General features: G+C 40.5%; 2 protein-coding genes across 4 annotated transcripts; one reads left to right on the top strand and one right to left on the bottom strand.

Annotated features, from left to right (window-relative positions):
- Positions 1 to 12,478: 12,478 nt before the first annotated feature.
- Positions 12,479 to 24,151, top strand: LOC101485248 (dystroglycan 1). 3 transcript variants are annotated; one of them, XM_004546032.5, is made up of 3 exons: positions 12,479 to 12,636; positions 18,910 to 19,476; positions 20,533 to 24,151. In XM_004546032.5, the coding sequence occupies exons 2-3, from the start codon at positions 19,054 to 19,056 to the stop codon at positions 22,837 to 22,839; spliced, it is 2,730 nt and encodes a 909-aa protein (XP_004546089.1). In that variant the 5' UTR covers positions 12,479 to 12,636; positions 18,910 to 19,053; the 3' UTR covers positions 22,840 to 24,151. The 3 variants fall into 3 exon arrangements, with proteins under 3 accessions (XP_004546089.1, XP_004546087.1, XP_004546088.1); XM_004546030.5 differs by having other exon boundaries at positions 12,479 to 12,794; XM_004546031.6 differs by lacking the exon at positions 12,479 to 12,636 and adding an exon at positions 12,819 to 12,918.
- Positions 24,152 to 35,562: 11,411 nt separating this feature from the next.
- LOC101484945 (metabotropic glutamate receptor 7) lies at positions 35,563 to 111,092 on the bottom strand. Its single transcript, XM_004546029.3, has 11 exons — positions 110,905 to 111,092; positions 109,444 to 110,774; positions 82,375 to 82,591; positions 75,252 to 75,387; positions 74,536 to 74,690; positions 69,659 to 69,796; positions 67,682 to 67,882; positions 61,068 to 61,207; positions 55,410 to 56,345; positions 43,155 to 43,407; positions 35,563 to 36,688 (listed from the first exon to the last, which is right to left on the bottom strand). The coding sequence occupies exons 2-11, from the start codon at positions 109,945 to 109,947 to the stop codon at positions 36,639 to 36,641; spliced, it is 2,730 nt and encodes a 909-aa protein (XP_004546086.1). The 5' UTR covers positions 109,948 to 110,774; positions 110,905 to 111,092; the 3' UTR covers positions 35,563 to 36,638.
- Positions 111,093 to 118,744: the final 7,652 nt, after the last annotated feature.

Genomic DNA, 118,744 nt, shown 5'->3' with positions numbered 1-118,744 from the left:
GGAGAGGAGAGACACATTATAGTGTTTCTTTAAGTTTGGGCTTTAAAGCAAGCATTACTATTGCTTTCCTACTGTTGTTGGGTCTGTCACCGCATGAACCAGGCACTCAACCATAAAGCTTTACTGAATAACTTACCGTGATCCATGCAGCCCGGTGGCAGTGTGAAATGCTGTGTTTCAAACAGCAGGAGGAGCTGTGTGATTTTAAATCTATCTTGCAGACAAAATTGATACCTCCACCACTAGGGTGCGTAGGTCCTACAAGTGCCAGTCTTTTGACATGATGGAGCCAACCTGGGTGATGAATAATGATGATGATGATGAACAAATTCATTTATCTAGATTTGAGTTTTCCTAGAAATTAATCACATTCCCTCCCTGTTATATGTGTTTGGATGCTGCATTGCTGCTGCAGTATAACATGAATTTGGATTTATTTTTAGTGATTCAACTTCAACTTCGAAATTTGCTTTAGTTAAGCCTGTGATGCTTCCATTTGATTTCTTTGTTACATAATAATTGCTTTGATCAAATAGAGTTAGAAATGATATCAAAATTCACAAAAGGTCTGCTCCTGCTTTAATCAGCCGTGCTATATGGACCCCCATTTGCTTTGCCAAACAAAATGTATATCATCCCTGCTTGTCTGGGACCATTCAAGCTCAACAAACGCCCCTCATACTTAATGGCATTGAAACATCAAGAGATGACACCAGCACAACAACTATAATTACTCAGCTGTGGAACATCTTTCTTCTTTTTCTTTGCTCCTCTCATGCACAAACAAACATGGTTTAACATTCTTGCCATTGAATCTTTGGGCCATTTCTTACTTTGTCCTGACTAATGGTGAGTGAAAATGTACGGGAGGGAGGACTGAACATAGTCTGCTTTTGTGTGCTTCCACATGCCAGAGCTCACAGTAGGTTTTCCTTTCATTAAAGTTACTTCTGCAGTAGTTTGATCTTCTTGAAAGCCAAATTCATCTTTGATTCTCTCTCAAGCAAGGAGCAATGCTTTGACATATCTTTTTTTTTTTTATGTTTACTTATAAAACATGAGGAATTTTTTTTTTTTGTAGAAGCTTGAAAAACCAACTTCCTTTTTAATTTATGTTCTAAGACTACAGAAACAACAGGTTTTAAATTTCCAGTAAACACGGGCAAATGAGAAAACACAACTTCGACATGCACAATTAAATCCTGTTTGTATTTAAATGTTTAATGCTTATTTACAAAAACATATCACAATAGTTATAACTGTCTTTGACCCATAAGTGCTTTCTGTTTTGCTTGTCAATACACAATAAAAAAAAATCTCATCCCTGTAAGAGAACAGGGATCATTTTCATATTGTGATTCACTTTATATTCATGTCACGAGGCGTGAGATAATCCATTTCATCAATTACCTTGAAGTCTCATGAAGACAAGTCTAGCATAAATATAAATATATAACAAGTATAAACACAAGTGCACAAAAATATACATGCATACTTCAAAGAGGGAAAATGTGTTTTAAAAAAGCACCTTTTTTTCCCCAGGCGAAGTAAAAAAACAAAAAAAGGTCAAACCAGGAACATTTCTGAGCAGCATTTAAAGAAATCCACTGGATGAGTTTTCCTCAGATCCACAGAAAGCTGTTCCAACTTATTAAAGAGACTTTTCAGCCCTTTTTTAAAACATTTCTATCAAAGCTAAGATTGAAGGGGAGCATCACACATGCCTCACAGCTCTCAGTGTTTTCGATCTGTCATTTGTAATGAAGTTCTCCGCTTGGCCAGTTACGGCTCTAATAAATATTTATATTAAACAACAACATAGTGAAAGGGGTTGCTGATAAAGATGAACCTACGGAGAATTATCACTCAAATCTGTAGCTCCTTTTTTTAAATAAGAGCTTTGTAGCTCCAAGTTTCAGCTCATTGTTTCGTTGTCAGGCCAACAACTTCATTGTCCTCTAGAAATCCATAGTAGACTATCTGCCTGGCACCGCAGAGATAAAGAGCTAATTATTTTCCTCATGAGATGCTAGTTTTTTGTTTTTTAAAGGAAAGAATAGGGTGAAAGAGAATTGATTTTGAGCTTACAGTACATTGTCAGGTGGAAAGAAACATATCTCCAAATGAATGATAATACCCAATGCACTGTAACTGTGGAGGAGGTTAAATAAGCAACTGTGCTATTTAAAAAGGTGAGAATACGTCAATGTTCTGTTTAAAAGCTGTCACGGCTGCCAAAGAAATCAGTCATTGCAGGTTTAAATTCTCCATCATGAGAGTTAGTCAAGCATACCGCAAGTGCCATGATTTAAGCTGTTGTTTATCGGTGCAATGGTCTTCTGACTGGTGCAATATTGAATTGATGACGCATTTCTAAAGCACTTGATCACTACTAAGTGATCACACCAATATGTTTAGTTCCCTGATGCATTCCCTTTATGTCCATCTGATAACAGTCATGCAATTAAAAAAAAAAAAAGATTCAATAATGTGATAAATGTAAAAAAAATTAAATAAATCAGCATAATTTATTTTACGTAAGTCTTTGAATCATCTCATTTCTAAGCAACACTGATGGCTCGGTGGTTTCACAGACAGCACAGTCGAAGCTGTCCTTGAGCAAAGCTTACAAAGCTTGCTTTCCCATCACTGCACAAAACTGCATAAACACAGCTTAAAGGTGTATATACAACTCTCAGCATTGTGAAATCATTGCAAACATATTATCGGCTCAAATCACAAGGTAACAGGAAACCAAAGCGGTGCGGCTTGACAGAGGGAACGCCTCAAATACCACATTTTCCATGGTAAGCGTTCAGAAAGTTACATGTACATATTTACCAGGGGAAAAGTGACGTTTTCAAGATACAAGAGTATCTCAAAGGGACATTTCTCCTTATCAGTATTACAATGGACATATCTCAAAGTGTTTCCTGCTTAATTACAGCTTAAAGTTCTGAGTTGGCATTGTTTTAGATGTAATGGCAGAAAAAATGTTTATCCTTAGATGTAAAACAGTGTGACACACTACGACACCACTTAGCGCTAAAACGTCTTTTATCTGAACCCAAAAGCAGAACTTTAAAAGCACTGTTTTGGAGCTTTGTGGATGCAAGACTATCCCTCCGCAGTTTTACAAAAGAATCAGGTCATTACCATATTTCCTTTCATTTAATAATAATGAGTCTCCTCTTGCACCAAGATAAATGAAGCTTTATCCAAAGCTGTGTTCTGATTTTAATAAAACCATTTTTTAAAAGGAAGATTTCATGCAGGTCGTCTTTTCTGCTTTTAATGTCTCAAAAACAAGACCACAGTCAAGGCTGTGGGTTGTAGGTCTCAAGGAGGTGAAAAAAAACCCCCAAATGGAGATGACATCATGGCAGCTGTGAGAGGAAGTGCTCCTTCAGGCTATGTCTCGAACAGGGCAAAAGATAATGTATCATCCGCAGGTGCACAAATGTGCAATGTAGGCATTATTATGACGGGATAGTTTCAAGTGTTGTGGCTGGAAACAGCCTGTAGGCAGGAACTCAATCTTATAAGTATGTCGAAGGGGGAGGGAGTTCTAGCATTCATTTCAAAGATGTGTAAAAGAGGGAGCAACACTCAAAACTGCATAAGTAGAAAAGAAATAACAAATGTTATGAATTCTGAAACTCTCTAATTACTGTAAACAAAAGATGAAGCAGATTACATTTATTAAATCTTGAAACTTTACTTTGCATTTTTCCTATCTCAGGACATCTCCAGGCGCTTGATTATAACTTCAGAGAAAGAGAGCTATATGCTGACTGTGTTGCGTCAGGTATGAAGTGAACCTTCAAACAGCTTTTGATCTTGATAGTGAGAGACTGCGTTAGGGAAACAGGTAATGAGATCAGTGCTAGGACACAATACCTTACTGTACACAACACCGCAACAGTGTGGCAACATCAGTTATTGTGAAGTTTGGTTGTTTTTTGTAACTTTGACAGGTACTCAAAGTTGGCAGTTGAACCGTTAAATAGCCTGTGTTTGCTGACACAAGAAATACGCATAGAAGCAAATGTGGCTCAGTTAATAGCAATCTCCTGCCTGTTTGTGTAACACTTACCGTCAAATAGGGACAAACTTTGTCCCACGCTGGGCTTACAGCAGTGACAAAAAGGATAAAGGCCAAAATGTTTGTAATAGGTACCTAACAAGGGGGAAAATACAATCCACAAGAAACACTATTATAGAGAGTGGGTTTGTGTGGCACTTTGTGCCTGTTTTTGTCCCCTTGGGATTTAATTATTGAAACAATTGTTTATTCACCAGCTTTAACCCTTTGCTCTTCCATTCACTATTTTTCCAGGCACACTTCCAATTGCTTGCATTACTTTCTAGCAATGCAAGCAGTGTTCGGGGTTTGGCAACTGAAAGGCTTAACTGATGTTAGGGCTAAATATTAAATCTCAACCTCAAGTAAGGCCAAGGTAATTACTTACTTGTCTACCAGGCACCATTCTAGACAGTTTTCTTGTGCAATGGTTTATGTTTTAAAGCTTGAAAACTTTGGCAACTTTTTTCCAGCTCTAACAAGAATCTATCAAGAAGATATATCTTTTTTATTAACTTAAAGTTGGTAAAATGTTTTGTTGTTTATTGATTAAATCATCTTTCTCATCAAAAGCACAAAACAGTTCTAAAAATCAGTACTAGTTAGGATTTAAAAACCTTGCTCAAAAGCACACTGACTGTGAAAGACCGGTTGACTAGTCCACTGAAACACAGATTATTTTTTCATCAGCAACTGAGTTCTGAAGTCTTTACTCATATGTGGGTCATATTAAATTTAATCTTTGCAGCAGATTTGTTTGACTGCTCGGAGCTATGATTCTTTATTCAGTAATATATTGGAAACAAAAAAAGAAGTACATTGCTGGCTATGATTCACATCTGAAAAAGAAAATAAGAGCAATTCAGGTGGATAAATAGAACAAACACACTGAGATTTATATCCTTTAAAATCACATCTAAGCCTAAGGGGATAAAGAGAAAAGATCCTCAAGGTTTTGTTTGTCTGCACGTGCCTATACACATTCCAGTTATGTGGTGAATGGCGAGCAAGTGACAAGAGGGGCCTTGTATTTCTAGGTCTATCTCCTGCCCACCCTGTAGATTAGCCTCTTATCTCTTAAATGAGACAGTGCCGACGGATTTGGATAACAGGAATTTGGCATCAGCACCATGCTCCCTGCACTGAGAGCTCTGCTGGATCACAGAGAGTCCCTGTGCAAGAGTTAAGCAGCAGAGACAGCCTTGGACCAAGCAGTGGGTGGATATGGGGAGACATATAATAGGCAGCTTCAGATGCTGGCATTCCTGCTCCTTGAACACTGCTGGTGCTTTCTTTTTTTTTTTTTTGTCCTGTCGGCTCTTATCATAGATGCAGCAAATTTTTGGCCACCCCTGGGCAAATTACATACTTTGCTGATTTATATGTGAAAAGAAGATAATAAAAGCAGTGCAACAAATTAATAAAAAAAAATTCATAAAATCTTCATATGTAACTTCATGATTTATTCTTATTTCATGGATATTAAAAATGAATTAAAGATAATAAAACTATAACTGGGGCAGGTGCAAATACACCCTTCACTATTAACTTGTTGGGCTTTTAATTGACTCATTAAAACTAGTCATTAAAAACTGGGAGCTGATTCTGAGCCGGTGATGGTTCAAGACCAAAAAAGAAAAAGAAAATCCATGGGGTCGACTGAATAACTTGTGAGGTTCTAAAAATGAAAGCCTCGGTGTAGGGGGATGCTATGAAAAGGACATCAATGCTCTCTTTAGGCTGTAATATCCACTTTTTAACATGATCAAAAAACTAAATGGAACCAAATGTCTGCTGGAGAGAAAAAACTAAACATCTGCTTCAGAAACACTGCAATACACCTACATTATAAGAGCGGTGGTGCAACACTATACAGTACATACAGCTCGGTTTGCATGCACTCCATCGTCACAGGTTAACCACACCCGCATTCTCAGTACAAAGGTCAACACACGATGCACGCAAAGCAACATGTAGCTAGGATGGAGTGATTTAGGACATGCTATAGACATGTCAAGCTAGCAGCCTCCACCACTACTACTGCGTTTAAATCATAACGTGATGGTAATATTTGGCTTTTTATTTATTTTACAGCCAGTGACACAGGAAAGAATTACACAAGGAGAGAGAAAAAAATAGATTCATTTAAAAATCAGCAGATGTGTTCAAATATCATGCAGTCGGTGAAGAATTTGCTACTGAGAAAAAAGCTAGCTTTTCTCACAAGGTAATTAACTGGAGAAACAAAATCCGAAGCTTTTGGAATAGTCACCTGACTTTAAAATCACTGAAAAGCTGTGGGTGGATCTTAAACATCCAGTGAGACAGCCTTAATATATCTGCTGAAGCGCTGTGCATAGAAGAGTAGGTGAAAATTAAATAAAGCCAGAACAGAAAGCCTGTGAAGCTGTGATATTTGCTAAGGGGGACTTACTAAGTTCTGACTTAGAATACGAAAACTTCTCCAAATGTCTGTATTAGCTTTCATTTTTGTTTAAGTTTATGAAACAAGAAGTAAAAATTCAAAGATGTTTGTAGAAAAAGTGCTTTTAATGAGCGTTCGCTGCAGCTGCAGGGCTTGTTTTGACTTCTTTTCACTTTAAATAACATCAAAATGTGTCACTTGCTCCGAGGTGCAACAACTGTATGCATACATTCAGTGTAAGATTTAGAGTAATACTTCATGACTGAGTCTATATTCAGTTCACACTCTTGTACATACCATATCACCTGGATGGATTCTTGTGGCAGTTGATTCATTCCATCTCAGTCTGAACCGTTACCATGTGACTGACCAGGCAATAAGGCAGGCTGAAATGCATCCCCCAACTCTGACTCATGATTTGATCTGGCTTGCAGTCTGCCTCACCCCAGGCCGGAATTGATAGGTAGCGTTAAGTGCACACCTGGGACCCAGAGTTGGGTCTTTTCGCTTTCTCCCCATTTTCATCCTCCCTATGCCCAGGGCCTCAGACAGATATTAAGCAGGAGTGGTGCGCCACACACTTGGCAGCCCGCATAGACTTACTGAGACTGAGCTGCCTGCCACGTTAGGCGTGAATGCCAGTCACCGTCAGGTCCAATGGACAAAACTGGAGCACATTCCTGAGACACAGTCTTGCTAGTTAATAAATCTCTAATCCTGCCTAGGACAGAAAACATAGGGAGGTGATGATTATCTAGACCAGAGAGGTAACAGCAGAGGACACGGAGTCAGGTTACACTGAACAGGCTTGTCACTCTCACAGGGATTGGACTCTCCCAGATATATAAGTCATACTCTGCAGGTAGGTTTGACATCTAAGGTTACCTGGAAGGTCTACATGAAATAACAAGACTAAGGGTCTATGGCCACGCTGATAGCTCTATGAAACTCTGCTTGGCACAGTTGTGCTATGAGCAATACAGACTGTTTATACAAAGTACTGTACAAGCTTTTACCATCCTCACCACTTTAGTTATACACACTGGATGTTTACATGTGAATGTTTGCTATTTGCTCCAAAACACTAAGTACTGTTGAGGCTGAAGAAAGTCATTAGTTTGGGGAGAATTTATCCAAAAAACAACTGATTTTCAAGTAAAATCAATGTGATTCATCCAAATGTTACCAAGCAGAGTGACAAATGTCTGCTTTATTGTGAATCAATAAATTTTATGGGAATTTTCAAGAAGCTGCTGTGATTTTTTTTTAATCTAGTCCAAAAGAGATGGGAAAACCACACAGCCAATACCTTGGCAAACAATTCCACTGAAAAAAATAATGCTAATGCTACCATTAAAAAAAAAAGGGGGGGGGGGGGCTAAAATAAGACATTTCTAAGGTCATCGCTCGGTCAGAGACTTCTTTATAATGGAAAATAAGGTATTGATGAGAACTTGTGGAAGGCTACTATCATAATTAGGTTCAGGTTCATTTGGACTCTTGTTTATGGCTGTGTAATCGTGCAGTGTTGGATTGTGTTTAGGGTATTTCAGGTAACTGCTAAAGTTACACAACACATTAAGGGGCCATTGAGGGCCTGTTCAGTCGCCAGGTTGGGATTTGATTACAGCTTTTCATTGGGGTCATCCTGTGGCCATTCCCTTTGATGATTTCTGTATTTGCTGATGTCTTCTTGATGTGTTTCAAAGTCATTAGGCGTGTGTGTCTCTGATAACCAAAATATTGCCCCAGTCACAACGGTCATTAGGGGCCTTTCCTCACACTTCCATTTAGCATGAAGTCTCCTTAAGAGCTTTGTGTTTACCCTGTAATGGAGCAGCCTGACCTGCCACTGGTCGAAGTACAGAAGCGTCCCATCGCCTCTAATTGCCTTTAGGGCGTCTGATTGTGGATTAATTATGCATCTAATTTGCAAATTATCAGCTAACGCACCGCAGCAAGACCAAAAAGGGATTAATTTGCTCTGAGATGCATGTAAATATGACAAGCTGAAATCACAAGTCCCAAATTACTTTTCAACAAGACAAAGTATTTGGCAAATAATTAGTTTTTCTTTTACATCAATAGGAGGTTTTCACAGTGTGTTAGCTTGTTAGCAGCGTGTTTCAGCGTAAACATGCACAAGTGATAATGGTACCTCTTTGGAAATCTTATTTGTGCTGAGCAGCAAGAACAGATAGCCAGGGGCACGTGGATGGAAAAGGAAATGGTAGTCTGGTCTAGATGCTGCAGTGAAAGGAAATCATCTTTCTTCCTGTTTTATTGCTGGAACGACATGACAAGTGACAGAGTAAACAAGTGTCCACAGTAGACCAGAAACAAAAGCTTGTTACAGGTAAATGACATGTTCCCAGAACATTTTTAAAAGTGTTTCACTGCTGACCCTGATGAAATGGCCCAGCAAATTACTGTAGCCCTGTGCCTCATCATGTGAGTCCAAAACACTTTTGCAGATACACTAAATTATGATGTGTGAGAAAAAATTGTGGGCGAACGAGAGAGATCTGTGAGCACAACAGAGAAAAAGTACAAAAGGCTCCTTCCGTTTGTTTTTGGGTAAAGCCGAGAAGGTTGTCTAAAGTAATCTACCATTGTGAGAGAAATTGGCTTCATTGAGGGTCTCACTACTCAGCCAACCCCCTCAGCGGTCCAGCAGACCGCTCAGAATAACCCTTCTAATAAGTCACTTGGAAGAAAATGTGGGGAGTCAGCTGATTCTTAATCCTCTCTCTTTCTCTGTGCTCACACATCAAGAGTCAGACTGATATGTGAAATCACATGAAAGCCCCTCTGCGGTGGGCCTATCATGGTCTAGTAGACTTGCAAGTATTGTTGTGTATGTGAGTTGAGACAAAATGAGAGCCGGGCGATGCATTTGCAGTGAAAATCCCTCTTCTGTCTTGAGTGTAAACAATAAGATGAGAGAACAGCAACTATTAGTAAACGCTTGCATTCCTCTCACCTGAAAATGATACAATTTATTAATTATTGTCTGTGCAGATGGCGTATTAATTCAATTTTGAGACAATTAGGTGCAACATGCCTATAAAAAATAGATTCTGATTACAATGACTGTAGTATGTGGTGTGATGTGCAAATTGTAATCTTTGATTTAAGCAAATTGTCCCACAAATTTGCTACGTGATGATGAATTTTTTATGCACATATTTCAGTGCTAACTCCGAAAGAATTAAAGCACAGATGCACATTCATTACAATGTGCATTAGATAAAATATTGTTTTAAAATACTCAATATGCTACATGTACTCTCAATTAGATATGCAGCTAGGCAGCTGCAAGAGAAAGCCTTTAATTAAATCCATCACATTTTCAATTCGTTTCAATTCAGTTCAGTTTCTTGCAGTGTTATCTATTCTGCTAATATACAATGGCCACGTCAGAGCACTTTATATAGTATGATAATGTTTTATTGTATCGATTACTCATAAAATGTCATCTGAGCTTCAACAACTTTTCCAAAGGCTACTCAGAGTTAGGCATTCATTTAGCATATTCTTCTGACAAAGTATGCTATTCTCAAGAAAGATTGGTTAGTGCAGAGCAAGTCTCAGTCACCGCAACCTAAGACTTAGCACTGTAGAGATCCATGAAGCTGGAAAAGGTCTATATATAAAATGGTATAATAATAAATCTGTCCGCAAACTGAGAAAATTTACCTAGGAGTTGACACCTTGCAACGATTGCATTAAAGAGGTAAAAAAAAGAAACCAGTGGTAAAAACAAAACAGCTCAGGCGGAAAGGACTACAGAAATCTCAAAGGTAAAGCACGGAGGAGGAAGCGTCGTAGTTGGGAGCTGCTTTGCTACCTCAGGGCCAAAACGCCATGAGATCAGTGAAAAAACGTATGTATTCAAAACTTGTTTAAACTAAGTTTAACATAGAATCACGGGGCAAGCAGTCCATGACGCTCAGGAGAAGTGACATTGCAATATCCGAAACCACAGAAAGAAAAATTAAACAAAAGTGGTTGGAAAAAACAGGAAATGCAACCCACTGGTGATGCAGTTTCATCAAAAGATAGTTGCACAATTAAAAAACAAAATCACAAAAATGCTGAGGAACTGAAATATGTCTATATTGAGCAATGATCCAAAAGTCTCATCTGATGAGGTAAAGGAGGAATCAGTAAACATGTGAGGTTTTTCCTGGTAAAGGAGATTCTATAAGTTACTTAACTGAAAAGTACATTTTTTTTCTGCAGCCTGCACAGCTGGTAGCAGGTTTACTAAAGATGTGAAAAGTGCTTCATCGCATTTTGTTTTTCGCCTGTATTTGTGAATATATCTAATAAATCATGTTAATGCTAAATGGTTTTTTTTAACATGTTCTTGCAGCTGTATATACATGTTGCCTTTCAGGGGTGAACAAAGAGTCAAAGCGATTCGGATGACTGACATGTCTGTGAACTATTACAGACAGCTACTGTTTTTCCATCTTAAAATTCTCCTCATGGCTGCCAAGGGTTTTATTAGTATATGAAAGTCCTTTCTTTGTTGCCATAAACACAGAGTCAATTTTTTTGCTCCAAGATATTTGTGCAATTTATTGTTTATGATTATTTATGATGATGACATCATGTAAATGGAACCACATATTTCAGGCAAATATTTTCTGCAGGGTAAAAGACATCTAATCATTTGTTGGCAAAGTGAGTAAGAATGCCCATTTTTACCATTTTATCTGGCAGTTTTATTTGGCAGCTTTATTTGGCAGTATAATGACATCTATAATTGTTGTTTCATTTGAAGGTTTTCACTGTGCTGCTTGCCTCTTTTTCAACACCGACTGTCAGTCTGGAAAATGTTCCATTTTCTTTAAACTTTCCTTTCGTCTTTTAAGTATTTTTCCCAAAAGAGCTCATGCCCTATTTAAAACCATAATAATGCAGGCTTAATGCAACCAGTCATTCGTACAGGCTCAAAGATCTTCACAAAGGATTGCCACCATCTTTGTGTTCCACCTATAAGAGGAAAGGTAAGAAGTTGTCAAGGTGAAGAAAGGGGATTTTAAGGAATTTTATGCAATGCAATCAGGCAGCAGCTCAAACCATTGCTAAACAAATCCACGAACCAATACTGACCTTTTTCCTCATAGCTCTAACTGGTACAGGATTTTATATATTTGACATTTGAAAACGTCACACGTTACATAATGTATCAGAAACTTACCAAGGATGCTTTAGCAATGAAATGTTAACCTAGAAACACCTAATTCCTTTAAACCTTGGACTCATAAACAACCACATGCGTGCACCCTGTAACTAATATTACAGCTGCCCTCACTCAGGAGTCTGAGAACAAAAAAATCACTCTTGCAAATGCACATTGGTGAAAACCGTGCACGCACACACAATACCCCACTTCCAGCTTTTAGTTTGTTTTGACGATAAGAATGTGCAAACACGGACTGTATTTCTACCAGCACAAACAGAAAATCAGTTCAGCTGTTAATCATTTCAAAACCCTTCTTTGAACAAATATAACCTCCAGACCACGAGTGACCCTTAAAATATCTGACCAGTTTCCAGCGAAAAACAAGCACAATCTAAACTGTTGCCGCAACAGCTTAGATATCTTTGCCAACTCGTTGCAATGACCCCATAATATTTGCTATAAAGCACAGAAAGAAAGTCAAATATATCACTTCAAGAGTGTTAGTTAAAAGGGTACATTCACGGCAGAACAAAAGTACAAGTGGGAATACCTGCACTTGCCTTTTTAATCATCATCAGAGAGGCACATTGTCATAAAAATAAAACAAAGCTCTGCAGGGAAATACTTGCCCTCACTGAAGTTTGCATCGCAAGCAACACTGTGAGGTTAGGTTACTGGGGAACTTGTGTTTTGCTGCATACTGTCCTGCATCACTTTATTCTGCGTTCACCTGCACGTCTCCAAATAAAAGGGAGGTGGAGTCACGCTGGTACACACGATCGGCCTCAACCTGTAGACCTGTGTAAGAGAAGGATAGAGCGAGGCAGCCGGGGAGGGGTAGTAACCGACATAATTACAACACAGAGCTGTGAAGTGTCTGTAGACTTACCAACCCAGAGGGGAGTGATATGTTACCTTGACTGTGCCCAGGTACCCTATTCACACGATACTAGACTTTTTATTTTTTCCTCCCGTGGCGCTCAAAGGGAAGCGCATGTTTTATGGCATTTGAGAAGTCTTCGCTGCGCTCTCAGGGTAGAAGAGGAGACATTACGGCGCGAGTTAGCTAACGTTAGCTCGCTAACAAGGTCAGTTTGAATTTTGGGGTTCCGTTGCTTTTTCACGAGTGGCACTAAGAAAAACGTCTGCCTCTTCGTCTTTACTTAAATGGGCTCATTTTGTGGCACGAACTCCTCTCGGCCGACGAGGCAGGTAAAGAGCTATATTTGTCACCACTATACTCTACTGCTGTTAGCTTGTTAGTTAGCCCGTTCGGTGGCTACCAAACCTCGGTCCGGTTCTTCGATTTTAGTGTTTGTGAGTTGATGTATTCGGACGGTGGCTTATGGAGCGTGCTGCCATGCAGCCTAGTTTTTGTCGTGTATGAGTTTGAGATTAGCGGCGTTTATTTTATTTTATATTTTCCGAGAGCGAGAGTCGGGCATCTGTGGTGAATGCCCCAGCAGCAGCTCGCTGCTCTGGTCCGCCTAGAATAGAACAGGTGCATCCCTGAGCTAGCGATGGACGGGCTCGGGATGGCACGCATCGCGGCTCCTCGATTATACGTTTACTGCAGTTTTAGAGGCTTGTATTGCAGTCAAGGTGGAGTTTATTTACTGCGGGTTGCCAAATGGTTTATCAAGGTTGAACGTCGTAGGCGGCGTTGTCATTTACAAAGGCCTCGTCTACCGAGCCCGACGGAAACGGGGCAAAGGAAACGGGGCCCGGTAGCCAACGTTTAGTTACTTAGCTGACACTACCTCCAGGGCAATAACTGGCTACCCAAAATTACTAACAATCCTATAAACATGTAAATTAGGTGTTTTTAACTAAACACACACACACAAAAATAAAAAATAAACGACCGCAGTATATGCATCTGTTACATCGCTAATTTCCTTTTAGCCTGAGTGGTTTTTTTCCTCTTCTTTTTCTTTCTATTAAAGCTGGGTGAATATCGAATTTTGACGTTATACCAGCTCGTTAGCTTCGCTTTAACCTTGCTTTGCGGGTTGTAACCTCACAAACATCAGTAGTCTCGGCCATAAATGAATTCTCACGACTGAAGGAAAATTAATCAGTAACCTAGATCTGAACAAGGACCAATTTCCAGATTAAAATATATTTGGCTGGTTGCTGTTTTTCTCCTGAAACTCCACTGCGTCTTTGTGCATTACAGAGCTGTGAATTCATTTACAGAAAAAAAAGAAGTGTGATTTGACTTCCTGCGTTTGACAGCATACAGTAGTTTTTCCTGTAGCGTTAAACGAGCTGCTCGCAGGTCACCACGGCAGGTTACACTTTGACTCAGTCAAGGCCGATTTTGTGTTTTCTTTCCACATTATTTCATTACTTTGTTGAACAGAGTGGAGGGCAACACAAGGGAAACATCCAACTGCAAAGCAAGCTTGTCTTGTGGATATGTTTGTTATTCAGCTCATGCACTATCTAGAGGCTGCTGGATGTGGTACGTCAATTCAATTGGCCCAGAGTGCCACTGTGCATCGGAGCCCTAATTATTTTTGATGGTTTTCAAGTTTTAACTACTGTTGAACTGCAGACTGCATGGATACCACGGCTGTTAAACGGTGTCGTCGCCCCACTAGTGTGGGCCTCAATGTGAAATGGGCAGAAATCACCCACGCTCAAGTCTGTGTCATTGCTTTGTTTACCATAGATTTTTTTTTAAAAAAGGCTTTATCATAGAAATGGGGAGGTTTTGATGTTTTCAAGCATTTATACAGTTGTCATAGGAACATGATTTGTTGTAGCATATGTATTTGGCTCCACTATGTGTATAAAACAGAACAATTTAATGAGGTTTGGGTTAATGCTGGGGTTTTGAAAGTATCCTTTAAATATTTTAAGGAGTGCTATGTAACTCGGCCTCAGTGCTGCTACAAAGAAAATATGACAGTAACAATGGTGCATAATTATACTCTTTTATGTGCAATGGGAAAGGTAATTAAGCCAGAATAGGTTTTATTTTCTTTTTGAATGAGTGCTTTGATGAAGAACACTTTAGTTTATTTTTGATATATTTAATGATTTGAACACCAGAGACCCAGACTTCATGAGTAATCTCTTTATAAAACAATGTTTAGATTGCTGGGCTTTTCCTGAAATGACACATCCTAATTAGTCCTGAGGATTATTCATCTTAAACACACCCTGTTATGCAGACGTTTGAATTTTAAAGCCGTTTAGTTGTTCATTTGAACAGCGTGTTGGAACACTACAAATGCACATTGATTTGAAACGTTTAATGTTTCTTAATGAGATGTCGTTTGACTTTTGTTTAAAACTTCCTACATACTGAACGTGATTAAAATCTAGGTCACACTGTGGAGAGCTTACTTTGATGCTCAGATGTTGCCTACCCCCCCCCCCCCATTTGTGTGTGGCAGCAGCCTGAGGTGTGGTGCTCAGTCTAAATAAGGCTTATGGGTGTAAACTGTTTTCATGGTAATGTTTGTGTTTTACATTTTGAACACAGATGGATACACGGCTCAAGCAGTACCTTTTGTCTTTACACTCAGCCTGCATGTTGCAGTCAATTCAAGATGTATGTGTGTTAAAGAGACTGCCTGGGTTTGGAGTCAGAAGAGAACTGGGGGAGAGGGACAGGGGATTGAAATCCCACTGAAGTGACTCAGATAAAAATCCCAGATAAGCAACATGTTTCAACCTGGTTTATGTGTTAGGTGTGGTGTGACTCAGTACTCTTTTGCGGAGTAGGCGTCAAACTTCATATTTGAAGAACAAATCCATTGTGTTCTTTTTTTTTTTTTTTTAAACTAGTGTTTTAAAGTGCCTTTGTGTAAATATATTTTGTATATAAAATGCTCCTCCTCTGATATGTCTCTTCAGCAAGCTGGTGGGGGATACAGAATGTGAATTTTTCTTGTATATCATCATTTGCCCATCTGGCAGTGTAGTCGTAACAGTCCAAATCAGAGTGAGATACAACATACCTGCAGTGGATTTTGATCTGTGATTTTGTTTTGTTTTGGGGTTGTGTGTTTTTTTTTTTTTTTTTTGTTTTTTTTTTGGGTCATCTTATCTTAGACATTCATCCAACCGCATTTGGGAGACAGGGCAGTGATGCTTGTAACAGTCTAGACATGCAAGTTCAGCAACCTCAAATGTGACCAAATTTACATGTCAGTAAATTTATTACATTTAGGTTTGGAGTTTTGTTGTGTTGTTTTTTTGTTCCATATATAAACCTAAAGCTTTCTGGTAATTGTAGTATATGTACTTGGAGTTGTTCATGTGTGGCTGTTTAGTGTCCTGATTAGTTGTCACATGGTATTAGCTCAAAACAAGCAAACAAAAATAGTCTTATATGTATCTATATATCTGTATAAATTGAGGGTTGTCCTCTCTTAGTCTCATTGGGGCATTGGTTGACTTGAAAACTACTGTAATGTGCACTTGTTGTAAAAAGAACTTGAACGATCTATATTTAAAACGTGGAACAGTAGTTGTTGGTTGTACCATTTTGACGGGTTAACAGGAAAAGGGTATTAATTTGCCACAAAAGTAATGACAATATTTCGAGCTACAAATTTTACAGTAATGTAAACTGTTATTTTCGTAATTGGCTTTTCTGAAGAACATGTTTTAGTTACTTAAAGCAAATCACTAAAATTAAAACATTTAATGTGTTTAGAATAATTTAGATCACAAAGGCAACATGGTATCTTTAGTCAAGTAAATATCCCATCCAAATGCCTTCTTAGTTGCAGTGTGATATTATAAAGGTTATTATATATGTGTATATATATTATAAACGTTATTAACACCTTAAAAAGAGGTGTTGGCTTAGGGATGTTCCAATTTTCTCCTCTTTTTCCTTTTTTTTTTTTTTTTTTTTTTAAAGCAGTGAAATGAGCAAATTGATAGAGGTCTGCAAATAATGTGCAGGATTTGCCGTTTCAGATTCCCTCTGAGATTCTGATCACTCCCACCTGCAACATTGCTTTCTATTGAAAACCTTCCAGTAGAGAAAATGCATCCATTCAGCTGTTTAATCAGCTGAGTTAGATACACAAATTGCAAATAAGGCTTACTAAATGGGTGTAAGGAGTTTGGGGGGCAGGGGGGGAATAACAGTAGGAACTAAGAATGGGTACAAATTTTAAAGGTTGTCTTATTTGCATAAAATTGATCAACCAGGTGTTTGAGTGTCAGTGATGTAGTAGCAAGTAACAGTTATTCTTAGGAACTATCCATCCATCCATTCTCTTCCACTTATCCTTTTCGGGGTGGGGGGTGAGCCTATCCTTGCTTTCTTAGGGCAAGAGGCAGGGTACACCTGGGCAGGTCGCCAATCTGTCTAACACACAGCCACAGACAACAATTCGCACTCATTCACACCTATGGGCAATTTAGAATTACCGATTAAACTAACCCCACTAACTGCATGCCTTTGAACTGTGGGAGGTAGCCGGAGAGATCCCACGCAAACACAGGGAGAACATGCAAACTCCACACTGAAAGACGCCAGCCTGATGGTGGAATTGAACTCAGGACCTTCTTGCTGTGAGCCAACAGTGCTAACCACCGTGCAACTATAATTTCTTTTTCTTTTCTTTTTTTCTTTTCCAAAGAGATTCAAGTTTAAATATGTTATAGATTGTCTTAATGCTTTTTAAAGGAGAGCGAGTAAGGGACACAATCAAATCTGAACATTAGAGTTATTGCTGCTGCATTTCAGTTTACAGGTACACCAGAGTTTCATGCATGGATGATTTCAGTAATGATTACTTTTCATTATGTTCATTAAATTTAATGGCTTATTGCAAAACAATGATGCACAGCCTGTGCTCCCACCAATGTAAAGTAAATACTTGTGTATATATTTTGTGATGTCTTGCTTCCTGTGAGTTTCCTTTCATTCATTTCCTTTCATTGCACGGCTGCCCTTTTTTAGTTTTTATGCGCTTTCTTGTATGAATCATCCCGGTAATATTGTTTTTATTGTTAGTTTTTTTCCAGACAGCATAAAGCATTGATAAATGAGCAATTTGTGTATTAACTGTTTTGTTTTTCTATGGCTTAGATTATACATAAAGGGATTCTAGTGAGGGACAAGTGTAGCCACTATTTGACAATATATTGGAGTGTGTCTGTTGACGTCATACGTTGTGCGAGTTAAGCATTAGGATTCTGGGCAAACGGCTGACCCTCCTGTGCCCATTTGAGTGTTACAGGATTGGGGTTGGCTAGGTCAGCGCAATGGAGACTCTAATTCCAACCCCAGGGCATCTAATTAAAATTTACAACAAAGACAAACAACCTTTGACACTCCATCATCTCATGAGACTCATTATAACTCAAAATGGCGTGGCATAGAAGTAAAGATCATTAGGTGATCAACTTTTTTTTTTCTTTCTTTTTCTAATAATGTATTTAAAATGTATTAACATTATGTTACATTGTTATTGAACTTTTTTTTTTTTTTTTTTTTTTTAAAGAAGAATGCATTTGGGAACTTACCTGAATAATGTTGTGGCTCTAGATTACAGTGAGAAAGCTTAATACCGTTTCAAATCCTTTTCATTCACTAGGCCATGCATAATACTTGACAGTACTTGACTCCATGGTGAGCTGTAAATTAAGATGTCAGACATTTAATATATCAAAAAACAATTTAATAACTTAAAAATTGTTGCCATTTTACACCATAAACCACAGATTTAAAGTTGCATAGCTGCAATTTGCATATCAATAAAATAAGACAAATAGTGTTTTGAGGGTTCTTGGCAGAAAGTGAATTTTTTTTGGATTGGCAGATGTGTAATGTAATGGGCATTTGTGGTGGTTTGTCATTATGTATTAATTCTGGGTTCCTTCTTAGAAGCTGGGCTATGGACCAGTGACAGAGTGAGACATTGAGGTTTTTTTTCTGTTGCTGATTTAGCATTCTAAATAAATGGAAAAATGAAGTGTCATAGCAGATCCTTTTTATTTTCCACTGAGCAATTTTTCAGGACCCTCTACTGTGTAGTACATATATTTACACCAAGAATTATGGACATTAATATTAATTGGTAAACAAGTGCCAAAAAACCCCCACCATAATAGATGTCTGCAGAAACTACCACGCAACCTGTAATAATAGATGTATGTTTACACTGATGTTTTTATGTATGTTTCCACTTTGTTGCCCTCATTTTTTTTTTCTTTTCTATATAGCCAGATGTCATGGCTGTCTAGCAGGCTGCCAAAGATCTCTTCATGGATCACAGAGGACAACAAAGAGAAACCGTTGCATTTTCAAGCATAGCCAATCACTAAGGAATCTGACTGTCAAGCATATCATCAGTTTGACTTCAGTGCATGTGGCCTCTTCAGTTGTTCATAGACATCTGTTGGGCAGCCCAAAGGCCTATTGCTATGCACTATAAACGGAGAGACGTGAGCTGTGGGGATGCTGGGGGGAGCAGGCTTATTTCGTGCAGGACTATCCCTCTGATAATGGGGCTTCTGGCGACCCTGACTCAGGGCACAGTACCAGAACAGCAAGAGACACTTGTGGAGATGATATCTGTGGAACTAGAGGCATCCATGCAGTCCTCTGTGCTCTCTGAGCTCAACGCTGCAGCATCCTTAGTTGGTGAAGGGCCGCCCACAGCTGTCCCAGATTCCTCTGCAAAGAATGAGGGAGTGCACACCAGTATCCCTGACTCCTCAGCAACTGTGGGCCAGGTGTTCCAGTTGAAGGTACCACCAGGACGTGCCCATGCAGGCTGCAGTGTGCAGGTAAAAAAACCAGCAAAATCATTGAGATGAATCTAATGGTGATATATGTGGCAATTTATTAATTATAAATTAACATTTTAAAAAAAAATCTTTCTCTGTGAAGAAAAGAACAATGTTGCTGTACAAATGGTAACAAAAATGGTCTATACTAATAAAGTTTGCATAGTAGATTTGAGCTCCTTTTATTTGTTGGAAAATACAACCATATTCCTCTTCAGTGTGGATGTAGTGTAGGAGAAAAAAAGACAACTGAATGTTAAGGGTCCCCCCCCCAGGTTAAAATTCATTCTTATACTAAACTAAATGAAAGCTATATAGAAAAGTGTGTTAAATTTTTGTTTTTTTCTGGGCCTCTAATGAAAGTATAACTGAACTTAAGTGTGGTTGAGGAAACAAAATTTAACACATTACCTATTTTTTGTTGTTCTGAGTCTTGTCTCTCTTTTTTTCGCCTTGAATTTCAGTTGGTGTGGAGATTTGTCTTATCCCATTTACCCTTCAGATTTGATCACTGTATCACTGCTGATTGAAGCTGACTTTGTTGCAATTTGTTCAAGTCAGACTTACGAATGAGATGAGATTATTATTGGCCCAAGTGGTGATGCAGAATGATATCCTGTCATACAGTAATAACTCAAAATGATGAGTGATGACTCACAGTTCTTATTATGAATAGACGCTCACTCGGCTTCCTGTTCATGTTTGGAAGGATTTGATAAACTGAACTGAATGACGGTCCCGTTTACTGGCAGCTCGTTCAATGTGAAATATAAAAAAAAAAAAGATTCACATGTTTCCAGACAAGACTATGAATCTTCGAATTACTACTTCAAATATACTTGTCTGTCTTTGTTCTGTGTCATAGAATTTAATCTGCTAGTCAGACCAGGTAATTTTGATATTACTTGAATCCTTGTACATTTTCAAAGTCATTTGCAGCTACTTCTGATATGGAGCAGTCAATGAATGTGCTCAATTTTTATCTCAAAATTATCTTTGTTGTAAAAAAAAAAATGGTAATGACGTGTTTTGTTTTTTCCTGTTTCCCTCTTGAAGCTCACCGAGATGGGAAGGGAGACTTTACCCTCCTGGCTATACTGGGACAGAGAGAGCTGCATTCTCAGAGGTTTGGCTCTGGAGCAAGATAAAGGTGTATATCATATCATGGTGTCAGGTGAGGAGCAAAGTCAGAAGACTAGTAGCCAAGTATTCCCCAGTACAGTCTTCTCTATTGAAGTATACCCAGAAGAACGAGCTGATACTGAGCCACCCCTAATCACACTTCAGTCTGATATTGGTGGCCTGCAGCCTTTCACCTGTGGTTCTGAGGAGCCTGTCACTGTCCTTACTGTCATCTTGGATGCTGACTTGACAAAGATGGTTGCTGAACAGAGGGCCAGCTTACTGGGCAATATGAGGAAATTCTCTCATGTGCCACTGGAACACATGAGGGTGGTCCCTGTTGTCAACAACCGCTTATTTGACATGTCTGCTTTCATGGCTGGACCAGGAAATGCAAAGAAAGTGGTGGAAAACGGCGCCCTACTGTCATGGAAAGTTGGATGTGCTCTTGACCAGGGCAGCGTTCCTGACATTAGCAGTGTCCAATCCTCAGCAAAGGATGGGACTATGTCAGCTAGGCTGGGCTATCCAGTGGTTGGCTGGCACATTGTTAATAAAAAGCCCCAGGGAGTCAGACGGGTCAGGCGGCAGTTGTACAATACTCCTACTCCAGTGCCCTCCCTGCTTCCTCCAACTATTAACCAAGAGCCATATTCACGTGTTATTCCCACTCCAACATCACCCTCTATTGCCCCAGCAACTGATAATTCTGCTCCACCTGTCAGAGGCCCTTTGCCCCTTCCAGTCAAGCCTACCATGAGGGTCAGGGATCAGATAGCTCACACACCTGTCTTTGGACCTCCCCAACCCACCAGAATACTAGGAACTACAAGCACTATCCCCATTCAACCTACCATGACCCGGCCTACTTTTGTGGAAGCTACTGCAGTGCCAACACCACCAAGCACCACTAAAAAACCCAAGCCCTCTTCCACAAAAAAACCTAAGAAACCCAAAACCTCGACTCCACCTCCCCGAGAACCGAAGTCCACAACTCCTAAACCACCTAGGCGCACAACAGCTCTCTCTCTTGCTCCAGACTCTAATACAACTCCAGAGATCCGCAACCCCATTGATCAGGTGACTGCATGGGTGGGAACATACTTCGAGGTTAAGATTGCTGCTGATGCATTTTATGACCGAGAGGATGGTACTACTGATAAGCTGCGTTTGACTTTAAAGAAGACACCCAAAGAACCAGTAACTGAAACATCTTGGATCCAGTTCAACAGCACTATCCAGCTTTTGTATGGCCTTCCAGAGGAGCAACATGAGGGGAATCATGAGTATTTCATGTTAGCCACTGACAAAGGGGGGAAGAGTATCATGGATGCGTTTGAGGTTAGAGTCCATCGCTGGTCTAATAATAACAAACCTTCAGTAATGTTTGCTGCTCGTTTTCATGGTGACCCCAACACTTTAAGCAATGATGTGCATAAAAAGATTCTTTTGACTAAGAAGTTGGCTTATGCCCTGGGAGATCGGAACAGCAGCACAGTGACCTTAAGAAGCATCACTAGGGGCTCAATTGTTGTGGAATGGACCAATAACAGTCTCCAGCAGAGTCCTTGTCCAAAGGACCAGATCACAATTCTCAGCAACAGGATTGCTGATCCCCAAGGAACCCCTAAAGTGGTCTTTATCAAAGCCATGGAGCCTGAATTCAAACCCATTAACATCTCAGTTCGTGGCACCAATAAATGCCAACATTACACATTCATTCCACCAGGAGAGGTGCCAATGCCTGAGCTTCCTACAGCTACGCCTTCACCTGATCCAATTAAGGGCCCTGATGACGTTTACCTGCACACTGTCATTCCTGCTGTAGTAGTAGCTGCCCTGCTGCTCATCGCTGGAATCATTGCTATGGTTTGTTACCGCAAGAAGCGTAAGGGGAAGATGACCATAGAGGAGCAAGCAACTTTCATCAAGAAGGGCGTTCCAATAATATTTGCAGATGAGTTGGATGATTCAAAGTCACCACCGTCCTCCAGCATTCCTCTTATCCTCCAGGAGGAAAAGCCCCCACTTCCTCCTCCAGAATACCCAAACATGTCTGGCCCTCACAGCACCCTGCTAAACCAGGATCTGTTGGAGGAATATTCAGTTTATCAAGATGATGATCCTAATGCCCCACCTTACCAGCCTCCCCCACCATTTACTGTGCCCATAGAGGGCAAAGGCTCCCGCCCTAAGAACATGACCGCGTACAGGTCACCTCCTCCCTATGTGCCTCCCTAACGCACACCAGGGGCTTTGAGTTTTGAAAGCAGGTGCAATCTAGGGATGCTTGTCGAATTACTACAGGAGTAATTTTACATGTTTAATGAAATGGCTTTGACTTTATAGAGAAGCAGGCAACCATAATCATATATCTCACCAACATGGATAAGACAATACATCATACAATTCAACTACAGGCACAGGGCGAATGGATGAAAAACTGTTTAATTTTTCTTTGTCCTTCAGATCTGCTTTTGACTTCTTGCATATTTTTTTTTTTTTTTTGTCTGTTCTTGCCAAGAGGAGTCAATTTTATCTTCAATGATGTACTATTTCTATTGTATAGAAAATAATAAAGAAGCAGGAAAAAATGAAGCCCACAGGGCCATTGAGCAGATGTCACCATGACAACAGACTTGAGGCTCTTCCTCACAATGTTAATCTTTATGAGTTCTATATCACTCTTATCTGTCTTTTCGGCTAGGTTTACTAAGATTTTGCACCTGTTATTTCTAGAGGGGAATGAAATTCATAATGCCAAACTGAAAGCATGAAACATTTTATTTACACAAAAAATTAGTTTGTTTCTTAGACATGAGTCTTTCCCTGTTCTCTTCTATGCTTTTTGCCTCCCTCTCGACAATAACATGCAAATGTTGCACTTATGCAAATTCTTGTTAAACCTTGCACTATGTGTCTTGCGCAGAACCGAAAGCATTACGTGGTGGTCGAATGAGGAGGAGAGGGGAAAAAAAAATGTATCCTTGAACTCATTACATGACTGAAATTCCTCTGGTACTAGATCACAAAAGAACATTACACTGATCACGCCTGTTGTAGCTGTAGCCTAATTAAGTTACAAAACAAATGATTTTATTTTTGTTCATCTGTGCCACTGAATCTGCCTGTGAGATGTCTGCGGTCACGAGGCAAACCTTGTAGGGATGCTGGAAAGATAACAAAGGGGCCATAGGAATGCTGTGCTTTCGAACAGTATGAGAAATGGAGACGTACCCGATGAGTTGGATCCACTGTCTTATATTCAGTTGGTTTTGTTGGTGTGGGGGCGGGTGGGTGTAAGAGTACTGTATTATCACTGCTCTGCCTCTAGGTGTTGCACTGTTATGCTTAGTGCACTGCCTGTTGTCAGTTCAGATGAGGCATGGGGACAAGGGGATGTACATAATTGTGTGCCTGTGAAATTAAACCACTCCATAATGTCAGTGTTTTATCAGTAAACCTAGTCGGGGGGAGGGGGCAGATTGGGAAATTATTTTATTTTTTAATTGTATGTCTAGATTTATGATCACAATCATAAAAAAAGACTTTATAGTTTGTGAGGGTATAAAATGTTTACCTGCCCATCACAAAAGAAATTCTCAATATGATGGGGGATCAAAGAAACCACTATAATATGTGAATTATGTACATTTCATATCTGATATCACCATAAGAAAAAATGGTTAAAAATCTAATGTTTTTACTGAGTTTTTGATACAGTCTTAAACTTGTTTTATGAAAATATATTAATAAAATGTAATACTATTTGTAAAGCCTCAAAGATGGTGTAAAGTCCCATTTATTTGAGAACATGGTGCAGCATTAAACATGTTTTCAATGATGATGTGTCTGTGTGTATTACAGGGGAGATAAACACAACTCGTGACAGAAACTAAAGACTAGTTCTTATATAGTGCTTTCTATATCTGAGTACTCTGAGAGCATGATACAATATGCCTCATTCACCCCTATTCATACAAGCACTTTTTTTCTTTCCATGCTTAAGTGCTTTCTGTCGAATATTCATACTCTGATGGATTCATCAGAGAGCAACTCTGGATTAGGATCTTGACCAAGGATATTTAGAATGCACCAACCTTCCGATTAGTAGATCAATTGTTTATATGTACTTTATTATTACACCTCTCTACTAGGTATTCAGCATTATTTTATTATTGACATAATGGCATAAAACAGTTACTGCAGTTTTGTCAGCTGCACATCCATGATGTTAAATTTCCCTTTCCACCGCATTCCAAAGCTACACTATTGGATTGCGATCTGGTGGCTCTGGAGACCTTTTGAGTACAGAGAACTCACTGTCTGATGATGATTGAGCTTTGTGACATAGTGTGTTATGCTGCTAGAAGCAGCAATCAAAAGATGGGTACACTGTGGCCATAAAGGGATGGAGATGCTCAGCAACAATACTCAGGTAGGCATTTAAACGATGCTCAATTGGTGCTAAGGGGCCCACAGTATGCGACGAAAACCCTCACATCATTACACCAACTGCAGCCTGAATCGTTCATACAAGGTGTGATGGTTCCATGCTTTTATGTTGTTTATGCCAAATTCTGACCCACCATCCAAATGTCTCGGCATAAATTGGGACTCATTAGACCAGGCGACATTTTTCCAATCTTTTATTGTCCAGCTTACTTTAAAATGTTCCTTCAGTTTCCTGTTCTTAGCTGACAGGAGTGGCGCCCAGTGTTTAGCCCATCTCCTGTGTTCAGAGATACTCTTCTGCGTACCTTGCAACAAATGGTTTGCCTTCCTGTCAGCTCAACACAGTCTGGGCATTCTCCCCTGACCTCTGGCATCAACAAGGCATTTTCTGTAAACCCCAGAGGTGTTTGTGCAGGAAAATCATAGTAGATCAGCAATTTCTGTATGTGTGTGTATTAGGGTATTATTCTGTCTTTCAACAACAGCTGAAAAAGTGTTCAGGTTGTTCTGAATATGTCTACATGACTGAATGCATTGAGTTGCTGTCATGATCAGTTGATCAGTTATGCTAATGAGCAGTTGAACAGGTATATTCAAACTGTTCAAACTGTCATTGATTTGCACGTAATCAGTGACAACTTTTCTGCAAATCGGGCATCTGTGCAAAGTCGAGCTTGAATTTGAGTCAGCGGAGTAGATAATGGTACAGTCTTAAAATGTTGCCACATTCTTGACAGCGTTTACACAAGCATGCTACATTTGGCTCCTGTAGTTGGCTGGGTTTGCAGCATGAGCTATGCTCTCTTTGTTGTAATAAACCAAGCACACAGCAAGCAGCCCCTGCGAGACGGTGTGATATTTTAAGAAAAGGGCTCCCTTTCTGTGGCATTTCGGTGGGCAGTTTTCCTTTTTTTAGGCTCCATGCTCCTACGTCTCTTGGAGAAATATCAATAACAATGACTAATATCTGCTTTCAAATTCTTTGTTACAATGGCTTATTCAAAAAAGGTCAAAAACAGTTGACATGCTGCCGACCCATGCTGCTTTGGAAAACGTATATTTTCAAATTACAATACATGACATTTTGATTGGTTTTTGCGTAGTCCGAGAAAAATCATTAAACTGTGAATTGCTGTGAAACATCATGGCAGTGGTGTACACTTCAGGACCTATTTGATGTACTTTATATTCTGCTATTTCTTTAGATAGCATTACATAGAAAGAAAGACCGCTTTTATTTTTTTTAGAAAGGACTTATTCCCATAACTTGTTATACGTAAGTCATGTATCTGTAGCAGGTGAAGGTTTATGCAGAAAATGTCCATGAATTTCAAAAATTACATTATAAATTTCTTTGGCAGTTCTGTAATTATGCTCTCATTTGCTCAGTCTCACCAGTCTCTATTACACATAATTGATCATTATGAGGTGAATTATGTTACAAATTGAAGGTAATAATCATTTATCAGTTAGCCAACAACCATCTAACTGTGGGCGACTGATTCATTTACAGGAGATATTAGTGGCCAGCACTTAAAAGCTCTGTTTCCTCCAAGCACTAACTGTGTGATTGAACACTGCACAGATTAACCACAGCCCTGACAGGTGAAGTGTGTAACACTGATTAACTTATTTCAATGCAATGTTATGTTAGAAACTTGGCTTCTGGCACTAGCACAGTGGACGCTACTTACCTACCACCCACCTAAATACTGTTGCTTGCCAAGAGCTCTCCTTCAAGGCAAAACCACTGCCTGATGGCCAGACACTGCACCTCACAGCGCTAAATCGAAAACTGCTGAAGGATCATGACAGAGAGCCCAAGAAGTCCAAAATCCCCAGATTCTAATCGAAACAAGCTCCTACAGCATGCACCTCAGCAAGCCCGACGTTTTCGTGGATGAGGGGAGACCTACACAGTATTAGGCAGGTGATTTTTAATGTCGGGGGTGTCTTGTTTAAATATGAAGACATGGCACCTCCTCTTGCAGTAATATTAGCCAGATTTTTATTAACTTAAGAGCATTTGTACACCGTATGGATCATTAGATTGACCAAAAAAAAGAGGTTTTAGGCCGTTAAGTGTCACCAGAAGGTCTTCAGTACACTTTAATTTATCTGACTTTTTTTTCTAATAGTTTTGAGAAGAAAGTCATGACCCCAAAATATATATATATATTCAGTGACACTAATCTTCTTCACTTTGTAGTATTTAGTTTTATCTGAATGTATTAAGAAAATCAATTCACTTGGGTGAATTTTCCCCTATTATTCATTTTGGCATTATGTCTTAAAGATTGCTCGGATATTTTTAATGACTTTCTAATGATGGGAATTTTAAAAACTGTTTACCAAACCATTAACACCTGCAGGATCGCCTCTGGCTTGCTTTGTTCAACACGACCAAAGATATGTCGCGTCTAGATATGCCGTTATGATAACACACCACTGTGTTGCTGAGCAGTAAGAGTCACAGTTTCTAATATCAGCAGCTCTGGAGTCGAGGAAAGGCACAGAGGACAAGAACAGTTGTTTGTATCTTTTCTTTTTCTTAAAAAGAAAGAACTCAAGCTGGACCTTGTTTGGTAAAATGAACAAATTTGCTAAACATGGTGAAGGACTTGAAACAAAGGGATAGCACGTTTACTTTCTATTTATACTCCAGGTGAAGACTTACCTAATTGCTACAGCTGAGTGATTTGATTCTAGAAATGGAGCTGAGCTGATCAATAAATAGATGTAATAGTAGGGTACATCAGAATTTGAGTTGAGGCTATTTTATACCCTGCCAATCTCTCACTTCATCAGCCTCCCCCACTGCACTCATTAATAATGTACCTGGAATGAAAGTTAATGTATGTGATGAAAAATGTATAAGCTCGTGAAAACTGAACTGACCTTTCAGTTGTTGATGTGTCTGATGCACTTTACTCGAAAACCTGCTGTTGCGGTTGCTTTGCAGCTCTTCACACAAAGCCACTAATCTCATTTATTTCTGAACTTTTCATTTCTAAAATGAGAGAGCCTGCAGCTGTAGATAGAGATCAATACAAATACTTGACTTTATGCGTTTAGTTATTGAAATTCTTTCACGGGTATCGACGTACCCACATTAGATGTTTATGCAACTCAAGCTGTATCCGCTAATCAGAAATACTGTTTTGTAAGTGTGTTTATAATTCCTACCGTCATAACAATTTCTAATTACACCGGTAGCCATGCCAAGCCAGGCTGTTATTATGCTCAGGAGGGTAATTATTTCCATTGCCCTGTATTATTGACACAAACTTTTCTCTTGATTAAAAAGGAAAAACTAATCAGTCATTGTATGTACCTTAGTGTTGAGGGGGCGGTAAGGCGATCTGCTACTAAGCACTGGAAGTAGCAGAGAGGGTATGATGGTGGGCAGCACCATGTGATATGGACGGCTTAGTAATAGGCCTCATTAGATGCCCAAAGCCCAAGAAATGTGGCACTCTGTTTCCCATTAGGAAGAAAGCACCATAATAAAAAACATAATAACGATGAAGGATAATTGTCAGCGAAACACAAGTTATATATTTCAAATGTTATTATTAGCAATCCATAAAAATGTCTTGCATATGGCCATATTAAATCATGCAGAATGTGCTGCGGTTGGAGAGTATCTATAAGGAGAGGTAGACTTTAACCTCAGCATTCAAGGTACTAAAATATTAAAAATGCTGCCAAGCAAAACTAAACTGAACCAAAGCCAGATCTGCTAAAGCCAGAATGTGTTTATCATTCAAAGGACATAAAAACAAAATCAATGCTAGAAATAAAAATAAAACATTAAATGCATTTAAATTTTAAATGATACTGCTAGCTTAAATTGTGTAGCATCATTAGCAAAATAAACACATTTTTTACAGAAACTTGTAAGTACACGAGTAACTAGGAAGTTTATTTGATAAAATAATTCACTATAAACTTTGTACAACAGAAGAAGAGACTTCTTTTTACCTTTGGTTTTGTGGTGTAAATACACGGGCATCCTGCTAGCCTGAGTGCTAATTTGCTAACTCATGTCAACACTGGCTTTTTTTACTGCTAGTAGGTCACTTTGGTTATTATCTCCTCATATGAGCATTTTTTTTCCTTTTTCTTTTTCATCATAGATGGGAGCTTTTATGGTAAATATGAATAAAACATACTTCTTCTTAATGGAGATCTCTAATCAGTTATTTACATGGTAGGAACTCATGTCGCAGACATGGACAAGATGACCTTCTGAAGTTCAAACCAAACATCTTCCTTTTCGTTAACCTTTATTTAACAAGGTTAATCCCATATTTTTTCTTGGCACACTATGGGCCCCTTAGTACCGACTGAGCATCTTTACTGAGCATCGTTGCTAACCATGTTCATCCCTTTACGACCACAGTGACCACAGTGTACCCATCTGTAATGATCTGAGCTGATATGGTGCAGTATCTTGCTGGAAGCAGTCATCAGAAAAGCAGTTTCTTGAACTTGAATGAGTTCCCTGTACTCAAATGGCCTCCACAGCAACCAGATCTCAATCCAATAGAGCACCTTTGGAATGTGGCAGAACAAGAAATTTTCTTCATTGATGTGCAACCAACAAATCTGCAGAAACTGTGCGATGCTATCGTGCCAATATGCCCCCAAACCTCTGAGCAATGTTTCCAGCACCTTGTTGAATCTGTGCTACAAATAAGTCTAACAGAGCATGCATTTGGGTAGTTCAACACCATTTTCAACTTTATACACAGAATGTATTATTGTATGCATATATCATAGTATATTGCCAGGACCCAATCACCCAGAGAAGCATATTTTTACTTTCTTTTGTTTTTAAGCCATAACTAAATTGCACATAGGCCTATGAATTGGTTAACTGCACATAAAAGGACTGTTTTTCATTTTTGCTCTCACAAATGAGCATTGCTGTATACCACGGTGGTATTTTTAGGTTTTTGTATATTGTTTTTGGTATTTTGCATCACATTTTCTAGAAATTTTTCTCTTTTAGCGGCACATTAAAGTAATGAGGAGGAAGATTGGGGTTAGACAGATTGTATATTCGTAATAAAATTGAAAACTAAATATGCACCTAAGTATGGCACTGAAAATGATCGTGATGAATTCTTCATCTCAGGCCACAGCTTGCTCTCCCATCAGCAATGACTCCAGCACCATCTTGTGAAAGAATTAGGTAAGTCAATTTAAATGCTTTTTAACAGAGACACAATGAGCTTCTTTGCCCTTAGCACTGAACAGGAAGTCTCTTCAGAACTACTGCATTTTGTCATTTGTCAGTACTGGTTGCACAGGTCTTACATTTAGAGATGTGATGTGAGATATCTGAAGGCTTTTAAGGCACGGGGGGAAAGCAAAGCTAGATGCTGCAGTATCAATAGATGGCAGTAGCATCACATCATGGCAAAGATACTGATTAATGCCCTTTGCATGAGATCATCACATCTTTTGTAGAGTAATAAAAGGTAGCCTCAAGCTGTGGCCAACTAAACACAAAAGTGCAATTATCATTAATCAGTTTCTGCATGTATAGACAGCAAGATCCTATTACAAGATATTTGTGTTTATTTCAATTCATTACCTTCCAGAAGGGTTACCATGGCATCACATGCTCAACAATGAAGGTATCATCGATGCATGTGATGCTATGTATTAAACAGTGCATCAGCAAAGAAGTGATCCTCGGTCAGTTCCCGGTGATAATAAAACGTGCCGGCTCTCTCTTGAGTCACACTTATAATTAGAAAATGAGATAAGTTGAGACAACTGTGAGACTCCATCATTCAGTCACAGATTTAGAAAGTGTAGAGTAATTGCATTTTGCTCCTTATCTCATAAATTGGATCCATTCCAGAGCTGGGGATGGAAATCCTCGTCTTCAGTCATGGAAGGAGCCCATTTGCGTCGAGGCTGTGGATTTTCAGAGGCATGACAAAGCTAAGAAGTTGGGAGATTTTCACAATCGACTCGGGGATGAAACATGACAGAATTCGCCTTGCACCGGCGTTAATGGTGAGCGCAGCCTTTTAAGCTGAGGCTTACTGCGGCAGCTGAGGGCGCGCGGCAGACACTTGTCGTGTGAGAGGTCACTTGAACCATTTATGCGGCGTTGCATTCCAAAGTAAAGGAGAAACAACAGCATTGAGGTCAGGTTAAATAACCCTTTGCTCTGTAATGTCATGTCGAGCCAACCTCTGCTTCACTTGAAAAGATCACAGCTGAAGCAACATGTTGTTTCGGCTCTAAATTATACACAACACAGCAGCAGGATCACTGTCAGTTTATGCACCGTGCCGCATCTTGCTCTTTGTGGTATGCATTTAGCTGGAAACTCTCTGCCCTGTGTCATTATACATGGTCCGGACAACACACAGCACATCAAAATAAAACATGAGGGTTTCTCAGTGTGTGGTTGCTGCTGTACACCATTTCTACCTTTTACAGGCATTGTGCAGTCTGCAAGGCTCATGTAAGCACAGGATGTTTGTGCACAGCTTTGGTCTTACTCCCTGCTGGCTTGATGGCCAGATGGGTCAGTGACAGTGTGGTCGGAGCTTGGCGGGCCCCTTCTGTTCGCTGTGAGGGTCCACTCATGGGATCAAAACCCCCGAGACCAGAATTCTAGAAACTGGATCACAAGGTAAATGGATTGCAAGCTGAGCTGAGACATGCAGTGCACACACATAACCCCACACAGTTACAATAAGGAATATGCACTGTCTCCTGAGTAGCAGAGCGGCTACGTGAACATATGCTTACACGTGTATGGCATGTATAAGGATCTCCCACGATGAGACAGATCTGTCAGAGGACAGAATGTTTTACCCAGAGAAACAGAAAAATTAACTAAAGAAAATGTGATTTTATTTAATAAGCCAGAAGCAGACCTGATCTTTTATCATTCAAGGCAAGCTGTTCAGGAGGGTTAGATTGCCAAAGTGATATTTTTCTGGTCATGTCATGTGGAAATTTAGTCAAGTCATCTTCAACTGCTATTGCAGTCCATTAACTCCATTGTGAAGATACATAATTGATGCAGCCTTTGGGTAGAGTTTAATCAAATGGAGAGTTCTCCGCACTCCACCGCCAACTGAAAAATGAGACACACGATCCTCAGTGATGTAGTGCGTGAGGTAAGAGTATAAGTCACACTTTGAATTGATTTATAATCATTGCACTGTACACGTCCTGCACAATGCCCAAAGCAAAACATGTGGGTATAAGCTTTTAAAGTTGGATTCGTGTGTATTTATGTGCCCGAGACAGGATCAGCAGAAAGTGTATAAAAATGAAAGTATAACAGCCAGACAGCTGATTTTACTAATCTACTCCCAAACAAAAAGGAGCACCGTTTTGGTTTTCACTTTCATTTCATTTTTGTTTGATGTGGATTTTCTATCACTCTTCCCCAACTATTCATTTCCATCTTGGTATTTTGATTCTCTTTAGGCGTTTACTTTTCTTTGAAATAACAGTGATCTGTGTGGGATGTGGAAATGCATTGTTTATGCCATGCTCCCTGAAATCAAGGGCTTAGCTCTCTAGTTAAATTTCACACTCAGCCAGCACTTATCTCTGTCAGCTCCTGTTTGAGCCACAGATGATCTGCCTTGTTTTAAATGCTGTTGGCTTTTGTTTGTGTCCTGAACCTGAGCTGTGATTCAGTGGTAGAAATGTACTACTTTATTCTATACAAGTACACGCTCCTGAGAGTGTGCTACATCTTCCACGCAGCCAAGGCGGGAAACAAATATGCAACATATTCATAAGATCTATGCCAGCTCGCGTACGTCTTTTCTCCATGAATGCATTTTTGTGACAGGGGAAATTGGGGGAAAGTGGCAGATTAGCGCACCTACTCAGCTGCAAATTCTGAAGAGCATTCGTCTCACTCAGCCATGCTAATAACACAGCAGTCAATTAAATCCATGAAGTCAGATATGTAATTTTCGAATAATCATTAACTAGAATTAGAAGTTTGGCTATTGAAGAGATGGGAAAGGAAGACGTAGAGAGAGGCGGTGAGAGACGTATAACCATCATTACATTAGAAGCGACATATACTAAATCCCTCAGCCGAAGATGAGTGAAGATAAAGGAGGTGACTGAGCTAATTGTGTACTGTCAGAATCCATATCTCTAACGACTGTCAAACGAGCAAATTTCAAATCTATTCTCTCCACCCACCGACACCCCCCCCCCCCCCCCCCCCCCCCCAGGCACTGACAGAGAGAGAGAGAGAGAGAGAGAGAGAGAGAGAGAGAGAGAGAGAGAGAGAAATAAATACCAGGAGACACTAATGTGATGAGAATGAGGCCTAGTCTCTTCCGCTGATTAAAAATGCAATAACACTGTGACAAACACACACATGCATACACACGATGTGCAGCCAAAGCATGGCCAAGGTGTTGCTCTGTGGACCGACAGATAAGGAATGGCACCCCGGACTAATTATTCACTTGGAGTGAAAGGCATTGTATATTTTCATGTATCACTTCAAGAAAAACAAACAAAGGAGCGAATGAATGAACAGCATTTCACTGGTGGAGCAACAAAATTTACAAGTGATCTTTCTGATAATTAGAGTCAATGAGAAGATGGTGGATGTTATGACTCATGCCTAGCCAGTGGCTAGCTTACTGTACTTATGAAATCTTGACGTCACTGTGTACTGGTAATGGTAACTGGCCTGGTTTCTGGAGAACAGAAGGAATGCAGTGGAAGGAAAAGATGATGGTAAACAAAAAGCATCAGAAGGAGGTTTCCAGTACAAGATGCAGCGGGGAAGAAATAAGTGGAGTGAAGAGTGTCTTTATCCACCCCCTGTTATATCAGGCTTCAGTTGGTCACTGATGGGAAGCAGATAAGGTTTCAGTCTGGCTGGAGTTGGATAATTGGACATTTATGGAGAGATAGGAGAGCCCAGAGCCCAGGAGCCATGAAACAGAGCTAATCTAGACCCAGCATCAGTAAATTGTCTGTGAAAGAGCGCATCAGGAGTTCTGACAAGATAAAGAAGGCTTTCCTCAAAGGCGGAGCTGGACCAAACTGACATGAAAACTCAGATAGAAGAAAGCCTGAGCCTTCGGTGCCAGGACTTTTACAAGTCACATGATGTGCGCGCTAAAACGCACATTTCACAGCGCAGCGCCATCACCTTGTCATCCAAATTGGGTCGCGCAGGCTTGTAATTCGTAGACAGAGAAGACAGTTTTGACAATTTTTGTAACTAGACAGCTCTTAAGAGCCAGAACTCTTTTCAAGCTGGTGTACATTTTTAAAAAGCCCATAAAACCTATTGTTCTGCATCAAATACTCCATGTCTTATAATCTGTGACTGGCATCCCTTAAAAGTTTCAAACATTTAAGCCCTCCTGGTGGAATGTGCCTTACTCTTAGTCCACCATGATTAGTTTCCTTCCTTTGATGATTCTTTCTCCCATTTGAGTCTCCCTGGAATGTGCTGCCTACAGAACAGGTGCATACTAAGCAGGTGGGTCCTTACGTAGGAGCCCCGAGAGCCTCGTGATGGAGTAGTTCATATCCCATACTATTTCAGGCAGGTTTATAAAAGAGATTCCAGGACCTGCTTTGTTTTTCTTTACACATTTTCTGCATTTTAAAGTTTTTCTTTTCTTTGCATCACGATCCAAAAAGATATTGCTTGAGTTATTTATTGTTTCGGTTCTTTTTTTTTTGCTGAGCTGCAAATCTAAACTCTGTACAGCCCCTACTGATTGCTTGCACATAGGCAATTAATTTGGTGGGGGAGAGGCTAGTCTTAATTGGGTATAAGTGGGATTTTTCTTGGCTGTGTGCAACAGAAAATGACAGACTGTGCGTATGAGAAGTAAAGACCATCTGGTCCCATAGGAGTGGAGCGAGAAGCCAGACAAATGGAAAGAGAAACAACTGAAAACCTGTGTGTATCATTCCCCCTCTCGCACAAACACACACACACGCACAGACAAGAGGAATCGGCATTTCTTGGTCATATATCATTTGCCAAGTAACAGCCTAGAGGGTGAAGAAGCAGAAGTCTCTCATGCGTGGCCTATTCATGTTTTGATGCAATAATCAATATTGAAAATAGTAACATTATGCTTGTAGGCAGGCACGGGAATAAAGAGCGGTTAGCTTGTAAAGACTTGGTCATCAGCAGGACAAATTGATCTGACATGTTACATTATTCATGTAGGGGATTGGCGGTGAGACTCGGGAGGGGTGTTGGTGCGGGAAGAGGAGCAAACGGGCGAGTAAGGAAGTCAGCAAGTGGGCATCGTTTTCTCTCGCAGAGGTCACAGCTCCTCGGTGTACGAGCACCAAACATTTCCATCAGCTACGCAAGCCTACAGTATAAACAACACGACGCCTGATTGCACTTGTACGCCACTTTTGGACTTTAGTCTCTCCGAGTCTCTCGTGCAAACTCACACATTTCCGCACGCACAGAAATAACTATGATATGCCGTCTGGTTTCGTTGTATAAAAGATAACAAAATGATTTTATTACACGTCCATAATTTGACAGACATCACAACATACTTGCAAGATTGCTCTGATATTAATGTTTCCCACACCATAATTAGGCATAATATACCCAGTGTGAAACTAAATAAAACAAACATGCTTTTGCAGATACAGGGAAGGTCAGTTCAACAACAGATTAAAGCCATATTCTGTCCCTCAGTGAAGTTCACTTCTGGTAAAGAAAACGAGCAGCAGAAGGATGCTGAAGCTTATTATCATTTTCAGAATTTATGTTTATTTTTTATTTTTTTTCCCCTTTTTTTTCTTCAAGTTTACATCAAATAGAACAAACATACATTGGCACATGCAAAGTGAACACTTTGTGGTGCTTTTCATAACCATTCAAATCCAACAGAACAAAGACTGGATATCTATTGTTTTACTCCAAACATGAAAATACTCTCAGATATTTACAAAAAAAAAAATATATATATATACTTACAATGCCCATCACTCTAACATAAGAATCATCTGGAACTGATTTGAATTAATTAAAATAAATTACTGTATGTGGCAGAGCTTGCTGTTTAAGGTTATTAAATCAATTTCAAGAAATAAGAGGCACAGGAGAAAAAGAAATCACTTAGAAACAATACAAACAGAAATCCAATAATGGGAACCCCAAGAGAATATGGCTTTAATGACATTTTAAAAGAAAATATCTTGAAAGCAGATCCAGTGTCTTTTTCTGCATTTGTCCTTATTCACGGTGGCCCCCTGTTTAGCAGGCATGTTGATCTCCGTCAGCAAGAGAAGGGGTGGGGGGTGGGGCCATGACACAAGTTTAAAAAACCCCAAAAACCTACAGTTTGGTTCTGGAGGCTTGACCCAGCCACACAGGCCTAAAGCCGTGCTAGTCTCTGTCAGGACTCATGCATCATGTCTGGATGAAAGTTGGATGCAATCCATAGTCCTGGAGTGCATAGGTACTGCAGGTGGTGCTGGGATGCCTCTGTCTGTCTTTCTCTGCTTCTCTACAGCTCTCTTTTCAATCACAGATAAAGGACATACAGTATTCGTTTCCAAGCAGATCAGATCCTGAGGTTGTTGTAACTCACATATGTTTTCTTTGTTGCTTGACCTGAAATCACAGTGAAATATGAAGAGAGAAAAAAAGATAAAGATTTACTTTAAGCACAGCTAAAACATAAACAGAAGAATGGAAAAGAAAGCATGTTTTTAAAGGTAAATACACATCGTCATCCTCCTTCCTGCTGTGCTGTGCATTCTTATCGCCAGCTGTGTGCAATCAGTAGAAACAAATTCCAGGCCTTGTGTATCATTTCAACTCACAATGCCCCCATGCAAAGCCTTAGATTCTATTTTCAGATGTTAACTAGTGATAAAAAACACAAACACCACACAAGTGGGCACCGAGCAAATGCTGGGGCATGCAACGCGATCCCAGTCTGGATTGCCATGGAAACGTATCAGAATGTGGCTGCGTGCCTGTGTGCAGTTTCTGTTTGTGTGTCCTGCTGTATATCGAGAACCACTTTGAGCTTCAGACCTTCAAAGTGAAAGTTTTTTTGCAAACTGAGGTCATCCTGGCTTGTCTGTTTTATGGTAGGAATAAAATGTGGAGTTGTGGTTAGTCTTTGGCTTGCAGTGACATTTAAGCAGGGTGTCATACTATGAAGAATGGCTAGGGTAATGTGGATGTAGTCCGTAGAGCAATGACAAGTAGGAGGATATGTGTATCTGCAGGCTTGTTGTCCTGTTTGTGCATTTCTTAATCACAGTCATTGCTATTCTACTACTTTAATGTTGCTATGGCGACCATCTCCCATGGGCTATGCAATTAAAGTCGCACCATTTCTTTACAGCTGCATTTTGTAGTCTTGGCCGGGAAGTTTGATGAATAAAACATTAGTAAATGTACAACAGAATCTTGCTGGTAAACATAGTCAGGAGGATTTTTTTTTTAAATTTTTTTTTTAAGTAAGATGTTTTTGTGTGCGTTTTCAGGTTTGATACTAAAACATTTTGAACCGCATGCATTTTTTAAGAATCCGACTTCTCTGTTTATGATCTGCGCCAGAGTAGCGCATACATTGTGTGCATTAATCATGACCGGATCTAAGGGGTTAACATAAATGGAGGCAGCTCAAGCTGCGCTGCATCATTCACATGTAACATCTTTAAACATCCAACACATAGCTCATACAGTACCAGTCACACCCTCCCAATTTGATAGTCTATTTAAGCTGCAAATTCCCCCTCGCTCCCTCTGCCTCTTACACATCAGTGCCACCGCCGCTGCCCTCCATCACCGCCTGTTGCCTAACCCCTCCGCGACCCCAGCATCCCTGGGAAGGTTCCGCCGGGGATAATAACTAATCACTTCCCAATTTCTATGTATCATATTTATGGGGAGCGGTCAGCTCAGGGTTTAGGCACCTAACTCTAACAAAGCCCTTCCAGAAGCAAGTCTCGCCATTCTGCAGTCCTCCTGAAACGCCTCATTTAAGTGGGCCATTTGAAGGATTATGTAAATTAACTTTAATTTCACTGGTCACTGGGACAGAAAAAAAACTGCATGTGTAGAATAACTGTTCAAATCTAATTAAAAAAAGTTTTACTTCCACCAACCCGTATCCCCCCCCCCCCCCCCCCACACACACACACAGCAACTGCAGTAAGCTAAAAACTAAACCAAAAAGCTGAATTAAAATCAGATCAGTACAAATGTATGCAAATTTATAGATGAAGAAAAATTATGTAACTCTTTTAAAGGCTTGTATTTTGGTTTCTGCTGTGTACAAGCAACTGACCCTGGAGCTTTCAAATCCAAGCTGCCTTTCCACTTCTTGATGACATTGTTTTTGGTTCAGTCACACTAGAGTAAAAATAGGACAGCGACCTCCATGTGACTAGGAAAAACTGGTGGTTGCCCGGTGCAGCTGGTACCCCAAAGATTAAGCGTGCAACGGCGTCAGCCTCTTTGTGACCGTTTTCGACTGCACAGGCCGCCTCGGGGTGAAAGCAACCTGTCAACCTGCCTCGGACTGATTCCTGTCACTCTCAGACGGACTGATGAAGTGTTGCAAACTACTGCCGTCTAATTTATAAACGTAGACTTATTAGACCATCACATCTAGCTAGCACAAACAATCTGAGCTAGTCTGTACAACTTGCATGCGATGTGTCCCTCTGCAACTGGTTGTATTCTAGCTATATCCCCATAGCACCTGTATCATCTTGCAGTTCAGAATCAGAATCAGAATCAGAATCAGAATCAGAAAGGGTTTTATTGCCAAATGTTGAGCAGGTTTACAACATTAGGAAATTGCTGCGGTGCTTCAGTGCAAACATACTGTCATAAAAATATAAAAATAAGAATAAGAATTAAAAGTGCTAAGTGGATAGATATATACATGATATATACATGAGTGCAGGTGGTGATCAGTGCCAAACATGGAATGATGCAGTGAACACAGCGTAGGGTCATGTGTTAGTGGTGGGAACAGTCATACGGTTATTGTTCATGTGTCCGACAGCAGAGGGGAAGAAACTGTTCTTATGGCGAGAGGTTCTGGTGCGAATGGACCGGAGCCTCCTGCCTGAGGGGAGCAGGTCAAACAGACTGTGTCCAGGGTGAGAAGGGTCAGCTGAGATCCGAGCTGCACGCCGCAGTGTCCTGGAGGTGTACAGGTCCTGCAGAGATGGGAGTCTGCAGCCAATCACCTTCTCAGCAGAGCGCACAACACGCTGCAGTCTCTGTTTGTCCCTGATAGTGGCTCCAGCGTACCACACGGTGATGGAGGAGGTGAGGATGGACTCGATGATTGCAGTGTAGAATTGCATCATCGTCCGTGTTGGCAGGTTGAATTTCTTCAGCTGCCTCAGGAAGTACATCCTCTGCTGGGCTTTCTTAATGACGGAAGTGATGGTGGGCTCCCACTTCAGGTCCTGGGTGATGGTGGTACCCAGGAAGCGGAACGAGTCCACAGAGGTGATGGGGGTGTCAGTCAGGATGATGGGGGGGAGTGGAGCTGTGTGCTTCCTGAAGTCCACAATAATCTCCACTGTCTTCTGGGCATTCAGCACCAGGTTGTTGTGGCTGCACCAGGACACCAGACGTTCAACCTCCCTCCTGTAGGCAGACTCATCCCCGTCCGAGATGAGTCCGATAACGGTGGTGTCATCTGCAAACTTGATTAGCTTGACAGACTGGTGGGTGGAGGTGCAGCAGTTGGTGTACAGGGAGAAGAGCAGAGGAGAAAGAACACAGCCCTGAGGGGAGCCGGTGCTGATGGTCCGGGAGTCCGAGACATTCTTTCCCAGCCTCACATGCTGCTTCCTGTCCGTCAGGAAGTCAGTGATCCACTGGCAGATGGGATCAGGCACATTCATCTGGGAAAGCTTGCCTCGGAGAAGTAGTTAATGTGAATTTCTGTCTATACAGATGGCAACAGAATTGAATGATTTATCACAGTTTTTTCCATAAAACAGATTGCATGTAATTACCAACCTGACCACATTCATTTGCAAACTGAAAGCTGATCGATTGTGTTTTATCTTGATGCACCAAAGTTGTTTTGAAGACTACAGCTGACTCCAAACGGTTGCAGACCTGGTTCCCATCCTTGAAGCAACCAGTTTAAAGAAAACAAGATCGCAAGTTCACTGCAGTAATTTTGGTTGCATTGTAGTGTGACAGTAACATTAGTTATGTGAGCAAGTCATCCATCTGTGGCTGCCATATCCTCAAAGCTCATTTTCCTTTAAGGGGACCTAAAGTATTATGCTTTTCCTTAATTGCTGTCACATATATACAGTTAAAATGCTGAATTCTCATATTAGATATAGCCAGAGTTTCAAATAATAAAGTCTTCTATGAGATATGATAAAAGTCACATTCGCCTGCTATTCAAACTTTCTGTTTGTGAGCGGCAGCCAATCAGAAGAAAGTTGGCTTAATGGAAAAGAGAGCTAAATTGATTAACTAATATACATTTTATTTCCATATAAAGAAGTATTTAAAAAAAAATCCAGAGCATGAATCTTCTAACGTCTGTGATTCTAGTTAGTTGTAATAGAAATTGGCTCAGACAAATCCTCTCTATCATCCTAATTTTTAATATTAAAGCCTCCCATAACTCTTCTTCCTTTTGGTTCTTCCATTTGTTAAGTTGTGTTTTCCGACTACAGATTTCATTGTTAATTAAATGAAATCAGTCAGAGAAGCATTAAGGCAGTCGCGCACATGCCTGTTGGGAAAAATGTAACGGGACAGTGAATCAATGCGACATCTCAGGGCGAAGCCTCTTCTCCGAGAGGTGTAATCATGATGATATTACACCGTATCAATATCAATGTAAATCTGCAGAACTGCTAATGCTCTTAATCCTATAAATCAGTTTGAGTCATTCCATAAGGGGGCCCCTGAAAAGAAGGAATTTGGCACTCCGATGGTTACAGGAATTGACGGACATTCTCCCGGGATGTTCGAGGCGCAGTTCAGGTTTCAGGGCGGTCATGCACATAAATTCGCCATTAATAAATGTCAGTTCCAATGTTGCTAAAAAAAGAAGGGCAAGAGGAGGAGAGTGCATGCAGCGAGGGGAGAAAAGGCGAGAAGATATTCATGTTGGAGAGACAGAAGGTGAGAGACACACCGAGCAGAAGATAGGGGGCACTTTTGGGAGGGTCTTACAGAGACCGCATGCCCTGCTTGGGGACTTTTGATGTGCTGCTACAACAGATGCCAAGGTTTCACCCCTATTTACTCAAAGAGCCACATGTGTGACAGGCAAAGATGTGCTCCCCATCCCCTGATACGCTTGCATCAGCACTCTGACTTATGCGCATAACTCACACTTTCGACTCACACAATGATACACACATTGAGAAGCACACTCAGTCACAGACCCACACGCTCATTCTGCTCATGACAGATGAGTGTGACAACTGTTGGCTGTTTGGAGAAATTCCCAGGAAAATCTGTGATCTCAGAGGCATAATCCAGAGAGGGGTTGTGGGGCTGGTGCACCTGTGGGTGCCATGATCACTCTGTGTGATTAGAAGTGTTGTGGGAGAAGAGGTCTTTGGAAGCTGTGATGTGTGATTTGCATGAGCTGTCAATCTTCACTGTCTTTGTCCTGACAACTAGAGATGAGCATAAAGCTTCCATGGCAACGCTGGCCTAGAATTCTGCCTTTGCAGTCTTTCTTCTTTAAAGGGCTTAAAAAACTCTTTCTCATGTTGATGTTTCTCACCCACAACAAACACCATATCACCTAACTACGGAAATATGTAGGCCTCCCCACTCACGTACTAATACCCAGCTTTCTCTCTGCTAACAGGATCACGCTTACTGTTTTAGATGAAGGGTGGTATGAGTAACACACAGCAACAGGGACAGATAATCTCCTTCCATGCCCGTCGACAAAGCCCTGCTGCTTGAAATCTCTTCAGAGAGCAAGTGCCCCCATCTCTCATGTTCCCTGCCATGCAGCTGGCCTAAAGGTCGAACTATTAATCAGGATACAAGATAACTGGGTCCTTTTTAAGGGACATTATACATCATTTTAACCAAGTCACCATCCTATTAAACCAGTGGAATGGGCTTTCTAGTACAAGAAAGGAAAAAAGATCTAAAAAAGACTAAAAAGATCTCATTTATGTGTCTTGGGAAAATTTACATCTATTATACAGATGTAGATCTCAGCTCCTGGGTCATCTTTATGGTCTGTATCATTTCTCATGGCTATAAAGGGACTATTTTTAATATTAAAGGCTCACTGTGGACACAAATGTGTTTGTAGATTGTGGACCGTTCATAGGTTAAGCTTATGTCTAACTAAAGTGTTGTACTAAAGTACAAGCAGTCCTTTGGTAATACTCTACGTCCACATTCAGCCTGTATAGAAAAACAATATTAGCATTATTGTAGCTTACAAAAGTACAAAACAGAGCTTAGGCAAGGGTTTTATATTCAAAGGTAAAATCTTATTTTTTTCCAGATTAAAGTCATATATGAGCAAGAAAAAAGAAATTCCAATTACTGGTTGCCATGCATTGTGCCTGCAGTGGTAGACCTTATCAAATTATACTCTGCAATCAGGAAATACTTAGGTCAGGACAGAATTGCTACATGATTGGAAGCATTTATGCTTTGAAGAGACACTGCCAGGAGAACACCACACACGTTTTTGTGAAAGAGTTACTGCTGCGTGTCTCTTACTACTCTGCACTTTGGGCATTCCCTCTGTGCTGGCCTCTGAGGTGTGATGCAGTTTTTATTTATATATATTTTTTCTCATGTAATGTTTTAAAGTTTTACAAGTTTAGCCTCAGAGAATATCACATGACTTTAGTCATGAATTAAAAATTTTAATCTCAGAGAGTCTGAGTTTTGCAGGATGTCCACAGAGTAAGTCCTGGACATTAACACTTAAAAAAGGTTTGTGTACGTATTCATGATTATAGAGTGCAGTAAACTGTTTATTAATAGTCTGCATCCTGCTTACAAATGTTAAAAACTGTGCAAGCTTCTCTGTTTTATTGCATGTTGGCTAAAAACGCCACACCAGATTACTTACTCATGGGGTCAGCAGCGGGGTTCTCACACAGCTCAGTCTTTGCCTCTCCATTGGGCCTCTCGTTGGGCTTCTGGGACAGACGTGATGACATTGTGGCAGCTGTGACTACAGCCTTGAAGCTGCGCTTCCTCTTCTGGACGTTCATCTCAGGGTGGAAGATAATGATGTACACCTTGGGCATGTAGAGCATGCCCAGTGCTACTGAGGCACTGAGGTTCATAGAGATGGTCAGGGTGGTTGTCTGAATGTACAGCTGTAAGTAAGCAGAGACAGGTGAAGAGTGATTTTAATAAAGACTAGAATAGCAGCAGACATAATCAAAATGGGTAGCTCCTTTGTGTGTGGTATCAGCTTTGATTTGGCTGCTCTATGAGGCAGATAAATATGTTAGGAGTAGCATTTAAACACTTATAAAGAAAAATTAGAAACAAGACAGCGATGATGGCTAAACGTCTGTTGCCAATTAAAGAGCAGTCACACTGCTGAGCGAAGTGATGAGGCAAAACCTAATAATAGCCACTGCCCAATAACAAAATCTCAGCATCCAGAAGATACATTACATTGTTTGTTGCCATTTTCTGAGTCTTGCAATGTGGTTAACCTTTCTGCAGAAGGAGCCATGATGTTAGTCATTAAAAACTTTTATAGTTTTATAGGAACATATTTTTAATACTGAATTCCCACATAATTTAATGGATTATTCAATTATACAATTCTTGGTTTGATAACCTACTATTATTAAGAGATAAGTAGGTGATCCCGGCATTTGCTATGTGTTGCTATGAGCAAAAGAGCACTCATGCGTTTAGTACATGATCTAGAAGCATTTATTAAAGCTTGACCTGCAGCTACTCACTCAAGTCAAAGACGGTTCAAGTGTATTAATGACAACAGCAGAAGAATCACCAACAAATATCCTTACTTGCCCTCCTTCCTGCCAGCCTGTTGACTTTTTTCACTCTAGATTGATGGACCACACTGTCAGATGACAAGCTGTCCATGACATATTGAAGCCACCTTTCTTTTCCTTTTATACGAGCTGTTTTATTTCACCGCTCAAGCAATCCGAGCCCTACTTCTCCCACTAGCAAATTCTATTACCAGGCCCACTTTAATGTATATTCCTCTGAGAGTACAATAAAAGAACATGTATGCACTAAGAACACTACATTTTCAGCATACAGAAAGTCTACATTTATCTTTCTGCAGCTCTGCACACAGCAGAATGCAGCCCGAGAAAGGCTGTCAGTGCGGTAAGTGCTAGGATCATTCATTGGACTCCCGTGACATGAACACAGGTACATTCTCTCAAATGCATCCAACATGACATTCCCTTTCAGTCGTTGCATAACACCTTTCACACTGTCAGCCTGTAATTGTGAGCTTGCATAACCCAGATCATGTAGGGATTGCAAATTTTAAACACTGACTTCATTAGAATCTAGTGATTTTTCTAAGAGGTGGTGAAGTCGGTAAATCAGAGGACATTTAAGAGCTCTTTGTTTCATTTAAGGGTCTTGGAGGAGAAATAATCACTTCAAGAGGGGACATTATTGTTTGAAGAGCCGATCACCATAGCCTCCTCTCTAATCTACTGCACTTGAAAGTATCAGATGTCACTTACATACTGCCATTCAGTCAGTCACTGGTAATGTGCACTAGGAGAGGGTACCATTGTAAACACATTATCCACCACAGCGTGTCTGTGGAGAAGCAAAATGCTCAGTGAATCAGTGAGAGGAGGAAATGTCACCATTTGCATACAATCTTTCTTGGTAAATATTCGGAAACGGTAATTTCTTTCACTCATTTCCATGCTAGTCATGCCTTTGTCTTCTAATCTCCAAAAATCATTCAGATGCCTGATATCATCAACACACCAATGCACTCAATTGCCTCCATACCCTCCAGTTTTTCTGTGAAGCAGCATCAGAAGCAGCGATCTGGCTGGTACACCATGCATTAATAACTGTATGAATATCACAGTACTCTCAGCGCACTCTGTTCTCTGTCACTCTGGGCTGGGGGAATGTCGTTTCAGCTGCAAATTTGCAGGGCTCATGACTAGATTTTTTTGGGGCCACGAGTTAAAGCGTTGTGGGGCAGCACACGTGGCATCAAACATAATCGCCAGAGAATCTTCAGCCTGTGCTGCTGCGCTTCCATGTTTGGTAGATGGTAACCTGTCTGGTATCCATAGCAACACTACAGAGTTTGGTGCAAGCAACTAAAGATGCCTGGAATAAGCTTTTAATGAGATTCTGATACCAAAGAGTCTGCAATGCTGACCCTATCACAACTGATTTATTGACCATGCAGGAGAGCTGATTCGGGAGCAAGCTCACAATAAGCTGTAATAGGCACTTTGTGCGCTCATACGCACACACAAAGCATGTGTAGGTATGTGGGCTTTCATGCTTTCTAATACACATGCACGCACACACACACACACACACACACACACAGGCACATAAGCACACCAAAACAAATCCTTTTTCTAACCATCTCTAACCGCAGAGACAGGGTTTTTCCATTGTGCATCTCTGTGAGCTTGACCCAAATTCGTACCCGCCAATCAAATGCTTTGCTTGTCGCAGAACAGTCATAATTAGCTTCTGTTGCTTTAACATAAATAAATACATGAAGGCATTTTCACAACTGCTTGGCAACTTACTATTTATAACCACCGTAATGATTTATTAACGCGCTCATCAGGAATCAAACGGTTGCTTTTGAATTTTACATCTCACTGAAAGCCAAATGCCAACATTCAGTCACAACAGACGATGTTTCTACTATTTAGACAAAAAGCTGTTGAGCGTAATTCTCATAATTATACCCACCAGGGATATACTTACTGCAAAGGCAATTTAATTGTGTATGGATGAGTACTATAAATGCACACAGTGATAAGAACTTGATTCAGTAAGTGACAATTAGGATGCTCTCTGCCCCGTTAGAGAATGCCTTCAATAATGAATCCAGGGGATTTGCAGTCTCCCCTCAACTACCTGGATGTCTCTTGTTGTTTGGGGTGGCCTACTTTCTATCCTGGCTCGTGTCATGAATAACTCTGTCTGGCTTTGTGCTCCAAAGCCTGATTCTGTATTGTAGCTCTGTATGTTGATGGCCTTTGCTTCTTTTCAACTCTGTACAGGAGATCCCCATTTCTGGTATTCATGATTGGCAGATTAAGAAGCTGTGACCGATAATGCACTCTGCATGTGGCAGAGATGGTAAGTAATTGTCACAACAATTAGAGGAAATCCTTTTTGATCTCAGGCCCTCCAAGGTTTGGAGGCCTATCTCCCCCTACCACCACTTCCCCTGCCAGTGGCGGACTCCCTCAGACATTGGTGCGTTGGTGGTTCTTTGTGTCCGGGGATGGGCGTCCAGGTACACACCGGCTCACTCCTTGGCGGCCGCTTATCGGGGCCTGGAGCCTGGGGCTCGCTCGGGCCACTTCAGAGGTGGGGTGCCCCCGGCCTCTCGGCCTGGGGCTCGGTCACTCAGGCACGGCTGGCTGCCGGCGGAGCTCACGGGTGCGTCACTGCAACTCCCCCTGGCTTCTGCTCCGCGGCTGCTGAGTGAGCCCTCGTCTGGGACTCTCCTCAGCTCTTTCTGGGACAGTGGCGCGGCTGCCCCTCTGTTGGTCTTCCATGGTCTCTTGTGTTCTGGGGGCCTCTGGATGTCTGGAGTTTTGATCTCCTCCATACCTGCTTCATGCCCTGGAGGACGGGGCTGTGGCCCCCCCACACCCTCTAGCAGATCATTACATGAAGGAACCTTTTAAAAAAAACAAGCGCGTCCATGCTCACAGGTGTACACACGGGTGATCACACACACAAACTACACCCTTTTTGGCTCCTACCTCAAAGCACACTGTGTTCTGTTGATCTTATGTGCTGCACAATAATGTTTAACATTTAGTATTTACTGTCATATTCCCATATATCATTGTGATGTTGTTTATTCTATTACTCTTGTTCTCTTCTGCTTGTTTTCTTTTTTCTTTCTCAGCAGGTGATCCAGGTGATCGATATATGCATTTTTTTTCTCTGCCCATTCTGTTGGTTTTTGTCTTTTGCCCTTCTCCCCTGTCCCTCTTCTCAGCTGTTTCTCTTTCCCTCTTTCTTTCTCCCCTTCTTTCCCCCAGTCAAGTCTGTCCCGTATTCAGTAAGTGAAAATAAAATAAACAATAAAAGGTGAATCAAATGGACCATTACGGCAAGGCTGGGATGGTCAATTTGGTAAAGTAAATCCGTTGGGCATCTTTCTTTGCCTTTAGACAACAATTCTGATGGCAAAAGAGCCAAACGGGACAGGCAAAAAAAAAAAAAAAAAAGGAAATCCCTTTTGATGTTTCTTTGACATGATTTGTCAAAATACAGTTCAGGATCCATCACGTGTGTCGGCAGGAAAATTGTGAAAAAGTGACATAATTTAAGTCCTACACGACTAAGAATAAAACTCTTTGAAAAAAACAGAGTTATTGTGTTTTGCCTATTTTCTGTCACATATATACTGTTTTTAACAAGGGCAAAGTTTCAAACAATAACATCTATGTGCAAGTGATCCCTGTGAACCAGAAGCTCATGCTTCAAACTGCTGTAATTGCTCTGTTTCAGACAGTTCTCAGTGAGACTGTGTCTAACACTTTACAAAGTGTTACCACCATGTTTTTGTCATGTTGTTACTTTCATTACAAAGGTTCTTCAGTGCTCTGCACAATGGATGGATATTAAGAAGGTACTTGCTGCAATTAGCTGACTACTCTTCATATGAATGGAGGAGGAAAATGGTGGGACGGTCTATAACGTTTTATTGCATGAAAGGACAAAAATATGATAAAGCTACAACTGTGTCCAGGACAGTAGGAATAATCAGCTTCTGCTCACATAGCACTTGATCTTTGCAAGCATCTGCATAGACATCACGCTAACACAAAGCCTGTATTGAAGAACTGAAAGTGATGCTAAAGCTGAGTGAATGCCTACCCCAGCCCAGCAGCAAGAGACGATCTTCAGCATGGAACCAAAAAGTGATGAGCTGACAGGCTTGAAGGACTGTAGCCTCCATTTCTACCTGTAGTTATTTACATTTGGACTGCTCTTGTGTGTTGTGATTAGGACAGGGATTTGTGTCAGTGTATGAACCTGTAGCCTAAAGTTTATATTGTTACTATTTATTATGTGACAATTCACGTCAGGCCATGTTACAAAGTAACGACAAATTAATCTAACAAGTAATGTAGTGCCTTACTTTCTCCAGGTAGTAATTAAGTAATTAATGTAATGCAGTACCCAAAATTTAAGTCTCTCTAGGTGTTTGTTAGTTTGCAAACTCCTCCTACATGATCAGGAGTTTGAGTGACCAAACTTGCCACGCAGGTAGGTTTTGAAGGTTCTTATCCATGTCAGAGATTAAAGATCATCACGTTTCCTAGCAAACACCACACAATAGGCTAACATCACCAGTTTATAGCATTTATGCACCCATAAAACCTTATGAAAACATCGCATCATTTTTCTTTCATGACAGTGATATCGAATTTATACCCCTAAAAGCTGAAATATGTACAATATATTAAAATGCCATCATGTTGCCTGGCAACCGTCTAGCAATAAAGTTAAAGTCTTTGTACACCTACAAAACCTTATGAAAGCATCCTATCATTTTAATTTTGTGACAATAACATCTTATTTATATCCACAAATGATGAATTATACATGTGTAGCAACCACAGAGCAACTGGCTAAAGTGACCCACTTTATTTCCCTCAATTTTCTCCATGCGGGTAAGTAAGTATAAGTAAGTCTATTTCTTTGCAAGCAAAGGCATAGCAATATTTTAGCATAGGTATGTACTAGTAATGTGTAATAATTTACTTTTTTTTGAGTAGCGGCAGCTATCCTTAATATGGTCACCTCAGCCACAGCTATTCCACCCAACCTTCTGTTTGTCTGGGGCAGCCAATTGGAATAAAGATGGCTTAAGGCAGGGGTCCCTAATCTCAGTCCACGAGGACCGGTGTCCCTGCAGGTTTTAGATCTCACCCTGGGTCAACACACCTGAATCACATGATTAGCTCATTACCAGGCCACTGGAGAACTACAAGACATGTTGAGAAGGTAATTTATCCATTTAAATCAGCTGTGATGGATCAAGGACACATCTAAAACCTGCAGGGACACCAGCCCTCGTGGACTGAGATTGGGGACCCCTGGTTTAAGGGGAGGGTGGCCCTGAATGGAGGACAGCTAAAATGCCTTGTTTCAAAAAGAGGCTTTAATAAGAGGCTGCACAATGGCACGGGATAAAACCAATAAGAAACTTTTTAGTGTGAATTATGCAAAGCTACCTTAGTGCAGTCTAAGAATAAAAAACATGGTGCTGGAAATGAGAGTATTAGGTCTCTTTTAAACTTTTGAATTTGGGAAATCATTTCAACCTTGGCCAACATTTAGAGGAGTTCCAAAGAAAGAGATAATCTGTGAGAGAGACAGGTTTTGGTAAAGTTTGATGATCACAAGCCTATTAAAAGATACTAGAGGAGAACACACACTGCCTGCGGAGAAGCTGAGGATCCTCCACAGCTCCTCGCGGCCTGATGCTCCCTCACAATGAAGAAAATTCGACATTGAGAGCGATGATTCTGTCAGCAACAACAGTTTTGACAACATTCAATCAAACTTTAATCACATACTCTGAGATAATGCGCATTACACAGTTCCTCAGTGACAATGCAATGCAGTCAAGTGCCTCTGGCTGGATGGCATCTGTCATGAACAGTATCTCAACTGAATTACAACAGGTAAAATCTAATATAGCGTTTTATATATTTATTCCAAATGATAGCGGAACTACAAATAATGAACGATGTGTTCATATTGTTTGGATACTTCTCTGAGACTGGTTGACATTACCAAAATAAATTATTCCCCACCTACAATATAGATGATGTCAAGGCAGTAGTGGCAGACTGTTCTTCTAGATAATATTCAATTGGAATTTGCATGCATGTTTTTTCAAGCAAAGTCTTGCAAAGATTTCAATCAATCAGTAGCCCAGCCTTAAAAGTGTAAAAGGTAATATACATAAAACCTACATTATTTTCTCCATTTGTGATTTTTTCTTTGTATCACAACAGTCAGGAAAACTACGAGCAGCTTCTGCTTTGCAGCTCCCGGTGTTGCATGAATGAATAAATATATGAATTTTTAATTTCTGTGTTTGGACATTTATATGACCCATCTTTCATGGGATTATCAGACACAATAAGCCAAATGTCACCTAACATCCGGATCAACCAGACTTAGACGTAAGTGCTCAAACAAACATACGCATAAGGCTCCTCGAATATAACGCCCAAGGAGATATTTCACTATGGAAACATAAAAACACATGAGCACAGCCCATTAAAACCCAAGTCATAAATAAATCCAGACAAATCAAACACTACTTCTGCATCCATTAGTGCCAAATGTTTTAAATGTGACCAAGTTCATATCTAGCAGTCTGTAACCCATATAACGCACTCTCTGATATAGCCATATGCCACTTTTGCCCTGCGTTCTCATGCTTTAGAAATGCATTAAGAAAATGCAAAAACATTATGAAGAAAGCGTTTAATTAAAGCTCCATTCTCATTCCGCCTCACATCTAAAACTGAAAGATTAACATTTTTTATACAACGGTTGTCATAAATCATGATATGAAGGACAAGATAAAATGAAGTGAATTCCGCTCTCCGTCTCATTTAGCTCGTAATGTTCGCAGATTCTTTCATCTTCGGTCACACCTCTGTGTCTTCCCATTTCAATATGTAATGGCAATACTCCACATCTTAACTGCGCACAGAGTGTGAAACTGATGTCACACTCCCTTCTCCCTGATAAAAAATAATGGACTAAAGTTAAAATCACAACTACAACCTTTCTTTCTTTCCATTATACTTGACCACATTTAGCTTTTCGCCTGCAGTCCGCCTCTGGTGCAATCTACTCAAGGTTTCATGCATAAAACAAGTGATAGGCAGGGGAATTTCACATATTATTTTCAAAAGACTCCACATCTCCGCACTAAGTGTCACATCCAACTCCTGTCAAACGCTGCTGTTTGCAGAGAGACAGGAGTTTTAGAAGATGCAATTTTACCTGCTGAAAGCTGAAGTGAAAAAGTTTTCCGCAGCATAGTTAGTCATTGTTAATGATGCTTGTCAGGACGAACCGTCCCCATGAAGTTTATGTATTACAGGGGACATCTTACAAGAGCCTAAGAGGTTTCCACACATGTACTGAGGCATATAAGCTTCCAGTACATGGAGTTCACTTTTAAGCGTGACTGAGTCTTGTAGGTGTTTTATTAGAGTGTTTCAGTGCCTCGGGATAAATGTTTCATTATATCATCGTCCTACTCTTCTGAACTGCAAGAAATGTTCTATGTTTAAACACCAGCCCTCGTGTTTATTGGCAGAATACATTAAATCTATTTATCAGTCCTTTGCTCAGAGCAAACATTTATGGTGAGGCACTTCAGGCAAAAAGTGTTTTTTTTTCTTTTTTTGGTGTCTGTAGCTCAGGAAGTAAAGCAGGTCATCTACTTATTTGAAGGTTTGTGGTTCGATCCTTGGCTCCTCCAGTCTGCATGCCAAATATCCTTGGGCAAGATCATAACCCCAAGATCATAAGTTGCTCTCCGATGCATTCACTGGAGTATGAATGCGTTTGAATGGTAGATAGAGGCACTTAAGCATATAAAATAGAGCTTGTGTGAATGGGTGAATGAGGCATATTGTATAAAGTGCTTTGGGCGCTGCGGCAGAGTAGAAAAGCGCCATTTAAGAATCAGTCCGATCATATCTATTACCTGAACTGTTTATACCTGTATAACAGTTTCAAATAAAAATGTATAGCTTTTCACAACATATAAAATCACCAGCCACTATATTAGTTAGACGTGTTCAACAGCTTGATGATGCAAACATCTAATTAGTGAACCCAACAACAACAACCAAATGCATTTAGACATTTAGACACGGTAAAGACAACCTGCTGAAGAACACCAGAATGGGGGAAGAAATCGATTTAAGTGACTTTGAATGTGGGAAGGTTGTTGTTCCCAGGGAGGCTGGTCTGAGTATTTCAGAAACTGCTGATTTACTGTGATTTTCCCACACAACCATCTCTAGGGTGTACAGGGAATGGTCTGAAAAAGAGAAAATATCCAGTGAGCGTTAGTTCTCAGGGAGAAAATGCTTTGTTGGTGCCAGAGCTCAGAGGAGACCAGTCGGACTGCTTTAAATGGATAGGAAGAGAACTATAACTCAAATAACCATTCATTGCAACCAGAGTATGCAGAAGGGCATCTCTGAATGCTCAACATATCAAACCTTGAAGCAGATGGGCTACAGCAGCAGACGACCACATGAGTGCTGCTCCTGTCAGTTAAATACAGGTAAAGGGAGGCTACAATTTTCACAAGCTCACCAAAACTGGACAAGAGAAGATTGGAAAAATGTTGCTTTAACATGAAAGCATGGATGCTTCCTGCCTTCCATCAACAGTTCAGGTTGCTAGTTGTGTTTGGATAGGTTTTCTTGGCACACTTTGGGGTTCTTAGTCCCGACTGGGCATTGTTTAAACACCACAGCCTACCTGAGTATTGTTGCTGACCCCGTCCAAGTTTTTATGACCACAGTGTGCCCATCTGACCCATGTCCCAAAGCTCAAATAACCTCAAACAAGTTTACTGAACATGACAATGAGTTAACTGTGCTCAAATAACCTCCAGTGTTACCAGATCTCAATCCAATAGAGCACCTTGGAAGAGGAAACACATCATAGATGTGCAGCTGACACTATCATGTCAATATGGACCAAATTCTCTGGGGAATGATTCCAGCACCTTATTGAATTTATGTCACAAAGAATTATGGCAGTTCTTAAGGCAAAAGGAAGTCCAACCCAATACGATCTGCGTGTAGATAAAAAAAAATCAGTCTGGCTGTGAAAGTATTTTCTAATTTATGCCGTGATAAAAAGTGAACTTAATTTTCCCTCAGTAAAAACCTTTGACTCTAATATGTCAACAAAATGTCACAAGAATAAGTGGGATTTATCCAATATTCATGTAGCTGTAATGGTAATATCCGCAGATTAACAGATATGTAAATAGATAATGCATCGTTTACATATTTAAAACCTTATTTGCAATACACTTTTTTTGAAATAATAAACTGGAGAGGTTTCATGCTGATTTGATCTGGATGCAGGTGACTTTCATAGTAATTAACTTGAGAGTGGTGAGTATCCGTCTGAGCACATGCAGGTGCACAGTAGATGCTCAGTGATCTTTAGTGTTTTTGCGTGGTTTTTCTCTACGATGCCTGAATGGGCAAACACGGGGAGGGGGTGTCACAGGTGTGGGAAATGAGGGTATCTAAATGGTGTGGGCTTTAAGAAATTCCACTCCTGCTGCAAAACAACATTAGGTCAAAGAGTCAAAGGCACTATCAGCTGGTGTCATGTCAGCCTGGTATTATTAGAAAGCATTTGATATTTGAAAGAGAGATTAGTCATATATGACTGGTTGCGTGGCCACATCTGCACATGAAAAGACAACAGGGCAAGGTATTAGAAAGTGAGGATGCGCTCAAATGCGTCACGCTGAGACTCATTTAGCCGCCAATTGTATATTTCCACGCATATCTAAACACAAGCAATTACACACATGGCACCAATCTAATCCAATCCCCTAATTACACTATTTCTGTATTTTGACATTACTTACAGGGAGGTAATCATATAGGCATCCTTTGAGCCAGTAAGTACAGTTTAAGCAGTAACAGATGTGAGGAAAGCGGGCTGAAAACTTAAGCATAAGTCGGCTGAAAAGACAGAAAAGTTAGCATCCCTTCAACTTGACTTCACTGCAGCTTTTGCAAGGGATTTTATCAAGACATGCTCGGGCACTTCTCACTAGCAGTGGCTGGGGAGTAAGCAGAAATGCACCCTCAAAGGCCATTACGCCAAGCTGCTGCAGTGTGAACCGGAGGTGTGTGTGAGGCAATGATCCAGTGCGAGGAAAGAGTTAACTGCATAAGGGGGAAAGATAAACACATTACTGCTTCGCTAGTCGCCGCAAGTAACATAATGAACTCCTAATCGCTGCTGAGGGTGTAATTCATCTATGAAATCAGCAGCAAATTGAGATGAGGAAAATCAGCTTCTGATCCATCTCATGTGGTAGCTTAGCAGGAAGGATATTGAACGGCGTGCCTCTCAAAAGGTTAGGAGCAACACTTTCCTGTCAGCATCGATATTCTGTCAGTGGAAAACTTCTCCTTGGCTTCGTCTCGTACTCACGGGCCTGCTGAGAAGCACGCGCGTCCAGCGGATGAACGTATTTGTATTCTGCGCAGCGCTGGCCAGATAAGCAATGACTAGCAGAGAAGGTCGGAGTGTCATATTCTCAATCAACTCCAGTAGCACACAATGTCAACTGCTTTGTTGAGTAGAGTGCAGCTGTCAAGAGATGGAATGTGTTGAATCAAATTTCTATTTACCCCCTCATTTCTCTCTGCATTCCTTCTCCTCTTGGTCCTCATCGTTCTCGTCTTCCACCTTTCCACCTGCCCAAACTGCTTGTCTCCCTCTCCAGAATAAAGCGTAATAGTATATGTTGGGCCCCAGGCATGAGAGCCAAAATAGCATCTGGAGCTGCCAGCATCCCCTTGTGTATCCCTCTCAGGCATTCAAGGATTCTGGTGCTTACCATCAGCCCTTCCTTTGTCTTTACATGTCTATTCCCTGAATGTCTGAGCTATGTAAATATGAACTCAAAAAGAAAAGAAATCCATAAATCACGTAGTCACTAAATGTATGTGTGTGTTTGCACGAATATGCACATACATGAATATGTTTGAACAAGATAAAAACGGGGCCAAAGAAATCCAACCACCCATCCATCCTCTTCTGCTTATCATTATCAGGGACGCAGGGGGCTGGAGCCTATCCCAGCTATCATACGGCGACAGGCAAGGTACATCCTGGACAGGTCGCCAGGGCTAACACAGAGAGACAGATAACCATTTTCACTCGCATTCACATCTATGGGCAATTCAGATTCACCAATTAACCTAACTCCACTACTGGGGATAGCGGGGCCAAAGAAATGAAAGTGAAATGTGTGAGGAGGGAGAAAGAGACAGACAAAAGAGAAGTCTGGTGACAAAGAGAGAGAGAAATGACTCACCTTCTCCGCTGACTGTGCTGTGCCAAAGAAAATCGGGATGAAGGCCAGCCAGACGATGCAAGTTGTGTACATAGTAAAACCAATGGGTTTGGCTTCATTGAAGTCTTCTGGTACATCCCTCGTCTTGATAGCGTAGATAGTGCAGGTCACCATCAGCAGGATGCTGTAACCCAGGGAGCAGATTATCTGTAGGTCTGTGATGTCACACTTGAGCACTCCGCGGGCCAGCCTGGGGTTTATGGTTTTCTGTTCATCGTAGTCGATGATAGTGTTTGGAGGGTCAACAGCAAACCACACCAGCACCCCCAGCAGCTGCACGCAGATTAGACTGGAAGTGATAGCAATCTGGGAGGTGGGGCTGATGAAGCGAGGAGCTGTCACTGTCTGCTTCCCCTGCTCGAAGATCCGATAAATACGGTTAGTCTTAGTAAGCAGTGCGGCGTAGCTGATGCACATGCCCAGGCCCAGAAAGATCCTCCTGAAGGCACACACGGCTACGTCAGGCTTGGCGATCATGAGGAACGTGATGATGTAACACAGGAAGATGCCAGTTAGCAAGACGTAGCTCAGTTCTCTGCCCGATGCCCGCACGATAGGCGTGTCATTGTAGCGGATGAAAGTTGCCATGACAAAGATGGTGGCGATGATGCCAAGCATGGCCAGGAAGACGGGGATAATAGCCCAAGGGGAATGCCACTCCAGCTTGACAATGGGGATAGGTTGGCAGCTTGTTCTGTTGGAGTCCGGCCTCATGTCATAGGCACACAGTCTGCAGGAAGTTTCATCGTACTGGTACTGGTAGCCATCGCAGAGCTCACAGTGCCAACAGCACGGCATCCCCTTTACTTTCTTCTTCCTCTCTCCAGTTTTGCAGGGCAGACTGCACACAGAGATAGGCACCTCCTGCTCCCCATCTGGCCACTGAAGCTCCTCCAGCTGGGAAAAATGTGAGACACCACAGGATAAGGGGTTAGCAACAGTGAGATAAGCAAGTGATACCATGTGGGTATTGGTAAGCAGCTGTATTTTGAGGCAACATAACATTAAATTATGATTTTCCTTATTTTCTGCCATACATATACACTGCTACAAGGGTGGATACTCATAATAAACACGGCCAAAGTGTTTGAAAGCTTTTGTTCAAGTAATCCCCTGAACTAAAAGCCCCCTTGATGTATTGAAACAGTTAATAAGGTGTCTTATCGCATCATATTAACTTCTCACTTGTTGCTATATTCTCAAGCTTATGAAGTTGCATTGCAAAAACAAAGTTCAATGCAGTCTAAACGGTAGGGAGGGAAAAATGTGTAGAAAAAAAAATGATGAACCTAATACAGCACAACATCTTTCCTGCCAATTTCTTGGAGGGATTGCCTTTTCTAATACTTGAAAGTAATTGAAATCACCATGGCAACAGAGCCTACCTTTGTTCAGTGAAATAAAAATAAAGTGATGTGAAATGCAAAAGACATTATGTTTTAATACAGGAGCCAGTGAGGTATGAAATACGTGATGAGAAGGAAGGAGAATGGGATTTGGGATTGCAAAATGCTTCGGTTAGACTTTGCACAGCCATTTCTAGTTATGATTGAAAAGTGCAGTATACAGACACACTATCTGAAGGTCTAAACCAAAGAGGCCCAAAGGTGTTTCATGATTTAAGCTCAAACTATAGCTTCGATGTACAAGCCAGCCCTTTAAAAAAAAAAATCCAAGAAGAAATAGAATTTTAAGACTCTTACATATTTTGCTAGGGAGTTAAAAAAAGAAAAACTTTCAAAGTACTCTGAGCTGATCTTTTTATTTATTATGAAAGTATACTGATCCGTGACTTTAAAAGAAGCAGAAGATAAAAGATACACCAACACGCTTTCGCGGCAATATCAGTCATCAGCAGTATCACAGAACTAAACCGAGTCCAACAAAAACAAAAGGCATTCGTATTCTGGGGCGCAAGTTTTAAGCCTGAAATACATCAATGTGTCGAGGTGTATAGAGCAACATAACAATCACATGAAAATGAAGAGGGATTGAATTTAGTGATTATTTTTTGTAGCGTGCTTTGATGTTAAGTGTATTCATGACTTAAAGACTCCCTGTCGAGTTTCTGACTTCCTTGTTGTTGCGTGTCCTCATTTTGTTTGTCTCAAGTGTACTCATAAAGACGCACACCAATATGCATGTGTAGTTTAGCCGACGTGTTCCCACTGTTTCGCTTATCCGGTGCAGATGATGGCAAAGAAGACAATTGGTTGTTTAAGGGAGATGCACATACATTACAGACTTTTTTCTCCTGGCCCATTACGGGGCTTCAGGGTTGGCCATAACTGTGCCAGAAATCATGCGATTACTTCCAGAGTCACAATTTTGACTGCTTAAGTGCTTTCGCACTGAGAAGTAAGGCTAAATGCAGTGCATCACATTTTCCTGGCTCGTGCAATCATAACTGTCAAAATTTGAGTGTGTAGAACTGCACACATCTCACACTCAATGGCTGTCAGCTTGGCCATCCAACAGCTTTTACCGAGAAAGCTCGTGAGTACTGATGCCAGTGCAGCGCGAGCTAACAATGAAAGATTTACTAGCTTTACTTTTTTTTAGGCATTGACTTTGCTGGTGTTGTGGTATTGATGGTGTTAAAATGGTTTTCTTCACTGTAGAAGAAGTTAGTACTATGTTTGGTTAAATGTTCAACTTGTGAGCGCTATCGAGACAGTCATAGTTAAATGCTGCCGTTGTCATTTCCCATAATTTCGCGACACTTTGCTGTCAAATTAAATCTCTCAACGTATTTTCCTTTTTTTGTGGTTTGTTTTTTTAAACCATTTGATCAACAAGAATGTGTTTCATGCTTGACTTAATAAGATAATAATATCTGCATTACAATGAGGGTGATTATCACTGACGTGCCATTTATTAGACTTCAGTGATACGCACAGTGCGTTTTAGTCCGTCGGACTGAATGTTTGTTTTTACAGAAAATCTCTACAAGGCAGCATCAAAGACCAGCAACATTTAGGAAAAGATTATCTGTTTTTTTCTTATTTACTTATTTATTTTTGGCTCACCTGCTCAATAAATATGAAGATCTTAACTAACAGCCTGTTATCTTAACTTAAACCAGAGACATCACATCTAATACTTATGTGACTGCCAGACTTAAGGAAAACACAAGAAATCCTTCATCATCCGCAAACATCAATTTATCAAATGTACCATTACTTTTCTTTTTTTGTAAGGTTTAGAGAAACAAGATATAATGAGACAGTTAGTGAAATCTTTTTTTTTTGTCCTTGCTTCCTGCAGCTCAAACATTTCTAAGGAAATATTTTGACATTTTTGAAAATACACTATTTGTTGCAGTCTTTCTGTAGACTCAAATGGGCTTTAACATATCAACAAAACAAAAAACACTTGTTACAAACTTCAAACACTTATGGCTTTACAGTCAGACTCTTTAAGATTAACATGGATTGGTTTTAAAAAATTGCACCAGGTGCAAATACCATCACATATGACATGAGTCTGGCATCACCTCAGGTGATAGCATCACCTCCTCCACATGTGGCAACTGCCATTAATTGCACATGCAGATATGCACCCCACTCGCACACAAACGCGCACTCTCACACAGCTGCAGTGTGTTTGCGATGTGTGCACCTGTATGACGAATGTGTTGTTTCTGTGCTGTCTGGGTAGATTATCATCTGCCATTTATCTGAGGGCATGAAGGTGCCACTTGTTATTTGGACAATGAATGGTGCTCTCTGGAAAACCTCCCGATTACACACAGTGTGGAAACAGTAATGAGACCAACAGCTCTGTTGCCATGGAGACCAGAAACAAGATTTTTGACACCTTGGACTTGCTATGGAGGCTGCTATTTGGGTTTTGTTTTATTTGTTAATTTTACAGTTAATTTGAGTTTCTGCGAGCTGGAACAGCATCGCATTGAATTTCTTTATTGATCATCGCAGAGTGTATCAGGGTGCTCATTCCAACGAAACCTTTAAATTAGACGGCGCTTACAGAACGCAGTAACACCTTCTTTTCTTTTTTTTTCTGCATTAGGATATAATTGTGTTGTAACAGCATTTGGTTTGTAATCACACTAAAACAGAACGAAGAAGAAATCTCCAGCAGCAGACGTTGTTCCACCTGTTCTATCAAATGCATTTGGTTTAGTTTAATTCTTGTCATCCCCGAGAACCATTATGCAAATGTTGACTCATCGGTATGTAAATGTCATGCTTTTTTTTTCTTTTCTTTTTTTTCCTAATCTGAGTTACAAAGAAATTTCAGCTCAGGTTTCATCCTATCATATGGTAAATGTCGAGCCATGTTTGCCTTGAAAAAATAAGAACTCATCAGTTTCTTTATTGCCCACATGAATCACCTGAGCCCATTTCTCGTGTTGTGACAGTGAGATCTATTACAGTGGCATGAAACCAACTCCCTGCACTTAAAAAAGCAGCTGCAGCCTCCAGCTTTGCACCTAAACCCTATATTAGACAGTAGGTGAATTTAAGTTCCAAATGCAAAATCCATGTTGCTATTCCATGGGTTCAGCTTTCATTTGGATGTGCCAAAAATGTCAAACAACTCACACATCCACATATTTTTAGATTAATATCCTTCCCTTTCCCTGTAACGCACCCAGAGCCGTCATACGGTTTAACTTGTACTTTCATTTCATCTGATAAAATGTGATCATAGACTTTCATCGTGTAGTGCAGGAAAGCTAGCGAGCTGCAGTGGGAACACGGAAGGTGTGTATTTCAGGTGTCACCTTCCAGCGACATCTTTGGTAGCTCTCTGCTGCCACAACACAGAGTATACGGACTGACATAAGTTAGCTTCCACTGTACACCCTCAGTCCTCCAGAAGATGCAGTGAAAGAATAATGATATGCAACATCAGTGAGAGCTCAGCTAGCTGGTTTTCTTTTTATTTCCTTCTTTCTTTTTTAATATTGAACTCCCAAATCGTGTTGCTTCTGATGTATTAGTCTTGCCCAAACATTCTTTCACTGGTGGAAACATATCAGATCTTTTTAATAACATACTAAATGTGACCAACTAAAATCCTTTTATCCCTTTTCATGCACTAGATTTAAAATAGTCTGGTTTCCCTGCATATTTTTTCTTTCCTATTAAAAAAGCAGCTTTCAGGATATTTGATAACTTTTAACAGAACCAAGTTTCAATTATGGTTATAAACATTTTTTTATTAAGTCTAAAGTAACTTTGTGTAGGACTTTGGAATATGTTTAACATTTGGCTTACACTGGAGAGCAACACATCAGTTGAAATGTGTGTGCGTTTCTCTATTTGTTGCTGGAGGAAAATATAAGACCTGAAAATTATGAAATATTGTCTGCTGGGTAAAGCAAACACTTTATTTTGCATGTTAAATTGCAAACGCTCATTTTCTCCACCTGAAATACATCAATCAGAGTGGAAGTAAAAATGTCTGCACCTGATTTGTTTCCATAGTTGAGATGCAAAAAAATGCACACCTTGAGAGATTTCAATTTTGGAAAACACAAAGTCCTCGTGCTGTAGAATCGGCACACACATATCCCTTATCATCACGCATGCCAACATTTGCAAACGCATGCCTCTTGTCTGTTTCATCAGCGGCTGTAAATCATCATACCCTGAGCTGGAGGTTCTCCACCCACTGCCCTACCACTTTATACTCTGGGGTAGAGGAGTTGGTCATCTGGAACTGGAACAGGTCATAGCGTCCTGGAGCATCGCCATTCTTGTTAAACACAACAGAGGTGCCGGCACTGCCTGTGCAGAGCAGAGCAAGAGAGAAGATGCAAAAAAAAAAAAAGAAAAAGTGTTAGACGTTGGTGTGGAAAAACAAAAAACAAAAAACCCTTTACCTCGTTTCTCCCGACTCCTTGGTGGCCTACAAGGACAAAGCAAAGGAGTCTGTGTGCCTTTCTCCAAATATAAACCTCCAAAAACAAAGACGCATATCTTGAACCTTTGTGATAATAACAGACAAAAAAAGTCTAGAAAGCTACTAAGCTCCCTACTGACCACTATAACACTTTCTTACCTGCTTCCTATTCATCATCACGCCTGCACAATGCCCACTGGCAGAATATATTCTCACATTTAAAACATGGTTAGTCATGTGGACTCTCAACTCTAATATCAAGAACTGGCTGCTGCTCCTTAAAAACAGCGCACACCTCCGCAGATTAAAAGTAGTGCTGCATTTCAGTCACACTCTGGTCAACAACTGGGGACGTAAGGAGGACAAACAGGTCAGCCAAAGCATCTTCCAGTCCCCATCCGCTCTCAGTGTGCAGCATCCAGGCTTAAGCGGTGCCCTGAAGATTTCACTAATTAGCTTCCAGATGACTGTGGACATCTGAAACATTTAAATATCTAAGGTTTTCCTTATTTGAACTTCTGCAGGCTCTCGAGCCTGTCAGTTATTTTAACACTGGTGCACGTGTTAATGTGTGCACATTTTAATGCAAATGCCAGTCAACGTGAGTTCTCCTTTACAGCAGGGAGCGCTGAATGACATTAGCAGAATAAAGGTTGTACTTTATTTCATACATGAGGTCTGCATTGTTGATGAGGTCATTTCTACCACCTCACAATGCAGGAGGGAATGAAAAAAAACTGCTGTATTTCACAAGTCTGTTCACCTTGGCAAAGCATACAGTGGTTCACATGCACGGATGGCGATACCATTTTTGAAATGGGACAGGGGGAGCCTGATGACACTTGGCATGGGAATTAAGTACTTTAATAGCTCTGGCTATAATAAGTGAAGAGAATGGACCACGAGCATATGTCCACAACACTTTGGGAACATGTTGTTTTTTGTAACTAGAACAGAGCTTGTGGCTTTTAGATGGAAGGCCACCGCACCTTCTCCTTAGTTTTCAGCCAGAAGGGAATTTCATCTCCCTCCAGTTTATTTTTTTTTTTCAAGGACATTTGTCATTGAACACTCTACAAAAGTTTCAGGCTAAAAGTCTCTTGTTAAACAAGAAAGGCAGACGAGGCGAGAGAAAATCCAATTTCAGAGAACAAAATAACCAGCTTTTTAAATAAAATACTGTGAACAAGCACCCAAATTTTCTTTTTGACTTTGTGACACGATTGTGTATTACAAATGAAAGTTTGTGGCCCTTACAGTGTCGATGCAGAGACACGAATCTCTCCCATTTTGCAGTTATGCAAAGTGACAGCACCATATTCCACATTACCACTACAGAAATAGCAGCAGTGGAGCCATTTGACCCACTGATGTTTCAATTTAAAAGTAGAACACTAATTCATAGGCATCTGTGTGTCAGCACAGAAAATGAAGTGGGACGGGTGTTCAGAATTAATTCAAGTGCATTGTCAAAGGCGTACTGAAAACTCTGTCGATATGAAAACCAAACCCAAACCGGGTGGGCGGCAGTCACCGTCCTGTCACTTCGGCTTCCACCAAACAGAGAGTAGACTTGTTGACACAGTGTATAAAGATGTTGACAAGGTATTGACACCAGTGAGCAAAAGCTGTCACAGGGTTAACATTCTTATTGCACGCCCCAGCAAAAATATATAGCGTGCGCAAACACACAGTCATTCAGTAAAGTCACACGCATGATTGGGCACTTGGCGCTCAGTTTCGGCTTCAGAGCAAATAATTAAGTGGCGTTTCTGTGTGCGCAGATAAAAGGACATTAGAAATTCATTTTTATATTCTATTGCCTGATATTTTCAAGGGAACAAAATGCTTTGTGTAGAATCCTAAGCGAGAATGCTGTCTATGATGAAAGATTTATGCATTTGCATGTGGCTCTGAACTAAGACATGACAAAAGTGTACTGCTGCTGTGCGGTGCAGAGCAGTGTGGGTGGACTAGGGATCCACTGCTGTGTTTCTCTCGCATCATTATTCTCTCCTCTTTTTTTTTTCCTTCTGCCTCTCATTCTTCAGCTCTGTGACTCCAGCACGGTGGGGAGATCAACAAAGGAGGTTTACACTCCTTGGCTCTCAAACACGCGTTAGCAGCGGCACACACACACAGGATAATGTGCATGGTTCCAGTCTAAATGCAATAAGGGGCAGCGAGATACGCCTGACAGAGCACCAACAGAACAACCAGTTATAAAAAGGTGTGAGATACAACAAGGCAGGAAGAGGCTGTGGAGACTGAAAATGGAAAATCTTATTTTTGGTTCACATGAACTTCTTTATTTGTCATTACCAAAATGAAATGTTTTCTAAGGCCAAATGACAGAAAAGTCAGCAGCATGAATCCAGATGGTTATCGAGGTTGGGCAACAGCTTGTCAATCCAGTGCATGAATCTGCACTTGGTTAAGGCCTTCTTGAAATATTTATATTGCTCTGTCGTTTGCATATAGTCTGCTGCTTTAGTTCCACCTTAAACTCAGAGGGCTTCCTGCCTGCTGGAACTCTGCACTGCTGCCATAGCGACAGTGTTAAAGAAAGGCAGGCGGCTCTTTAGCCTTTAGCTCAATAACACAAGTTTGCTTTCACACTTTTTTAGTATAGAAGTATTTATATGGTGTAATTAACCTTGTTAAATTTCATCACTGCAATGCTTAGTGTCAACCAAGTTTCACATATACATACTTTTAATGCATCGGGATAATTTTAGTGCATAATATCACATATTACCCTTAATATTTCTACTGATATAATTTAATTTTCAATGTCAAGAAATATGAAGAAAATAAAGCACTGATTTAATAAAAAGTATTATCTGAAATCACAGCTTTCATACTGAAATCAACTTCTGCAGCCAGAGCCTTGCATTTTTTTCAGTTCCTCAGTGTTTACCAAAGTCTATTTTTAATGCACTGAATATGTTGCTTCATTATGATGAGCCTTGATCTTATATACACCAGCCTGCTGCTGTAAATACTCACTATAGCACCAAACATCCATCCATCTGCAATTAATACTAGTCCTTTAGTACCTGAAATATATGTAATAGATAGATATTTTCTTAGAAACATTAAAAGTTTGTAAAAATCGCATGTTTTCAGTGACAACAGTGAGCTTGGTGATATCCTACGAGTTGAATTTTTGCATTTCATCATTTTGCAAAAAAATATTTACAGAAAAGATTCTTTACGTGACGCCTACAGGTCAAAGTTGGTCCTTTTGGTGACCATACTACTTTATTCACCCACTGTTTATGTCATACATTTATACAGCAATGCAGGACAGGACTAATTTCTTCTGATACAGCAGCTATAGCACACTCAATCGTCCTAACACTGTCAAATACAACCGGTATTGAAAACTGCAACAGCCATTTCACTGATGGTTAAAAAACTATAAAGAAGCAGAAAATAAAAACCCATCCTCTGAATAGACGCATTTCAAATGCTAACAAAAACTGTTTGACGATTCCCTTTTTCCTGTGCAGCCCTCAGTCAAATGCTGCCTCCCAAAATTGGCACTCATTCATTAAACCTGGTTCTCAAAGTTTTGATGAATGCGTATTTGCAATAACAAATTTTTAAAGCAATTTAGTTTGGTCTGTTGTTGCCTGGATGATTGCAGTGTGTCATTAAATGTTTGTCTTCGCTCTACCTTAGTTAGTGTTTTGTCCTCTCTCTCTATGCTCTCTTTTTCTTTCCTCTTGTCTTTCCCTCCCCCCTCAACTGGCCACAGCAGATGGCTGCCCCTCCCTGACCCTGGTTCTGCCAGAGGCTTCTTCCTGTTAAAAGGTAGTTTTTCCTTCCCAATATCCCCAATATACCTATAAGTGCTTTCTTATATTTCTTAATTGATATGGTTTTCTACAAGATAGAGTCTTTAACTCACACCCTGACGTGACAGCTGATGTGATTTGGGGCTACATAAATAAACCTGAATTGAACTGAAATGCACTGGATAAAAAAGCAAAGAAAATCAGAGCTCTGTGGGAAAGAAAAAAAAGAAAGAACTGTGTTGCTCGGTGTATTACTACTTAAATAACAAAACACTGCATAATTATGGGATTGTTGTGAAAACTGTTAACTCTTCCCTAACACACGCCTTCTGTTTTGACTGAAAATGACATTGGGGGGATGGGATGTGACTGAACAACCTTATTTGAATAGATAGAACTAACACGAACAACAGGATCTCTGAGCGAATAATGAAATGAAATGGAAATTTAGTCTGATTACCACGCTAGAAATTTAATTGTTCAAATTCCTGGAGCTGCACGTGAATTAATAACAGCAGTAAATATGCGCTGCAGGTTCAAGGAAAATCAGAGGGTTGATCTCTGTTTTAGAGTAATGAATGCATTCATCTGAAAGAAAAAAGACTTGTGAAACTTTCATCTACTTTAATGTTGCAGTAAAATAATATGCGCATATTACTGTTTGAGTCATGCTTTTAAATAAATGAATCGAATGTTCCTGTTAATTTTCAGTTATAAGATACATGTTTAAAAGACTGGGTCTCCATCCATCCATACATCTCTCTATCCATTTTCGTATGCTTATCGGTTTAGGGTCGTTGGGGTGCTGGGGCCTGTCGTGAGGTGAAGGGTGGGGTACACCCTAAACAGGTTACCAGCTCATATTAACACCCGGCCAATTTTGATTCACTAAATAAGCTACCATGCCTCTGGGCTGTGGGAGGAAGTCTGAGTACCCTGAGAGAACCCCCTCACAAGCTAGATGGCCTGTGGAATTGAACCTACAATCCACAGGAGAGGATATGCCCTTCCAAAAGGAAAGGAAATACTGCAATCTCAGGTAAATCCTTAGTACAATGTGCCTTCTGAGTAACGTAGCCAGAGGTACACTATTCCTACATATACTACACTGCAGGATTTTGTCATACTACTTAAGGAAAGTGTCATTTTTATCTGGGTCCACTTCTAAAGTTTTGAGAGAAGATTATAGCCGTGCTTGAATCACTAGGATCTAAAAGCTAGCCGAATCTTATCTAGAACATTTTGTGAAGACACCGTGTACTTCAAAAGAGCCTTTAATGATCACAGGCTGACATGCATGCCAGCAGATTTGTAATGACAAAGGTTTCTATGTTTTAAATTCGTCTCCCAGTCTCTCTTCTTCCTTTGCTCTCTGCATTTTAGAACAGCTGTCATTAAAAGCCGTTCGGCATTAATTGTTAAGGATCCTCTGATTTCTGCACAGGGATGAATAATGTAGTTATTCAAGCACAGGTAGGCCCATCAAGTATCATATCAATGCAAAATGTTACATATCTGACACATAAAAACAGAGGAGGTAGCCTGAAATGGCTTTTATTGCCATTAAGTTGGTTTTTTTCTTTCTAACTCACATGATGTGCACACAAAGCAACTAAAATACTCAGGAATTAAGTGTTAATTAAAGGAACAGTCTGACACTCATATTTTAAATATGATTAGTCTTCTTATTGCTACAAGTTCTAATAAAATACCGACATTATTTTTTGTCTTTATAACCACTTTAACACATGCACTGCTTTCTCAATACTGGCTGTATGCTGGAAATGCAAATGTCCAACTGAGTCAGATAGGATACTAAATGGTCTTGAGTTTCCTTGGATAAAGTCAGTGAACTATCTAATTGCACTCTGGTGCGAACAGTACTGATAAATATGCAATAATCCATGTGTTTTGTCTCCTGCCTTCTCTATCCAGACAGGTCCCCTCAAACCAAAACTAATTAGACTTGATTCTCCCAACACTGCCTGAAATTCATGTGTCACAACTTTTAAAGTGAGAATGTAGCTGGACAGTTGGTTGGAATATCGAGTGAAAAAAGAGGAAGCTTCTTTGTTTTTGTCCAAAACCTACCAGCACCTGTAAAGTGAACAATGCTGACCCTGCTTTTGCTTTGTTATCTACCAGAAACTTTATATAGTCTTTCCTCATGGCCCAGCAGTAATCCACAAAACCGTAACAAAAAAAAAGACACACTGAGAGGAACCTGGCTTTTTAAAACCACAATATGCTCAAAGATGATTAATCCATTAATGAATAAATGTTTGCACAGCTTCTCTTTCAGCTGATTCTATTATCCACTCGCTCAAAAAGAGAGCTTGAAAGATGCTGGACAGAAACCGCTCGTGCTGTTAAGTAAGACAACAGCTGCAATGTTGATAAGTAGCTGATAATTGAATTTTGACATGGTTTATTCTCAGGCGTACAAGCTTTAAATGCAGTCCAAAATTCTAAACACTTAAGCGATACCATAATTGAGTTTGTTTTTCTTACCCGCGCAGCCTGTAAACATCCGAACTTTTACAGCGTGTCACTCACCGTTGAAGCTGGTGTTGCGTATGTAGCTCAGCAGAGTTTTTCCCTCTGCTGCCTCCAACCGCGGACAAACGCCAGGATGATCAGGACATAAGTCCCGGTGCATCTTGTGGAGAGCGTGGGCCATGGCGTACACTGCGTCAATCACAAACTGCACTTTGCCTTCCTGCTCATACTTGGAGTCGATCCCGATGCGCTCCTGGCCTGAGGGAGGAAGACGAAGACGAAGACTAAGAGCCAAATGCATTATGAACCATTAGACGTTACATTCCTGCAGCTCTCCCTGTCATCTCCAGTTCCTTTTTTCATTCCTCAATTTGCCGTTTGTTGTTCTTACTTCAGTTTTGATTCTGAAGGAATTGCACCTAAAGCGACAATGTGGCTCAGGAAATAAGAAAACACATTTAATTCCCACGTGGAAGCTGGATCATGAGAAAGTGTTTATGACAAATACAGCAAATACATTTAATTACTGCAGGGCATTAGAAAGTAATAAACGCCTAATAATTGACCTCATTTGTCCCATCGAAAAGGTGATGAAGATCATGAACTTTAGACTCTTCTACAGGGGCCCCCCGCCCTTTGATACCCCCCTCCCCCGGTGGACTGCCCTTTCACTGCAGGCTGCTGTAAAGGTTCTGCCTCGTCCTGCTGCCGATACACCGACTGAATATGTAACGTACAAGCTCGACAGGATTTTTGTTGTTGTTGCAAACTCAATTGTATTTCAAAGGGTGAAATTATGGAAATTATAACAACAAAAATACTACATCTCCTTTTAATGATGATAATCATCATCATCATTATCATCATAATCGAAATATTCACACTCCTACTTAACAAAAAACAACACAAAAAAAACCTGCACCATCAAAAAGGAGACTGAACGATGATTTCCTCCTCAGTTATAGCTGCTCACAGGAGACCTGAGTGATGATAATTGGCAATACAGCATAAGTATATAAAGAATGCAGAATATTTCAATAAAATAACGAAGTTCAAAAGCGATCTGCGCTGACATTCTAGCCCATTTCTAAGAACATACATTTCTGCCCACACATGACCTTTTTGATTTTCTGAGCTCGGTACAAGCTGCTCAATGGACAGTCTTTGCAGGGAAAAAAAGCCTGTTGTTAGTATTTAATATTCATAAATATCAACTCAGCTTGCAGTTTGAAAAGAGCCAATATATAGGCGTTTGTACAGCCATTTTCAGGGGAACTGAAGAAAACATAAAAGGCATTTACAGTCATTTTACAGAGCTTTTGTGGGGCTCACTAAGTGGAAGAGTATTGTCTCTGACACATGATAAAAGACACCAAACAGGCGATTATAAAGGGAACAAAATCCTTCAGGAAACAGTAATTTGTGTCACGCTGCTATTACCATCATCACGTATGCAAGCAAGATTAATAGAGCATCCCACATCACAGGCATCATCCACATGGATAATAGATGCAGTGCAATGCCTGTCACGCCGTTGGCAGGCAAGTTTAGGTAAAATGAGCATGAATCACTGTAAGAAACAAGCCTTTCATTAATACTACTAGTACTAAAGCAGAAGACATAGTTTTCTGTCACTTTCCAAGCTAAATAAATTAGTCTCTGGCTCAGTTACTGTGCTGAGCTGCCAAGGTGACTGTGTTAAGGGGGGAATTGAGGGAATATGGGATTAAAGAGTTACAGGACATTAGCCACAAGAGGAGACAGTCTGCAACTGTAGAAAGACACGTGGTGCATTATTTTTCTAATAATAAACTCTGCCTGTCCTGCACCCACTGGATAGAAACACCTGGTGTTAGACTTTCTGGATACACAGCAGACAAAAAACAAAAAAAAACGAAACCCTAATCGTTTACCTGCAGCTTCAAGTGCAAGCAAAAGGTCAAGTTCGAATCAACCGGGCGCTGACGTGGGAGAGTGAAACTACGCATCACCTTTTTAGTGTACTGCAGAGATGCTCATAATTGGTGCGCGTACCTGTGCATTTTCGGCTGGTATCCTCTTTCTTTGAGGCGCTCAGCAGCTTGCAGTTGAAGTTTTCCTCCCAAAACTCGGCAAACCAGACATTCCTGCGATTGTTCTCGAGGGTGAGTGCAGTAAAGTATTCATCAAACCCTGGAAGAGAGGAAAGAGGAGAATGGCTCAGTTCCGGACCAATTACCAACCAATTCAGGGCTAGAGGAAATGTACTGAAACTTTAAGCTCGGTGGTGGTGGTGCAGTAGTGCTGGTTGCTAGGTGTAGGAACAACACTACTTCATCAAAATTTGACTTTAGTGGTTCCTCTTCCTCTCAAGCTCCGTGGAACTTTGATCACTTCTTTCATCTAGGAAATTACACTAATTAAAAACCAGGATGCGGAATAAATAACGCAGGGATAGTAAGTGATGCCAAAGCCCGCTTCCTCGGGCTACGAGGAGCTGTAGGTGCTGAGCAGGTTTTCTTCACTTCATAAAATCCATTACAACGGAGATGGATTGAAGGCGTGATATATTAACTTAACACATATTTCAGCAGGGCTTTGGTGCCTGTATGAAGAATCATCTTTATGAGAAATAACCTGCTGCAAACAAAAAAAGAAAGCCTGTGTGGTGATTTTTTTCTCTTTTCTGTGAAACTTTACCACCCAATGTGGGTCAGCGAAGCGAGCTGGGACAAAACTCCCCCGCAAGCACCATGGTGCAGTCATTTTTTACTGTTGTTTCTGAGCAAACAGCTCTATCTACAATGGGGTTGAACCAGTTCTGGAATTCTGAGCTGATATCTATGTTTAAAATAACAATCTGGATAATCTCTAATGGCCATAGTCACGTCCTTAGTTTTGCTTTTCTTGTCATTTCCCCTGCGATAGACTGGTGACTTGTACCTCGTCTGTCGCTCAGTCGCAGCTGTGATAACCTACAGCCCCACTGTGACCCTGCATTGGATAAGTGGAAGAAAATAGATGGATGGATGTTATTTCCCCTTTTGTGCCAGAAAAATCCAGAAATTGTCATTCCAAAAATATTACTTTTCACTGTTTCAGTCTTTTAATTCTTCATAATGGCACATTCGAACATTTAAAATCAAATTGATGCAAAGCCACAGATAAATATCAGTCATTGCCACTGTTAAATGTCAGCATATTTGGCCGACAGGCTGATGTCGTCTGATATATTTCATAGCATCCCAAATGACTGGAGGAGAGTCTGAATTCCCCATTTTAATGTCACTGTGTATCCACTCTTTGTTATCCAGTCCCATTGGCTGAGTTGTGGGTAAAGGTAATAATGGCTAATCAGAGCTGAATGACTCAGCTGATTTTCCTTTCAAAGACCATCAATAATGCATGGTGGATTAATAACTTTCTCACTGCCTCCAGAGTGTACATTTGTCCTGGCTAGACCTCCCCTAATTAAGGAAAGCTTCATAAAACCCAGCCTTTCAAATTTCCTCAATTGTAATGATGAGTGGTTATTAGGCCTGTGACACTGAACAGAACTTAAAATAGATGGCACATGCTGTGAATATTTCTGTGGTAAATTTTGCATGTCCTGGCAAATGAAGCTATATAATTCCCTTGTTCGCTTCCATTTTCTTCAGGGCAGACTTCTTCAAACTGCAGTTTTAAAGAATAACAGAGTCGTTAATGACATTTCATTTAGACATTAATGATATAAAATGTTAAAATAGTCCAAAAAAAAATTTGTGTACTATTAAGGTTTTTCTCAAAACCACCATTAAGCGTCGCTTTTGATAACGAGGCAGTGCTTCTGTAATAATTTTAATACCTGTGATGACTTCCAGAGATGAAAAAGTTTACAGTCACTTATTTCTGTGTTTGAGAAAAGAAAAAATAAGTCATTTTATTCTAACTGACTTTAGTTTGGTCTTGTGCAATCCACAGCCAAAGATGGGAACAAGGACACGCTGGTTCTCTGCAGGATGTCAAAAGTCATTCAGAGAGATGTAGGAAATTGTTTGCTGAAGCAGAAATACATGATGCAGAGGGAGGTGAAGTGGGTAGAAAGAAAGTAAATAAAAATATGTCCTTGTTCTTAATAGTCTTTGAAGATTGCAGATTTTTGCTCAGTATATGTTCAATGATGTTACAGGATTTCTACAGCATACTTTTTTCACTGCAGTCCAATCTGCTGGATGACACGACGGTTAAACGTAAAAGCGATCGTTCACTTTGATGAAACAACAAAGAACTATGATTCTGGAGCATTTTAAGATCTTTTCAGATCATTACTTGGGTTTTATCATTTTCAATATTGACTTTTGCCTTTGAAGATGAATTCATTTTCATTAAAAACAACAATACACTACCCGTGAGGCACCCGGGAGTACTCGTGCAGCCGTTAGCAACTAGTGATTGAACACTGAACCAACCTTTGGTTAGAGCCATGATCCTAGAAAAAGGCAATATGCACCATCTGAACTTAATAAGGTTTCACGTTTATGTGACAGAACAGCAAAGACGAGACAGGAAAGTGGGGAAAAATGTACGACCTGGTTAAATGGCACAAAGAATATGTATATGTTATATGAATATGTATAATACACTGTGCTAAAACAATAAAAAAAATTTTTGGACCACCATTAAATGTAAGATTTACACCACAGTTGTCCTAAATTAACAGTACTGGTAATTACCAAAATAATTTTTTCATGTTTCTGTGATGGTTAATCTTGCAGCATGTGCAAGCTCTTTAATCAAAATTATATTTTTAAAGCTGAAATATAATTATTGTTGTTATCCATTCATTTTCAAATTTCCTGTTTAACAAAAACTCTGTAAAAAAAATTTGTAAATCACATTATGTTTTGATTAGGTTGCCAAATTACAGTTATTTACTTCCATTCCTGAATAGAAAAATTAGTTTTGAATGTTATGCTTGATTAATTTCTGATGTCTCAGAGAAGTCCAGTGTGCCGGCTCAAATTTGGCTTTATTTTTTGCCAAATATATAATAATATAATTTTTAGTGTTTTTGACAGAGTTCTAAAATATTTGTGTTTTCTTGTTTTTATGACATCGGGTCCAATAAATGTGTTAAGTGCTGTATGTGTTTCAGAATGTTTCAGTCAGTAACTAATGCATATTTTTAATCTGCCAAACCATAATCATTTACTCCGTAATATAGCAGTCAACATGTTTGCCTCACATGTAAAAGATCCCAGATTCAAGACTGAGAACAGACACAAACTGGGGGGAGGGTGACAAGCTAGTGTAAACCCCTGTAAAATGGGAACCTCAGAAAGGATTTCTTTCACCATCAACAAATAACACATTACATATTGCACAGCACAACCTTAACTGGAAATCCTGAAATACGCCCTGTTGTGAAGCTATTGCTTCAAACAGCTACAAGGATAAATGTGCAGGCTGCGCCACCTTTAGTTTTCCAAGACCTTATGGATAAATGGGAAAGGGGCTCTTTCTGTCACAATCAATGATAGTGAATGAGAATATATATATGGATATGCTAAATCAATTTCAGTGTGTAATAGTGCCAGAGCAGTACAGTTCAATATGTTATACAGAATGCATATATCTCCCAACTGTAGACATAATTTCCTCCCCAATTTTTCACCAATGTGCCTGAAATGCAAGAGAGAAATTGGCCTTTGGTCATGTCATAAGCTGCAAAAACACCATTCTAATGTATTATCAGACAGAATATATACTGGGCTGAAAATGGAGATGGACCAAAGTCTATTATTTTAGGTCTCCCTGGTAGATTCATCCCAATGAGAAAGAGAGGATTGTACTGTATTATTCTGAAAGGAAGAACCTCTTACTGAAGTAGATTAGTGAGAAAGAACCAAGTATTAAAGGTTGGCATAGAGTGTCATTAGAATATCTCACAAACATATCACATTCAAAAGCAGACCAATTTGGAAAACCTATTTGAACTACTCGAGACCTAATGTATCTACCATCTGGCTGCAGAGTTTGTTTGCTAGTTTCTTTTCTAAATGTTCTGATAAATGAAGACTGATTATTGTCATTTTTGAGAAGCTAGGATGATGAGTTCTGTTTGTGGTTTACTCACATAAATGTCTTTGTTTATAGATTTCAGAATGGATCCATCCTTTTATTATAAAACTGAAAAATTTGAGGATTAAGTGTTTAAATATGTATATTTTTATAGTTTTTCAAATCATTACAGTGCAATACTTTGCACGATTATGGATATACTTATAAGCACAAACACATGGCTGTTACACCTGTTACACTTTTTTATATATATTATACAGGATATTATACACTTTTACATTTTTATATATGATTCTTACTCCTGTTTTTTTTTTTCTCTTAGTTTAGGTAAAAGTTTTTCTAGTATGTTTCTCACAGTCGGGGGGAGTATTTTTTAGCCGGAAAAAACATTTCACTGTATGTTGTACCAGCTATAACTACATGTGACAAATAAATAAAGAATTGAATTGAATTGAATAAAGAATTGAATTAAAATCAAATGCATGAATCCACCGTCTCCTGGTGAGCACTTTAAAAAGGGTGAAGCTGAAAGTACTTATTCCAATCCTAAACTTATGAATGAATTGAAATTTACTTGATAACCAAAAATAAAGGCTTCCTGTGAACACCATTGTTTTCTTATATTGGCTTGCTGTGTAAATGAGCAACTGTTGGCAAATTTATGCGTCATAAACTCAACAGGTAACAATGACCAGCATTGTATTCACAGTATTTAGATTGATATCGTACTTTCTTGTTTTTAGCATTGTTGACTTTGAACTGATGAACAAATTAATCAAGCGGGGGGGGGGGGGACGACACCCTTAATGAGCGAAGCAACGTAACAAAAGATGCGGTGAAGACTGTAATGTGAATATCTGTGTGCCCACCTTTAATGGACGAGCGTTTCGGCAGTATAGTGATTGCTCCCACTGCTACATCCTCAAACTGGTTGATCGGGCTGCTTTTGGACCCCCAGCTGTCAGATCCAATCCACAGGAAATGGCCCACCTGATTGGCTCTCTTGGTGGCATTGAGAACTCCCCTGCAAGAACATTCATGTTTATTAGGAGAAAGCAAAAAAGGCATGTGCAATCTAATATCTATTACACAGAGCGTCAGCCAGCTTTAAGAAGCTGTTTGGACATTACAGCCATCTCATGCACAGTTCTCCGGTTTATCTCATTAAACCTGAGACGACAGCTGTTTTGTGGGTACGTGTTTATCTGTTACTTAAAGAAAACAGACATTTTTCCTGTCTGTTTTCCTTTTTCCTTCACTTTCACATCCACTTTTTAGTCGTTCGAGCTGAATTTGCAGTTACCACAGTAAATGTTTGATTCTGTGGGCATTCTGGGCATTGTAAATGAAACAATATCTCTGTTGCTTTGTTGTGATCTGTATTCCCACTTCTCCTCAGAGGCATGCTTGTGTTTGTGTTGTTACAGGTATGTTTGTGTTGCAGACACAGCCCGTGCACATGGTAAATCTGTGCCTCTAGCCTTTCTTCGGGAGCTGCTACTTAGAGATTAAAGACCTCGACATGGCAAATCATCAGCATGCCTGAACAGACATGGGTGAAGCCAGAATGTGCGGCGCTGCTCACCGTATGTCTTCTTCGCTGGCAAAGATGATGACTGCCCGCGAGTGCTGCGTTTCCAGCAGTTGTTGGATGGTTTTGTCGTAATCTTCCAGCTTGGGGTTGTGTGGAATTTTTACAGACTGGGCGATGCAGATTCCACCTTTTTAATGGGAGAGAAGTAAGAAATGATAAGGCCTCTGGGATGATCTCACCCATTCACCCGCTCTTACACAGAGATGTATGCGCACAAACACACAGAAAAAGCCCAAGGTCAAAATATTTGCTTTGTTTTCTTATCCTCTATGAAAATCTATGAAAACAGAGCTGAAGACTCTGCTGATTTTAATGAAGCTGTCATGCGTGCTACACAGTCTAGATTATGTATATTCTTACTGTGCCCACAGTAACATTTCACTATAATCTGCAAACCACAATAGTATGCAATATGAAGCTCACACTGCGCCTTCTAACCGAGCATCAGTCTCAGAGTGAGGGAATTATAAACATATCAGCTATAACAAATCCAATAATCCACACCAACAGGGACATAAAGCTACAGATTTTATATTATGGATTTGGGAAAATCCAGCAGCTTGTCATTGAATTTTCATTTAAAGTCATTATCAAACAACTCTTACTGGAACCTGAACCAATCAGATAGCACAGCTGGCAATAACAAACAGAGAGCATATTAATACAGACAATAAATCACTCTCCGACGGGTCATCACTAATGAGTTTGTACTGGATGGAGGGCGCTGATTGCTTTAGAGACTAACTAAATACAGCAGTTGCTAAATACTTTATTTGGCACAGTATATCATCAGAACTGCCTTTTAGCACATGACTAGATATTGCTTTCTGTTATTCATCAGCCAGTTATTGAGTAGAGAAGCAAAACTATAGCTTTAAAAATAAATAAATAAGATTTTTGGCCTACTCTGGTGTGGTAATTACAGGTGTGGAGGATAAGATAACCTCTTAAGCACTTTGGATAAACAGATAATATGATCGCCTGTGCCAGAGAACATCTTAACCACTGTGGCCCTAGACTGAAGCCGCTTTTGTCCCCCGGTGAACAGCAAACGTCTACCGAAACAATTAAAATTATTCCCACTCAAGCATTTTAATAGTCCGAATAACCTTTTAGTTTGAGTTTCTCTGCATAGTTAGAGAGGTGGAAGGAATCTCTTAATTGCCACTCTCTTCAGCCTCATTACTTTAATATAAACAGCTTTTCGCTGGGAGATCACACGTCTCCAGTCAAGGTTTACTGTGGCAATTTCTGACGGCAGAAGATAAGAAAATGACAACAGCTAAACCTCCTCTTTACTCTCCATTTTTCTAGTATCAGCAAGCAAAAAATTGTGGATTTTTTTTCTTGATATAAGAAATAATCGAGTATCTGCCAAAGGACCTCTGGGATAGCTGCTGTTATCCTCCCTGCATGGACTAAACTTAAACATGGAGACACTGCCAATGTACTGGTTGTTGCTTAAGGGTTTGTTGTATCCTGTTAAAGTGAAACGTGCTTGATGTCATTTGTGCAGACTAGCCAGCGCTGTTGGTCTCAAAGGAACGGCATTTAAAGCTTTGTTTCAGCAGAGAGATTTCAGATCATTTCAGCCTGAATCTACAGTATGACACTGTATTTGTTATCTTTCTTTCCTTTTTTTCTCCTCAGGAAGCTCTAGCTCTGTGCTGTGACTGATTTGGTTAAATTCATATTAGCTGCAGCTCTTAGTTCCCAGTTGCAGTGTGGCTGCAGGTACATGGATACATATAGTGACTGCAGGGAGGGGGAAAAAACAAAAGAAAACAGAACATACATCTGCTGAAAATCCATTATCTCCATTATAAAAATAAAGAAAAAAGAAACCTGGGGGCTTGTGTAAAGAGTCATGATGGTTTAACAGTCTTCAACAGCAATGTACTATAGGTCACAACAGTCAATTATACAGACAGATACCACAGGAGCCACTGATTAAGATAAAGAAGCATTTGGAGCAGATCCCATTTTCAGAAATAAAGAGCACCAGAAGTGAATGTTCTGCAGGCTTGAAACCACCCTAAAGGCTGCAGGCTGGTAGTTGTGCAACAGTGGCTAAATTATTGAATGGCTGCAGAAACCCTCATCTGTCAGTTAGTGAGATGGTCAGTCAGTTAGTTTGGAAGGCAGGCGCGATGAAACAGCAAGTGTTGTATCGGTGGTTCCACAGTACTGTGCGTTGGGTCAGGCCGTTTTCACCTGTCACAGGAAGCCGTGTGGACTTGAAAGAGTCCTCGACTCAAAGAGAAGATTTAAACAAGAGGAGAGCGTGTGTCTGTGTGATGTGAGACAGATAAATGTCAAGTTCTGAGAGAAGAAAGTGTCTTATTACAACTAATTGAAGTCAATTCAAGAAAGAGGACTAGAGATAGAGATGGGGGGTCTTTTAAGCTGTCGTTTACAGTCGGTGAGTGAGGACAGGAAGTGGATTTTTCAAAAATATATCAAAAGACTCGAAATTTCTTGAAGTCAAAGCGAGGTGAATTGGTTTGTGACATTGAAAGCTTTACCTTATTCACTTATTCGTTTACCTATGATCCAACGACAGCATAATAAGACTATATACACCATGAACCTGTACCCTCTGCTCCAACTATGATTAATATGTTAAAGTCAGCTTAATGATAATGATGGCTAAATTCATCAGGCCCTTGGAAGTTCTGCGCTTATCTGTTTGAGTGCCATAGGTCATGCACTGCATTAACTGCTTCAATTATTCATCCTCACTGCCCTCGGTTCTGGAAATGCACGGCAGGGTGAGGAATCCAGCATTGCCATTTTGCTTGGTGAAATATAAATCCCTTTAAATTAGAGGCTCTTGATGGATTCGACCCCCTGCGTGACTACTCAACACCCTCCAAACCTGAACCCCCAGGGGATCTATAATGCTGCAATTATATTTATCACCTCGATAGTCAAAAGGAAGGCCCTCTTCCCCCCAGTCTCTCTGGCTGAACACTTGGGAGTAAATCACTATGGACTGACAAACAGCTGACATTCACGTGCTACATCTTTGTGTCCTTCTTAATCCAGCGTGCCTTTTCACTGCGGGTCTGGGACTTGGCAAAGTCAGAGAGTCCTGCGAAAGTACTGTGGTCTATTTTATGACCGGTTTCATCCCCGGTCTCCTGCTATTGCTAAATATGAGTCCTGTCCTTAACAGGCCAATTTCTCCTCCCTCGCAACTCAGACTAGATGTAAAACTCATTGTGCTGGCAACTTACTGCGATCAATTCCACAGTGATACTTTGTGGGAGGTTTTCCTGAAATCCAAGTCGTTTTATCAAATGGGAAAACTAAAACCCATCGCTCTGGCTTGACTCCAGACAGACAGGAAAGTACAAACTACAGTTATCTCTGCCAACTTCACCTGAAGCCAGGATGAAGGTGCACAATAAGATAGTGCCTGCAGAGGAGAGAGAAAGTAGAACAAAAAAAAAAAGAAACAAAAAAAAAGACAGAGAGGAAAAAATTGAAGAGATCAATACAGGCTGGCCATCACTCTAGTCTCAGCTTGGGGTAATGGGCAGCCATATTGCATTAGTCCGCTAGATAGTTCTCCTTGAAGTGGTGAAGCGAGAATCCTACTAATGCATCTGACATTTCAATGCAACCAAACACGGCAGCCACAAAGAAATTTCTCAAGGCCTCGCAGATCAACTTGCACGGATGCTGAAACAATATCCACCCAGCAATGCTGTTGTTGTTGTTGTTGTTGTGCAGCTCTTAAAAACAAAAAAAAAAACTAACTGTATTTCTTCAAATAAAACCCACTTGTTATCTCCGATCAAGGCCGGGGGGGGGGGGGGGGGGGTGTGGATCACAGAAACAAATAAATATAGCCCCTTAATACAGGCCAGGAAATGAAACAATCCCCTCTGCCTGAAAATGTTTTGCAACAAGGCTGCTAAGAAATTAAACAATTGCAGGAAGTGTTACGTTTCAGTGTCCTCAGGGAGTGTGTCAGGGAGGATCCAGGTTTGCAATATGAAGGTTTTCCATGGAAGCTACAATGTTATGCATATTCTGCTATTGTTAGTTTTTTTTCTTCTATTATATTTACAGTTCATGTGCTCATGCTGTGCATCATTAAACACCGTGTGAAATTAGCAGAGCACGAGTGCATTTGGTAGCTGGATTGATCACCATCCTCGTTTTGACACACATTGATGTGTTGAGGGCAAGCGGGATCCTCCAGGCTTAAAAGGCGAAGCCAACCCAGAAGTGCCAGAGACTATAGTTCCTCAAATAGCCACTTGAGGCTGGATCCAAATGCAAGTCAGCCCCCAAAGACTCCCACGTGCACACGACAGCCTGTTACAAAAAATGCTTTTAGTCGGCACTGCTAATTTTCCTGTTCATGAAAACTGTACGGGGGGTACATTTTTAATAACTCACCAGAGTAAATTTTATGAGAGCCCAAAGTTATGCATTATTAGAGACGTTTCCGCTTTGAGTGACAGGCAGATGGGAAACAGGCGGCTATAGCTGCTAGCTGTCTGCTGCTCATCAGCTCAGCTCTGTTGTCTGGAGCACTTTTAATACAATTATCTGACTAATCTTGTTTGCTGTGTGGCTAATTGTACCAAAAGACCACTGACGATGCCTGTGCTGTAGTATTTTGTTAATTTTATTGTTAAGTTAAAATTAAAGCATTGTAGTTTTTTTTATATGCTAGGTATCTGTTCAATGCATCCTTAAATACAGCTTTCTAACCATCCAAAAACAAACACTTTTAGCTCTAAAAAAAAAAAAAAGATGGCAGCCCATTGTTTATGGATCTGTGCATCAGAGTGATGCTCTACTTGTTGTTAAAGTAAAATAAAAAGTTTAACAGATAAACTCAGGCAATCCTGTTGATTTAATTTAAGACTGAGTCACTGCTCGCCACAGTATTAAGAGTGTAATGCAGTAACTTTAACAGGGCAAGTGGGAGAAGATTGGAACGAGGCTTAGTACCTAATCATGATTACTTATAGAGATGAAATGGAGGATATTACAAACTAAGGCCTGCCTCTAACAAAAGCCTGTTACGTCCTGAAGTTGAGGTAAATAAAGAACCCGGTGATTATTTAGGAAATATAGTCAGCCATTTAGAATAATTCTTATTTAATTCAATACCTTTGCGGTTAGTTCTGGTGCAGAACCGGTGCCCCTGAATGAATTCTGTGACTGTACATTCACGCTATTACATAATTAATGTGTTTATTAAAGATAAGATGCCTTGGGTACTGGAAGCTTTCCGTCATAGGGAATAATTCCCATTTGTGTATGAATACAAAATAGTGCAAAGCGACTGGAGCTCAGTTGCAACAGTGTGACTGAACAACAATGGCTTATAATTCCATAGCCCTTATGTAGCTGTTAGAGAGTCATAATAATATCACAGTGTTTACTGCTCTTTGCATAAGAATATAGGAGACATCAGTAGGAAATGAGAAAACTAGTGGGAAGAAGCTGTGTTTATCTCAGGATACTGTTTAGGATAAATCAGGTCTTTTCCCTATTTGTTCCTATTCAGGCTACTTTCTCTCTCTTACTTCTGCCTCTGCCCCGTCTATCTGTCGATGCATATTACTCAGGCACAAACAGCTTCTTAAAGTTTTAATGAGTGATCACACTGGACATGAATGCACACAGATAAAATATTCATGCATGCTGGACTTCTGATCGGTGCCTGTGGGACATCATTAGCTTCGCTCATTTTAGAGGTTTCTGCGCATTAGTCTATTAGAAGAAGAGACAGAGATCACTCCCTTCAAAATTACAGGAAATGGACTGGGATCTATAGAGGTGAGAAGCAGCAAAGTACTTCTGTGGCATGGCTGTGTCCTATCATGGATGAAGGGTAATTTTTCCCAGACCTGGGTGACATCCATCTTCTTTGCACAAAGGAGAAAAAGGCAGAGAAGCTACAAAAAGCCCAGCTGTTGTTACCTCTTGTGCATTAAGATCTTTCTGCAATCATTCAGTATGTTTGTTTGAATACACAGGGCATTGAAAATGTGGAGTAATGTACCCTTGTCCTAATTTCACACACAAACTGCAGTAGCAACTGCAGAAAATCTCTGCAGACCCTGTAAAGCGCAGCACAATAAACTCAATTTTTTGATAAAGCTAGTTGACCCGTTGTACTGTATACCAACTGAGCATCTCCTGGCGACAGTAACGACCGCTGTTTCACACAGACCGCTATGTGCCAACAACAGCAGCAATGTGGAAAAAGCTGGTGAGTCACGCGTGTGCACAATTTTCAGCCCAGTTACAGCCAGAAACCACCTCACCTGTGTGAATGCAAAGCTCTGCTGTAAGATCCTAACCTCTCTGGACACAAGTCTAAACATAATCACCTGTTTACCCAGCAAAAGGATCACAGTGGCTTTAAACAATCAGAACAAAACAAACAAAGCTGTTTCTAATAGGGAACTTTATCGACCATTAATTTTCTTTGTAATTATATGGCTTTTGTGAGAACAGCCTAAAAACGTTCAAGAAGCTCGACTCCATTTACTAAGCAGACTAAATATCTTAAACCTCTCTGCTACATACAGACCAGAGCGATTCGAGCTGACTACTCAGAGAGACCATCTTTGCTCAGACTCGTGCAATCTCACTTCCAGTGGTAAAAAACAAACAACAAAAAAAGAAAAAACCCACAATGGCAGAATATAAAACAAAACTCTCCCAAATGACCAGTTTCCGGACTATTCTCTTTTCTCCTCTTTGGATAAAGTGAACATGTTAGACATGTATTTTCAAACAATACCCTTTCTGCTTCAGCAAAATACTCAATGATTGCATTTAAATAAGAGTAAGATGTGTTCGGGCTTTCCTCATTACTGTGACGCGGCATCTTCTCTACAAGATGTTTCTCTGTCTACATTTCTAGTAACACTCCACAACTGGCTGGGGAGAGAAAGCAGAAGTTGCCAAACAGATCAATAATTCATCCACCCAAAACAGATTTTATAATGAATTGGAAAGGCAAAACTAATCATCTTCTGGGTGGGTGCAAGTGCAAGTGCGTTTTAAAAATTGTAAATACACATTTCAGAAAATAATTAGAACTTAACTTTGTGGACGGGTCACCTTTCTTTACCTGCTTCTTTGGAGAGTTGTGTGAAAGCCTCCACTCCCTTCTCTCCATAGCTGCCCTCCGAGGCGATGGTGGAGACGTAAGTCCAGTTCAGCGCTAGGATAATGTCCACCATGGCCTGGGCCTGGAACGAGTCTGGCGGAACCACCCGAGAGAAAAAGTCATAGCGTCTGTCATCACTCAGCTCCGGGGCCGTTGACGCGTAGCTGATCTGCGGGATCTTAAAGAGAAGAAGTGCGGCTGTTATTGTGGTGCAGCAGCAAAAGGTAGTTTCCGTGGTGACTACTTGGACAAATCACATTTTTTGAATGACTGTGTTTGAAATTGCGCACTATTTATTGTACGGTGCACTACATTTGCTCTCTGTCATTTTATTTAAGTGCTCTCAATTTAGTATTCAAAGTGTGAAATGTATGCGCTATATACCCTCGGCTCGGCGCTCTGAAAAAAAAAAATCCCGCAGTGGAACGCAGTAAGAGTATGTTTTTCTACCATTCTCAGAGACTGATAGAGTGTTTACCCGGGTCAGCCATATTTTGAGGCTAAACTGCCTCGAGATGGTGTGAGAAGACTTTTATGTTTTTGAAAACTAAATACAAAGCAACTTCCAGCAGCAACACTTACTAAGAAAACTGGAGGAGAAACAGCTCTATAAGAAGACAAGCATCTCTAAGGCTTACTACACATCATCTGTTTAAAGCATACTTTGTTTAAATATTACTTTAAGCCAAAGGGGATCTTTATTCTTAGTGTTCTTTAACACTACCCATTCTGTCACAAATGTTTGCAAAGGCAGAGTCTGCCGCTTAAATTTTGTACACCTGCAGCAATGGGACTGAAAATATCTGGTTCCAACGGTTCAAACTTGTCTTTAAATATCTTAAACTGAGCCTTGGGGCAGCACCTGAGTTGTCAGCTTAAGTTAAGTTTTCTGATTGGTTTAACTCTGCAAGCAGAACGTTTAAAGAGTAGGTGGGTGGGACTGCTGGCTTACATACAAGAGTAGAAAAACCTTAAACTGATTGGTTGGGGCAGTCTGAAGTTTTTGGGTCGTTTGATTTACTTGTGCATACACTCAACTCATTGTCTGTAACTTTGGTCATGTTAAATAATACGTTCCACCATTATAACAGCATATCTATGATAGAAAATGAAGGAAAACATAATAGCAAACCTTTAGCTAACACAGTGGCTAATGCAGAAAATGTAAACACTGTTCATCTCCTTTCACTGTGTCATAGCCAGATGTTGATCAATGTTTTTGACAAATTGGGGTGTAAAATAAATGAGCGTTTTACTTTCCTTATATTTCATATTACCTCATCAACTGATCAAGTACATATTCACATTTTGCAATATTTTACAAGGCCTATATTGGGTCTATTACCCAGGCCATATGCAGAGCTGTCACTTTCAACTCTTATAGCATATCAATGAAGACTTATTGCAGAAAATGCCTTTGCAGCACTTTTTATAAAACAGCAGCACAGATTGTACTCTGTAACACTTACCCCTTAATAAGACCTTAATCTGTCTCCATCATCCTTTAGCATAGCCAAATTTAGAACTTAAAGAACTCAATATAACTGTGCTACTGACCTCATCTATGCACATAGAAAGACAAGTTTTATTTCATTTCTAGAGCCTTCTAGACTTTCAATCACATCCTATGGCCTTTCTCAGTGAAGGAAGTAAGGTAGCATGCACCAAAAAATAAATAAATACAAATAAAAAAGATGACTCAAACACCTGGAGTTTAACATTTTAAAATAAATCCATCAGGTGCTTTTCTTTCTTGTCTAAGGGATCCTTCATTGTGAAAGCCCTGTTTACAAATTCAAGAATGGACTTTAATGTTCACATTATTAAGGTTTTTATGCTGAATGGACAAGAAACATGTTATTTAAAACTTGCAAACGGTGCTTTCATTCTGCCTCATTAAGACTCGAGGTGCCTTCTGCACTCGTGCTACATCCGGTCTTAATGGGTTAAAGAAAGCAACATAATCACACTTAATTATCACCCCAATCTACGCAGCTACTGTGCAATTTAGTGAATGAGCAGATAAATAAGAGTGTCTCAGAAGAACATAAAACTGATTCAGTAAGGTCAAGCTCTTTACAAAGATGCAAGATAGTCATTTTTCCTAATGTTTAGAAAAAGGTTAATAGTCTGCAGGTGTTCTCTGAGTACCCTTTGAGTGGTTCAGATTTTGATGGAAACTCATTCTGTCAGTCCACCACTTTGGTCCAGAATTACCTATTAAAACTAAACAATTTTATGCCATGAAACTTTTCACAAGGCTGCATGGTTCACACATCAAACATTTCAACTGTCCAGTACTTTGATTATAACCAAATACTTTCATTCTGACGGTATTCCTGGAATAGACTTTATATTAGGGCTGGGCGATATGGCCTAAAATTCATATCGCGATATAATTCGAAGCATGCGCGGTAACGATATATATCGCGGTATATTCTTTTCTTCTGTATAACGTATTTTCCACACTACAAGGCACACTTAAAATCCTTTAATTTTCTCAAAAATCGAGAGTGTACCTTTTGTATGAATTCTGGTTGTGCTTACTGACCTCGAACCGATTTGGGCGTGCAGAAATCTGTTAAAAAATGTTTTAGTACAACTTTGGTAAGCCGCACTGCTTGATGGATTGTCAGAGCATTACGGCTGCCTTAGTGAGGAGCTTTGCGGAGTAATCTGGGTCCAAAACTCCGTCTACTTCCGGTCCCAAAATCAAACGATCACTGAGAGTTAAAAACGGTCTAAATTCTTTAATCTTTAATAAAATCATCAGCGTTGCTGTTTTACCAGGTGTAACAATTAAGTTTAACATCCAGGCATCCATGAAAACAGAAGTTATTAAAGTTAGAAGTTAGAAGGACGTTAGCTCGCTAGTTTCCACCTAAACATGACATACCATGTTCTGACTGAGAGATTTTTGAAACTAATTAAAACGTACAGCTCTGCTACCACTTCCGACATAAATGAAGACAGAAAACTAAACAGCAGTGGCGTTTGCAGGGTTACTGAAGTTGGACTAGCTGGTATATAATGTTGTGCTACGTGATTGCTAGCGAGCTGTAGTGAAGCTGGAGGATGAATGCCAACTTTTTTTCCACTCGATAAAAGTTAACATGAGGGATTCTGGTGGTTAGGGACAAATGCAATCGTATAGCAGGATGCTATACAAGGGCCAAACTTCAGTCAGGAGAACAACTGATCATTCATCCACAATACAAGATTAGTTATTAATATACTGCAACAACATGGGAATAGAGCAGCTGCGAGAGAATTCAACATTAATGAATCAATGTTACGAAAGTGGAGGAAGCGCAGTTTTTGGCTTTCCCCATATTTCAAAAGTTTCTTTGCTATGACTGTCGGCATAATTTGCAGATGATAATGGTTTTAGCCGCTGCGATGCTTTCGACCAAAACAGGCGCAGCTTGATGACATCATCAACATGCGCTATAGCGATAGAGCGGTATAGTCAAAATCTCTATCGTTGGCCAAATTTATATCGTATCTATTGTATATCGTTTATATCACCCACCCATACTTTATGTGTGTTCAGACAGAAAATTAAGTCACTTTTAAAGTCACTGCAAGGACAAGAGTGTACACGAATTTGTCTGGAAAGGTGCAAATTGATGCCAAGACACATCAGTGTGTAATAATGGAAGTCTGTGCATAACCCAGGGATTTAAATGGAGTGGGAAAGAATGGCAGAATGGGAGAGCAGAAAAAACTTTCACAGACACACGCAGTGCACCCAGTGTTAGCTGTAGCTGTGCATCTGGCTGTTTGGGGTGAATAAACACAAATAATCCAGCTGTTAAATTTGCACAAATGACACGAGGCGACGCTATGCTTTCTGTGTCTGAACACAGTGTTTCTCTTCTCTTCTATTCACATGAGCTGTATTAGCTACTAAAAAATCCAAACTCCTCAGACAACAAAGGGATCTAGTGTTTACCCAGTGTGTTTCGGGATTTGCCACCATAACCACATCTGCTGTCACTTTTAGGTCAAAAATGCCCCCCTCCCCCTCCGCTTCCATTAGACAGGTGGGTGCACAAGCAGGGACATACAGCATGTCCTCTTGAACCCAGTGAAGTAGCCCATTACACAGTCCATTAAAAGCAGTGTGTGAATGGCATTCATTTCTGTTAGCGTGATCAAAAGCAGTCGGACACTGGGGAAACACAAGAATGAGGACACTGCAGCTCGCTGATGAGAATGCTTCAATTCACACAGTGTGAGCTATAGCTCACAACTCACAGAGGGTCAGTTGCACAAAACTGACAAATGGAGGACCAGAGGTGGGGGTTAGACTCAAGGTAGCTCAATATGTTTCAAGCAATAAACAAATAAACACATAAAAAGAAGAAATCAGCCAATGCCAAATTTAAGTCAATGTATGAGCAGGGAATGCTGTTGCATCACAAGTCAGATACTACCAAATCCGCCTAAATTGAGTGTACTGGGTTAAAGATGAAGTACAACAAAGTAATGGAAAAGCAAAAGCAACAGTGATTTGAATTTAAAAAGGCTCTTCTTCCTGAAAGTGAAGCACCTATTTGGAACATTTGATAGGGTTCTATCTATCAGTGCTGCTGTAGTAATACCGTGGAGTAAAAAGGTGTTATAGGTTTGTTGAATCACGTCCTATCTCCGCTCCAGCTGGGACCAAAAGCTTCTTGAACATTTGGCTCTCAGGAGCTTTTCGCTGCAGGGAAACATTTAAGATGGCAATGTCTTTTTACTTTGTCTCAGGCTTGCACCCTGTTGATATAATTTCTCCACTCCCTATGTCACAGGAATTGCAGCGCAAACATTCGCACGTTCAGTCGGTCCTTTTTTAATTAGCACTTTGACCTCCAGGTAACAAAAGTGCAAAACCCTGATTGAGGAAAAGCTCGGTTGCCGAGATTAAACCTGCTGAAAGTATAAACTGATGCTGACAAGATTGTAACACCTTTCAATTTTCCTATCTGGCGGTTATTAATTTAGCTCCCTGTATGAAATAAGTGGATTAAATTAAAATCTTAACTTGATTATCTTTCTCAGTAGATTAGAAGAAACCGAGTTTCACGTTTCCACTTTGGTCACAGTTACATGACCGATTCTCAAATCCGTCAAACAAATAAGCTCTCGTTGCAACAAATTGCAGCAGATTTGAATGTCTTTAGAGACGCTGATAATGCAGACATAATCAGGCAAGGAGAACAGATATTTCATCAACACTTTTGAATTGTTTTTCCGCAAATGACAATCTGGAGTAAAAGATTTGTTTTCCCTCAGTCCTTCCATCTAATTTGCTTTTATCTATATTGCACTTGATACTTTTTGTGAGTCGCATGTTTCAATAAGACATTTGACGCTATTACATGTGAAAGATGACAACATTCATAACGACGTCTTTTACGCTACAGTGCCAACAAGGTGAAGAGATGACACCGATGCCTGAAAGCAGTCTGTGTCGATGACAACTACAATAACCATGAACCGATCATGAGCAACTAAAGTCAGGCCAAGAAAGAATGATTAATGATGCCCCCCTTCAGTATCACAATTACCCAAAGCTGATGTCTGGCACCTGTCATCTGCAGTATAGATCAAGGGAAGGATTGCTGAGGGTAATCGTTGGCTTGCTCTTGAATGTATCTGGGCTGACAGGATCGATGGAGGGAAAACACAGAGGTCTGTTATAGGGGACACTGTTTTATTGATTTACCACCACAAAGTGCCGTAGCCGCCCTGAATAAAAATCTGTTGGTGGAGCTTAACGAAAGTAGAGGGGGAAAAAAGAAGAAAAGGAAGGCAGAGACTGAAGGTGGGAGGTGGGAGGAGGGTGATCTGCTTACTGACATTAAATGAGAATTTCAACCTGGGTGTTTAAGTGGAGAGGTGACTAAGCGAGGTTGTGTAAAGGTTAGGCGCATTCACAGTTAGTGGGAATGCCAGGTGAAGTTAATTAGAGCACCGTGGCCTTTCGCTTGAATTTTCACATACGGCAGCCCACAAGCACCATGGGCAGCTCTAAAGAAAGGTGAGAGACTGTAATGTTTGTGCTTAAACTGTCCTGCTCTGCTAATGTGAAGGTGATAATTCTAATGAGCTGAGAGCAATTCTTGCAGATGCTGCTGGCTGCATGGTCTCTCTCTCGTGCCACAATTTGTGATTATTTGAAGAGAAATATGCAGCATATGGCACGGCACGACTCTCAGGCGGGGTAATGGCAAACATCTATCCCTGAAGATATGAATGGACACATATCCTTCTGTACAAAACAGAGGGCTATAACACTCCATGGATTCTAAACTAAAAACAAGGGCCATCTTTCAAAGTCAGAATTTCTCTTAAAAAAAAAAACGAGACTCTGACTCCATCACTCAAAAATTAGGCACAGAACACTGGAATATTGTCCAGGCTGGGCTTTCTATCCATTAATCCATGAGCAACTCTCAAAAACACAGCTCCAAATAAACTGTGAGTGACACGGCTGAAATGTTTCCCATGGATGGCTCTAACTGGGGCAAGGGCATCCAGGCAATTCTTGTTGCAGGAATCCCTGTGCCTCTATTTGCTGCATGATTAGCTTCTAAGTATATCTTGACATCAGTCAGCTCCACTCGGCTGTTGGTAACAATTCTCCACAGTGATGGCGGAAATGACAGCGGGTTCTGACAGACTGAACTCTAACCCCATGCTGTCTGAGGCTGAGCGCCAACACACAGATTGTCCACATGACACCAGCGCAATCACATGCAAACTCTGAGCGTGATCCTCCAAACTGGCCAACCAAAAAGCTACACACCCTGGCCGTAATAGAGCAAATAATTGCTGCCAGAAAAAAAAATAAATCTCACATCACTAGATTTATTTGTAGCTCCGCTGCCTGGCGTTGTAAAACAACGATGGTCGATATTCTATAAACAAAATAATGCAGCACTATAAACAGGCCTGTAAAGATATTGAGCTGTTATCAAGTTTTACAACTTTCCCGCTAAATCAAGTCTCGAAAGCTGTGGTGCATGGCGGGCAGGGTCGGGAGGGGAACACACAGACACGGGTTTGTATTCAGACAGCAGTGCCATTTGTAAGCAGGGCAGAGGTAATGACTGTGTCCATACATGCAACCTCAGGCTGGGCTTTGGTAATCTCTCTTTACCAGAGCGTGGCACTGCCAGCACAGCCGAAGAGGCAGGGAAGGAAGGGTGGGGGGAACTGACAGCTTTCCCTCCCTCTATCTGTCACCCTCTCCCCCTCTTTCTTCCTGCCCATCTGTGTCTCTCATTCTCACTCAAACTCTCCTTTTGTGAAGGCTCTGTCTCATCAATGTGCCCCCATACAACCTGTAACTCTCAGTCTCGCTCCCTTGTTCTCCGCCCCTCGGTGTATTTCAAACCAGCTGAAGGGAGACGAGTGAGTTTCATCTTCCTGTGCGTCTCTTCCTCCCTGTCGGCTGTCCGCATGCAGACACGCCCATACAGATGATCAGCAAACACTTCCTGCCCAGAGAGGTCCTTAGGCTGCCAGTTTCCCCCCAACCCGAGACAATCTGCCTTCAGTCATTTGGTCGAATGCCAGCCAACTTTGCCCTTCGTGGTGTCCTTCGTCCTCCTCTTTCCATATTTTTTCATTTTAACCCTCGCTCCAAAATTCTCCCACATACAATTAATTTGCAAAAGCAAATAGAACTACTGGGATTTTATCTTTACAATTTCTATCAACAATGCATCTGCAAATTTGTCAGTACCAAAGCAAAATCAGAATGTAGAAGGTTCACTGGGACAACAAATGCTGTGCCAACTTAAAGAGATCATTCTTTTCAGTTCAGTTCAGTTCTTTTTTATTTCAAACATATACATTCACCAACGTTTCATAAAATCATTCCATACAGTTACATACATTTTAATGATAATGTTTATAAAACGTCAAGTGTCGACATTAAAGTTGACACATTAAACATTTGTTTGTTTATACATTTAGCAAATATTGACAATTAAAATAGAATTTGTGTATATTTGAAATTGTGTTTCAAAGTCTGATATTCACTCTCCCATTAGCTCTGGTTTTGGTCTCTACCAAATATGCTGCTACGTACCAAAGAAAGCCTCTTTAATGAGTCAGTCACACTAAAGTTAAAATAGGACATTTAAAGCTCATAGTTGCTCAGACTGAGAGGGCAACAACCACAACCTCTGGGTGACCACTTTTCACAAAGCAACTGGTCAAGTCATCTGATGAAAGTGAACCGGACTCCAGACAGTCTCAGTCCAACTCTGACTGACTGCTGATAATCGCTGCCTGGAAACCGCTGTCTAATTTATAAACGAGACAGACTGCTAAGACGTTGCGATCAGTCACTTGTGTCTCTTTGCAACAGAGATTTAACTGGTTTGGAACTGATTGCATTCTGACTTTATTCTTATATAAAAGCACGGTTGCCGAGCATTTATGTCATTTTGCAGTTAAATTGCTGTCCTGCTGCGACTGTGCCACTATTTGTGGAAGTATTTATGAATTTCAGATTTATATTTCTGATTTTATGGATGGACTATAAGTATAAGTAGTTAATTTTTGTGTAAACAAAAAATTAAACATAATTTCCCTGGGGATTAATGAAGTATTCTGATTCTGATTTTGATAAATAGATGTCAAAAGATTTGCAACAGACGGGAACAGATTTGCAATTTTTGTTTTTTGTAGATAATTGCTGTATTATCACAAACATGATGTCATTTCAAACTTGAACCCATTCAATTGCAAACTGATAGCAATTGAATGGGTTTTAAATGAATGGGTTGAATGGAGTCAATAGATTTGCTGACTCCATCTGTTTTTAGCCACTTAGAAGACGGAAACTGACTGCGAGCGGTCACAGACCTGATCCTTGTCTCCAAAGCAACTATTTCGAATGCAGCGAGATCACAAGTGCGTTGCACAATAGAAATCATTTCGACCGTGTCTAATCACTGTTTACGCTAGTGTGACTGCACCGTAGCACTTAAGTGTGCCGCTATCTACTAGTTGCTGCCTGCGTCTGACCTTGAACAGAAAGAGTGAAGTGTGTAATTATAGGTTATTATAATTAAGTACAATTACAATACATAGACTGAATTGAAATTAAATGTGAATACAATTAAAGTTGCACCACGCTAACATGGTGATGGAGCTGTGAAATGAAGCATGAGTAGCACAGGTCCTGTGACTTACATGGCTGAAGCCAGCCATCTTGCAGCCTGCAGTTATTTCCAGTTTACAGTCACAAACCCAACTATTCACATTTACATCCTTCCTAAGTGTGGTGTGTGTCTCAAGTCTTGGATTAAAAGATACTGTAGTTGGCAAAGAAAATTAGGTTTTAACAGCGGTTGGGAGACAGGTTACTTATTTTAATCCCTCCACCACTAATGTCTTTACTCTCATTTTTCTCTCCTCTCCAAGGCCAGCCTCATATTGCTCGTTTTGCCATTTTCCCGGCAGCTTTTCAACAAGGATATTACTTGAACACTATTTAACCAGTCGGGATGTTTATTGTTGCAGCAGCTGGTTTTTTGCCTTGTTCTTCTTGTAGAGAAATCACAACACCCTTTCAGAGTTGCCCACACGTTGAACTAGCCCCGGTGTTACATGACAGAAAGTTAGGCTTTTATAATCCTTTATCTAACACGACCTTCCATCGTCTCCTTCTTTCCGCCCACTTTTCTTTCTCCCAGTCGATTCCCTCACCCTCTGTCTCTCCCGCTCACTCCATGCCAGTCCCCTGGGCAGCTCCCGTGCTCTGTGCCGGGCCTGAGCTCTTGCATGGCTGCCCTGCCAGAGTGTATTTTAAGACAACCAGCATGTTTCTCCATGGGTATAGAGGCTAGGTATGACTCACAAATCAGATATTTGACCAGGAGAGCCACACAGTAGAGTAAAGCTGAGGCGTGGGAGGAAAGTGTGGATAGCTCACAAAGGGAACCTGACCGACCTCCATCTTTCCATCTGGTAAACAGACTGCTATTTCAACTGTATCGGTATTTCAAAGAAATAATAATTTCCCAACACCAAATAGCTGCCTATAAGCCTCATCAGAGAAGAGTGTGTATTGAGCAGAAGCTCAGCATCTATGCAGTGCATCGTAAAGGTGTAGTGTGTTTGTTGCTGCTACAAACACATGTCACAAATAGAGCCTAGTGAGTTCAGGATCCTGCCTTTCATGCTAGCATGACAGTCGAGCTTTTATCCTGTCACTCATGAGAGTTATTTTGTACAGATACAGTATCTCTTCAAGTCATTCCGTAAAGCTTCTTTTGACTTAGGATTCAGACAAAGCAAGGCCCTGCAGAGAACAATGCGGTTCAACAGAACAGCCTTGATCATCGAGGCTGTGCTGTGCGCTTTCTTCAGGTGTGACAGAATAAAACACAGCCTGCAGGTTTATGACTAAGTGTTATCAAATGTATTCCTCTAAATCCACGGGATCTCACATTACAGTTGGCTGTATTGATTTTTCCCAGCTGTAAAGTGCACTGGACGCAGTTTCGTTTTTTTCCTCTGTGTTCTTTATAGCCTGCATGCTGACTACATTTCTTCGGCTGGAAAAATAGGAAATCTCAATAATGCTGAAATCTACATGTCGTTATTCCTCATGTGACACATCTGAATACAAATGTCCATATTTGTGCTTTGGGAATCATGGGTGTGCGACACACGTCGACACCCCTGCTCGGCCTCATTGCTTCATCCAGTCCTAATATCGCTCTGACATATTTTTCACCAAAGAGCGAGCATAGGTTCATGTTTTTCCCACCTCCACCTGGAGCATGCTGGGTCTGACACATTCATTGTCAGTCGTGCACCTGCAACACTCTGACCTGCATCCCAATGAATCCCTCTGTACTCCCCCCCACCTTCTCTCCCTATGTAGCGCTCTCTTCAGACTCGACAGAGCATCATCACCAGGCCCATTTCTCCCCTAATAGTGCAGACAATGCGGGTGAGCCTCCTCGATCTTATCGTCCCTGTCTGCTCACAAAGAATTTTTTAGCAGGGCCATATAATTACAGACTGATCACAAGCGTGGAAAATATCACAGCTATCCTATTCCTTGTGTTAGTACTTCTGAGCTCTTATTTGATGCCATGCACTTGAGACATATGTACTGGTTTGGAAGGCGCACAGAACATTTTCATAAGCAGTTATCTGCTTGCTTGGCATTGCCTGCAGTGCTGCCTTGAACCTCTCCCAGAGTTGAGATCGTAGTATATTATCTGCAACACCTGCATTCACAACACACACACACCAAATTCCCTGTCAGCCCTCGTGGATCTGCATGTTGAGAGTAGTTGAAAGAGCATGGAGACGAATGCACTTTCCTCACACAGGTGAGTTAAAACAGAGGTAATGTCCACACACCGTGCTGTGCATTGTGGTAACTGTAGCGGTTACAGACTGTCTGCAGTCACAGTGTGTAGTGTAATTTCTACGGCGCTGAGATCCTCGTGTTACAAGAAATAGGCAGACTTAGCTGCTTAAACTGCCACTCAGTAAGATATTCACAGTCATCGACCACGGCTTTATAAAATTTGCATAACAACAATGAAAATTCAAATCTATAAAAAGGCAATAAAAATGTACAAACACGAGAATTGTAGTTAAATTGAAATGAAAAACAAATGAGGGGATAGACGAACAAACAAATACCGAAACGGATAAACAATTAAAATAGAGCTGCATGAAAACAAAAGTGAACAAAAACTAGAAACTGTCGAGTATAAAGCCCATAATAAAAGTGATTTAAAAGGCAACTGGGGTTTTTTTTCCCCCCCACTTTTTTAAGTCTTCACTGTAGAGGTTTTTACTGCCCTTATTACTTTGGGTTTAGCTGCACACCAAGACCTTCCACCCGGGCCTTTATGTACAAAATCTTAACAGGGATTTCCAGACTAACTGGCCCTCACATTAACTGTCTTTCACACGAGGCATTTTATTGGTAGAACTTGTTGGTGGATGTGCACTGCCCCGGGAGGTTCAGTTCAGGTCAATAAAGTCTCTTCTCTCCAGCGGTTTCTGGGTCCTCACGGCAAAAGCCCATTCACCTTTCTTCTTCTGTCTAGACAGGGGTCAGCCAGAATAGCCTCAAGATCTCAGCTTATGTGACTCATGAGAAAATAAAAGCTCTGCTGGGAGGCAGACAACAGCAATATGCTTTCAATGTGACTGAGCTGTCAATAAATTACTATCTTTAAGTCTTGTAAGAAAGTGAGTTGATGCCATTGTTAGGGATGCATATTCTAAAAATGCTACATGATACACAATACCATTAGAGGTTACCAAATTGATACAAAATTCTAAAAAATGAGGACTACTTTTGATATCCTTCTGCGTTTTTTGCTTTAAAATTTTCTCCTTTCAGGCTGGTTTTTGCGGTGCTTCTCTCATGGTTTTATAAATCTATGCCCACCCAAAGATTGGGTAATCCACCACTCTGGTCAAGACTGAAATATGTCGATTTCCATTAGATAGGTTGCAGTGATATCTTGCACACATCACGTCCAAAGGTTGAATCCAATACCTCTGGTGATTGCGTTACTTTTTTTTTCTAGGCCCACCAGCAGACTGAGTTTTGCTATTTTTGATGAAATGTCTCAAAAACAAATGGCAGGATTGTCATTAGATTCAGCACACATGCTTCATGGCCCGCTAAAGACAATTTATAATCACTTAGTTGATCCATGACTTTTTCCTCCAGCGCTGGCATCCAGTTAACATTTTACTGTAATTTACCCACTACTAATTACATCAGAATGAACCACAGCTTTACTCTGTGTTTAATGCTAATTGAAGAGATGGTTAACATAGTAAGTACAGGCTCCAGAGACTCTAGCACAGCTTTGGGCACTAAGTCTTGTTGTATATTTGTCTGTTTTTCTGCTTAATCTTAAATTTTATTTTGCTAACTACACCTGACTAAATGTAAGCATTTACAAAGTCCCTTTTCCTTCACCCAACACTTTAAATCATGTTTTGTTTTAAAATTCAAAAATGTATTTTTCTACCATTACAGGTACACAATCTTTTCTGAACATGACATTGGGATACTCTTGAAAGTTGCCCTAGTTGTTTGTAATCCATCACAGTGAACAACATCAACACATCCATCTTCTGAAGCATGTATCCAGTTTGGGGTTGCGCTAGCTGGTATTGGAGAAGAAGATGAGTGAACCCTCTATCTAGACCTGTGGCCAATTTAAATGCAGATATTTGACAGTATCAGAATTATGCAGGGAGGAAATACTGAGGGAGGAAGCTAGATCATTCAAGGAAAGTCATGCAGGCATGGGAAAACATGCAAATATTAAAACTCTATACAGAAAGGCCCTCTGTCAACCAGAAGGTTCAAACCAGGAACCTTCATTCTGTAGTGCTAATCGCTGCCACAACAATGACGAACATGTTGTAATCACTTGTTTGGATTAAATTATTATGATATCAAATGTTAATAAAAAGAAATGTTTTGATCCATCTATTCCACATAAATGAGTCTTTAAAATAACTACACCACTGCTAATACCGAGGCCACTATTACTGGTATATATTTATCATTAGGAAAGATCATGAAATTTATATTGGCTGAACAATGGTGTGAAAAACATTTGCTCTGACTTCTTTCTTCTTCTTTTTTTTTTTACACTGCATTTATTTGTCACTCTTATATGTTTCAGATCATCAAACACATTTAACAACAAAGACAACAAGAGGAAATACAAAATACAGTTTTTAAATGCTGATTTAATTTATTAACAGAAAAAAGATATCCAAGCCTACCTGGCCCTGTGTGAAAAATTTAATTGCCCCCTAAATCTATTAACTGGTTGTGCTACCTTTGCCAGCAAGAACTGTAATCAAGCATTTGAGAAAATTTGCAATGTGTCTCTGGCCCACATTTCACTGCAAGACTGTTTTAATTGAGCCACATTGGAGGGTTTTTGTGAATCAACAACCTCCTGAAGGTCATGCCAAAGCATCTAAACTGGATTTAAGCCTGGATTTGACTAGGCCACTCCAAAAACCTTCAAATCCACAGAAAATGTTCTCCAAAAGTCTTAAGGATCATCATCCTTGTGTTCTTTTTTGTCAGCAGTGGGTTTCGCCTTGGAACCATACTGCTACTACTGCCCCACTCACACATATGTGTTTGTCATCTAGAAAATCAAAGTACAAGAAATCCCTGCAGATTTAACGTACCTCAACCTCAGCCTTAACCAGATCATTTTTCACATAGTGTTAGTTGTGAATAGCTTTTTCCTTTAATACATGAAATCATAACTTCAGAATTCCATTTTGTATTTAATTTTGGTTATCTTTGTCTAATATGATTTTTTTTGATGATCTGAAACTTGTACACCCATCCACCATTCTCTTCTGCTTACCCTTGTCAGAGTCATGGGGTAGAAACATGTAAGTCTGACAATTATGCAAAAAGAAAAAAAAGAAATCAAGAATGGGGGAAATAGTTTTTCACAGCACTGTAGATTCTGCAATATACTCTGATGAGAACAACCCTTTGTTCAATCATGGCCAGACGGCCCTGAGGCTCTCTGTTCTGCTTTGTGCTCCGGGTGTCATGCATCACTGAGGACATCTGACCTGCCAGTCATGTCAGCAACACACTAGAATCCCTGCACAAGCAGAACAATGGACAATAGTTCATTCAGTGAGCCCAAGAAGCTTTTTCCAGTGATCTATTGAAAACCTGCCAATAGTGGAAGAACTGGACACGGTCTTTCACGCAAAGCTATTCTGTGTAAACAGACTCCATTCGAAGTGAGATCACGATTCATCAAAGCGAGTGTCTCAACTAATGGACCGAGAAAATTTATGTGCGATGTGTTTTTGTGACATGAACATTTCACATAACTTCTACTCGCAGTGTAAGAAGGCTACACGCTGTCATGTAGTTCAGAGCCGGAATCGAAGATGCGCAACAGACGCCAGATCAGACAATTAACCCCAGACAAGTTAACCAGCCGAAACAGGAACGAGTCCTGCCAAATACAATGAAACTGTCACACATCACTACTGAAAGGTTATCTTTATTTTCAACACGAGCGCGAACATGCATCTCTCCCAGAACAGCTCATGTGGATCTCAAGCCTGCTAATAACACAATCTGTCAAACGAGCTGAAATATCACAAACAAAAAAACTTGAACGTATAAAAGATCTAAAAAGCTGAATATTGAGCTTTTTGGCTCATTGATCATTCAAAATACAGTATGTATGAAGTCTTGATGTATTTTTGTACAAATTTCATATGCGTTTCATAAAGACGGATTTTCTATATATATATATATATTTTTTTTTGTGTTTTCAGTAACTTTTAAAGACTCAGACATTAATCCAAATCCCTATATAAAAATGATGACAGGGTTCAGAGACAGAAAATTCCTCTATAGCGGTATTAGTGAAGCTAAACACATGAATACGGCATTGAAGAAAGACAGGATTATGTGAATTGCACATGGCCTAAATGTAAAGTGTTAACATTATAGTAGAAGGACACCTCAAAGCGTCGGTGGTTAACTTGGGTGCTCCGTAACCTTTTTTTGCATGGTTTCTCCAAATAAAAAAAGGTGTGATGTGTTTCCAACTGTGCACAGGAGCTGGAAAATTGAGCATTGAGAGGGAAGGATTACTGCCACCCAAAAAACCCCACACACACATGTATTTGTCATCTAGGAATTCATTAAATTAAAGTACAAGAACTCCCTGCAGATATACAGTACCTCAATCTTAGCCATAACTAGAACATGCCTAAACTCAGCCCCCATCCCAACCAGCGGTTAACCTCGTGGTAAACCACACATCAAGAATTATGTGAAGACTCAGCCAGCAAGTCATTAAAATTCAAATGAGCTCTGCTACCGATAACCACAAACTGTAACGATCTGCCAAAGAAAGCGCCCATCTAGTTTTTAACGAGAAGCTCATGTTAGTGACAGTGTGGAAGGATGTAAAAATTAATGGCACCCTCCCTCAGCACAGCATGTAGCTAGGTGCATGCTTCCTTCAGATGGCAGGTCTAGAAAGCAGAGCACAAAAAGTACAGCTTCTAAATAAAAGTGCTAACATCAGGTTTAGGAAGTTTTCTGGAAGGAGATCCAGCTTTTTTAAAAACAGCTTTTTACAGTGGATATCTCAAAAACTGGGCATCTCATATCAAAACATTTTACATAGATGAATAGCACTCCAGGCCAGAGAAAAGTCAAAAATTGATTTTAAGGTGAGCTGTCCCTTTAATGTGAATGAATATAGGCATTTCAGTAGCAACAAACACACTTAATACAAGCAGACATAGATACTAAAACATAAGCTGCCAGGCATATAGTGCACAAGCTGTAATACTAACTCTGAAATACAGTGTGGTTAGATTTCTTCGGTACTAAATACATTTTTCACAATTAGCCTCATAAACTAAAGAGTGGCGAGAATAGTCTTTGACAAGATGATGCATCGTACACAAAAGCTGGAGCAAATTTATGCTGGCATGTATCGTATTTCATTGGACTTAAACTTCCAGGTAGTGAGCACATGACGCCTCTATGCATAATCCATTGTTGCTATTGATCCACCAAGCCTCATTAAGGGTAACATGTAAGTGCTTCAGCACTGATAAGGCAGTTAAAAAACACTATATTCGGTCATCAATAGCTTCTGTCCAGGAGACAATTGCAGTTTAAGCATCCTCTATTTGAAGGCAAAGAGCTTCCATAATTTGTAAAATGTCAATGGTGATTGAGGTCTTCCCCCAAATCAATGTACCTGTCAAAAACGGGCGTTTCAGAGAGCCCTTGAAATCCCACAGGATTTGCATGTGAAAATAGTAATCCAGTCAACTGATTTTTTATGTATGCTGGCTGCTGAGGCACAGTATACTTTTCAAGCTCAAAAGAACAGAGGACACAAACACGTTCAAACAGCACTCACACTCCACTGCATAGCCAGCAGAGAGAGGGAAAGAAAGAGAAAGAGAGGGAAGAGGGAAAAAAACATTCACCAAACATTATCTCGAGGGAAATACACACAAAATGAAATTGAAGCTAATGAAACTCTGGAGTTCCGCTCTTATATTTTCACATGTAAAATCAACAGGTATTTTAGCTTAACTACCTGGGGCCCATGCTGCACTCTAATAATTTAGTCCCTCAATAAAGGCCACAGCGTGCTGGCTGATATAATGGCTATACCGTATATTACAGCGTGTTGTCTGAATGAATGTTTTGATGCACCCCGAGGCCCTGCTGAAGGACAAGGAATGAATCCCAGTGACAGTTTATTATGTACACTGTGAAGAAGAGAATACTGGACCTCGACATCTCTGATACAAAGAGCAAACGTGCTCATACACTCACTGGACACTTTGTTAGGTACACCTTTGTTAGCACTGAGTTGGACCCTGTGTTTTGCCTTCAGAACTGCTTTAATTCTTCATGGCACAGATGCAACAAGATGCTGGATACATTCCTCAGAGATTTTTTTCAGATACTGACCTGATAGCATCACACAGTTGCTGCAGATTTGTCGGGTGCACATCCACGATGTAAATTTACCATATCCCAACGGAGACTTGTTGACTGTGGAAGCCATTTGAGTTTTGCGACACAGCATGTTTTCCTGCTGGAAGTAGTTATCACAAGATGGATACACTGTGGTCGGCAACAATACCCAGGTAACCTGTGCTGTTTAAACAATGCTTAAGTGGTACTAAGGGGCCCAAAGTGTGCCAAGATAATATCCCACACACCAGCACACCACCACCCACACCCTGATCTGCCAAATATAAGGTAGGATAGCTCTGTGCTTTCACGTTTTAATGCCATATTCTGACCACGCTATCCAATCATCGCAGCAGAAATCGAGACCCATCAGTCCGGACAATATTTTTCCAATCTACTACCGTCTAAGTTTGGTGAGCACATTCAAATGATATCCCCAGTTTCCTGTTTTCAGGTGACAGGAGTGGCACTTGGTTTGGTCTTCTGTTGCCTTCAAGGTTTGATGTGTGTTTAGAGATGCCTCAGTTGTAACAAGTGGTTGAGTTACTGTTGCCTTTCTGTCAGCTCAAAGAAGTGTAGCCATTCTCCACTGCCCTCTGGCATCAGCAAGACATTTTCGTCCAGAGAACTGCCACTCACTGGATATTTTCTCTGCTTTGGACCATTCTCTGTGTGAGAAAATCCCAGCAGATCAGCAGTTTCCAAAAATAATCAGATAGACCTGTCCGGCGCCAACAATCATGCCACGTTCAAAGTCATTTAAATCACCTTTCTTTCCTATTTTGTTGCTCAATTTAAACTTCAGCATGTCATCTTGACTACGCTTGCATGCCTAAATTTGATAAATTGAGTTTTGCGTTAATGAGCAGTTGAACAAATGTATCTAACAACAATGACCGGTGAATGTAAACATTAAAACAGGCATATTCAAATAAAATTGTATACATGCAGTACTCATGTATACAATTTATTTACTCAACTTTTTCATACAACTTTATTGTTAAATGTTTACACTTTAAATTTACACTTTACACACAAAAAGACTAAACCCTTTACTGTGTACATTTTTGTTATTATGCCAGATTTTTAAAAAAGTAATTAAAAGTTGTTCTACTTAAATTAATCACAAATTAATGCCTCGGGATAATTATCCGATATTTGTCATAAGTAAAAGGATCATACAAACTGCACTCATTCTGATTAGTAAATTATGAGGGTATTTCGAATCACAGTCCAAGTACATTTTGCTGATAATGCTTATATGCTTGTACTTCAATAAGAAATCTGGACTATACAATCATTTGTTGCACTGCAGCAGTTTTCTTTTTTTGTATTAGTTCAACTAAAATAAAGGTTCTGACTAATTAACACATAGAAGCGGAGGACATATTAATTATGGTAGTGACTGCATTAAACATTGAAATATACTAATTATACCTTTTAAAAATCATCAAAAACAAACATCTCTTCTCACAAGCAAATGCAAATCTGGGGCACATTAAATTAAAGAGGAAACTAAGAAAATATAAACACTGCAGCAGAAGGGCCATTGTGTTTTCTCTTTCCTCTCTCGCAGTCCTAACTGCCGTGTGGCGTGCCTCTACTTCTTGCCGCTCTTCAGCGGCATGCCAACATCAGAGCCCTCACACGGGTGTGCAGTCTATGCAGAGCCTCGTGCCACCAGCCTCCAGGGATGGCAAGACAGACATGTGAACAGTGCATCTCCTGTCACTTTTAAGTTTAAGTCACGCTGCAGGAAGTGTATTAAGTGTATTGTTTTATTAACCCTCAACCAAATGAAGTGTGTGATGGAGACTTCAAAACAACAGTGACGATCAGATCTGTCAGTCAGCAGGCCGAGCCACCATTTTGGTCTCTAATTATTTAATTTTGTTGTTGTTTTTATCTGTCAGGTGGAAATTTTGTGCAGAAAATCTTGGTCTCTAGAGGATGACTGGTGTTCTCAACACTTGTTTACCTCCTGCTGCACCCTTAGCCAAACACTCCTTGTTTTCAGACCTTTTAACCATTTGTTGTAACGCTTCACTTTACTCTCCATTAAAATGAAAAAGCAAAACGTTCTCACTGTTGAATGATTTCTTACATAAAACACACACATACAGAACTCAGGTTCATTTCCATCAACCTCAGCTAGATTTAAGTTCTAAATGGCAACGTGTATTTGTTAGCGAACATGCTAACATTAGCATACTGAAATATTTGCTAACATTTCGTACACTACTTATGAGCATAATGTGTTTGTAAGTAGATTTAAGAGGCTTTTACTATTATTTTCATCTATTTACAGACATTACTTCACTTTTGGATGTCCACAGGAACGTGCTAATAAATGCATTACTACACATAGCTGCATATTTACATTTTAGCATGTTCTGACCATTTACTAATGTTTCTATACTGCTCATAAATGTTAATAAGGACAACAAAAGTAATGTCTTCCTCTTTTTTCCTCCTGGTTTCACCGTTTTCTTGAAAAAAGGATATATTTTATGTGTTGAAAGCAAGTGATAAGAACATAAGAGAACAAATAACACAATCCAGGTCTGAGAGGACCACACGGCACACCCTTTTGAAGAAGCACACGCTCTCACAGACAGCACTAAAAGCAGCCTTTTAACAGTTCCACTTAATTCATTTACTAGGATTGAGACAGGTGCCGGATAAAATACAGATCATATTTAAAAAGCAAATTTCATTCAGATATCCTGTGCTTAGCCTTACAGCACTTAAGTCCACTGTAGCTAAGTGGTCCAGCCTCTTAGCTGTACTGTTGTAGTTTGCTGTAGTTTGTTCCTGCGTGCAAACGAAACTACAATGAGGCCTCTGATAAGTCTTTTCAGCCCGTGCTGGATCATTTTCTGCTGAGGCAATGGGGACAATTTTTCCTTTTGGAGGGATGAGTGAGAGGCCGGCCTGCAGCCAGCGGAGACCTCCTCATGCTTTTCCACTCATCCCCGTAAGGAGATTGGACGTAATGGGGTTTCCTCTTCCATGGCTCCTTCTGCTCACCAGATAAACTGCAGCAAACTTCCAACAAAGTCTTAGCGCTATTCTTGTCACATTTTACAGTCATTCCAACAATAACTTTTGACGGAATACGGTTGTGACCTCATTGTGAGCGGAGCTAAGCTTTTAAGCAGGTGGCCTCGTCCCCACCCTCCAGGGCAGTGGAATAAAATAGGGGAAACAGCCCCTCTGGGGAAGTCAAACTGCAGCAATTGTCAAGAAGAGACCCAAAAACCCATGTAGAAATGAGGGATGGCGCCTCATTAAAGACACCATATCAACATTTTCCAGCTATAAATGGAATCACAATGCAATAAACAAGCTGCATTATGATTGAAAACAAAGAACGGAATAAAAATGTACTGGCTGCGTTTTCATTGAGAAACATTTATTCATGTAGCAAGCTATTATGTAGCTTAATAATAGGGTGCAGCATCCCCCCCAGGCCTGCAGGGAATGACCAAGACCTTGATATAAGGGCTTGGATTGATTTTCATATTCTCCCCGTGGCAGTCTACTGACCTAATGGCCTTATGTCAACAGAAATGACAACTAGTCTAACAGGGATATTTTATTCATTTTATTAATATTGCATTACTTGCTCGCCATGTGTTGTGTTTGGGTGTGTGAATATATACCTGGTCTGCTCAACGGCACTCCTTCACAACATTGCTTGAACTAAAAAGAGAGGAAGGAAGGAAATTTCAAAAGACATCGTCATTAGGCATCGTCTGTCTCGGCGGTTGTCTGTGTAGATCTGAACCCAGGATTTGGCGGACTCTTTGATGCATTTTCCTTGAGTACAGTTCATTATCTGAAAACATTTTGTAAACACTGCAATATGTGTGCAAAAAAATCCAATTTTCACATCAAATCCATGCACATTTATTGCTTAACAAGATCAGCGGTTCTCAGTCCCGCTGAAATCCTCTCGGAACAGATAACATTGTTTGAGGATGCACCAAGAAAGGTGAGATACATTTGCTTCTCGTCGTATATTGATCTTCCTGTCTTTCTCACTTCGTCCAGAGTTCAACACGTTTGAACTCTGGCCTGGGAAATGGCAAGTCCCGCCAATATCCAGCCAATTTAAAAGAGCCGGTGGAATTGACCTCTTCTTAAGTAAGTATTGATTGTCTGAATCCTTGTTTGTATAACTGTATGCTTAGGAAGGTTCTTCCTGGATGGCAGGGATGCAAGTACAAAAAACTATGGTATATAGAAACTGATAAAAAATGGTGTATATTTGTCAAATTCTGGAAACTCTTGCTAGCCTATTAATGATGTTAATACCTGCAGCCTGTACTTGTATCCCTGCCCACATTATTTCCTGGATTTCATGCGTTTTAACACAGAGTGTGAGCAAATTTCACCGTGCCAATTCGGGTTTAAACTGCCCATAAGTCAGCACTTGATTAAACGACTGGAATGGAAACCAGCAGGGCTCTCAGTCTCAACTAGAAGTGAATGTCACTGAACTATAGACAATGCATTCAGAATCATAAATTAAAGTGCAACAGATTCATTTCAAGTTCAACAGCATCTCTCTGCATATGTTTATTTTGTTTTTTTGGTTTTGTTTTTATATTTTTTCTTCTTACAGCTCTAAAATAAGTATACTATCTAATGTTGCCATAACAACAAAACCATAGAACTTGTAAAATCAGCCACCACCGCAACATGTCACTTGTTTTTAAGTTAATCACGTAAAGCTATTAGCCCCAGTCTTCACGTGCATGGCAGCATTATTACAACGTTTCTCTCTCAAGTATTACACTTTGTTAAAGCAATGTTTATATTTAGAATGGCCTGGATCTCAGATAGTGCTTTTCTACAACGCGTCTCAAATCCACTTCACACACACACACTTTATTCTGTGTCTAAGTAATCATTCGGCATGCAGACTGGAGCAGCCAGGGATCGAACCCCCATCTGTCCGCTCAGCAGAAAGCCTGCTCTACATCTTGAGCCACAGCCACCTGCAATTTAGGATCATCACCCTATTTTAAATGTGACTAAATCCACAGATGATGTGTCATCACATCTCATCTATACATAGAAGCATGTTCACATCCTTATTTTAATCTAAAGGTCGTGTACCCAAATAGAATGAATAAGATGTCTTTTCTGTCCTAAAATATGCTTCTTTTGTTTGTTTACTTTTGCACACACAGTGGTGCAGCGGTTAGCACTATCACCCCCGGCACAAATTTTCTGAGTTTGAATCCACCAGCAGGCTGAGGGTTTTCTGTGTGGAATTTCCTCCTACGGTCACGCTTCTTAGACTTATTGGTGAGTATAAATTGGCTGTGTATCTAAGTGAATCGCTATCAGCCTCTACACGATAGACTGGTGACCTGTCCAGAGTCTACCATGGTGGATAATCAGGAAAAATTGATGTTTGCATGCTGCCTGCATTAAATTAACATCGCACGGTGATTTTCTTTCTATTTGAGAGTACCTGTGTGGCTTAGGTTCACTAAACCACACAGGTACATTTTGTGATCTCATAATCTAATATTCAGTAATTCCCTTTTTCTTTTGTGGATAAGTCACGACTGCAAAGAAGGGTGGATATAATTGGATGGGTTTGATGGCTTATTAAAGTCATCCATATACAGTCGAGTTTTCAATTTCCATCTGCATGCTAAATCCCACTGATTTCTCAAAAGAGAACATTTGGAAAAATCTAACCTATTTATCTCATCTCTCGTATACAGTACAAATTCTGCTTGTTTTTTATGCTGTTAAAAACATTTTTCATTTTATTTTTGGCACAGCTGACTTTCTTTTTATAGTCAGTAGTCAAATGTGCACTACTAAAACTTCATTCACCGTCCTCTTCAGTAACAAATCCAACTCTGTTGTTTGTGATCTTAAAAACGTTTACTTATGAGTTAAATGCTGAACCTTAGTTGAGAAAGAACTGTCAAGTTAGGAAATTAATTTTCTTTTTTTATCCACGTTTCAAGCACTTGTTATAAAGTTAAAATGTACTGAGTTGGCTTTCTATGTCAAACTCTGAATAAAAGCCAATTAGTAAGTGATGGAGAGGAAATACAAAAGCCGAAGCCACTGGTGTGGATCATTAGATATCCACAAGACAGCTGTGTTTCCATCCCTTCAGCATTGGTAATAGGCCAATTTGTGGGCATATATGTGCATATCTACTCATATGCTGGCTACTTAACATACCAACGGTGTGTTTTATCGTATGGCTGAATGCAGTACTAGGGATGTGACTAATGGACCTGAGCTGCTGCAAGCATCCACGTACAAATGGCAACCGTTACCATGTTTAGAAAACTAGATATATTAAACCTGTGCCATCCGATGTCACTTTTAGAGCTTTCTCCAAAACACACACACACACAGCTCCTTCATATTCCTTTGGTGTCCGTCTTTACCATTGTCAGCTAAATAGATCACACTGCAAGGCTTCAATCTCCTTCAAATCAGTCACAGTGATGATTCTGTGAAAAAAATGGGGGAGATAAAAAGCCGACCGGAGCCTGTCAGGGCTATGAGAGCAGAGGACGTCAATGCCTCACTTAGACAGCCAGTCTGAAGGGGCCGGTTCCCCAGACGAAGAGGACAAGACGGAGTTCACCTGCATTCAATATAAAGTTTTGCCACCGCCTTTGGGAGAAGAGATGCGACGGAGCATAGCAGGCTGCAATCCCTGATGTAAATGTCATCAGGATCAAAATCAATTTCATGATTCATTCAAGAGGCCAGAACTTTAAAACGTACAAAGTTACCTGTTATTAATTTTTTTAAATTAACAACAGCGTCATCTTCCCGCCTCTGCTCGCGTTCATGGAGTAAGGACTCGACGATTTTCTGCACACATGCAAACAATTCAAAAGTTTGGCTGATTGATTTTTTTTCCTCCTGTGGCATTGTTGCTTCTCATTTCCAACACAGCATGAAAGGCACTGAAATAAAAACATCTTAGCAGCAAATCGGCCTCACCATGGCAACAGTATTGATCACCTCTCCTGGGTCCTCAGAAAAATCTATCCCTCATGTCAATTTCCCAGCACTAACAGTTCAGCAGCTACTCACGTCTTGAATAGACAGGCATGATATTTAGAATCTAGTAATAAAACCTACAATCATTATTTAGCTTCCCTGATGATTCATTTATCGCAGGAGTGAGATACAAAATGACCTGATGATTTTCACTGAGAACAATGCGGGGAATCGGTTGTCACTATTCACAGTCTTGAAGCATAAAGATTACACTAGGATTTCTTGATTATGGAGCTCAACCAATAATGAGGTCTAATTGAAATTGACTAAGAGAAGAAACTGAACGCTTTGTAGAGAGTCCGTCTGACTGAGGTCTGGTCTTTTTGATATGAATCCCCCCCCCTTTGCTGGTTTAATTACATCTGAATGGGGGTTTCTCAGGCATTTGATGTTTTTCACAAGACTCACTGAGTAGTATATAGATTTTATTTCAAAGCAGCCTCAGAAACTTAAAGTTACTGCCACCTACCAAACAAACACAGTGTGACTAATGCAAGTAAGTGGGTATGTATTGATTATATTGTATCGTGTGGCCTCAAATTTAATTTGTTATCCATAATACCATTGCTTATGGTTCCACTGAAAACATAAGTGTGCTCAGAGGCAAAAAAGTTTAAAGGAGGACTGAATCTAACTTCTCAAGGTATTTGGATTTAAGTGCGCCGAAGAAATATGCCTTTTTTTTTTCAGCACTTTGAGGAAATGAGAACAAATGCAAAGTGATGGATGGGTCTGCATGACAACTGCTGTCAATCCACAAGCTTGATTACAACACCTGAGCTTCAGCAACACCATGCCTACACTCTGACAGCTTGACACTTGCAGACGTGTTGGTACACCTGGTGTGAGGAGGAGAGAATAAAGAGAATTAGGGACTAATCTGGCTTCCCTTTAAACCCTCTCAGTTTCACAAATGCATAGGTTTTCATGTTACAGAGCTTGCACGAAACTGAGGAACTCTTGCAACCCTCGCGCCGTGCAACAAAATAACAAGTGCAGTTATGCTTCAAAGCGTAACTGCAGGGTTTTGAAATCTTGTAATAATAAAAATGTAATTTATTAAGTGAGCCTACAAAGAGAGAACAGGAACTAAAGCTAGGCTGAAGATTGTGGTGTTGTGGTGGGGACGATCAGTCCGGCAAAAGGAACCACAAACCCTGGATATAAAAAAATGAGTATATATATATATATATATATATATATATATATATGTACACAAATGTGTGGCATGTGTAAGTGTCTGTAGAGTAGAAAGGGAAGACGACTGGGTGGGGGTTAAAAGCTTGTTAAGTACTCTGACGGTCTTACAGATGGAATTAACCAGCTACTTACACAATTTGTCGAACTGAGCTGGAACAAAAACAATGACTGACAAGACTCTGAGTTACAATCTGCAACCACAAATCATTAGCACCAACACTGCATGCAGCTCCTCCCCAGTTTAAACGCCACTTTAAACTTGCACAGGAAAAACTGTACAGAATTATGCAAAAGCATGCACATGTTTTTTCGAGTAATTAAATACTTTGCTATGTAGATGTGTTTTAAATAATTAATCTTTCTGTACTGGTGCCTTGCTGCATTTCCCATTTCACTGCAGCACCAGCAGTAGGCCAACATCATCAGTTGACTCTCAGCCAACAGAAATAGAGACGTTTTCCTATATGCTCAAGCTATGCCATTAGGAAATTAGTCTTGTGAATTCCTTTCATTTACTTGCAGCCATCAAGCTCAATCAGGCTGCAAAGCGATGGAAACAAGCTTATTTTGCAGAAGGGAAGCCACCCCCTTCCCCCGTAGGTAAAAGCTAAAGGAAACTCAAGCATAACTCAATGCTTTCAGGTTCAAAACAATTCATAAAACCGCCTGCAGTCTGACGTACAAGAGGTTCATATAATCATGTGCAATCATATGAAACAGGCCTTTTATTCTCAGGAGGGGGTTGTTGAGTTTGGGTGTGATTGTGTCAGGCTGTCAGTGCCCACTCATCCAGACTCCGGAGTGAGACTGGAACAGACGGGAGCTGTTCTTTCAGCACCACCGGGGACAAGCAACAGCACTCTCAGCTGTCTCATCCACACAGTCTAGTGGATTGAAAAAACACCCAAACTCACTTCACCTTCCTTTTGTGCCCCATGTTTTAAGATGGAGAGAGGCATCAGTGAGAACACATCGAATCCAATACCACCATCTGAAAATAGATTCTTGCTCATGATGGATTCTCTCTCTCTTTTTTTGTTGGTGTCCTTTCTCAGACACAGTTTTCAGCTGTTTCACTTTTGCTGTCCTTTCAAGCTGCTTTTGAGCGACAAAAAAAGTGTGTTTACCCCTCTCTAAAGCGCATTATTACCTCCAAATTCAACAAACTTCTGCTGCAATAGTGGGAAAAAATGCGATTATCTTAAAGCCACAAAACTAGTGCACACGCTCAGACTTGCCTGGAAGAGGCGTAGGATGTTGGCAACCATAATCGATACTGAACTCGCCGAGGCTCCGATGACTCCCACCACTTTTTCAGGCTTGACAAACACCGGTGGGTCCCCGTTAGTGCACCGCACGTCGGAGGTGTCCTTCGTGATCAGCGCTTGCACGAAAGTTAACGATTGCTCCAGCGCATAAGTATCCCTCGAACAAGTGTCCAGCACCCGTGCGCCTAAGGTGATGTTGGGTAAGAGTTGCTCGTCCTGGTTAATTTGGTCCAAAGCGTACATCATGGCCTCAAGCCGCTGGATGCCGTTCTCTTTTTTGAGGTCCCCGCACGGCGCACCATCGATTCCTCTGGCATGCACCGGGAAGAGTCCGCCGAGGGTCAGGTGTCCCTCAGTCCGTATCGAATGGGGTGCATAAGTCTCCTGAGGCAGCGCGAAATCTATCACAGTCCTCATAAGCCAAAACACCCTCCATATAAAGCTCAGCTTCACGCGTACACCGGGACAAGCCATGATCAACTTTTAGGAAGGAAGAAGCCTGCGATCCGACGATGATGAGACCAGAAGAGGCTAAGAAGTTTGCTAAAACGAACCCATTCTTGTCACCAGGGAGGAGATTCAACAAGCTGGGCTGAGGAACCAAGGGGCAGCAGAAGACTCAGGCGAACTGCGCCCATCGTTTTACAGCCAGGAGTGAGCGGTTAAGCTTGTTGAATAGTGAAGCCCCTAACGGAAATTTAGCGCTCTCAGGAAGGGAGGCTACATCCATTAGTTAGAGAGAATATCACTGAAAGGAAACGAAAACCCGCAGCAAATTATCTGGCCTAATTTTGTCCATTTATGCTAAATCCAAAGAGCGAATAGAAACATAATGAAACCGCTGCGAGGAACTGGCATATCTTCACAACCCAAAGCCCGGAATTTAAGTATCGTGTAGTAGGAATTATCGCTTTAAATCAATACTTCTTAGGACCGGCAGAAGTGGGTGACATTCTCCTTCCCCAGAACAACTCCACGGGAGCGCAGGAATGGCTCGCTCGGCTGTGGTGTTTGTCTCCCAGGGGTGCATATCATCTCCACAGTCTCCAAAGGAGGGGAGGGAATGACGGAGGGAGGGAATGAGGGGGGGTGGGTTAAAAGAAAAAGGAAAAAAAACGGTTAGTGTGAACGCAAACGTGCGTTCATTAAGCAGTGGACTAAGAAAAACCAGCTAATTAAATCCCCGACTCTTTCTCAGTCTCCGCAACCGGTCGCCTTTATACAAAATGAATGAGTCACAGCGAGGGATTCACTGTGTGCGCCGAGTTTTCAGCCCCCTTTCGACGCGAGACGTCATTCAGCTGGCAGCAAAAAAGAAAAAGGAAAAGGAGAAAAAAGATTAGCATCACTTTGTGGAAAGGTTTCCAGGAAGTTAGCGCTCGCTATCTTCAGACAGAAGAGAAGGTAAACAAGGCAAACAAATGCACTTACAGACTTGAATAATAAGACAATTGTTCCTCTGAGTGCCTTTCAGTGGCTGCATCTCAGCATTATAATCTCTGTCTCCCTACTTCCTCTTCCTCCGTTATCCCCCTGAAACACACACACACACACACACACACATAGACACAAAAGTGTTTTTCCCCCCCTCTTTTCTTTTGATGTTGACGGTGGCAGGCATGGAACAGAGATCTGTGGCATTATGAAAACACAGAAGAGCTGCAGGTATGAAGGGCTTCACCCGCCGACTAAAAAGTGGCTTTCCTGAAATAGTTTTGGATTCATTACTGATGCACCTTTAAAACGGAGCAGAGAGGGAGGTATGGGAGGGAGAGAGAGCATAGCAGACACGTTTGGAGGGGTCCAGGCTGGTCTCCAAGGCAACCCTTCTTCAGAAGACTCCTGATTCATCCTGTGCAACCCTCCTGCCCCCACAAATACACGCACATCACCACCCCCCCCCCCGCCCCCCCCCCCCCCGCCCCCCTTACCACACACACACACACATCATCAACATCATCCTGGATAAACATACTGGTCCACAGACTGGTGAAAATTGCCCACACCTTTAGGAGAACGGAGGCCTCACATCTTCCTAACAAAACTATCATCACCAAACTATTTAATTGCACAGATGGTACTTTTACAAACAAGAAGATTATGATAATTTGCTTTTGTGGGCATGCATTAGCCAGGGACTCACTTGGCAATTTGAGGCATTAATTAAAAAGGTAGTTTCTGCTTTGCATTCAAAGTAAATCACACATTCAAAATAACAACAATAATCATTGTAGTCTCTGCTAATGAGTACATGTTCAGTGGGTTACGCGGAGAGAAGGGGAGCGAGAGAAGAGGTGCCCGCTGAGCACTCTGTTAATACATAATTCATGCATAAGCCTTCATTTTCAAGTAACCTTAGAAACTGACCACTCGCCAGCCAACACACATGCAGCAACAGCATCCACATTGTTGGTGGAAAAGTAAAGTACAGTGGCACTCTGGGAAACAGGAAACAGGAAGTGGATTACAGGATAAGTCCCTTAAGTTGGTTTATCATTGAATAATAAGCAGCCTCAGAGAGTTGTTTTATCGTGAAAATGATTATGAGGCATGGAATCCCATTTTATGAACGTGTTCATTCCATTAGTTTCTGTTCAATTAAAAGATTAGAAAAGGCGATGTAGTTCTAATTGAAACATGTCCTATTGACATTACAGGCTTGGATGGACAAATTTCTAATTAATTAAGTTGAGATTAATTCGAGCCTAATCCGGCCATGTAGTGTATTTATCTTCATTAGCCACGCTGAGTACATGAATATCTTTCAACAGGCAACTCGTGCATGTCCAATGTAGTTTTGGGTGTACATACTGTACACTGGGGCCAAAATTCATGAGATGCACTAAAAATACATTTAAGGAAACTGTGTGGGAACTGCAGGGAACAGACTGCTGAGGAGAGAAACCAGGGATGTGAGAGGGGAGGGAGGCAGATGGCCACCTCCACAGTGAGCACACTGAGACAGACAGGAAGGCAGGACTGGAAAAATGCAGCAACAGCCTTTACAAATGACACCCGGAGAGACTGGTGTCGCAACGCACGACACTAATTCCCCAGCTCGGACTCGGCGGTGAGACTCCCACTTACACTGTCAATGGAAAGGTTACTTTTGAAAAATGGGGCCCTCACCGTGATTTAATTCACTGACTAACCCCAGGAAGAGGGGCCTTTTCCCCGGGGAGGCTGTGTGATTTAGACTGAGATTACACTTTGGTTTGGATCCTTTCTTTCTCTCCCCTTCCTCGCTTTTATACAGACAAAGAGTCATGTGTCTGCGCACTCAAACAAATTCCATTTCACTTTCATCATGGGATGAAGTAGGAAGCAACAAGAAAGAGGAATGAGAGGTTTATGTTTAATACACAGCTGACCAAAAAACCAAATAGAGTCATAGTTTTCACATGGCAGGGGCGCACAATATTTAACAGGCATCCTGCCAGATAAATTATGGTCTCCTTTGAAAAAGCCAGAGCTTTTGTTTCAAGCATTCAATAACTTGTCTGCTCGATATGGTCTTTTTCAAGTCAATTACAGGGGCTGGCACTGTGTGCTCCTCTAAAGAACGACGAATCCAAGAACAATAAAAAGTCAACATCCAGGACAAGAGGCAATAAGGTTTCTTTTTGGGCAGACACTAGGCACAATGGGCTCTGTCTGTCAAATTAATTAACCTGGAAACCTGTTTAATTCCCAGACTCGAATGAAAGGGCGACGGTATCCACAGGAAAGAAATAACTCCAGAGCAGGAGGTAATTGCACGTCGAGGTGATTTGTTCGAAAGCACACAGGCCACCAGCCTGTTTGGAGCCATGCATATTCTGCGAGGGGTGAGGTGTTAATGTTAGATCAATGTAGGAACATTGTTAGATTAGCAACATGAAGGTCACTGAGCTGCTGGGCCCCCTTGTCTCATTTTGTACCATCTGCTTTGGAATAATAAAATCAGGGCTATCCAAGCTTTTCTGTACCACTGTAACCAGAAATAGTGCCTGTAAGGAGACAAAAAAAAGCATGTTGTAATTCTACAGGCGTGCTGCACGAGAAGACAAATTCTTACCTCTTTCACTGCTGTTTATGCCAAAGACAAAGCAGGTGCAGTGCAGCTAGGACGATAGACTCTCCACACTCTCAATTACGATTGTAATCCATCTGTCATACCCTCTCCCTTCTAATTATGTCTCTGTAAAGCTGCTGCTGTGAGCTCAGTACCCATTCACACTCTGAAATGTGAAAGATAGACAGATAATGCACAAGTGACCACTGGAATACATAACTGCAGTGGGCAGCTTGGTGACAGCTGGTTTTCTCCTGTTTGAGTTTGCTTACATTATAAGTGCACATTGGCAAAAATATAAAGTGAGAAAATGGAAACCCAGTATAATATTAATGTAAACTATAGCTGTTTTTCTTATATAAGACAAGTGTCTACTCCTTATTGTGAGCCAGCATGGTTGTGATAATGACTATAGGTGTTATATGTGACAATAATGAATCCAAAGGTGCTGACCTTCCACCCACAGAGGCCAGGAATTTTCCAGAGACCCTATTAGTGGGTAACTGGGCCTTTGTTTTGATGGCTAACGTCATGCTCCACTGGACTCACATGGTAAGTGGGTGCAGCTGTGTTAGTTAGCCAGGAGGACTTTAGCCACAAATGTGATTGTGATAACAAATGCCTATTGCCGTACATCCGTTAATTAGCCAATGCTTTGAGCAACTCTGTGACATTTTTCTTTTTTTTTCATCTCAAGTGTTTTTATGTGGCCTTGTGAAAGAGGAGATTTTATCCTCAGTCTCGGTCAGTGAGTCATTACAGCCCCTCTTCATCTGTGTTTCTGTTTTATGGGGATGATACGACAGGCCTGTGAAAGAATATAAAAAGCTACAGCCGGCATTTGTTTAGCTCATCTTACCAAAGGATAAAGGATAAAATTTAGGCTGGGTTAGTCCAAAAATAACCAAACCCCCCAACAAACAAAAAGCCTATAGGGCAAAGACACAAACGGGTTAAAATAAAGTCAGTGTAAACATGATATAGCCAGGCTTAAAGTCAAAATCTAGTTTGTTTTCCTATAGTTGCTACTCAGACTACACAGCTTGTAACACTAAAGACAATAGCAAGCTCCAGGTATCGACTGTACAGCTTGCAGGATTTTAGATGATGTATACTTATTGGCGATGGAAATACAGCGCACTTGATGAGGAGTTGACAGAGAGGTTTCGATTCCGTAGAAGCGATTTATTTAAACCTGCTGAGAAGCTGTTGCAATTCTTGCTGGACACAATCCAAAGATTGGTTTGTACCACTGATCGGTTTTCCCATCAACCAAATCAGTGAAAGCAGGTGAAGCTTTCCAAAAACCATCAACGGTTATACCGCTATGTACTGACCTTTTCAGTGGAGAATTGTATCAAGTTTGATTAATTTTGTGCTTTTCTTTGTGTTGCTGAGGTCTTTCCACTTTTACCTTACACTTTCTTCTCAAAGCGGGGCGCCTGACTCACTACACTCCAAGTTGAGTGCTTTTTCTGGTTAAGCTATCAAACTAGTACTGCTAGACTGTCAGTGTGTTCTTGTGCTGACTATAGCTGTTTTCTTCTTTCAATGTCAGTGAAAATGCCTTTTCTACTTCTATTATCAACAGTTACTGCAAATCAGAAGTGAAAAATCAGCAAGAGAACAACAGGCTGTTATTTATGCACCCTAGCAACTAATACTGCAAGGCAACCACGGTAGTCACATGGGTATTCACATGAATGCATCGCTAAGATCTGGCACAATTAAGACTGGGTTTTCGCTTTGTTGCTGCAAACAAATGATGCGGACAGCATGCGTTCTAAAGACTAGTGTTGATAATAAAGTCAGGACGATGCTTAGTAAAGTCTTGTTGTTGCTGTATAGTTGCTGGGCAACCACATTGATGAAAATGAAACTCTTTAAATTTGGTTTAATATCACAGAGACATCATGGTAAGAACATCTGGATTTTAGATTTATCATAGTGCAGCTATTTCTTTAATGCATTTGCCTAAGGTTACAGATGAAGAATTAGTTTGTCACTTGTGAGTTTTTATTAATCCAAAGACTAAAAGAAACACAGTAAAACAACATTTAGGTCCAGTATTTGGGCAATGGCACATTTTATATACCACCACAGTGGATTTCACATCAAACTCTCAAGATATGATTGACTTTCAGCTTTAATTCAAGAAGTTTAACACAAGTACTTCATTAACCGTTTAGGAATTACAGACATTTTATACACAGTCCCTTATTTTCAGAGGTTCAAAGGTTAATGAACAATTGATTATCCAGCATTTTCATTACAAAGTGAGGTCGGTTCCCTTGTCATTTCATGACAAATTAAGCGAATAAAGGTTTTGCAGTCCACTCCAAGCTTTCCAGGCATCAATACAAGTGAAGCGGCCCGTCTTTAGCATCTTTAGGCTGAAAAACGAAAACAGACCTATGAAAAACATTACGTGGCAAAATCAACAAACTAAATTCTTTCAGAATTCTTTCTTTACTTAAGAAAACAAACCTCTCATCACATTTAGCCATGTTAAGTAAACACATGAGGAGGTCAGATGATCATTATCAAGGTCTACAATTAAGCGATTCTTTCATGAAAAGGGTTTACACTAAGGTGCAAACAACTGGTTATGCTCAAAAAAATCTAAAAGAGTCTGTACAGTTCTGAAAAGAATATATAGAGAAAACCAAGATTTACCTGTACCAGAATGATGGGAAGAGAAAAATATGGAGAAGGAGAGAAACAGATGATGCACAGTATGCCACATCATCTGTCAAACACGGTAGAGGTAATGTTATGGCATGGGTGTGTATGACTGCAAATGCAAGCAGTTCGCAGGTGTTTATTGATGATGTGACTGCTCAGAGAAGCAGCAGAATCAGAACTCTGAAGTGTGCAGGGCAAGAATCCCTGCTCAGATTCAGGTAAATGCTGCAAAACTGGATGGATAGATGGATAATGACTCAAAGCAAACTGCAAAAGCAAACAAAGAGTTTTTCAAGGCATAGAAATAGGATATTCCTCAATGGCCAAGTCATTCCTCTGAACACAACCCAAATGAACATGCTTTTTAATAACTGAAGACAAAACTGAATCCAGAGAGACCCACAAACAAGCAGCAGCTGACAGTGGCTACAGTAAAGGCTTAGCACAGCACTGCAGAATATTTTCATCCAAGTATGAAAAACAATGCTTAAATTGAAAATTATGTTAATATGTCCAATTACTTCTGAGCCTCAGAAAAAGTGATGGCTGTAATTGCTAAACAGTTAATGTCGTTTTTAAATTAATTAGTGTTTAATTTAATTAATTAAAGCTTAAAGTCTCACTTCAATTGCATCTTTATTCGATGATTTGTGCGAAAATCGTGTAATTCTCCAAATACTTTGTAACTCTGACTGGAATAAGGACGCTCATGCACAGAATGGTGATCTGAACATTTAAAACCCTCCAGCTACAAACACTCAGTTTGTTCTTTTTGTGATATCCCAGCATGAGAAGGCAGAGGATCTCACAAAGAGCGCTTACCTGGAGAGAAAACAGACACTTGCGAACATGGCTGAAGAAAAGACGCCACAAGCTGATAGATATTCTGAAAGTTTTTGGATTTTCCAGAAACAGAAGGGGCTTTAGCTAACAGCCTCCCACAAGAATACCACAGCCACATCTGTCCACTCTAAAACACTTTTGAGCACAATTATACGACAATCACTGTTTGTGAGTATGTGTGCTCACAAACAGTGTTTACGAGCTGTGTGATTTTATCGTATCTGGTCGTTAAGTGATGACGTGACGAATCCTACTTCCGGGCCTAAAGTAGTCTGCATTTAATATGGCTTTTGTGTTGTTAACATGTTTAATGTTGTCAAAGGAGCTTGCAAAGAAAAGCGTCTGGACTTCTTTAAGTTACTTGAAGACGTTTCACCTCTCATCCGAGAAGCTTCTTCAGTTCTAAGGTCAAATGGTGGAGAGTCCCAGATATAAACCTAGTGGGAGTATCCCCCCACAGAGGGACAAAAGGACCCCCTGATGATCCTCTAATCGCCTGAGCCAAGGTGTGAAACTGGGTGTGGGTCCCAATCAGCCAGAGTTTCGGGTGAGTTCATTGTGAAACCTGGCCCCACCTTATCATGCGAATTCCTGAGGTCAGATGGCCCAGGATGTGAGTGGGCGTTAAGGTGTCTGGGAAGGGATCTCAAAACTGGATTATAGATGGCAGAGAGTTGGTGTCGTAAACCCCCGCCTCTGTTCAAAGATGGTCGCTCACAGTGGACATAGGTGGCTTCTTTCACTCCTCTTTCAAACCATCTGTCCTCTCTGTCCAAAATGTGAACATTGGCATCCTCGAAAGAGTGTCCTTTATCCTTAAGATGCAGATGGACTGCTGAGTCTTGTCCTGTGGAGGTGGCTCTTCTGTGTTGTGCCATGCGCTTGTGAAGTGGCTGTTTGGTCTGTTTGGGCCCAGCCCAGACCTCTACATTGGAGAGATCACTGTTGACCTCCCTCGGCTTTTATTACCGCTAATCATTTATTTAAGCTCAGTTTTAAAACCTTAGGATGTAACTACAGCCCAGCCCATGCAGCAGTATATGAATGACTAACCTCGTATTGTTGATGGATTATCTCAGTTGTTCTCCTGGCTGAAGTTTGGTCCTTTTACAGCATCCTGCCATGCGATTGCATTTGTTCCTGACCACCGAGAACACTCACGTTAACTTTTATCGAGTGGAAACATTTTTAGCTTGTTTATATTATGCTAACATACCTGTGTCGCTACCGGTCACGTAGCACATCATTATATACCAGCTAGCCAAACTTCAGTAACCCTACAAACGTCACTGCTGTTTAGTTTTCTGTCTTCATTTATGTTGGAAGTGATAACAGAGCTGTACGTTTTAATTTGTTTCCAAAACCCCGCAGTCAGGACATGCTATATTGCATTTAGATAGAAGCTAGCGAGCTAACTTCCTGCTAACTTCTAACTCCGTTAAATGTCATAAATTCCGTTTTCATGGATGCCTGGATGTTAAACTCAATTGTTACACCTGGTAGAGCAGAACGCTGATCATTTTATTAAAGATGAAAGACTTTAGACAGTTTTTCAACTCTCAGTAATGCCACAGTGATCGTTTGATATATGGACCTGCAGTGGAGTTTAGGTCCAGACACAGCTAGTGACGTCAGACTTAACGACCGGATTGCTTAATCTACTCGATATAAGTACCAGAGATAAAAAAA

The sequence above is a fragment of the Maylandia zebra genome, linkage group LG20 (assembly GCF_041146795.1).
Source record: "Maylandia zebra isolate NMK-2024a linkage group LG20, Mzebra_GT3a, whole genome shotgun sequence".
In the NCBI taxonomy this organism is placed as follows: Eukaryota; Metazoa; Chordata; class Actinopteri; order Cichliformes; family Cichlidae; genus Maylandia; species Maylandia zebra.
Note: the sequence above shows the minus strand (reverse complement) of the source record. Positions and strands in the feature narration are given on the sequence as shown.

What these genes read in the sequence shown, in the direction of transcription:
- LOC101484945 (XM_004546029.3), bottom strand. Translation starts at nt 109,947, where the DNA reads ATGGCTTGTCCCGGTGTACGCGTGAAGCTGAGCTTTATATGGAGGGTG. An exon ending in ACATCCTACGCCTCTTCCAG is followed by an intron (nt 82,592 to 109,443) that starts GCAAGTCTGAGC and finishes CTTCTCTTTAAG; the next exon opens with ATCCCGCAGATCAGCTACGC. An exon ending in TGGAGAACCTCCAGCTCAGG is followed by an intron (nt 56,346 to 61,067) that starts GTATGATGATTT and finishes CATTTTTCCCAG; the next exon opens with CTGGAGGAGCTTCAGTGGCC.
- LOC101485248 (XM_004546032.5), top strand. Translation starts at nt 19,054, where the DNA reads ATGTGGCCTCTTCAGTTGTTCATAGACATCTGTTGGGCAGCCCAAAGG. An exon ending in ATGCAGGCTGCAGTGTGCAG is followed by an intron (nt 19,477 to 20,532) that starts GTAAAAAAACCA and finishes TCCCTCTTGAAG; the next exon opens with CTCACCGAGATGGGAAGGGA.